At 39.1% G+C, this 144,179-nt stretch overlaps 3 protein-coding genes across 6 annotated transcripts; 2 read left to right on the top strand and 1 right to left on the bottom strand.

The window, feature by feature from the left end:
• Positions 1-14,958: 14,958 nt before the first annotated feature.
• On the top strand, positions 14,959-43,858 carry LOC121385507 (alternative oxidase, mitochondrial-like). The gene is made up of 10 exons (XM_041516208.1): positions 14,959-15,172; positions 17,701-17,870; positions 22,154-22,234; positions 24,143-24,206; positions 26,755-26,846; positions 27,547-27,665; positions 28,345-28,437; positions 31,758-31,870; positions 34,639-34,716; positions 36,565-43,858. The coding sequence occupies exons 1-10, from the start codon at positions 15,056-15,058 to the stop codon at positions 36,688-36,690; spliced, it is 1,053 nt and encodes a 350-aa protein (XP_041372142.1). The 5' UTR covers positions 14,959-15,055; the 3' UTR covers positions 36,691-43,858.
• A 22,768-nt stretch (positions 43,859-66,626) lies between these two features.
• LOC121385590 (probable acyl-CoA dehydrogenase 6) lies at positions 66,627-110,269 on the bottom strand. 2 transcript variants are annotated; one of them, XM_041516328.1, is made up of 9 exons: positions 110,038-110,269; positions 106,792-106,912; positions 105,184-105,313; positions 101,691-101,797; positions 100,884-101,051; positions 89,478-89,651; positions 79,018-79,179; positions 70,648-70,798; positions 66,627-67,817 (listed from the first exon to the last, which is right to left on the bottom strand). In XM_041516328.1, the coding sequence occupies exons 1-9, from the start codon at positions 110,185-110,187 to the stop codon at positions 67,718-67,720; spliced, it is 1,263 nt and encodes a 420-aa protein (XP_041372262.1). In that variant the 5' UTR covers positions 110,188-110,269; the 3' UTR covers positions 66,627-67,717. The 2 variants fall into 2 exon arrangements, with proteins under 2 accessions (XP_041372262.1, XP_041372263.1); XM_041516329.1 differs by lacking the exon at positions 66,627-67,817 and adding an exon at positions 75,023-75,104 and having other exon boundaries at positions 70,654-70,798.
• A 363-nt stretch (positions 110,270-110,632) lies between these two features.
• On the top strand, positions 110,633-128,845 carry LOC121385015 (isoamyl acetate-hydrolyzing esterase 1 homolog). 3 transcript variants are annotated; one of them, XM_041515550.1, is made up of 7 exons: positions 110,633-110,706; positions 118,656-118,776; positions 122,363-122,418; positions 122,791-123,010; positions 126,570-126,657; positions 127,353-127,471; positions 128,505-128,845. In XM_041515550.1, exons 2-7 carry the CDS (start codon positions 118,711-118,713, stop codon positions 128,682-128,684), a joined length of 729 nt encoding a protein of 242 aa, XP_041371484.1. In that variant the 5' UTR covers positions 110,633-110,706; positions 118,656-118,710; the 3' UTR covers positions 128,685-128,845. The 3 variants fall into 3 exon arrangements, with proteins under 3 accessions (XP_041371484.1, XP_041371485.1, XP_041371486.1); XM_041515551.1 differs by lacking the exon at positions 110,633-110,706 and adding an exon at positions 110,751-110,900; XM_041515552.1 differs by lacking the exon at positions 110,633-110,706 and adding an exon at positions 120,563-120,695.
• The last annotated feature ends 15,334 nt before the right edge of the window (positions 128,846-144,179 follow it).

Here is a 144,179-nt window from a genome sequence, read left to right as displayed (position 1 = left end):
CTTCCTGCTGTTCAGGGATCACACCCCTATTTCAGGCAATGAGCGACGTGGAGGCGACAAATTTAGTCGTATGAAAAAGAGTAGCTCTTTTCTTTATTTTATTATGTTGCTGTCTGAACACACATGAAAGTATGAGTATGAGCCCTGCCAGCTGTCTACACCCCAACTCTGTACCCAGTGAGCGCATTTGAACTGGCTCTGCCTGCTGTCCATACCCCATCACTGTATCCAGTTTATGCTTTTGAACTGGCCCTGCATGCTGTCCACACACCAACCTGGTACCCAATTGTCGCTCTTGAACTGGCAATGGCAGCTGTCTACACCCTAACCCCGTACCCACTGAGTGCACTTCAACTGGCCCTGTCTGCTGTCCATACCCCATCACTGTATCCAGTTTTCGCTCTAGAACCGACCCTGGCAGCTATCATACACTCCAACTCCAGACCCAGTTAAATGACTGGAACTGGCCATGCCTTCTGTCCACATCATACACAGTTTATGCACTAGAACTGTCCCTGCCTGCTGTCCACACACGAAACCCATACCCAGTTAGACGACTGGAACTGCTCCTGCCTACTGTCCACACCCTCAATCTCAGACCAAGTGGTAGCACACAAACTGGCCTTGCCTTCTATCCACACAGGAACCCCGTTAGCACGCTTGAACTGGGTCTGCCTGCTGTCCACGTCCCAACCCCGTACACAGTTTTCGCTCTTGAACCGGCCCTGGCAGCTATCATACACCCCAACCCCATACCCAGTTAAAGGACTGGGACTGGCCCTGCCTTCTGTCCACACCATACACAGTTTACGTACAAGAACTGTCCCTGCCTGCTGTCCACACACCAACCCTTTACCCACTTAGCACGCTTGAACTGGCCCCGGTACTGTCTGCACGACAACCCAGCAACAAGTTTTCACTCTTGAACAGGCCCTGGCATCTGTCACACACCCCAACCCCATACCCAGTTACAGGAATGGAACTGGCGATGCCTGCTGTCCACACCATAACGCCGTACACCGTACTGGCAGCTATCATACACCCCAACCCCATACCCAGTTAAAGGACTGGGACTGGCCCTGCCTTCTGTCCACACCATACACAGTTTACGCACTAGAACTGTCCCTGCCTGCTGTCCACACATAAACCCCGTATTATGTTGCTGTCTGCTGTCGATACGCAGTTTTCGCTATTAAATCGGCCCTGGCAGATGTCACACACCCCAACCCCATACCCAGTTAGACAACTGGAACTGGCCCTGCCTGCCGTCTACACTCCGAATCTCAGACTACGTGAGACCACTCGAACTGGCCCTGTCTGCTGTCCACCCACCAACCCTTTACCCACTTAGCACGCTTGAACTGGCACTGGTACTGTCCGCATGAGAACCCAGCAACAACTTTTCACTCTTGAACCGGCCCCGACAGCTGTCCACACTACCCAACCGTATTCCCAGTGAGCGCACTTGACCCGGTCATGCTTGTTGTCCACACCCCAACCCCGTACTAAGTTTTTGAACTTGAAGTGGCCCTGAAAGGTATCCACTCTCCAACCCTGTACCCAGTGAGTAAGAATGAACTGGCCCTGTTTGCTTTTCTGGGATCACACCCCTATTTCAGGCAATGAGCGACGTGGAGGCGACAAATTTAGTCCTATGAAAAAGAGTACCTCTTTTCTTTATTTTATTATGTTGCTGTCTGAACACACTTGACAGTATGAGTATAGAAATTTGAAAGGGTAATATTGCCTCTTGATCTTGGCATATCAAACCGAGGGATGGATATCTGCTTAGCTACAGCCAAGAGCATTCTTTACAGTGCCTGCGTTACATAGTTTTAACGAGAGTTGTTTCCCCTCCATTACTCCCTGGACCTGCCTGCTGTCCACGCCCCAACCCCGTACCCAGTTTTCAGTTTTAAAGTGGCTCTGCCAGCTGCCAACACCACAACTCCATACCCAGTTTTTGCTGTTCTGCTGTGTACACCCCAACCCCATACGCAATCAGCTGCCTTGAACTGGCCCAGCCTCCTGTCGACACACCAACCCTGTACCCAGTGAGCGTATTTGAACTGGCCCTGCCTGCTGTCCATACCCCATCACAGTATCCAGTTTATGCACTTGAACTAACCCAGCATGCTGTCGATACGCCAACCTTGTACCCAATTGTCGCTCTTCAACTGGCAGTGGCAGCTGTCTACACCCTAACCCAGTACCCACTGAGAGCACTCGAACAGGCCCTTTCTGCTGTCCACACACCAACCATTTATCAACTTAGCACGCTTGAACTGGCCCTGGTACTGTCCGCATGAGAACCCAGCAACAAGTTTTCACTCTTGAACCGGCCCTGACAGCTATCCACACAACCCAACCGTATTCCCAGTGAGCGCACTTGACCCAGTCATGCTTGTTGTTCACACCCCAACCCCGTACTAAGTTTTTGAACTTGAAGTGGCCCTGAAAGGTATCCACTCTCCAACCCTGTACCCAGTGAGCGCATTTGAACTGGCACTGCCTGCTATCCACACACCAACCCCGTACCCAGTTTTTGCTATTGAAACGGCCTGGCAGCTGTCACACCCCCCAACCCCATATCCAGTTAGAGGACTGGAACTGGACCTGCATTCTGTCCACACCATACACCGTTTACGTACTAGAACTGGCCCTGCCTGCTGTCCACACACCAACCCTTTACCCAGTTAGACGACTGGAACTGACCCTGCCTGCTGTCTACACCCTGAATCTCAGACAAATTGAGAGCACTCGAACTGGCCCTGTCGGCTATCCACACCGCAACCCCGTACCCAGTTAGCAACTCCGAACCCAGTTAGCACGCTTCAACTGAGCCTGCGTGTTGTCCACGTCCCAGCACCGTACCCAGTTTTCGCTCTTGAACCGGCCCTGGCAGCTATCATACACCCCAACCCCGTACCCAGTTAAAGGACTGGAACTAGCCCTGCCTTCTTTCGACACCAGAACAATTTTTCGCACTAGAACTGTCCCTGCCTGCTGTCCACAGACCAACCCCGTACCAAGTTTTCGCTATTGAAACGGCCCTGGCAGCTGTCACACCCCCTAAGCCCATAGCCAGTTAGAGGACTGGAAATGGCCCTGCCTGCTGTCCTCACCCCGAATCTCAGACCAAGTGAGAGCACTTATTGCAGACCCCAACCCCACACCCAGTAATAGGACTAATGTCCACACCCAATAACCATTCACAGTTTGCGCACCAGAACTGGCCCTGCATGGATTTTGCACATTAGAACATTCGTTTAATAGTGTGTGAATCCACCCCTGGCGCGAATACACTCGACACATCGTTGCCTCATGCTGTTGATCAGACGTCTGAAGAACTCTTGGGGAATGGCCTGCCACTCTGCCATAAGAAGTTGACCCAGATCATGAAGGTTGGCCGGAGGGGCATGGTTATCCCGAACTCTCCTGCCTAATTCGTCCCAGGCGTGCTCTATTGGGGCCAAGTCAGGCGAATATGCTGGCCAATCCATCCTGGCGATACCTTGTTGTCTGAGAAAGTCCGTTACCACCTTGGCGCGGTGGGGTCTGGCATTGTCATCCTGCAGAACTGCCACGCCGCCAATCTGCTGAAGGCCTGGGAGAACCAACGGCCGGATAATCTCATTCAGATAGCGGATTCCATTCAGATTGCCATCCACCACATAGAAGGGGGGGGGGGGGGTCTGTGGTGGATAGAGATGCCGCCCCACACCATGACGCTGCCACCACCGAACCGGTGACGTTGTCTAACGTTAACGTCAGCGAAGCGCTCCCCAGGACGTCTGTAGACACGAACCCGACCGTCGCTGAACTGGAGACTAAACCTGGACTCATCAGTGAACATCACTCGACCCCACTGAACACATTGCCACCGCAGATGAAGTGTGCACCAGTGACGTCTGGCCGTTCTGTGACGTGGTAGGAGTGGTGGTCGAACAGCCTGGCGACGGCAGCGTAGATTATTGGCTCTCAGACGATTGCGTATGGTTTGATCAGACACTCGAGTTCCAGTCGCAGTCCGCAGATTGTCACGTAATCGGCGTGCAGTGGTTGTGCGTTGACGTAGAGCCATATTGATGATGTAGCGGTCCTCTCTATTTGTAGTGCTTCGGGGTCTTCCCGAACGCCAACGACATTCTGACTGACACCAAGTCTCAGAGCAACATTTCTTTGCGTATTGCCATCCTGAAGCCAAGCAATAGCCCTTCCTCGATCTTCGATAGTCTGTTGACGTCATACCATTGTCGAATTTGGAGTGTGCACCGTACACGAACGCAAGCTCCAATTATACGGAAATTCAGCATTGGGAACATGGAATACACATGCAAAGCGTGCAAATGAAGCGCTTTGTGAAAAAGCAAGTTATGGGCACTTAGCAGACCTTTCGCTTTCGCCCTAATTTACGTGCAAATGTAAGCATGTTTTCGCTATTAGAACTAGTCGACAGTGTCAATGACAGTGGATTTTAATTCATTTATGGGTTGCTTAGACCCACTTTCGTCAAAATGGAACAATATCATGCGTGACATTATGGTCTAGCTAATATAATTGACATTCAGAAAATAATGTCGAAAATATCGTCTGACCCTTAAATTCTTTTGAGTAGTATATATATAACTTAAAAAATAATAAATAAAATAAAATAACATAAAATAAAAAAATAAAAAAATAAAAAAAAGAAGGAAAAAAAAAAAAAAAAAAAAAAAAAAAAAAAAAACAAGATAATTCTGGTGATGAGAGAGAAGAGGAAGAATAAAGAAAGGAAATGAAGAAAGAAGAAGAGAAGGGGGAAAAATTTAAAGTTTGTTTTATTTAACGACGCCTCAAGAGCACATTGATTTTTATCTTATCATCGGCTATTGGACGTCGAACATATGGTCATTATGACAAATTTCTTTAGAGGAAACCCGCTGCCGCCATAGGCTACTCTTTCCGATAAGCAGCAAGGGGTCTTTTATATGCACTTTTCCACAGACAGAACAGCACATACGACGACCTTTGATGAACCAGTTGTGGATCACTGGTTGGAACGGAAAATAGCCCAAACTGCAAATGGGTCTACTGAGAAGGATCGATCCGATGACCGACTGTTTCACGGGCGGACACGATACCGACTGAGCTACATCACGCTCCCAAGAAGAGAGGAAGGGAAAGAACGAGTTTGTATTCTCCCACTATATATATATACTCTGCCAAAAAAGAAACGCATAGGCGAAATATTCATGGAATTATCTCTTTAATACAAAGTGACATAATTTCGTAATTTATGATCGTATCACAGTCACATTTGACATGAGTATGTGACAATGTTCTTGCTATGGACTGACAGCAGTGGAGACGTTTTCGTGACCAAACTGCGTCGCACGAGTGCGCTGAAATCAGTACCTTGTGTGGCCACCAGCAGCAGCAATCACTGCGCGACAGCTCCTTGGCATAGACTGAATGAGTCTCTGAATCCGGGCACGTGGAATCCTAGCCCATTCTTACTGCAGTGCATGTGACAGTTGCGGAAGCGTCTGAGGCTCGGGGTCACGCTGGCGTACACGTCTGTCCAGTTTGTCCCATAGATGTTCAATGGGGTTGAGATCTAGCGATCTTGATGGCCATGGCAGCACATTAATGTTCTCATTCTGTAGGAAATCCATTGTTACACGTGCCGTATGCGGCCTAGCATTGTCTTGCTGAAAGATTTCTTTCTGTCGATCCAAAATGGGAAGCATGTGACGGCGAAGAATTTCATCCCGGTAGCGTACAACTGTCAGGTTGCCTTGTACGAACAAAAGTTCACTTCTGCAGGTGTATGAGATGGCTCCTCACATCATGACACTCCCTCCACCGAATCTGTCAACTTGGGCGACGCAGTTGTTGGCAAAACGTTCATTGCGGTGTCTGTAAACACGTCGTCGTCCATCACGTCACTGTAGAAGGAAACGTGACTCGTCGCTGAACCATACTCGCCGCCAGTTTCCCAAGTTCCACCCCTGTACATTCGTGCACCACCATATGCTCTCCTAGCCCGTAAACCAGCTTCTCGAAGTCGGTTCCGAATGGTTTGTGCAGACAGCCTTCTCAAACCAGGTATGGGTCCAGCAGTGTTCGTTGCTGTGGCAGTTGGGTGACGCAAGTGCAGAACCCGGATGTAGCGATATTGTGCTGCAGTTGTTATGCGAGGTCTTCCACTTCTGGGCCGGTCTTCAGCTGATTGAAACTGCTGGTACCTGTCCCAGAGACGTGAAATGGTGCTCTGATGGACGTTCATGTGGCGTGTGACTGCTGACTGCGATTCACCTAACTGGAGAGATGGGGCTATTACTTGATTTGTATATTTATTTATTTTATATTATAATAGCTAGCATATCCAATGTAATCACAGTATGTGATATTTTTGTAATCGATGGCTGACTGGAATTATAGTTGTACATACACGTATATACAGTTTACTGAGGTGGTTCGATCCTGCGACGCCAACACCTCAAGCGAGCACTCAACCGACTGAGCTAAATCCCACCTCTTAATTTATTTATTTATTTATTTATGTAGTTGGAGCTAGTAGAATGCAGATTATAGTCCAGTAATAACCGTGTAAAAGCTCATATAGAGTGGATGCAGCGCGTGCGTGCGGCAGGCTGAAATTAAATCGAAATACATAAGTTTCAGTGAGAGCGTCTACACTGGATGCGTGCGTATAGAAAACGCACGCGGCCAGTCGCCATGAAATAATCGTACTTGGTGTATATGCTCAAACCGCAAGTCGCAGACGTTACGCATCAGACGCAACAGTCGGACCGTAAAGACGAGCCGCATCCAGTCTATATCAGCCTTAAAGACATATTAAAAGTGCAATAAACGTGTCGTAATATTTCGCTATATAGCCATTTATTTGTGACGCATAATTACACATAATCTTTGCATCAGTATGTAGGCTAAACGACTCGCCGTGAGTCAATCTCAGCTGAACTGGATGAGGGACAAAACGACATCGGTCGCACTGACAATGGTTTAAGTGTCAATAGTAAAAATGTCAACTATCAAAACGTCAGTGGATGCGACGCCCTACAGGTAAAAATGTCAACTATCAAAACGTCAGTGGATGCGACGCCCTACAGGTAAAAATGTCAACTATCAAAACGTCAGTGAATGCGACGCCCTACAGGTAAAAATGTCAACTATCAAAACGTCTGTGGATGCGACGCCCTACAGGTGAAAATGTCAACTATCAAAACGTCTGTGGATGCGACGCCCTACAGGTGAAAATGTCAACTATCAAAACGTCTGTGAATACGACGCCCTACAGGTAAAAATGTCTATTATCAAAACGTCAGTGGATGCGACGCCCTACAGGTAAAAATGTCAGCCTTCAGCTTATACATTATTAAAAATAAGTAATTACGGTCAGTAGATTTTTCGTTCTCGGTAGGTGAGGGAATACACCCCCATATTCCAATATTCCTACGGGCCTGTGTAATTTGCGGGGGGTGTCATATACAATAGACATCAATGCGTGTCCAAAGGATCTTTAATTCCACCAATCAAAACACAGCTTGCATACATATGACAGAACTAAATGTGTACTGGTATATGATTTTTTATTTTTTATTTTATATGAGTGTACAACGTAGGTGATGGAAGGTTATAAAAACCCCCACCCTTTTCCACCTCAGAGACAGGCTGGCTACTGAGGAGTGCAACAAAAATGTAGATCGTTTAATTATTCGAAATTTTATAATTGACAAGGAATTTAATTTACGGACTACTGAGATTATTTTAACCTCGTAACAATTTTCATCTTGGCAAACCAACTGGGGAAAAACCCCACCCACCACATACCTATAGAACCTTATAGGTTACTGTCACCCTTTCCAGCACAAGTTTTGCTTCGCAGGATTTAGTTTCTTATATATATATATATATATATATATATATATATATATATATATATATATATCAGGGGCGGATCCAGGAATTTTAGCAGGAGCCTTTGAAGGGCCCCCCCCCCCCCCCCTCGATAGGAAATTTTCATATTTGAAGATAGCTTTAGATGGATTTGAAGTATATTCCCGTTGTCAAGGTCAACTCTCTGGTCACGAGCGGGGGGGGGGGGTCCCGACCCGACCCCCCCCCCCCCCCGGATCCGCATCTGTATATATATATATATATATATATATATATATATATATATGCCGTTACACCTTTTGTTACAACTTAAATTTTCACGCTATGAGCGATCATCAGGTAACGTGTAACTGCCCTGTCGTTACGTCATGAAGCAGTGACGTCACAACAGGTGCAGTAGGTACGGGCTATTCTTTTTCGGCTTAGCTTCGGTGGCTGTGTTAATCCATGTGGGTGGGTGTCGGCATTTGGATATAAGTTCATTTCTCTTGTTCGGCGAGTTGGTCCCTATAGCTTTCAGTACTTCCAGCTTTTCCTCAATGCATAGATTGCACTGCCCCGTGCTTCTCTTGAAGGTGTTAGTAGTATTAGGGCCTGTTGAGAATCATGACCTACTTTCCGTGACCTTGACCTTGATGACGTCACGTGACCTCGTCCTGCCGGGCGCCATGACCTACTTAGACCGGCCCCTGACCTACTTAGCCCGGCCCCGACCCGTCGTACTTAGCAACGCCCGTGCTATCCTGTCTGTGGGATCCCTTGCTACTAATGGGAAACTGTAGCGGGTTTCCTCTCTAAAACTGTCCAAAAGTATGTTTCACATCCAATAGGCAATGATTCATAAATCGAGGTGCTCTAGTGGTGTCGTTAACCTACCACATCTAAGGACTCGGCCCGACGCCAGGTAGTGTGTTTAATTTTAGCGCACTGAATGATGAATGGTTATCACTGTTTACATCCGGGAAGCGGTGGTATCCTTTTTTATTGTTGGTGGCAATACTGAACTAGAAGTTACATTCTTAAAGACGTGAAATAAGAAATGATTTAAATGGTGTAAAATAGAATTCTCGCTCTACCCAATCTGATAGCGCATTCACAAGATTATTATGAACTGACCTATTTCGTCACTTCATTCCGCGCTTCGCCGCTCGCACATATAACGGTTTAAATGACAGATGTTGTTAATATGCTTTTAGTAGTCAAGTGCGAACGACTTCGCGTCCAGCGCTGAGGGTACGTCGTTCGTATCTCATGTGGGGAAATTATATTTTTCTATTATTTTTTAAACCAAAATAATAATTTATAGTTTGTTTTTATTTTACTTATTTACTTACTTATTTATTTGTTTATTTTTTTTTTTTTTTTTTTTTCAAGCAGCCTCTAATAACCCTGTGGGGACGGGACGTAGCTCAGTGTTCCCTTGATGTGCGGTCGGTCTGGGATAGATCCCCGTCGGTGGGCTCATTGGGCTATATCCAGCCAATGCTCCACAACTGGACAACGGTATGTACTATCCTGTCTGTGGGATGGTGTAGGATCCCTTGCTGCTATTCAAAAAGAGTAGCCCATGCAGTGGCGACAGCGGGTTTTCTCTCAAATCAGTTGCAGTCACGCGTTCTTTCTTCAAAGCAATGGGCTGGGGATCTTTCTCACACACACACACACACACACACACACACACACACACACACACACACATTCCTTTCTTCCCTTAACAAATATTCCTTTCTTCTCCTTAACAAATATTCCTTTCTTCTCCTTAACACATATGCCTTTCTTCTTAACAAACATTCCTTTCTTCGAGACAAATATGTCTTTCTTTTCCTATGGCTAAAACAAAATAAAATATTTGTGTTCAATTAATCTTTATTTTACGAGGAAGGAAATGTTTTATTTACTCAATATATTTTATTTATGGTTATACAAGAAAGAAAGAAATGTTTTATTTAACGACGCACTCAACACATTGTATTTACGGTTATACGGACATATGGTTAAGGACCACGCAGATTTTGAGAGAAAACCGCTGTCGCCACTGCATGGGCTACTCTTTTTGAATAGCAGCAAGGGATCCTACACCATCCACAGACAGGATAGTACATACCGTTGTCCAGTTGTGGAGCATTGGCTGGATATATACCAGACCGACCGCACATCAAGGGAACACTGAGCTACGTCCCGTCCCCACAGGGTTATTAGAGGCTGCTTGAAAAAAAAATCGTAACATAATAAATAAATAAACAAATAAATAAGTAAGTAAATAAGTAAAATAAAAACAAACTATAAATTATTATTTTGGTTTAAAAAATAATAGAAAAATATAATTTCCCACATGAGATACGAACGACGTACCCTCAGCGCTGGATGCGAAGTCGTTCGCACTTGACTACTAAAAGCATGTTAACAACATCTGTCATTTAAACCGTTATACGTGCGAGCGGCGAAGCGCGGAATGAAGTGACGAAATAGGTTAGTTCATAATAATCTTGTGAATGCGCTATCATATAGGGTAGAGCGAGAATTCTATTTTACACCATTTAAATCATTTCTTATTTCACGTCTTTAAGAATGTAACTTCTAGTTCAGTATTGCCACCAACAATAAAATAGGATACCACCGCTTCCCGGATGTAAACAGTGATAACCATTCATCATTCAGTGCGCTAAAATTAAACACACTACCTGGCGTCGGGCCGAGTCCTTAGATGTGGTAGGTTAACGACACCACTAGAGCACCTCGATTTATGAATCATTGCCTATTGGATGTGAAACATACTTTTGGACAGTTTTAGAGAGGAAACCCGCTACAGTTTCCCATTAGTAGCAAGGGATCCCACAGACAGGATAGCACGGGCGTTGCTAAGTACGACGGGTCGGGGCCGGGCTAAGTAGGTCAGGGGCCGGTCTAAGTAGGTCATGGCGCCCGGCAGGACGAGGTCACGTGACGTCATCAAGGTCAAGGTCACGGAAAGTAGGTCATGAGGCCCGGCAGGACGAGGTCACGTGACGTCATCAAGGTCAAGGTCACGGAAAGTAGGTCATGATTCTCAAAAGGCCCTAATACTACTGGTGTTCACTTTCCTTATTACGCGCCACGTTATTGTGTACTCGGCATTTTTTCTTTTTAGTTCCCAAATGTATTTCGACAGTTCTGTTTCCTTTTCGTACTTGCTGTGCATGAAGGACTTCTTGTGGTTGGCATACCTTTCTTTGAAGGATCCCCCTGTGAGGCCTATGTATGTCTTGCTTGGTGTATTAGTGGTATGCACTGCAGTTTCATATATAACTGATTTAGTAAGGTAGTTTCCCTCAAGTGGGCAATCGTCCTTATTTCTGCAGTTGCATTTGTTCTCTATTTGCTGGTTGCTATCTTCGGCGATGATTTTTGCGTTGTGGTGTTGTATGATCGTTTTCATGTTCTTCATACAGCTGTAGCTTACTTTTGACGTTGTTCTTGTTGAAGAGTTTGTGGTACTTGCTGCCGGTCGGGAAGTGCTTCTTTATTAGCTGTAGGAATGTTTCCCCACTTTTGACTTTACGTTCCTGCTGTATGGCGGGTTGAACCAGGCGTAGGCTGGGGTGGAGGTGGGGGGTGGGGGTTCGAACCCCCCCCCCCTCCCCCGCTGAAGCAAATGGTCCGCTTTCAGTACTAAAACATACAGGTTTATAAATATGGAGTTTCGGGTGGTGCAAAAACAAAATAGAAAAAGGTCCACTTGGTTCATATTCGAACCCCCCCCCCCCCCCCCCCCCCCCCCCCCAGGTCCAGATCACGCTACGCCCCTGGAACCATGTTATGTTCCAAGATCTATTTTTCTTTTTGGTGCTTGCTCCTGTTTTCATGTCTGATTGATGGAATGCTATCTTCTCTGTATAGTTGCTTGCTTCTAATGCTTTATTGTAAGCGGGGCGGCTTTGGCAAAAATGTCTTTGGTTGATGAGTGGGTTCGGATCCCAGTCGAGGCATGGGATTTTTAATCCAGATACCGACTCCAAACCCTGAGTGAGTGCTCCGCAAGGCTCAATGGGTAGGTGTAAACCACTTGCACCGACCAGTGATCCATAACTGGTTCAACAAAGGCCATGGTTTGTGCTATCCTGCCTGTGGGAAGCGCAAATAAAAGATCCCTTGCTGCTAATCGGAGAAAGTAGCCCATGAAGTGGCGACAGCGGGTTTCCTCTCAAAATCTGTATGGTCCTTAACCATACGTCTGACGTCGTATAACTGAAATAAAATGTGTTGAGTGCGTTGTTAAATGAAACATTTCTTTCTTTCTTTCTTTCTTGGTTGATGAGAGGAGAGAGATTCTCTTGCTGACAGTTCGTGGGATTTATCAAAGTATATATATATATATATACCGTTACACCTTTTGTTACTACTTAAAGTTTTACGCTATGAGCGATCATCAGGTAACGTGTAACTGCCCTGGTGTAACGGTATATATATTTATACTGGCTCCCCAAGAGGTAGAGCTCTATACCAGCCATACCAGGAAGAATACTGTATTGTATATATGTATGTATGTATGTATGTATGTGTGTGTGTGTGTGTGTATATATATATATATATATATATATATATATATATATATATATATATATATATATATATATATATATATATATATATATATATATGCATGCATGCGTGCGTGCGTGCGTGTGTGTGTGTGTGTGTGTGTGTATTTATCATATAATAGCTAGCATATCCAATGTGATCAAAGTATTTGATAGTTTTTCAGATCACATACTTTCACAATTTGATAAATTTGCAGAATTGACGTCAAACAAAAACATGTCCATAGCAACTTTACATTGGAAGTTGTCCAGCGTTATGAAAACAAAAAACCGTCATGCACTAGTTTTATTTTTATGTAAGGATAACCGACGTCGTTACATTCAAAACGACACCGCATCACAAATGCATACGTCATTTGAATATCGATCGATAGCGGACTGGAATTATAGTTGCATATAGTTTACAAAAATAGTTATATTAAATTTGAGATTATATGATAAAGCGATTATTTCCCTCGTGTGTTTCGGTATCGTCAAAATAATATAGTATTAGGAATAAAAATAATGTATTACCACTTTTTCTTCATTATTTATTGGTGTGGTTTTTTGTTTATTTTTTGGGGCGTGTGTGTGTTTGTGTGACAATTTGTGCTTCCCCCCCCCCCCCCCCCCCACCTCCCTGTCTCTCTGTCGCGGGACGTAGCCGAGTGGTAAAGCGCTCTCTCACACTTAGTTGTTTAAATGTAAAAACAGAAACCAGGCTGTACATGTTTTATTTACAATTTATTTTTTCTATTACACATTCACATATGTGTTTGTTTGCTTGCTTGTTTGGTTTATATGGCTTGTGTGTATTTTTGTTCGTTTTGTTTTGTTTGTTTATTTTTATGCAATTTTTCTATCACATATCTTTTTTATTGTTTATTTATTTATTTGAAAACAACAACAACAAAACAAGAATAAAATATATATTAATATTGAAGAAAAAAAAAGCAGAAACAACAGTAATCTTGGTCAAATTACATAACTTGGAATGTGAAATAAAGGTAGGGAGTAGTCTATTGAAAATACATTCCACAGCTTTAAAGGGGAGTGGCTCTTGAATTGCTTGTTGGCTTTTATATATATATATATATATATATTTATTTTTATATATATATTTTTTAAATCTTTAAAAACAAAAAAAGGAAAAAAAAGAGAGCCTAATTAACTTTAATATAGTTCGGTGGCATTAACAAAATAAACTCCCGCCTAAATACACTAGAACGTGCCCGATGAGGAAAGGAGTGGGGTCTTTCTTTACAAAATGGTCTCATTTTTACCTTGCGTAAATGTTGAACAGGCTGTTACGTATTTTGTATTGTTTGTTGTTTTTATGAGAATATTATTTACGGCAACAAATAACATGTGTACGTACGTACGTCACAGTTACTGTTCACAAAAAGTGTTGCGCCACCTATCGGTATCCTGTACGGACGTTGACCGAAACTCGAGACATGGGATTGGTCTTCCGTGTCTGCGTCTGTCACACGCCCGCGGGTCCAGGGGCGAATCCGAGGAAACGGTGGGGGGGGGGGGGGGGGGGGGGAGCATGTGGTCGTTTTGGAATAGGATATCCGCTTTCAACGAAAATGGAGAAAAAAGAGAGAGTGGAAGAAAAACAAAAGATAATCAAAAAAAATATATCTCTCAAAAAAGAAGAAAAGATAAGAAAAGAAAAAGAGAAACATATAGACAACTAATATTCTATTCTATTTGAAATAAGTCTTATGTTTTGCGGTCTATATTAATTTTATTATCGATTGACGATGCTCCTATTAAACAACTTTTGGTAAGGCCTACAATAAATGTATAAATAAAAAATAAAAATAAAATAATAATAAGAAATATATAAGAAAAACATATTTTACCCGGGTTTTTTTTTTTTTTTAATTTATGACAATTTAGAGCTGTTTAAATTTTATAATAATATATTTTTAATATATATCATTATAGTAAAAAGCAACTGAAAAGGGGGAGGGGGTGTATAAAACCCCCGTCTCACATTGCGCCGGTTCCTATAATAGTATACGTTTGTTTTACATATGTTAAAAACACTCAACAGTGGAATATGGGGGCGTGTTGAATACGCGACAACAAAATTTTATGTCGATGACGTTAGACCGGTATTGATTGCATCACCCAATAAGCAAGGAAACGAATTCAGTTTCAGCCAGTTTTAATTCAATTATGTCATCTTTTCAATGTCATAATGTGTTAAATAAAACCCGTGTTTTCTTCGTTTTAATATAAATAAGTAAATACAAAAATAATAATTTATATTAATTAGACGACAAATTTGTTATTATAGCTCACGATAACAACTATTATTGTGCATTTAAGATCTGTACGTACGTACTGCACTGCATAAACGAACGCGTCAAACTCACGTTCCGACAACTCCCGTTTGACCTCCAAATGAGGGAATCCCTCCGTGACGTGAAATCGTCTCTGCGCAAGTCTGCAATGAGTTATATATAGTCGGCAGGTAAATCTCCGGTCAAACCCGGTCAAATCGGCAGATAAAATTAACCGTTCAAATTCGAGGAACGCTACCGCCGACTGTACAGTGAGGAAATACGTAAAGGGGGAAAATGAGTGCACTGAAGATTGTGATAAAGGGTAGTACCCTGTTGTGTTCCAATGGGGCGAAATCGTTGGGAATTGCTTCGAAGCAGGCTGTCTGGAATAAATTCATTTTGTCTGGGCAGGTAGGCCACAGTGAAAGAATTTATTAATTATTACTAACAAATAGTGATGTTTCATCATAGACGTACCAGGAATTTTTCCAAAAATGTGTATTTTTTGGTGTGATTTTTCTTTTTTCTTTTCTCTTGTTCTCTTTCTGTGTTGGATTATAAATATCTATCTATCTATCTATCTATCTATCTATCTATCTATCTATATATATATATATATATATATATATATATATACACACACATACACACACACACACACACACACACAATGTATATTAAATGAAAGAACTGAAAATTAACAACAAAAAATCGCAGAAAAGGGTGGTGTTATTTAGACGCTTTTAATTTTTTTAAATATAAAACACCGAATAACCTGTATCATCTGTTTAGCATAAGGTTCTTGTTACTAATTACACAGTGTGAACTGCACTCAGTGCCTTGTGCTGAAACATGCAAGCGCATGGAACGTGCATTCAATTAAGCACATTGCATATATGCATGTAGTAAGGAAAGTGTATTTACTTAAGTACTTAATCGTCTAGTTACATATATTTCGTAGTGCACCAGCGTTAGTTTATATACTATGTTTTTGTGTTGACTACATGTATTATTAATCGATTGAATATACTCAGACAATGACGTCACGGTATTGTATAAAAATTAATGTATTCGTCCCGTAAAGATATAAGTCGCAATAAATTCTAATGGTTATATGGGACCATAGGCCAAAGGCTTTTTCTTACTGCATATATACTTTCGCTATAAGATAATTTTCTTTGGACGTTCAGACATTGTAAAGCTTGCACCGTCAGTAGGTCAATGTACGTAAATGAAAAGCTGTCAATATAGTTTGTTAATACTGTAGCCAGTGCAAGAACGGCAAGGTCACTTGTCGACTTTGGGTTTAAGAAGTTATATAGAATAATCAATACTGCAGCGTGGCCATGACCTTACTTGTTTTTCATTGCCACTGCCACAAATAACGGACATTTTCATTAAATATATCAGCAGAAATTTATTCTAGGGTTGGGGTGGTGGGGGCAGTGTGGTATGGTTGGGTGCAGTAGCTAGCAAGCTAAAATAAACAATATGCCTGTATCTATTTTCTGTATACGAGAAAGGGATACAACGGGGGTGGGGGGGGGGGTCTAAGTTTGACATTGGTCAAGATCACAAGAAGTGCTAAAGTCAGCTATTTTTATCCGTTTATTTAAATTAACTTCTTTTAAATTTAGCATGTCTTGTTCAATGAACAGCTATTTATTTCTAAAAAAAAGGTTTGGGTGTACATGCTCCCCACCCGTATTCCTACGGTCATGCCGGAGTAATTTGTTTGTGTGTCCTGAAAAACTATAATAAGTAAAAATACCTCACAATAATAAATATAATAAAGCATGATTGGGGGGGGGGGGGGAGGAGGAGGGGAGGATCGAACGTCATGGTTAGCACCCAATCTCAAGCACTATTAAAACAAACAAACAAAATCAGCTTTACTAGGGCTCACTCTTAATAGGTTTTTTGTTTCATCCACGCTTAACAATCTGAGGGCAATGACCTCTAACAGTTACACCAATTTACAAACATGATGTAAGATATCTACATCCACATTTTTAAACAATAAGGGACAGTTTTTCTTCTTCTTCTTCTTCTATTTATTATTATTTTTTGTTGTTGTTGAGACTGGATGGGCAGAGTGTAAAAATAGTGGTCGGCTCAAGGTTGCCAGACTCGTCTTTCAAATTCCCCTGTGAAGGACATTTTCACAGATACAACAAATATAACTCACAAAAGAGATTTGGTGGGTCGAATCCCCAAATGCTCAAACTTTCAAATCATTGTATACTTTATATAAGGGCATAACAAACTAAATGTTAGATTTTCATGACACTTTCTTTTTTTCAAAATCGTGGCTAGGGGTAAAATTTTGTTCCTTTTTAAAAAAAAAAATATATTTGATATTGAGTAGAATTAAAAACAAAAATAAAAACTGAGTGTGGGCTTTTATTCTTGCCGGATTTATTTTTGTTATGTCCTAAATAGAGCTGAGGGTATACCGTATACTAGTATACCATTCGCTATCGGTATCATGTTAATACCGATTTACCGTACCGAGCAAATTTCAAAATACCGAAATTTTGGTATTGGAAAATGTTATCTGCCATTTAGTAAAGCAGTAACAATATATCTGACGAACACAAAATAGCTGATATTTTATTTAGATAACATTAACATTCAGGCATGCATTTAAAGCCGAGTATACCGAAAATACTGCTCAATATCGGTATTGTTATTGGTATTTTATCAATACTGAATACTGTACCAATACCGAGGTAAATCACCCCAAAAATACCGATACTGATACTGAACCTGAAATTCCAATGCCACTCATCTCTAGTCCTAAAGCCTCATTAAGAGCAGATCTGAGATGGTATCTGATACATTATTCATGCCCACCACAATTTAGACCTCCACCTCCACCCTCCACACCCCCATTAACACTCCTGTCTTAATTACATCTATATTATTGTTTTATTTAGACATCTGCCCGATGCCTGGCAACCAATGTGGATGTGGACAAGAAAGTTAAGGATGTCAAGGAAAGTAAAATTCCCAAGGAAACAAAAATGCCCGAACCGGATCACTTGGAACATTTCAAACCCGGACGGGTGGATGATATGCCAGAACCGGATTCACTCCAGCATTTCAAGTAAGGAAAGAATGTGTTATTTAACAACACACTCAACACATTTTAATTTATGGCATCGGAGATATTCTATATTTCCCCATCTTTTATATGCACGATTCCACGAATAGGATAGAACATACCACCGTCTTTGTTACAGCAGCTGTGGAGTGCTGGTTGAATGAGAAATAGCCCATTGGGCTGTCCACAGGGAACATTTTGTTACAGCAGCTGTGGAGTGCTGGTTGAATGAGAAATAGCCCATTGGGCTGTCCACAGGGGACATTTTGTTCTAAACATTTTGATTAACAATATTTCTGTTGAATTGAAAATTGATGGTTGAATGAGAATAGCCCATTGGAAAATTGATTAGCAATTAATTTTGTTCTAATGTTTTAAGATTGAAAATGTAGTGATGTTTTAAGATTGTGTAGTGATCTCTAAAACATGCGTAGCAAATCGTGTTAGAATACTGAATAAAATGTTCCCTGGGCTATGCATTGGGTGAGTACCTTACCACTGGACTATGTCCCACCCCTATGTCTTATGAAACGATCGCAATGTTAAAATCACCTTTACGTCACTAAAGTTTGTTTGTTTTGTTTAATGACACCACTAGAGCACATTGATTTTTTAATCATCGGCTATTGGATGTCAAACATTGGGTAGTTCTGACATATAGTCTTAGAAAGGAAACATGCAAAAAATTTTCCATTAATAGCAAGGGTCTTTTATATGCACCATCTCGCAGACAGGATATCACATACCATGGCCTGTGATATACTAGTCATGGTGCACTGGCTGGAAAGAGAAATAGCCTAATGGGCCACTGACCGGGATCGATCCTAGACCGACCACGCATCGGCCATGCGCTTTATCACTGGACTATATCCCACCCCTCGTGTACTAATTTCTGAAACTTGTGTAGCAAATTGTGACACGATACTGAACAAAATGTTCCCTGGACCATGCGAGCACCTTACCACTGGGCTACGTTCCACCTCTGTAACATTCATTTTCATTTCAACTTATTTTCGTGCTTATATCCAATTAACGTTCAAGCATGCTGTCCTGGGTATACACCTCAGCTATCTGGGCTGTCTGTCCAGGACAGTGGGTTAGTAGTTAGTGAGAGAGAAAAGGGTGTAGTGGTCTTACACCTACCCATTGAGCTGTTAAAAGTCACTCTGGGTAGGAGCCGGTACCGGGCTGCGAACCCTGTACCTACATGCCTTATGTCCAGTGACTTAACCACGACACCACCGAGGCCGCTGTTCTATATAATAAGTGACTCATGATAATTGATGATCATGCATGACATGCATTGCATTATGAATGGCATTGGAATGTATCCAGGCAGTGAAAACCCCAAATACAGGCGTCAACATAATTCCATTTATGTGGCTTACTTCATAGTTAGACTGGATTAAGTAAATTGCAGAAGCTGGTCCAGAATTTTGTAAAGATAGGGTTGGATACACAACATTTTGTTTTAGCAATGGTTGCTGGCTTGGGATATCAAAGTATATGATTAGGACATAATCAAACCATACTTCCTGTCTGTGACATGAATTTTTATAGGTAGGGGGCAGGATTTAGCTCAGTCGGTCGAGTGCTCGCAGGATCGAACCACCTCAGTGGATCCATTCAGCTTACTGGGTTTTTCTCGGTCCAACCAGTGCACCACAACTCGTAGCGAGTTGGTTATTCTCTTTATTACCCATTGTCAGTTTTAACTGATTTTTAATGTGAAAATCCCTCTGCAGTCTACAAACAAAGCCATCAGCCATTAGGCTACATCATGTAATCTTACGTGGATGACGTAATGTAAGTGACATCATGTCATAACAGCATTCTTTTTATGGCAAAATGTTTACATACTTATCAAATAATACGACGGTGGTTGCATTAGAAAATAATAAAATTTCTATGCTACTAAAGCTGCTGCTTATGAAAATATACCATTTCAATATTGTGAAACAAATGAGTCAAACTTTTTTGGTAAATCTTTGCATATCGTATAACGTATGTGTAATCTCATTCATGAATGGAAACAAAATATATGAATGAAAGTGAAGTTCCGACTGTGGCAAGCAACCAGTCAAACATCATAATTTTTAAGCCAGCCAATCAGTGGCTGTAGAAGCAATCTGCATATTGTGCAGAGATTAAAAACATATTACCCACCCGATATATTTGAGCCCATATATTCAGGGAACAATATTTCAAAATCTTAGGTGACTGGAAGTCAGTTCACGTGAGCTTTACTTAGGTAACCAATTGTTCGGTTATGTGAATATAGTTCTGGTACCCGATGAGTTAGGACTACCTAATCTTAAAACACTTGAACTATGTTTCTGTTCTAAATATAAACTGGTTTTCACTTCCATTATTGATATATGGTACTTTTAATTTTAAAATGTAATTGTTCACCACATAACCGATTGGTGGTTCTTGTGATTTTAAAAATACATAACTGACACGCAAACAGAACAACGGTTCTTGTAAAATATTGTGCCATGATATGGGTAATAAATTACTATACCTTTTAATAGAAGGAGACAATTCACAATCTTCTAAGTGTGGGGGGGGGGGGGGGGGGGTTCAGTGCCCCCAACACCCATTTCCTTCTGACACCTATTATTATGTGCTTCTGTCCATCCATCCATCCTTCTGTCCATCCATCCATCCTTCTGTCCATCCATCCATCCTTCTGTCCATACATCCATCCTTCTGTCCATCCATCCATCCTGTGTGTCTGTCATTTATCTTCTCGGGGCAGGATTTAGCTCAGTCGGTTGTGTGCTCGCTTGGGGAGCTTGCGTTGCAGGATCGAACCACCTGTGTGGATCCATTCAGCTGATTGGGTTTTTTCTCGATCCAACCAGTGCACCACAACTGGACAAAGGCCATGGTATATGGTTTCCTGTCTGTGGAAGAGTGCATATAAAAGATCCATTGCTGCATTAGGAAAAATTTAGGCAATTGAGAATTTTTGCATTATTACCGGTATTAAAACAGTTCTGTTAATTTAAATTTTGATTGGATTGTTATCAAACTTGGCACTGTGATTCTCTGGGACAATCTTCACAAACTAATAGAGAGAAATGTTTTAATTTTTTAATTTTTATTAAATGTTTAAATTTTAAATAAAAAATTAACATTAGTTGGTCTTTACAAATTAATCAATTATCTAGTACCAAGAAAATTTAAAATTAAATAGCGTAGCTCTTTAGGTCAATAGGTCTCTTGTAGAGCTGGGTGGTATAGCATATATATCATTTGGTATCGGTATCATGTCAGTACCGATTTACCGTACCGAACAAATATCAAAATACTGAAATTTTGGAATTGAAAAATGTTTCCCGCCATTTAGTAAAGCACTTACAATATATCTGATGAATGCAAAATGAGTTGGATATAAATTAGACGAGAGCCTTGTGTATAGAATTTAATTTTATTTAGATGAAATTGGCATGTGACCCTTAACTTAACTCATGCATTTAAAGCCAAATATACCAAAAATACCACTCGATAGCGGTATTGGTATTGATATAGTGTCAATACCGAATACCATACTGATCTGTGGTAAATTACCCAAGAAATACCAATATCGATACCAAACCTCAAATTTCAATACCGACCAGCTCTAGTCTCTAGCTGATTAAATGTAATCGTTTGCATTTACCATAGTTTGACCCCCATCAATAGCCAATGTATTCGTTTGCATTTACCATAGTTTGACCCCCATCAATAGCCAATGTAATCGTTTGCATTTACCATAGTTTGACCCCCATCAATAGCCAATGTATTCGTTTGCATTTACCATAGTTTGACCCCCATCAATAGCCAATGTATTCGTTTGCATTTACCATAGTTTGACCCCCATCAATAGCCAATGTATTCGTTTGCATTTACCATAGTTTGACCCCCATCAATAGCCAATGTATTCGTTTGCATTTACCATAGTTTGACCCCCATCAATAGCCAATGTATTCGTTTGCATTTACCATAGTTTGACACCCATCAATAGCCAATGTATTCGTTTGCATTTACCATAGTTTGACACCCATCAATAGCCAATGTATTCGTTTGCATTTACCATAGTTTGACACCCATCAATAGCCAATGTATTCGTTTGAATTTACCATAGTTTGACACCCATCAATAGCCAATGTATTTTTTGTGCTGGGGTGTCATTAAACATTCATTCATTCATTCATTCTAGTTGATTAAATAATGTTATAGCAGTTTAATTGTGTCACATGTACAACTGTGCCATTAAATGTTTTTCTTTCTTTTATCAGGAAACCAAAAGAGAGTAGCTCCTCTGCGATTATAACGAAAACACCTCCTCCAGGCGTCATCACCTTGCCCCACCCAATTTGGTAAGTAGTCTACTGCAGGGCTCGAACTTAACGACAGCACCGACAGCAATTGCCATTGTTGTGATATAAATTGCCGTAGGTAGAGAGCATCACCGACAGCACTATTGTGCCACTGGTAAAGGTCCTCAACAATGGCAAAATGTATACACCTGGTATACATTATATGCCAGTATTTAACATTTGTACATTTGAAATATATCTACATACAGCATAATAACCTTTCAGTCATTTTTATTTGCTGCAAAAAATCACTTTAAAAAAAATGTAGGCAGGCTCAAAATGGCTGTCGTTGGATCATTTAACCCATGGCAATTGTTTTACAAATTAATTGCTGTGGGAGACAAATTCTTTAGTTGGAGGCCTGTACTGGGTATATGTAGGTTTGTTGGAAGTATTACATCTGCAAGGCTTCAAATTGATATTACAAGGTGTGGATTGATTGTACAGCTATTGTATATGAACAATTAGGAATAAAGATTTTTTAATGATTTTTATACACCACTCTTTGTACCACATACCGTAGGGAGCGCGATTTAGCTCAGTGGGTTGACCGCTTGCTTGAGGTGCTTGCGTCGCAGGATCGAGCCACCTCGGTGAATCCATTTAACTCATTGGATTTTTTCTCGTTCCAACCAGTGCACCATAACTGGTCAAAGGCAGTGGTATGTGCTTTCCTGTTTGTGGAAAAGTGCATATAAAAGATCCCTTGCTTGCATTAGGAAAAATGTAGCGGGTTTCCTCTCATGAGTTAGAATTACCAAATATTTGAAATACAATAGCCGATGATTAATTAATCAATGTGCTCTAGTGCTGTCATTAAACAAACACTTTTATATGCAAGAACAACTTGGGATAGGGTTGTGTCATATACTATTAATACCGGTAGGTCACTGTGGAAGTGACTTCTTATCTGGGACATATATCCTCCTTATCAGTTAATATTGAATCTTTAAGCCTTGCGTGCAAATACAACTTAGGAGGGTGTTGTGTTGCATACTATTACTAGACCAATGCGACCTATGTTTCACAGATTACTGCCTGATAAAGGAAATCATTGTCTTGGCTATATCTCCCTAACTGATGAAAACAGAAAGTTTGTTTTGTTTAATGACACCACTAGAGTACATTGATTTGTTAATCATTGGCTATTGGAAGTCAAACATTTGATAATTCTGACATATAGTGTTAGAGAGGAAACCTGCTACATTTTTCCATTAGTAGTAAGGGATCTTTTATATGCACCATCCCACAGACAGGGTAGTACATACCACGGCCTTTGATATACCAGTCGTGGTGCACTGGATGGAACAAGAAATATCCCAATGTGCCCACCGACGGGAATCAATCTCAAACGAACCATGCATCAAGCAAACCCCACACAGGAACAACTTTGAATAGGGTTGTGTGACATACTGTTAATAGGTCACCGTGACTTACATTCTTGTCAAGGGCATAAGATATCTTCCTAATTAAATCAGAATTCAGAAACAAACTGTGAAGTTGGTTGACACATTCATGCAATATTTTGTTCAATAGCGCATCACTATTCACAACGCAAGTTTGAGAGATCATTACACAATTTTAAGACATTAAACAATAGTTGCTAATTTATTTTCAGTTCACTAGAAATATCCCTAATCAAGATTTTGAAAACAAAATGTACCCTGCCAATCCCATGAAGGGAGGCGTAAGTGCATTTAAAAAATTATATATATATATATGTAAACAGTGCACAGCAGAATGAATATAAATGTTTTGGGCCTCAAGTGTGTGGGGGTAGGAGTGGGCGGGAGGGGGCGGGGGAAGTTTTGTTGTCTAACAGAGCCTAGCTTGTGAATTAGGCTCCTGTTCCCATAGAGATTCAAAAGCCACTTATTCATTGTCTGTTGCTTTTTTGTTCTCTTTCAGGGAGGAACAACAAGTTCATGAAGTTAAAATTACACACACTCCACCTGAGACTATCATAGACAAGGTAAATATTTTATCAGCTAGGTGGCCTCATATGACAGTTATCTTCCCATCTGGAAATATATCTGTGCAAGTATAGCCTGCTGTTTGACTGTGATTATTTTATGGCAGACAGCTTTGAAGTGGCAACTAGTAGACTGAAGTTGACATGGGGAAGCATGTACAGTGGCTTGCAAACATGTGTAATTTGTTGACATTAAAGACTTGTTTGTGGTAATTCTGGCCCATGCAAAAGTAGTGCTTTTTGTGTAAAATGGATGCACTTCGGCCAGGTTTAGTGGGTGTGTTTGTTTGAACCAAAATCCTGGGAGAAAGAGCTTGACATCAGGTGTGGTGCTTTTTAGGGTACCGGTATGTTGACCACAGACAAGAAAAGATGCATCAAACAATCCTCGGGCCTATACTGATATTAATCAGGGGTACCATTAAGGATTTGTTTTCCAGGAGTCCATTTTTTTGTCCAGTGGACTCATTTGCTCCTGAATTGGCTCGTTTCCATGAGTCCATTCTCAAAATCCATGAGTCTATATTTTTTTCAGAAACAACAGCTTAAGAACACGTTTCCATGGCGATGGACAACATCAGTTGTATTTAACAGTTGTGCAGTCAACAAAACTGAGTCCATCATGTACTAGTTGGCATGAAAAAAGAATAAAAGTAACACTTAATGGAGATTTTGTATGACTTAATTGCAGTAAATGTGCGTTGTATATATATATATAATGTATGAAATGAGTTGCAAATTGAAGTGAATTAAAGGGACATTCCTGAGTTTGTTGCATTGTAAGATGTTTCCGAGTAGTAAAATATTTCTACGATTAAACTTACATATTAAATATATTTTCTTGTTTAGAATATCAGTATATGTGTATTTAATATTCTGATCATCTTAATATATGTAAGAAGCCCAAACTGGATTCTGTCTTAAATAATATTTTAGGAAATAAAATGAAATTTAACCTACCGGTAGTAAAAATATGAGAACAATCGGAAACACGTTTAATATACAGCCACTAATATATTATGCAGAAAAATATATTTGTTATGTAATTACAATCGTTGAAAAGGCTCTGTTAGTTGATAACATATTAAAAGTTGCAGCAAACTCAGGAATGTCCCTTTAAGTATCATAAATTTCATATAGCACATATGCAAGGGCAATAATTGTTGTCTTTACTGAGGGAACGAGAGTGTCTTAAATTTTGTATACAAGTACCTCTCATGCAAATATAACAGTGTTCGAGATTAAAACATTTGAGCCATATCCCAGTTGGATACTAACATTTCAAAATCTCATATCCCACCTGACAATTTAGTATCCCACTTAAATGAAATTCATAAATAACATTGTAACAAACTTGGACGACACTGTTACTTAACTTTCGACTTTCATTGTTTCAGCAAAAAAAAACCCCGCAAGATTTAAAAAAAAAAAAACCCAATATTATATGGTATCCTGGTGGGATACTGGGTTATTGAAGTCTAATATCCAAAATCAAATTCTGGTATCCCCGGGATATCGGGATACCGTTAATCTCGAACACTGTATAATTATTATTTTTAAAGGACATATATATACATGTATAGCCTAGTTTTTAAACACTAAGGCATGTTTTAGCATTAGAGCCGAATTTGATAACTGAAATCATACTTTACTTAGATTTTATTGTTTAGAGTATATCCATTTCTGGACATTCAAAGTGTTTTTGGTCATCCTGATGTTTTTAAAATCACAAAATGCATTTCTCATATTTTTAAAAACACATATGCATCTGAGAAGTAACAGTTATGGAGTCAAGTTTTAGTCTATTTTAGAGAGTATTTCACCATTTCAAAGTCACAGACTCACGTTTCACTCAATTGTAACTTTATCCAAATGTGTTACGGGTTTGTAGATCAACTAAACTTAGTGTTAATTTTCACGGGTTGAAACTAGGGTCTGTCCATTTAAGTTTCTTGAGTGAGTTTGTCATAAATTTCATACAGCATACACACAAGGTTGAGGAAAAGTATAATAAATTTCATGTATAGCACATATATGTGAGTGACATTGTATTCATTCATTCCCAGATAATATCATAAATTTCATGTAGCACACACAAGTGTAATAGTAATTAATAATTGTTTTATTTTAAGATAGTATGATAGTATCCTAACCAGTAAATGTTGTATATATCACGCATACATGTGTAGTGTTCGAAATAGACACTTGTCCATTTGTCATGACAAGTGAAAATCTCTGAGAACAAGCAAAGTGTACCTCAATGGTTGTCCAGTGAACAAGTAAAAATGTTCAATGCAGTTTAATATTGAGCAATCAAAAATAGGATCCTTGTACAAAACATTTATTTGGACATGTGAAAATATTGCTGTACAAGTAGATTTCTTTATGTACTTGTGCGGTGGACAAATAAAAAATTCTACTTTATATTTCTATAGCTGATGTGTGATAACTATTTGATTTTCAGAGAGAGAGTATTATAAATTTAATATACCGGTAGTACACATGCAGGTGTGATAATTTCATTATTTACTGCCTATGTCTTTTGTAGATGGCATATTACAACGTGCAGATGTTGAGAAAGGTTTTCGACATTTTCTCTGGATTCAGCTTTGGATACAGAAATGAAAGGAAGTGGTTGAAGTAAGCTGATGCCATATTTCTTCTTTGTTTCATTTCTATTTCTCATTCCAGCCAGTGCACAAGAAATAACCCAATGGACCCATGCACTGAGGGGAATCAGTCCCAAACCGTGCATCAAGCGAGCGCTTTACCACTGGGCTATGTGCCGCCCCTTAACCATATTAACGATATAAATTCACATGATTAGGTGAGCTAAAAACCACTCTCCTTGGAACAAGTTTGAGGGGAGTGACAGGGAGTGTGAGTGATAGTTCATGTGAAATTTACTCAGTGGTCAGTCTCTGCAGTAATGTGACTCTTAAACATTAAACCCTTTAAACCCTTAAAGCAGGGGCGGGATGTAGCTCAGTGGTGTGGTATAGCACTCGTTTGATGCACGGTCAGTCTGGGATCGATCCCTGTCGGTGCATGGGCCCATTCGGTTATTTCTCATGCACTGGCTATTTCGCGCTCCATCCAGTGCACCACGACTGGTACATCAAAGGTAGTGGTATGTACTACCCTGTCTGTGGGATGTTGCATATAAAAGATCCCTTGCTGCTAATAGAAAAGAGTAGCCTATGAAGTGGCGACAGCGGGTTTCCTCTTTTAATATATGTGTGGTCCTTAACCATATGTTTGATACCATATAACCATAAATATAATGTGTTGAGTGTGTCATTAAGTAAAACATTTCTTTCTTTCTTTATCTCCATTGCAGTAGAATCAGTTTCCTTGAGACTGTTGCCGGGGTACCGGGAATGGTGGCTGCAATGTTGCGACACATGAAATCTCTCCGTCGACTCCAGAGAGATTTTGGCTGGATCCACACTCTCCTAGGTAAATATTTACAGTTCTAGACATTATTAAAGACACTTGGTCCCCATCCAGCACTTAAGATATTTCAAAAAAACTATTTTCTTCATACATGTACATGTAACTCTAGAAATGTTAGAAATGCATTCCTGGTTTGTTTTGATGATCTGTGACAGCTTCATTTGGAGTGGTGTACATAGGGTATGCCAGGTATGGCACGTGCCCTGGGTGCCACTTGAAGGGTACGCCACTGAGCAGTTTCTATTAAAGTCAGACATTATCTAAAAGATGAGCATCACATGTTTGGACAGGGGCACAATTTCAATGCTTGCCATAGGCACTATTTTCCGTAGATACGCCACTGTTCATTTAACAGGGGTTTGATCTATAGCTCAGTTTGCAGAGCACTCACCTGAGGTGCTTAGGTCAAAGGATCAAATCTCCTCAGTGGACCCATTCTCTATTTGGTTTTTGGGTCCCTGTAATATTCCTATCGCCATAATGGCAGTCATATAAAATTAATATCACTCCAAAGGGAGTTACATAAAATTAATGTCACCACAAAGGGAATTATATAAAATTAGTATTACCCCAAAGAGAGTTATACATGTATAAAATTAATATGCCCAAAAGGGACTTACATGTGTATAAAATTAATATTACATACATGTATTTGTATTAAAAAAAATTGTTTTCTTTCCAGAGGAGGCAGAAAATGAGCGCATGCATCTGTTGACAGTACTTGAACTGAAGCAACCGTCCATGTTATTCAAGTTGTCTGTGATTGCTTCACAAGGTAAATTTTAAGGTCACGCTAATATTTTGTGATTTAAAGTGTATGGCATCAGACATATACATGTAGTTAAGATTAACCACTAGAGCACATTGATTTATTACGGTAATCATCGGCTATTGGATGTCAAACATTTGGTTATTCCGACATATAGTCTCCGAGAGGAAACCTGCTACATTTTTCCATTAGTAGCAAGGGATCTTCTATTTGCACTATTCCACAGACAGGGTAGCACATACTACAGCCTTTGATATACCAGTCGTGGTGCACTAGCTGGCTCAATCTAATTAAAATTAGCTCCATTATTACATGTGGATCTAACACCAGCCAGTTGGAGCTCATGTCCACCAATCAAAACCTTACTTGCAGAATCCTGCCAGTGATTTAAAAATAATTTGAAAACATTCCGAATTATCCTGAGGGTATACGACATGTTTCGTGTGAATTACGAATGCCTTAAAACATGTTTTATTTTATAAAATAAATAATTTGTAATGTAAAACTGAAGACTGATTTAGTTGGGGTTTTTTTATAAATAAATAAATAATTTTTAATGTAAAATTGAAGACTGATAACCCACCCCGTACGTATTGGTATGGTTCGCTGTACTGCGGCCACTAAAATAGACTCACCCAATATTTTTAGAATTTGTATGCTCCCAAATAAGGTTATAAAAGGTGAAGTGTGATTGGTCAATATTTAAATTATTATTTACAAACGAAATGTTACCTGGACAGTGGGGACTACGCAGTGTTGTTAGCAATCCGATTAAAATTAGTTCTACTGGTCTAAATAAGGCATTCGTAATTCACATGAAACATATCGGAATGTTTTCAAATTATTTTTAAATCACTGGCAGGATTCTGCAAGTAAGGTTTTGATTGGTGGACATGAGCTCCAACTGGCTGGTGTTAGATCCACATGTAATAGTGGAGCTAATTTTAATTAGATTGTAGCTGGCTGGTGTTAGATCCACATGTAATAGTGGAGCTAATTTTAATGAGATTGTAGCTGGCTGGGACAATAAATGATCCAGTGGGTTCACCAATCATGGATATCAACTCTAGATCAACTACACATTAGGCGAGTTCTTTACCACTGGGCTACGTCCCATCCATATTTGGTTAAGAACCACACAGATGAGAAGAAACCTGCTGCTACCGCTCCATGGGCTACTCTTTTTCATTAGCAGCAAGGGATCTTTTATATGCAACAAATGCTGTGGCCAATGGAGGGGCAGGCATATTTATCAAGCTCCCTTCAAGAAATACCCTAACTGCAAAAGTACCAACCGGCACCCACAGTTCCAACTACAATGCAGAAACCCATGCACTTATTCAGGCTGCTACAATGATCAAGGATGCAAAAGAAGACTGTCAACAAGTTGTCTTCCTCACAGATGCTCTCTCAGTCCTACAAGCCTTGCAAGGGGAAAAACTTCCTCACCTGAATGAAGCCATGCAAGAGGTAGCAAAGGAAAGACGAGTAGCTCTACAGTGGATCCCAGCACATTGTGGGATTCCAGGAAATGAGGAAGCAGACAGGCTAGCCAAGCTAGGAGCTAATCATGTACAGCCCAGCAACAACATTAGCTTCTCAGAGAAGAAAACCTTGATAAAGGCAGCCAACAGACCCAGGACAGAACAAGATGATTACCACCTTCTCAGTCGCTTGGAACAAGTAACTCTGTTGAGACTCCGGACAGGCCACAACCGACTGAATGCTCACATGTTCAGAAAGTTTAAACTTGCAGCAACACCAACCTGCAGTTGTGGCCTGGAAGACCAAACAGCAGAACACATCTTACAGGCGTGTCCAATTCATCAAGACCTGAGACAAGCTGAGTGGCCAATCGAAACTGCCATACACACCAAACTCTATGGAAAGAGAGGCGAACTGGAAAAAACAGCTCATTTTATCTTACAGACTGGACTATTGGTCTAAATTGTGAAAGAGAAAAAAAAAAAAAAAAAAAAAAAATATGCAACATTCCACAGACAGGTAAAGTGTATATAAAAGATCCCTTGCTGCTAATGGGAAAATGCAGCAGGTTTCCTCTGAAGAATTCATGTCAGAATTACCAAACGCACACAACACATTTTATTTACGGTTATATGGCATCGGACATATGGTTAAGGACCACAGCTATTAAGAGAGGAAACCTGCTGTCACCACTTCATGGACTACTCTTTCCAATTAGCAGGAAGGGATCTTTTATATCCACCATCGTACAGACAGGATAGTACAGGATAGTGTTACACCAGTTGTGGTGCACTGGCTGGAACAAGAAATAGCCTAATGGGCCACCTGACTGGCTGGAACAAGAAATAGCCCAATGGGCCCACTGACTGGCTGGAACAAGAAATAGCCCAATGGGCCCACTGATTGGCTGGAACAAGAAATAGCCCAATGGGCCCACTGACTGGCTGGAACAAGAAATAGCCCAATGGGCCCACTGATTGGCTGGAACAAGAAATAGCCCAATGGGCCCACTGACTGGGATCAATCCTGGATCAAATGCTCAACAGGCGAACACTGTACCACTGAGCTACATTCCACCTCAAAATAATTCTGTGCTCTAGTGGTGTCATTAAGCAAAACAAACTACAGTAAAACCCCTAAATAAACCAGACACCCATTGGACCAAGTAAAAAGTCCAGTTTTAAGGCATCACACAGCTTAATTAAGAGAGTCCGCTTTAGGAAATACATGTGTAGTTCCTCATAAAAAAAATACTACAAAATTCTGATATGCCATTTGGAATCTTACTTTGATGATTACAAGTAGGTTGACCTCTGTAATATTTAAATAATCCATTGGTTTGAAGTTACTTGCTATATGTAGTACTCACTGATAATAGCTGTGCAGGGTATAGTGCCACTTGAATAACAGCAACATGGGGTGTACTCTAACATGAGGATGGCTGACTGAAACATGTTGTCGTCGACCTATGTTGATTTTTTACACAGTACATGTCAGTTGAGAGCACTCCCTAAAATTAGTAGTCACTTGACCCTCTCGACAGAGTTGTATTTTTACAGAATATATTCCTACACAGAAATTGTATTGAACGGCATGGAGTAATTAATGGTGGTGTGAAACCTTAAGGGGTATCTGGATCACAAAGGTTCTGTTCTGACATTTAAAAAGGGAGCACTAAATTGTTTTAAAAGAAATTCTTGTTTATAGAGAGGGTTTTATTTTGAGGGGTTTCACTTTAATATATTACATGTATTTTGCAATGTCTGAAGATTTTAAGTGTGTTTGTGACTTGGTTTAGTTTTCATATAGTATATTATATTGTCATATTTGACTGGTTTTAGGAGTGTTTGTGACTTGGTTCAGTTTTTGCTATATGCTGAGTCCGCGGTTTTGTCACCGTTTCGTTGGCTACCTAGAAGAGGAAGCTGTCAAGACGTACAGTAAATGTCTGGAGGTATTTATTTTATCACGTCTCTGTGAGAGGAATATATTATGGTTGAGAGAGAGAGAGAGAGAGAGAGAGAGAGAGAGAGAGAGAGAGAGAGAGAGAGAGAGAGAGAGAGAGAGAGAGAGAGAGAGAGAGAGAGAGAGAGAGAGAGAGAGTGAGTGAGTGAGTGAGTGAGTGAGTGAGTGAGTGAGTGAGTGAGTGAGTGTGAGTGTGTGTGTGTGTGCGGATTAAAGTCAAGAATTTTGAGACATGTGCATGAATTAAGAGTAGAAAGAAAGAAATGTTTTATTTAATGACGCACTCAACACATTTTATTACGGTCAAACATATGGTTAAGGACCACACAAATAATGAGAGAGGAAACCCGCTGTCGCCACTTCCTGGGCTACTCTTTTCTTTTAGAAGCAAGGGATCTTTTATATGCACCATCCCACAGACAGGTTAGTACATACCACAGCCTTTGATATACCAGTCATGGTGTACTGGCTGGAATGATAAATAGCCCAATGGGTCGACCAACAGGGATCAATCCGAGACCAACTGCACAGCGAGCGAGCGCTGTACCACTGGGCTACTTCCTGCCCCTGAATTAAGAGTAGAATGATAAAAGCTATATTGTTGTTATCAAGTTACTGGGTTCAATTTCACAAAACATCATAAGCCTAAATTTGCACGTAAATGTAAATCTACGACTAAACCACAATTCTTATTACTATTATAGTTCAACAAATATAGTTAGAAGAACACCTATTTAATTTTCTTTTCTCTTTAAAATACTCCAGCTTCCATAATGATGTAATTTCCTGCATGAAATTGATGCCAAACACTTGCAAACGTATGACCGGTATAACTGCTAAAAGAAGACTGCTAAAAGAAGACGTACACTTACAATGTTTAGTGAAATGGGTCCCAAGTTTTCAAATTTTATGGGAAACCATGTGAAACTTAATTTCAGTATAATCATGGTAATAGTGGATCACAATGTATGTTACATGATAAAGAGTAACAACTTAATTTCAGTATAATCATTATTACTGAAATTAAGTTGTTACCCTTTATCACGTAACATACATTGTAATCCACTATTACCATGATCATACTGAAATTAAGTTGTTACTTTTTATCACGTAACATACATTGTGATCCACTATTACCATGATCATACTGAAATTAAGTTGTTACTTTTTATCCCATCACATACAATGTGATCCACTATTACCATGATCATACTGAAATTAAGTTGTTAATTTTTATCACGTAACATACATTGTGATCCACTATTACCATGATCATACTGAAATTAAGTTGTTACTTTTTATCACGTAACATACATTGTGATCCACTATTACCATGATCATACTGAAATTAAGTTGTTACTTTTTATCACGTAACATACATTGTGATCCACTATTACCATGATCATACTGAAATTAAGTTGTTACTCTTTATCACATCACATACATTGTGATCCACTATTAACCATGATTATACTGAAATTAAGTTGTTACTTTTATAACTGCCTTCTCTATACCTCACAACGATGATAGATTCTTTTTCTCGTCCATTTAATTACAGTAACAAAACATTAATTTTGTAAGCTGCTTACAGTTTGTTTATTGTAGAACGATTCGTAAACATTTCACCTACAAACTCATATTTAATCATGCACAGAAAAATATAGTCCACCTTATGCAAGGACATAAAAACATAACAACTTAACAATAACTACAAAGTTGAAAATATTAATTTGTTTAACTATTTTTAAACAATGATGCAACGTGAAATGGCAAACAGAATTTTGAAAACCATGAGTTATGACGTCAATCGTCGTAAATCATGAGTTATGACGTCATGCGTATGTAGAAATCGCCCAGCACCAGGGTGCTAGACCGATTTATCTATAGCACCATGCAAAAGCTGACTAATTCAGTCCATGCAGTAGGCAAGAATACAATGTATGTTACATGATTAAGGGTAACAATCTTTCCATTCTGTGATTCTACCAATACACAGGGCTTCTAGAATTTTTATAAAATCCACTAGGATCGGTGTTTTTACAAATTTACTAGCCACAATTAAAAATTCACTAACTACTTTACTTTAATAAGTTAATACAATTTTACTAATTAATAGTAATAATCAGATATGTCACCTAAAGAGATGGAGCTTAAAAACACTAACATTGTGTGCTGGTGGTGAATATTCATATTTACAAAATAGACTTACATGTAACTGCAGAATTTGAACATTTCTCTAGCCATCGGGCATGGCAATAGTAGTTATTTATTAGCGCAACATTGAATATCACTGGGCGGGACGTAGCCCAATGGTAAAGTGTTCGCTTGATGTGCAGTCGGTCTAGGATCGATCCCCGTTGGTGGTCCCATTGGGCTATTTCTCGTTCCAGCATTGCTCAACAACTGGTGTAACAAAGTCTGTGGTATGTGCTATCCTGTCTGTGGGATGGTGCATATAAAAGATCCCTTGCTGTTAATCGTAAAGATTAGCCCATGAAGTGGCGACAGTGGGTTTCCTATCTCAATATCTGTGTAGTCCATAACCATATGTCCAACACCATATAACAATAAATAAAATGTGTTCAGTGCGTCATTAAATAAAACATTTCCTTCCTTTGAATATCACTAGCCATGGGAGTGGGGCTACCATAATCTAGAAACCCTGCAATACACTACTGTAGTGCTATGAGAAATGATCATAATTTGCATCAAATTCTATGACTCAATGATGCCACGATTTTTAAAATTATGTTTCAGGATATTGAGAACGGCTCCCTGCAACACTGGCAAACTCAGCGTGCCCCCGATGTGGCTCTTAGATACTGGAAGCTCAAAGTATGTTTTTATTTGTTTCAAATTATTTCCGTGCTTATTTCCAATTGGGTGGGATTTAGCTCAGTCGGTTGAGAGCTCGCTTTCAAGATCATAGGATCGAACCACTTCAGTGGATCCATTCAGCTGACTGGATTATTTCAAAGGCTGTGGTATGTGCTTTCCTATCTGTGGGAAGGTGCATATACACACTTTTTGGCACCTTCCTGCACCCGTGGACTACATGTCAGAATTAACAAATGTTTGACATCCAATATCCGATGATTAAGTAATCAATTTAAACAAAACAAACTTTTAACTTTATATCCAATTGAGGTTCAAGTACGTTGTCCTGGGCACACACTGCAGCTATCTGGCCTGTCTGTCCAGAACAGTGGGTTAGTTAATGGTAAGTGGTTAGTGAGAGAGGGTGTAGTGGTCTTACACCCAACCACTGAGTCGTTAAAACACACTCTTCATGGGTGGGAGCCAGTACCGGGTTGCGAACCCAGTACCTACCAACCTTAAGTCTGATGGCTTAACCACGACAGCACCGAGGCTCAAGGTACATGTATGTGTTTATATCTGGCTCTTCTAGCTGTCTCAGTCAGTACTACCATCTGAACTTTCTCTTTTCCAAAACAGTATACCAAACATTTGTGTCTGTATCATGCCTTGACCAAACTTCCAAATAACATGCATCATGGGCCTACCAGTCCAATTAACCCTAGGGGACTATAGGCTTTGTTTCCATCCTTCTGTCTGCCTGTCTGTCCCACTAATAGTTTTCTGTATGTTTTCTTTCCATAAGGTCTCAAGATATTGATCCAAAATTGTGTGTATTGCTTTATCAAGTGCTGCTACAGGTCAAGTTTGACTTTCATGGTGATTGATATACACATTTTTGGCAGTGTTATGGCCTTTGAAGTTTGGAGATATAAAAATTAGCTGGGCCAGGTAGGGGCCATGTATTGCGTTAGTAGTACTCACAATACTCGTTTTTACTGTGAGTGGGGACAGCACGTAGCCTAGTGGTAAAGTGCTCGCTTGAAGCGCGGTCGGTTTGAGATCGATCACCGTCGATGGGCCCATTGGTCTATTTTTCATTCCAGTCAGTGCCCCACGACTGGTAAATCAAAGGCATTGGTATGTGCTATCCTGTCTGTGGGATAGTGTATATAAAAGATCCCTTGCTACTAATGGAAAAATGTAGCGGGTTTCCTATCTAAGACTATATGTCAAAATTACCAAATGTTTGACATCCAATAGCCAATGATTAATAAATCAATGTACTCTTGTGGTGTTTTTAAACAAAACAAACTTTATCTTTTTATTAGTCCCCTACTGGTCCAACCAGAGGGAACTGTTGGTTTCATCTCCATCTGTCTGTCTGTCTGTCCGACATAGGTTTTCCGGATGTGTTTTTCAGAAGACTTTTAGATATTGAGCTGCAATTTTGTGTATAGCTTCATCATGTACGGTTACAGATCAAGTTTGACTTTCATGGCGATTTCCCCATTTTTAACGGAGTTATGGCCCTTGAACATAGGAGATGTGAAAATTAGTTTTTCTGGATTTTTGCAATGCCTGGAGATATCAAGATAAAAAATTTATATAGCTTTACCATTTGTATATATCTTTACAGATCAAGTGGAAGTTTCATGATGATTTACCCATGTTTCTGAGTTATAGACCTTGAATTTAGGAGATACCAAAAATTGTTGAGACCGATAGGTGACACGTATTGCTTTAGCAATACTCTCAAAATGCTTGTTGGTAGTAGTAGTATTAATATTATAGCCATGAATATTTCACATCATAAAATCTCTGACATGGTTTGTTCATTTATTTTATTTTTTTAATTTTCCACAGGAGGATGCGACAATGAAGGACGTGATTCTTGCGATCCGCGCTGATGAGGCTCACCACCGAGTGGTCAATCACACACTGGCGTCGATGAAGCCGACGCAATTCAATCCATACAAGCCCGGACAGTGAATCCACAGCTGGATTGTCTCCTCTTGCCAGGTTCACTGAAGCAAATCCAGTTTTAGTCGTGTTGTACAAAGTGCACATGTTGTAATTATGTTTGGTTCTTAGCACACACACACATACTGGTTAACCTATAATTTGTGATGTTATCCCAGGTTTCCGTTTTCCAGTGATTTGCAGGACTGGTATATTATATTAATTTAAAGCCATGATGCCCATAATGTTTTGTAATGTTGAAATATGTAGAACAGTTTGGTCTACTTTCTTTTTATTTTCAGAACTTGTGTTTCATTTAAAGCTACGATGCCAGTTATTTTTTTGCCCAAATATTTTGAATCATATAGAAATGATCTGTTATTTCTTTTTTACCCCTTTCAATGATGTATATTTTTACAACATGCTATGGCCACACCCAACAGTGGCATATTAATGTAGGGTCTTCTTCAGTTCAACAAGGACATTTTTAAACCAAAAGGGCAATTTTAACTACTTGTCTTTCATCAAGTGATGATACTATACACATGCGACTTCGATTACAGTTACGGAAAAACACTTGTCTTTCATCAAGTGATGATACTATACACATGCAACTTCGATTACAGTTATGGAAAAGCACTTGTTTTCTAATGCTAGAGTAGTGGGTTTTTTGTGTGGGGTTATTGTTTTTTTGGTTTGTTTGGCATCTAGTTAAAAACAAAAATCTTTAAAAAGATGGCATGGTGGCTTTAAATATAGTGTTGGAGACCATAACATTGTTTTTCGTCAGTGTGCTAGAGAAATAACATGTTTCTTGTACAACTTATTGTGCTTCAGTTGCTTTTTAGTTTCGTGAAAGCAAAGTGTGGCAGATATAAATTATTATGGGACTAGTTGAAAATTGACATTTAACCCTTTCTCCTGTGGTAAATGAAGAACATGAACAATACAGTGTAGAAATGGAGTGTGAATGGGTTTACTTCAGAGAAACATTGAAATACTGATATGTGTTACCATAGAGAGTAATATATTTTGCACTTTATTATTTTTGTGTACTATTTAAAAATATTGTTTACATAATTTAAATTGCCTTTTTAATTTAAATTATGGTTTGCTTATTTTACAATATTATATACTAATTTTAAACTACTCTTTAAGTTGTTTTCTTTTATCGAATTTAGATAAATTTTGCAAATAAGTCACCTCAGCATTATACTGATGTACAGAAATACAGGTATTCAAAAGGTGATTAGTATTTATTATGATACACTCTTCTTGTACTGAAAAACTTAGTAATTTCCATTAAAAAAAAAAACCAAAGCAAAAAACATATAGAAAAATGAGAAGAAATCCAAACAAAAACACCATGATTTTTGGCTTCATTTTCGTGCTTACATGTATATCCAATTAAGGCTGAAGCACTTCGGCTTCAAGCAGTGCTCTCAACATCTCTTCTGAGAAAGAAGGGACTGACTAAATAAGCTTAGTACACAGAGCTGACCCATATGTTTTAAAATTAACATCATACATTTACAGCTTATATGTAGTAAATAGACAATATTTCAAAATGCCGGGTAACCGAAAGTAGGTTTATGTGATTTTACCCTAGGTAACCAAATTATTTATTACCTAAAACTTGCATTGAACTTGTATTTTAATGATATTTATTTTAGTCAATATTCTGTAAGTTTAAGTGAAATTGAATGTAAACTAAGAATATCTTATGGCAAAATTTTAAAGACGCAGACCCTAGTTTCAGCCCATGAAAATGGACACCAAGTTTTGTTAACCTACAAATCTGCAACACATTTGAATAAGTTTATAACAGCGAGAAGCTAAAGTCTAAAGTCTAATGTACAAGTGAAATCCCATCCATAAATAGATTTGAATAAGTTTATAACAGAGAGAAGCTAAAGTCTAATGTATTTATATAAGTGAAATCCCATCTATAAATAGATTTCTCGATAACCATTACTTCTTAGAAGAATGTGCATTTTTAAAATTATGAAAAATGCATTTTGGGGTACGAAAATAAATATTCTAAATAATAAAATGTAAGTACTTACAATTTAAATGTTCAAAAATGGCTTTAATAGTGACAAATGTGTTGTTGTGTTTAAAAACTAGGGTCTGTTACATTAATTAACAGTTTCTTTGATACTCGATGATGTGACCTTCAGAACATGTTATGGCTCAATATATAGCCGATTTCAATTCACATAAAAATTTAAGTTGCATAATCAACGTACAATTACGAACATTATGAAGGTTCACACAATGTTTTAATTTATTTTCAATTTTTTTTAATTCTCAAAATAAGTTGATGCTGTTGTATATACACATGTAATAGTTTATAATATGTATCATGATACAGGGTACTGGTATTGTGAGGTTCACGATACACAAATTCTAGTAATGCACCTTCATAGACATAGTCAGAAAAGAATTTTGAAATACTCAAGAAATGGATTGAACAGTTTTATTTTGTTTTTGTTTTGAAGTTGTATGATCATTATTATTTTTGGTAGTTTCAGCATTCCAAAAATCTTTTGTTAAATTATTTATACAAATTTTAATTGTTTTTTTCCCAAGATATAATCACAAGCTTTGGAGTGTTGCAGCTATCTCAATTCAGTGTAAAGCTTGACAGATATCGGGAATGCTAGAATATCTTAATTATACTAGTATTTTCTCAACTTAGTGTAACTCTTGACAGATATCGGGAATGCTAGAATATCTTAATTATACTAGTATTTTCTCAATTCAGTGTAACGCTCGACAGATATCGGGAATGCTAGAATATCTTAATTATACTAGTATTTTCTTTAGAGCTTAATAAGAAGCTGTTTTAGTTTTTAGTTTGCATTTTTTGCTTAATTACATCATTATGTTATCAATTTTGGGGAAATGAAAATGTAAGAACAAAATTAAGGAACTTCATTTTGCTATGTGTATTAATATTGGTGTTGGGGTGGGTGGTAAACTTTGGGAACCAGCAAAGAAAAAAAAGGAACTTCATTTCGGTCTTTGTGTATTAATATTGGTGTTGGGGTGGGTGGTAAACTTGGGAACCAGCAAAGAAAAAACAGCATCAATAAGAGTCCTACGAATATAAGTAAGCAGCGATATGTCATCTATGTGACATGTTGCTATATTTCATTCTTGTTAAGTGTGTAATATTTGGAGTGGATTGGTATATAGGTGGAGTAAACGAATATTTAGACAGACTGATTATGTTTTAATTTTCATTCAATAAAACAGAAAAGTTGGTTGTTCACTGTACCAAAATGAAATTTTCTCATATCACTATAAAATCATATATGTTTTGCAATATATGAGAACCTTTCTAGAAAATCTAAATCTAAATGTATGGGTCATTCTATGCTCTAGATCCCCTTTTGAATGTTTTTCTTCTTTTATTATTTTTTTTTTTTTTACAATGTGTTTACTCATAGCATAGCTTGTGATAAAACAATTGCTTAAATTGATCATGTTAATGTTTACAGAAGATGATGAACTAATAATTAAAACGGTTATATCTGAATTAATTCACTGAATATTTTCCAGTTGATTGATTTATATCTGTCAAAATATGCAAAACATTTTTCAAGACCTCTCCCTCACCCCCCCTTCCTGGACAGAGAGGGAAGATATAGGATAAAAAATAATTATTAAAAGTATGCTAGTCACATGACAGTGTGTGTGTGTCTCTTTGTGTTTGAGTCTGTCTGTGTGTATGAGGCACAATGTACTGGTTACTTGACGTTTGCCGAGTGTTAAAAAAAGATTTTGTTAATGATGGAACAGAGAGGGTGGGCCAGATGCCCCCAATAATTTCCACCAGTAGGACAAACTATGATACAATTTCCCTCTCTTGTCCACTAATTTAACCTCAGAATCGAAGTAGGCTTGCCGTTTGTTTCTTGCTTTTACATATCAGTCAAGCACTCTACCACTGACATTGTGCTTACATTTTAGTACTACTGTAGATACAATGTAGTTATCAAAATTAAATGTAAAATTTATTAATTAAAGATAAATGTAAGTCTTTTTTTTTTTTGCCCTTAAGACCAATGCTATTTTATGTCTTAAGACTCTTTACTACATCTTAGTTGGTAGAGTGCTTGCCTTAGGTGCTTGGGTCATGGGATTGATTTCCCGCAGTGGACCCATTCTCCGATTGTTTTTGTGTTGCTGTTTTTCCGTCCCAACCAGTACCCGACAACTGGTATATCAAAAGGTGTGGTATATGCTATCCTTTCTGGGAAAATGCATATAAAAGACCCCTTGTTGCTAAAGAAAATATGTAGTGGGTTTCTTCTAAGACTGACTAAATATTTGACATCCAATAGCTGATCTAATTAAATAATCATTGTGATCTACAAGTGTAATTATACAAAACAAATGTTATTACATTGATTTTCTGTTTGGCCTACTATGTGACAAGTTAATATACTTGTAGATATATTTTGTGGTTACAATATTAAAGATACTGAAAAAAACCATCAGTATAACTGCAATTATTATAAAGCAAAATGTGTTAATTTTGCATGACGACAAACCAAACAGTTTATTAGTTCTAAATTATTTTTTTGTAGTAAAGTTCAGATTTGGTTGAATTTTTTTGTGTTAATTGTATGTTTAAAAATATGTAAACAATTAATTCATTATTTTTCATCATAATACTGTTTCACATGTAGTCATTCATATGTTTGGGTGAGTTTTAAGTTATTTAAGTTGTATTTAAATCTACAAAATGTTACATGATGCTATTTGTGTCCATGTTACTTTACCATGCTTTATAAACACATACAAATTCTGAATAAAACTTAAAAAAGAGGTGGAGTTATTTTGGTATCATTGTTTCTGAAATATTTAGGTAATATGTTATAAAAATTCATGCAATTTGAATCTTTGTTGAGCTTCTTTTTATTTATTTTTTACTTAGTTAAAATATATATATATATATATATATATATATATATATATATATTTTATGTGTGTGTGTGTGTCTCCAGAAAAGGGGATTTGGAGCATATTTGACCCATATTGTTTTCGTAATTCATTTTAATAATGTGTTTTTTTCTCTCACTCTCCCTGATTGAGTCGGTGCAGCTAAAATCTATTGACTCTTTGTTTCTGTCCTCAGAATTTCCTTCTGAATGCTTTATAGATACATGGAAACAACATTTTATGGTGTGCAATTTAACAAAAATATTTTTATAGCTTTTTATCCAATTGCAGGTTATTATTAAATTCTGTACAAATGAGACTGGAATGGACCTGAAACACTGAAAAATTACTTTCATTTAACTATAGAGTTTTCAGCTTTTAAAAGACAATTTCAGCTTTTATGTTTACTTGGGTACAAGGGCAAATCCAGGAAATGTTTTAGAGAGGGAAAAATGGGCATACGGGAAGGAAAAGTAAACAAATTGTTCAAAAAGGGGGCACTTTAATTTTGTGGGGGGTGGGGATGGGGGCGAGTATCCCTGGGTCTCCTCCCTTGAAGGATTTGCCCTTTGGGCATCACATCCCTGTAATTATTCACTGAATCTCCTAACAGAAATTGAAGACAAAATCTGTGAATAAATCCTTTTCTATTTATAAACCTATATGCTTATTTATAAACCATTAAGTCTATTTTTAAACCAGTATGCCTATTTATAAACAAGTAGGCCTGTTTGTGACATGAAGGGTTTGAAAATCATTTTATTCATTATGTTTGTTTTGTTTTTGTCTCCACAATTGATCACAAATGGGGGAAGGAAGGCACTGTGCATGTAATTGTTATATTCTTTCTTTTAACTTATTTTCGTGCTTATATCCAATTAAGGTTCAAGCATGCTATCCTGGGCATACGACTGGACAGAGGGTTAGTTGGTAATGGTTAGTGAGAGAAAAAGAGGATGTAGTGGCCTTACACCTACCCATTGAGCCCTTAAGAACTCTGGGTTGGAGCCAGTACTGGGCTGCGAACCCTGTACCTACCAGCCGGTAGTCAATGGTTTAATCATGATACCACCGAGGACAGTAATTCTTATATAGTTGGTAGATCTGCTGCAGTTGTTTCCTCTATGCATACTTTGTTAAAATTTCATTTTGTGGGTGGTTGGTATACAAAAATAAAATTTGTTACTTTGACTGACCCACTTAACTATGCCCTCCCTCCATCACCCATTGTGGTCAATTCTGGAATATCCCAAGTGAGATGGTCCATTTGTATAAATGAGCTGGGTACTTGCATAATAATGTGATTTCAAACATGCATTTGGTTTTTTGTTTACACTATCTGAACATCCGTTACAGTACAGTCCAGTCAGTTTATAGAGTACACGCACGAGACAAAAATATCCTTTTAGTCCAAAGTCAAAACATTTGTACTTCCCTACCACCTTCTGGTTCAGGCTTGTACCCCCTGGACCCTGACTCTGGTGTGATCAGTGACCTAGACCAGCGGGGAGGGAAGAGGCACTTTATATACCATAGCATAAATGACAACTGGCACCTGCCAGGTTGTAAATTCACAGTAAAGCAATCACAACTTTGTTGTAATCAAAGCACTTGTAGGACCCCACACACACACACACCCTCTGTATCCATTATTAAGGTAGAAAAAATACATTTATATGGAGGAACATTTGTTGATAGGAGGTTGTCATATAGAACATGTATAGCCATTATATTCAGATGTTAAATTAATGTTTATATGCTCAAAGGAATTCTTTTGAAATGCTCATTGTAAATAGGTGATTGCTATAGACAGGTGACACTATATTGGTCAAAATAAAGGAGGGAGGGGTGTTTCAGATAAAAAAAATTATGTCCATTATAGATAAGTGGTTGTTAAATAAAATGGACTTAATTTATTTGTGTGCTTATATTCAATTAAAGTTCAAGCACATTGTCCTGGGCACACACCTCGGCTAACTGGGCTGGCTGTCTATGATAGGATTTAATAGTGAGAGAGAGGTCGGTATAGTGGATTTTGGGAGTCGATGCAGGGGTGCGAACCCAATATCCACTAGACCATCAAAATAGTGTGGACTTTATGGCAGGTTTGGCTGTGCAAAACATATATGTATTCCCCACTCATAAAGAGATTAGTTTACAGTTATGTTATTTTTCGTGTGATATTCTACAGAATATTTTCTCTAAAGTTGTTTTGTTGAAAAATAAAAATACTGATTCACATATGTACACGTGTTTATAGATTGTTTTTGTATATTGTTCATATATATTTTTAGAATTTTGAATATTATTACACATATAATATACTTACTACCAGATGTGATTAGTTATTATATCATTGAAGCTATAGTGGAGGGTGCTTGTGGGCTTAAAGTAGATGGGTGGGAGAGCTAGTGTGCATATAGTGGAGGTGTGGTAGGGGAGGGCATAAAGTGGAGGGTGGTAAGGGGTTGGATGGCATAAAATGGAGGGTGGCAAGGGGTTGGATGGCATAAAGTTGAGGGTGGCAAGGGGTTGGATGGCATACATAGGAAGTGGGGTGGATGAGGGTCCAGAGGACATACAGTAAGGGGCTGGAGGGCATACACAGGTGTAGTGGGGAGGAGCCGGAGGGCATAAAGTGGAGGTGTAGTGGGGGAGAGGTGCTGGTGAGAATACAGTGGAGATGTGGTTGGGGAGGAGAGGGAAGGGCTGTATATAGTGGGCATTGCAATTATATATTTACTCACGAAAAAAAAAGGTTTCTGGGCATATATTGCACAAGGTATATATTGTAATGATATTGAAGGAAACATCGTAAGCATTATAAAACACTGCAAGCATAATTTTACAGTTTTATTTAGTGTTCAAGAAAGTTTTTTACGCGAGTATATATTTTCATGGGTGTCAGACGATCCCAGAGTTGAGGAAGCTATGGTTGTGGAGATTGTATAATCTTCAGATTTGGAGAGGTCAGTGTGCCCCCACCCCCTCCCCCATCCACTTCTGATGCCTATGGTTTCTTGCCATGTATAGTTGTCGATATAGTGTGGAGAAAACAGGGTTTGTTTATAGTGAATATGTACAAATATCAAATAGTTAAGTATATCATACCAGTCAAATAGGGAGTATATAATAATAATACATATTCGTGCACAGTCCAACCTAGGTTAAGCAACCGCTTATGGGAGTATTGATAAGTGGCCTCGATTTTCAACATATTACATGATTTGGGAATAGTAAGATGGCTTATGTACAGGTGGATGCTTAACACAGGTCAGTGACTTTTGTATTGGTTGATTTGGGATTGGAGTTTGGAACAGTGGCCATGAGTTAAATTTGAAATAACAGCAAATGGCCCAAATCTTAACATGATTAGGGATTCCTAAGACCTCTTAATAAAGGTGGTTGTTTAATACAGGTCCGTGTTTACGATTTTGAAAGATATGGGAGAAGGTGAAATTCTGTTTTTAATTAAGATGTTTAGGGATTTCTCAGACGTCTTAAGACTGTTTAATACAGGTCCATGTTTACAATTTTGATTAGTTTATTAATAATAATATATTTTTGACATGAACACCATAATGATGAAGTCTAGGAACTATTTTTAGTAGCGCATGGTACCATATGAATGTGTAACTCGTGTCTAGTATTATGTCAGTAACAAAATATTTTGAATTATTTTTGTATATTAAAACATCAGTTTTATGATATGTGCGTCACCAAGGATGGGCAGGTGGGTGCAAATGAAACCACTTTTTGGTGATGATGATGTTTTAGTTTTTTGTGTTTTTTTCAAATCAGTTTCATGTTTTAAAAATCAAATGTAACAGTTAGTTATAAGCTTTACTAGTTAAATGCAAACATGAACCCTTTGCAAATATCCAGGTGACGTGTGCAGAAGATGGTTTAAATGTTAAGGAACCTAATTCACAAAGTTCTCCTTAAGCTCATTTATGCTCACTCATTGCATCGTCACGGCATGTTTTGTTTTTGCATTGCAATTGTTTTTCTTTTACAATATCATAATGATGCGTGGATTGAATTTAATTAGGCCTCAGATCTTTATAAGAAATTGATGTTAGAGCACAAGATTGATCAAAACATGGCCAATGCAGTTCGCAAGTTATATACATAACTGGTTGTTCACATTTTCAAATCTTACACAGTATTACCGACTCCCATACTTGTAGCTCCAACCTACAGGGTAGGTATTGAATGTCTTTCAGAATAGGCTGCTTTTCACGTGGTATATGTTTTATTTAGCTTTCACACAGAATGTTTTAATCGTAAAAAGAAAAACAATATATGTTATAGATATTTACGACATATGTTTTAGTCTTTCATTCAATGTGCTTTACTGATTAACAATATTTTTAGTTGATAGTTGTTCACGACATATGTTTTAGTCTTTCATTCAATGTGTTTTACTGATTAACAATATTTTTAGTTGATAGTTGTTCACAACATATGTTTTGAGTGTTATGCAATGATTTAAGCATTAATACTGTATATGTTTTATTTAGTCTTTCAGACAAGATGTTTTAGTCTTTCAGATGAAATGTTTTTGTCTTTCGGTTAAGATGTTTTGTCTTTCAGACAAGGCGTTCAATTTTTAGATAAGATGTTTTGTCTCTGGCAAATCGTATATTCCATACTTAATGTTAAATGGGTGGGGTAGTGGGGTGAGTGGATTGGGTAGTGGGATCAGGGGACTGGGTAGTTGGGTAGTGGGGTGAGTGGATTGGGTAGTGGGATCAGGGGACTAGGTAGTTGGGTAGTGGGGTGAGTGGATTGGGTAGTGGGATCAGGGGACTGGGTAGTTGGGTAGTGGGGTGAGTGGATTGGGTAGTTGGGTAGTGGGATCAGGGGACTGGGTAGTTGGGTAGTGGGGTGAGTGGATTGGGTAGTGGGGTGAGGGGACTGGGTAGTTGGGTAGTGGGATCAGGGGACTGGGTTGTGGGGGGAGGGGACTGGGTAGTGGGGTGAGGGGACCGTCGTTATTTTTTTTTTAGCCCATTGTTACTAATTATTATGTCATTACAATACATTCCTTTCATATTCTCTTACTTTCGAAATATTCTTCTAAGAGCGTGCGCACATGAACAAACACACACAGGTATATACACGCGACATCAAAGCCATTTGAGAAACGATAAATTGGATGAGTGACATTACACGGCTTGAATTTGAGAATTTGTTACCTACAGAAATTTTAAAAGGTTTTTGCCGAAGGCGAGATGCTAACCTATGGCAATTTTGAGCCTCGATCTCTGCGGCAATTTTATACCAGTAACTTTTGCAATAAATAAAAAATAACAAAAAGATATCTTCAACCGACGGCAGTAATTTATATCCAGCGGGGGAAAAATCTGCCTTCAGTAAATCTCCTGACCAACGACAATTCATATGGTAGTTGCTGCTGATAATTTCGAGCCCTGGACTGTTTTGGATTTGGCCTTTACGTCTATTACTGTTTTGAAACACCTTTGGTTGTTATTTTTGTTGTTTTTCCTGTCTCCCCATATCTGTACATATGGTATCGATTGTAAGGTCACATGCTGTTGTATACTATATGTTGGAGAACATATTCATTGTGTAACATACAGACTAAAGTCCTAATCAAAATTACACCCATTCGTCTTTGGTTTATTACACACAATTCATTAACACCCTGGAAACTTGAAAACCTGATACATGCACATGTAAGTTAATATACAACAAAAGGAGACCTAAACATCAAACAGTTGCCTTTTTATATATTAAACAGTTTTTTGTAAATATAAAAATATATATGTATAGATAGGACCGAATTTATGAAGCCTACTTTTCTTAAACGCAGGTGTTTAAGTATTGTAAATGTCTGTAGTTACACGTGTGTAAGTCATAAACAGGCTTTGTAAATTCGACCCATATAGTCCCATATGACTTGATTACACCAGCAGGTACCAAAAAGTGGGGGAGGGGATGTGCGTGCGTGCATGCACGCACATGCATATACATGTATATATATGTGTATATATATATATATATATATATATATATATACATAACCATCGCTGCTGCTACTGGTTCAAGAAAAATTGGAGGCTTTCACTTGTTAGATGCATTTTAAAACAGCTCGTAAGATGAATGGTATCTTAACGGCCACTCGTATATTATTCTCTATATAAAAACACCTTTTAAAAATATTTTTATTATGTCTTTTTTCTTCTTCTTTTCAATTCTTCATCGTCCTCCTTTTTCTTTCTTTCTTTTTTCCGTGTAGGCCTAATAACATATAATGCAAACACAATTTTCATTCTACACATTTCCATGAATAGTGTGTAATAACAGACGTCAATTGGGTATAATTTTGAAAGGACTTTTAGAGCTTCCAGTACTGTTAGGATTATAACAATAATACTATAGGCCTAGTACATATAGACTTCAGGTGTTGTGTGCGGCACTAAGCTTCTTAGCCTCATTCTTTCCTTTTGTTGATATTTGAATAAAAAGGTTATAAGAATGTACATATTGTTGTTGTTATTATTGAGGGGCTGATCAAGGAAATTGAGAAATTTGGGAAGGGGCGGGGCTGTCTCGGTCAGCCCAGCCCTCCCCCCCCCCCCCCCCCCCCAGTGGTAAAGCGCTCGCTTGATGAGAGATCGGTTTGGGATCGATCCCCGTTGGTGGGCCCATTGCGCCACGACTAGTATATCAAATACTGTGGTGTGTGCTATCCTGCTAATCCTGTCTGTGTATATGAAAGAGCCCTTGCTACTAATGAAAAAAATGTAGCAGGTTTCCTCTAAAACTATACGTCAAAATTACCAAATATCTGACATCCAATAGCCAATGATTAATAATTTAATGTGTTCTAGTGATCATATACTATCATTAATCATATCTTCTCAACCGAATCTTGCCAAATATCAAACCTGATTCACTAAAACTAATATGTGAATATAAACTCATTACTGCCGGTTCGACGGGACGACAGGCAATATATATTCCCCGCCTTGGTTGGGTATGCGAAGAATAAATTTGATAGTGTTGGACATTGTTCAGTATATGACCGAAAGATAAATTCGACTTAAAATCAATAATGAGAATTAAGGTGGGTTTTAATATTTAAAATAAATATGTATGTTTTCTCAAAAACATTAATTTAATATTCCTAAATCTGTTCCCTTCAGGACATTTAATTATATCACCAGAGAAACAAAAACATTTCTTATTTACATTTATTCATTTTATGTCAGCTTAGTTTCTTTGTGCTTATATCCAGTTAAGGTTTAGGCACGCTTTTCTGGGCAAACACATCAATTATCTGGGCTGTCTGTCTAGAACAGTGGGTTAATAGTGGTTAGTGAGAGAGAAGTCAGTGTAATGGTCTTATGGTCTTAATGGCCCATTGAGTCGTTAAAACTCGCTCTGGATGGGAGCCAATACCGTGCTGCGAATCCAGTACCTATCAGCCTTATGTCCGATGGCTTATTTATTTATTTAATTTGCCTTTATATAAATGGTCAACTCCAAAATTTAGTTAACACCTATCATCTTTTTTTTTGCATGTTCTATTTATAACGTGGTTTCATCTTTTTGGTAGGGAAAACATTAAACATGTTTTGATTTTTTTTTTTCGCAGGGTGTTGCTTGTTTGAATTATGTCAAATTTGTAGCTTGGTGCAGTCAATCTAATATAAATAAACTTAAATATGAATGTAATCACAAAATAATATATAGTTAAATTCCAAAATTAATTTAATAGCAGAAATTAAGTTTTATTGACTGGAGTGTGGATATTTGTCTAAAGACTGTGTAGTTAACTGAAGTATTAGTAAGGCCAGTATTTTTTTATTATTCGGTTTACGAATCCGCCGATGTAAATTTTGCTCAAATAATTTTTTTTTTAAAGTCGTATTTTTCACTTCTATTTTTTGGCCACCGACTTCCACAAATAGCTCTAAAGAAAAACAAGTTACCATTCTAGTCTATTGTGGCACATTTCGTAAGGTAACAGTGAAAAGAGAAAAAAATCACCCCTACTGATACACCCCAAACAGGTTTTTTTCCTCTTTTTTTTCCTCCTACCTTTGTGCACAAAAGTTCTTGTTCGTAAACCTAAAAATTAAAAAATACTGGCCTAACTAATGAACAAGAAGCATTATTAGTAAAATCCGACAGAAAGCTGTCTCTCCATGGTAGGGCCCAACATGGAGCGCCAGATATATAACGGGCATTTTGTTATAAAGATAATTCAAAGGGTTTTTTTTTTACGTGTATTTATCACAATATATTTCCTTTGGCAAACAAATACTACTAAAATAACTTAGGCTATTTAGTCATTACATCATATTTAATTATGCTTATTAAATAGACTGTACGGAATTACGAATTTGACATACCAGAAACAAATAATGTTATGTGATAATCACTTGGTGTTCTATTAGTTATTAAATTTAGATGTTATCCTGTTTCAGCCAATCAGAAAACGATGAAATCACATTAGAAATATAATAGACAAGAGAGAACATGTGTTAATTAAAGATGACAGGAAACCATTAAAACTAGTAAATTCATAAGTTAAATATGCATAGTCCTGTAAAACATAATTTGCACCGTACTTCTTTATGAAATTTACATTCTTGATTAGCTTGTACCCACAATGAGCGAGTTTCACGTTAAGCCATATCTGCCTACCTACCTTCATGATTAGAATATTTGTTTTGTACATCGAGCGTGTTCTTGGTTGCCTTGCTGTGTATGGAAGCTCGATATGTCGTTTTGGTGTGACGGTTTGACACGCGCTTCTTGATACATACTGGGGGTTTCTTTTTACTTGTTGGTATGTCTAAGTAGGCCTACTAACGTTTTTAAGAAACACATCCCACTGAATCAACATAATGTGTGACAATTCAGAACATTTCAAAAGTTTCGATGTGAAAAATTACCATTTCAAGGAAACACAAAAACTATGTATATGTACGTACGCACGCGCACACACACAAAAGGATTGGCCACAAGTTATCCACAAGTATTTTAGAGCAGCTTACCCCCTTTTTTCTTTTACACCTGCCACTGGCTTCACGCACACATAAAACGTACGAACATTCAAACTTTTGAAGGTAAATAATAGTTATTGTACCACGCTTTGGTGTCGGTCCCTTTGATTTTACCCGTGGTGTGTCCCACAGTTAAACCACGGGCGTGTCTGACCTAAATTTTAGCGGTTGCTGAATGGATGAAGAAAGTTACGCCTACAGGTCAGCAGGAAGTAAATTAGAACATTGTTTTAAAAAGTAACACTTTCACTAATATTAGTAATAAAGTTACAATATACATGTATATCTGTAAATATAAAACAATTATTTTCATTAAAAAACCCAACATACAAAAATTAACTTTCACTAACATTAGTAATAAAGTTACAATAATATATTTGTAAATATAAAACAATTATTTTCATTAAAAAAACAAACATGCAAAAATAAAATATTAAATAGTTTCGCTTCATTTTCCATTACATTACTTTATCAGTTGCAAAATTTAAAAAGGACACCTCCTGTATTGAGGTTGTTAACAGCGTTAAAAAGGACGCCTATAGCAACAGGTCATGGCACACACTCCCACTTTTGCACGTTACACTGTTCAGAAGTTACAATATACATGTATATCTGTAAATATAAAACAATTATTTTCATTAAAAAACTCAACATACAAAAATTAACTTTCACTAACATTAGTAATAAAGTTACAATAATATATACTCTTCAAAAAAAGAAACGCAAAAGGGTACAAATGGGTTATAACTCCGATTTTATGTTTCCTACCGGTTCATGCTTTGTGAATATAAGGTCATTGCATGTCCCAAACACATTCCCACGGTTACATTCGATAAAACGCAGCTACTGTACAATAAAGTTCCAAAATGTGAATATTCGCAAAAACGCAGCCACGTGCAAACCATGTCACCACTGCACGTGCGTTGTCTGCACGTGCAACATGAACACCGACAGTATAAAAGTGCAGGGTGTTCGCTTGCCTGGCCTCTGTATCTGGCCGACAGTTGACAATCCAGGACATGCCACGTCTCAGTGAACCGCAGAGAAACAATGCCATCGGCCGACTAGACGCAGGCGAATCCAGAACGGCCGTTGCCAGGGCATTCCATGTGTCCCCAAGCACCATCTCCAGACTGTGGGACCGTTACCAGCAACATGGATCAACACGTGACCTCCCTAGATCCGGTCGACCACAGGTCACTACCCCCGGGCAGGACCGCTACATCCGGGTACGCCACCTTCGGGAACGATTGACTACTGCCACCTCCACAGCCGCAGCAATACCAGGTTTGCGCAGGATATCCGACCAGACCGTACGGAACCGCCTACGTGAGGTAGGAATTCGTGCCAGACGTCCAGTTCGAGGTGTCATCTTAACACCACAACACCGTCGACTCCGACTGCAGTGGTGCCAGATTCATCGACAATGGCCTCAACTGCGATGGAGACAGGTGTGGTTCAGTGACGAGTCCCGATTTCTGCTCCGACGTCATGATGGAAGATGTCGCGTGTATAGGCGTCGTGGTGAACGTTATGCGGCAAACTGCGTGCAGGAAGTGGACAGATTCGGCGGGGGTAGTGTCATGGTGTGGGCAGCCATCTCACACACTGGCAGAACTGACCTGGTCCACGTGCAGGGCAACCTGAATGCACAGGGCTACATTGACCAGATCCTTCGGCCACACATCGTTCCAGTTATGGCCAACGCCAACGCAGTGTTCCAACATGACAACGCCAGGCCTCACACAGCACGTCTCACAACGGCTTTCCTACAGAACAACAACATTAATGTCCTTCCTTGGCCATCGATATCACCGGATTTGAACCCAATTGAGCATCTATGGGACGAGTTGGACCGACGCCTCCGACAGCGACAACCACAGCCCCAGACCCTGCCCGAGCTGGCAGCAGCCTTGCAGGCCGAGTGGGCCACCATCCCCCGGGACGTCATCCGTACTCTTGTTGCTTCAAAGGGCAGGCGGTGCCAGGCAGTTGTCAACACACGCGGAGGCCACACCCGGTATTGACTCCAGATGACCTTGACCTTTGTGGTGTGTCCTATCACTTACTCACAATGGACTAGAGTGAATTGTGAACAATCCTGCAACATTTGGTAATTATCGGACTCACCATTCAATAATTAAATCAATTCTCCAAATGTTACGACAGTGTGGTTTTGCGTTTCTTCTTTTGAAGAGTATATTTGTAAATATAAAACAATTATTTTCATTAAAAAAACAAACATGCAAAAATAAAATATTAAATAGTTTCGCTTCATTTTCCATTACATTACTTTATCAGTTGCAAAATTTAAAAAGGACACCTCCTGTATTGAGGTTGTTAACAGCGTTAAAAAGGACGCCTATAGCAACAGGTCATGGCACACACTCCCACTTTTGCACGTTACACTGTTCAGAAGACTTTAAATGTATTTGAACACCTAAAATTAAAAATGTTCTCGGGGAAGCATGCCCGGGCCCACAAATGCATGTAGTTTGATCCACAGACATTCGCCCCACTCCCGACCCCATTTTCAAATACACTCCGTGGGCCCTGTGTAAGTCTTGAAAACTAACCCCGCCACCCACCCCCACCCCCACCCCAATTACCTGTTAAATATATATTCGTCTGTTATAATTATATACATAACTCAAAGACAGTGTGGGTGCCCTACCCACATATGGGTACTCCTCAATATAAAATCATAGTTCTGAACCGGTCACGGAGGTGGTGTCGTCGAATCTGCCGATCTTGGCGTGGGGTCGTAAAAATCTGTCTTCCAAGACAAGCGTTAGCGACAAACCGCTGGCTAAACTTACTCCTGGAAAAAAAACTGTCCCATCTGCGCAGGCGCAACAGACTAAACAGCAAACCAGCCCCATGTTCAGCCAGCAAACGTTTCGCCAACGTTCGCGAAGTATTTGATTGGTTCCCAATGTGACCATTTGGTTTACCGTGAAGCGCATAATCCAGTCTAGCGTTTGCCAATAGTACTGCGCACGGGTCAATCGTCAGTTTTACAGCGTATGGCAATAGTACAATATTTTTTTTTTTTTTTTTTTTTTTTAACTTCGCGGAAAATCGCAATTCCGTTTCACAATGGGAATTCCGTGGGTCTAGTGTGCTCATGTATCAAAACAAAATATATTTTAAAAACAAAGGCAGTGAGCAGTAATGGACGCTGTATTCGTGGGAAACTCAAAGTTTTCCTAAAGAAATTAACCCATACAAGCCGAGCTATACATTCAGACAAGAACCAAGGAAATATGAACTGGAGTCTGAGCAACTGTGGCGAAAATAGACGGAAATGAGGGTAGTAAACGTCGCATGCGACGCGCGACGCCTTGTTTTGCAACCACTGTTAGTGAGCACATTTCACATTTGTGTGTTTCTGCTATTGTATGTGTAACGAGAACAAAACCAGGATTAAAACCCAGACAAAAGTACCAATCAATGGCTTCCTCTCATAAATTGTTATTTTAAGTCCAATAAATATATTTTTCATTAATCACAACAAAATATTGAAAAATATATGTTTTGCGTTTTTATTGTGTATTAGTATATTATCTACAGAGTAATTATCAAGCTGAGCAAGATATTACGTTCTCCACTAAAAAAAACCCAATAAATTAATGCATTGTATTTACCTGCTAAACATTTGTTTTTTTCCGGGGCACTTCAAATTTCGAGGGTTTTCGCAGCGCTGGCTCCTTGTATGTCTATCCGCGCCTGTAATGTCAGATGAATTAGTATTCCCGACATGTTTCCCCGTATAGGCTAATCGAAGCAAGTAGGCCTAGTCCAAGGCGGACCCAATAATTCGGACTACAAAGCAAGGTGAAATGTACCTGCTAAAATTAAATTGTAAAACTTCTTTCCGACCATGGTGACGTCATGAAGGCGTTGTAATAGGGGCGTGGTACAAGCGAGTTACCTTATCCATCACTCGAGATTCGTCTAGTTAGACCACGGTTATTACGGCCGTTGATCATTACACCCGTCACTCAACGGCTGCAAAAAACGGTCTAACTAGACAAATCTCTCGGAAAAAGATGATGTAACTATAACTTAGTTTGAATATTCACTAAGTGTTAGTACATTTATTTGTAATTTGTACGATAGTGACTTAGGGCTTCAAGAATAAAACTACGAATATTTCTCTAGGACAATATTCCATTTTTAGCGAGGCCCGTGACTGGACTACTTTAAGTGGAAATAGGGCTTTCATTACACATTTAACAACATGCAATATAAACATTTTTATGAAATCGGAATTTTCTGTTGACCGTATTCTGACCCTGGACGCTTTTGGAAAATGCTACGTATTACTGTACCGTGGCTAGCAGGTTTAAAGAAGAAAGGGCGTAACTAACAGACTTCATTTGTATGTTAAACGTCGGATTTATATATCCTGTTTTTCCAAGTCTCAAATATATAAATCCCCCAAAATGGGTTTTGGATTTGTAAATCCAAAAAGTGAAAGTTTCTGATTTATAAATCTGTAAGATTTTTTTGAGGATTTATATATATTTATAAATGTTTTCGTTTCTTTTCTTTCGCGGCATTAGGGTTTAATTTTAGAGATATTACGTTCAAATATGTAGTGCATTTAGCCATGATATTATATACTCTTCAAAAGAAGAAACGCAAAACCACATTGTCGTAACATTTGGAGAATTGATTTAATTATTGAATGGTGAGTCCGATAATTACCAAATGTTGCAGGATTGTTCACAATTCACTCTAGTCCATTGTGAGTAAGTGATAGGACACAACACCAAGGTCAAGGTCATCTGGAGTCAATACCGGGTGTGGCCTCCGCGTGTTGACAACTGCCTGGCACCGCCTGCCCATTGAAGCAACCAGAGTACGGATGACGTCCCGGGGGATGGTGGCCCACTCGGCCTGCAAGGCTGCTGCCAGCTCGGGCAGGGTCTGGGGCTGTGGTTGTCGCTGTCGGAGGCGTCGGTCCAACTCATCCCATAGATGCTCAATTGGGTTCAAATCCGGTGATATCGATGGCCAAGACATTAATGTTGTTGTTCTGTAGGAAAGCCGTTGTGAGACGTGCTGTGTGAGGCCTGGCGTTGTCATGTTGGAACACTGCGTTGGCGTTGGCCATAACTGGAACGATGTGTGGCCGGAGGATCTGGTCAATGTAGCCCTGTGCATCCAGGTTGCCCTGCACGTGAACCAGGTCAGTTCTGCCAGTGTGTGAGATGGTTGCCCACACCATGACACTACCCCCGCCGAATCTGTCCACTTCCTGCACGCAGTTTGCCGCATAACGTTCACCACGACGCCTATACACGCGACATCTTCCATCATGACGTCGGAGCAGAAATCGGGACTCGTCACTGAACCACACCTGTCTCCATCGCAGTTGAGGCCATTGTCGATGAATCTGGCACCACTGCAGTCGGAGTCGACGGTGTTGTGGTGTTAAGATGACACCTCGAACTGGACGTCTGGCACGAATTCCTACCTCACGTAGGCGGTTCCGTACGGTCTGGTCGGATATCCTGCGCAAACCTGGTATTGCTGCGGCTGTGGAGGTGGCAGTAGTCAATCGTTCCCGAAGGTGGCGTACCCGGATGTAGCGGTCCTGCCCGGGGGTAGTGACCCGTGGTCGACCGGATCTAGGGAGGTCACGTGTTGATCCATGTTGCTGGTAACGGTCCCACAGTCTGGAGATGGTGCTTGGGGACACATGGAATGCCCTGGCAACGGCCGTTCTGGATTCGCCTGCGTCTAGTCGGCCACTGAGACGTGGCATGTCCTGGATTGTCAACTGTCGGCCAGATACAGAGGCCAGGCAAGCGAACACCCTGCACTTTTATACTGTCGGTGTTCATGTTGCACGTGCAGACAACGCACGTGCAGTGGTGACATGGTTTGCACGTGGCTGCGTTTTTGCGAATATTCACATTTTGGAACTTTATTGTACAGTAGCTGCGTTTTATCGAATGTAACCGTGGGAATGTGTTTGGGACATGCAATGACCTTATATTCACAAAGCATGAACCGGTAGGAAACATAAAATCGGAGTTATAACCCATTTGTACCCTTTTGCGTTTCTTTTTTTGAAGAGTATATATATAATTTTTTCTTCTGTTTTTTCTTTGCTGAAAAGTTAAGGACTTATAAACCAGTAAGTTAAATCAAAAAGTGGCAAACGGCGCCCCATATCTTTCTGTGCACATTTAGCATATCGTGTAGTTCGCTGTCCTATTCCGGCATTGGCGTGCGAGCTAACTTAAAAACGTGAGCTCTGAAAGTCGCAGTATCATGTCCTTCACAACCACTTGCGCTAAAGAACACGTTAATATTTCACCCTCTGCTACCCTATTTAGCAATAATACAATAGACGACTCTAGGAACCAATACTTTAGCAATAGAATTGGCGAATATAGTGCTATTAGTTCGATATCGGGTATATATATATTAGTTAATCAAGATCTACCTCGACGTGTTGCCGAGGTTTACCTTGATGAACTAAGATTAAAGATATATATTCGCGGAAAAAGTTCTTGTGCAACAAATAATTGCATATAGACTATAATTTACTTGAAATCTGGTAATAAATTGTTTAGTAAATAAACGTGTAACCACTCCCTTCGATATTCCAGCAGTGTCCTGTGAGTTGCACGAGCTATTCATGTTTTGTGTTCACAAGTTGCATTACTAGCATTTTTGGTCACGAGCTCCTGTTTGACATAATTTTTCTTATCATTGGACTCTAAAACTATTGTATGGATTCTCATCCATCAGAAAAATACTTTTGTTGGTATCTGATCGTCGTCAGTGTGATGCCACGCCTCCAAGAAAAATGTCTTCGAACGACGGGTATGATTGAGGTTAGAATGGCACAAACGTTGTTGCTAGTCATTTTGGTGTTCATTGGTGTTTATCAGAACATGCAGTGTCTGCTGAGATGTTCTAGACAGTTTAGGGATACTAGGGATGTTCAGGGAGTCGACACGTGACGTCGTTAACAAATCGTCAATATCAAGCGGGTTCACATATAGAATCATTTGTTTAACATCCCAATACATCCTCAGTTAAGGCCAATCAGTGGAAGAACTGTACGCAACCGATTAGGTGAGCACAAACTACGACCATGACTGTACATCAATACGTTGTTCTTTTACATCGTCACCGACGGCGCACCAAGCATTGTGTAGACAGTACTTCAGGTTCAGAAGGCAGGAGAGGATCACTGTACTTAAAATTAACAAATAGATAGTACATCTATGTAAAACACAATATTTTTATATTTTAAAAATATAGTTCTCACTCAAATTTTAATGATGCACAGAAACCTTTTTCCGTGAGTATATATTTATAATGTTCAACGACCGAACATAGAATATTAATTACAATTTATCCGATATCGGGTGTTTATCTTTGACGGGCGAATGACCTAAACGGTCGGATACCGGATGTATATTACTGTTAAGGCGAAAAACTCCGGTGTGTCACGCGGAAACGTGCCTGTGAATATTGCGTAATGGTAAATTTAAACGTCGTGCGTGTTCGGGCTATCACGCGATTTCCGACTGATTAGAACTAGAACAATGGCGGTAAAGTGCATGCCTACACGGGCCAGTGCTTAGATTAACACTCGAATGTGTAAGGTTGATGACATTTTAAAACATATAAGTGATTAAAATTTAAATGGATACAAAGCAGGATAATTTATTTATTTATTTATTTGTTTATTTGTTCGTTCGTTCGTTTGTTTGTTTATTTTATTTATTTATTTATTTATTTATTTATTTATTTATTTATTTATTTTATTTTATTTTATTTTATTATTATTATTAGTGGGGGATGGATGTGACGACTGCAAATTTAAACATGGGTACTTACAGTATTCAAAATATACTTTTACTGAATGATTCATTAAAAAACTGAAATCAATATCTGGGTGGGTTTTTTTATTGTGAATGGCGAAAACTGTATACAACAGAATATTCGAAATTTTCGCAAAATCAATTTATTATGCTGGTCTTCAATATATTATTTAGCCTACTTTTGAAATGGTGCACAATAACATAATATTTTGAAAAATCTACCGAACCATACACAACTATGGTAGATTGGTCATCTTCTTGTACCAGATCCCGTTTACTTATAAATTTGACTTAGTTTGGCATACCCTTTGCGATAGGTGGGTTGGGTGTCGTTCTTGTAAATTATGGGTTTTTGATAAATTGGGACGTATTACATTTTGTACCATGCACCATTTTGAAAGTAAGCTTTGTATCAAAGTCAAGATCTCTCTCTCTCTCTCTCTCTCTCTCTCTCTCTCTCTCTCTCTCTCTCTCTCTCTCTCTCTCTCATTCCATATCCCCTCTCTCTCAATCTATCTTCCTCCCTTCCCTCTCTTCGTCCCTCTCTCTCTCTCTTTCGCGTTCTCTCTCACTCCATCCATCTCTATCCCCTCCTCCACGGCTCTCCCTGTCTCAGTCTATCTCTCCCTCCCCCCTCTCTGCTAATCGAAAAGAGTAGCCCATGAAGTGGCGACAGCGGGTTTCCTCTCTCATTATCTTTGTGGTCCTTAACCATATGTTTGACGCCATATAACCGATATAAAATGTGTTGAGTACGTCGTTAAATAAAACATTTCTCTCTTTTCTTTTCTCTCTAAACCTATATGTAAGAATTAGCAAATGTTTAATGATTGATAGTGGTATGAATAGAAGTGTTCTGATCTAATTTTTAAAAAGTTTTCTTAAATCATCAACATGAGCCTTGCGTAAATCTGTGTCATCCAGTGGCGGGACGTAGTCCAGTGATAAAGATCTCGCCGGATGCGCGGTCGGTCTAGAATCGACCCCCGTCAGTGGGCCGATTAGGCTATGTTTCCTTCCATCCCCTACTCAATAACTGGTATATCAAAAGCCAAAATAATTATGTGGTACCCTGTCTGTGGGATGGTGCAAATAAAATATCCCTAGCTCCTAATGAAAACCCTGTAGCGGGTTTCCTCTCTAAAACTACATGTAAGAATTACCAAATGTTTGACATGATATAGCCAATGATTAATAAATCAATGTGGTCTAGTGCATGGGCGTACATGGGGGGGGGGGGGGGTTCGATGGGTTCGACCGAATCCCCCCTCCCCCCGAAATCGCTTTTTTTTTTTTTTAATAATTTAATATATCTGACATTGATATCTGACATTATTATATTTACTCAACATAGAAATATATGCCCAATATCTCTGCAATCTATTTTAGAACCCCCCTTTTCAAAACTCAACATAGAAATGTATGCCCAATATCTCTGAAATCTATTTTGGAATCCCCCTTTTCAAAATCTTATGTACGCCCATGTAGTGGTGTCGTTAAAAAGCCCCACTTAAATATAACTTTCAGGGCCCAACTTCACAGAACATCGTAAGCTTAGTTTTGCACGTAAACGTAAATCTACGACTAAACCACAATTCGTATCACTATTATAGTTCAACAAATGTAGTTAAAAATACACATCTTGCTTTTTCTTTTGTCCATTTTCCTTAATGATGTAAATTTCTTCGTGAAATAGATGCCAAACACGTGTAAACGTATGCCCAGTGTAACTGCTGGTCGCAGACGTAAACTTACGATGTTTTGTAAAATTGCCCCCTGATCCATAGAAAACGAAGGCGGTTTGTATAATGTCTACTGTCTACACCAAGATAGGTTGCAATGCCCCTGCAGACGCCCAGGGAAACTATAGCGAACGTGTTGGATCGAACGTGCATAAATTTATGTTAAGCCTTTGAGGCATTGACTATTTCTGAATGACAAAGCCATTACTTGGAATTATAACTCTATCAGTTATCTCTAATTCTGGTCAGTCACAGGTGTAAGAAGATGACAACACTTGGAGGGACCAGTGATGCATTATTCGCATTCTAACCGTTATAGGGGCGGAATTTAGCTCAGTCGATTGAGTGCTCACTTGAAGTTATTTCGTCGCAGGATCGAACCACCTCGGTTGATCCATTCAACTGATTGGGCTTTTCTCCCTCGTTCCGACAAGTGCACCACAACTGGACAAAGGCCGTGGTATATGCTATCCAATCTGTGAGAAAGGCATATAAAAGATCCCTCGCTGCATTAGGAAAGCTGCAACGGGTTTTCTCTGAAGACTAAGTGTCAGAATTACCAAACGTTTGACATCCAGTAACCGATGATTAATTAATCAATGTGCTCTAGTGGTGTCGTTAAAACAAAACCAAAACTTTAATCTGATACATATGCATCTTGTGCGTGTGTGTGTGTGCGTGCGTGCGTTTGTATCTTCCGAATTGTAGGGCAGTATAGTCATTGATATTACTAGGTTGAAGATATGTGGGTTAAAAGTAGCAAACGTGTTCTTTCAAATATCTCGCTTCATTTCAACTTATTTTCGTGCTTATATCCTATTAAGGCTCAAGCACGCTGTCCTGGGTACACACGTCAGCTATCTGGGCTGTCTGTCTAGGACAGTGAGTTAGTGGTTAGTGAGAGAGAAGAGGGTGTAGTGGTCTTACACCTAACCATTGAGTCGTTAAAACTCGTTTTGGGTGGGAGCCGGTACAGGACTGCGAGCCTTATGTCCGATGGCTTAACCACAACACCACCGAGGCCGGTCAAATATCTCAAAGCAAAAGCAATATTAATGCTGCAGAGGAGTAGAAATATTGTCTCATATCATACATTTAAATAAATATTGAGTTTATTTCATTAAGTTTGTCGAATAAAATATTTCTTTCTTCTTTTTTTCGTAAAAAAAAAAAAAAAAAAAGAGGAAAAAATGTCAGTTCTGGTCATCCTCGCTGGTCTTAAGCTTGAGTACCACCCACCAACCCCAGTCGTCAGCACACTGCGCCATGTCTTGTACATCAAAGACGGGTGTATACTCTTTTGTCTATTACAAGACATATTTAAAGATCCTTTCAAGTTTGCTGCTTTTTCCACAGTGAGTCTCTGTTTTTGTTTGTCTGTCTCTGTCGCTTTCCCTTTTTCTCTCCCCCCTCCCCTCCCCTCCCCTCCCCTCCTCTCCTCTCTCTCTCTCTCTCTCTCTCTCTCTCTCTCTCTCTCTCTCTCTCTCTCTCTCTCTCTCTCTCTCTCTCTCTCTCTCTCTCTCTCTCTCTCTCTCTGTCAATATTAAGTGCACCAATCTAATTTTCTGCACGCTTGCTTATATTCTCTTAAGTGTGTTCTACATAAATCTTTGTCAGCCGCATGAAACGCAGGCCGTATAAATACTGCCAACTACACACGACAGACGGAAATATAAACTGTAAGTACATCGTTGTCGGATCGAACGTGCATATTATATGCTGATCCCTTATGGTATTGTCAGTTTTTGCATTCATTGGAATTCTTCATTAGATATCTGTGCAATATCGATCAACCATAAGAGTTGGAAGACGTCAGGACCAGGAGGGTGTTGGGGATGGGCAGTAACATTTTACATATTTTAATATATATTTAATTACAAAAACATTAAGGACACTTGGTAAGTTATCAACATCACGTGGCAAAAGAACGAAATCAAATCCCAAACCTTGACAGATCATGGGCGGATCCAGGAAATATTTTTAGGGGGGGACCAAAAAAGAAGGGCACATTGACTCGTCAAAAGGGCACCTTACTACAAGTTTTGATATTTACAATTAATATGAATTCCTACAGTTCTACGTCATAATATACTAGCAATAATAAAGTAAATTGGCGTCACTCGCGTTAGAACCTCAATGGGGCCCCATTGAGACTCAATAACACAGACACATATCTGCAAGCTTGCGCATGTACACGAAAATCTTGATTTCATTTATCTACAATATAATTATTGTTTACTTAAAAAAAAAAAATTCTACAAACAAAAAGGGCACTTGGACATTTTGAGGGCACTTGAACAATTTTTTGGGGGGACGCGTCCCCCTGGTCCCCCCCCCCCCCTTGGATCCGCCCATGCAGATAACTACATGTTGAAATATTCTGATCAAGACTACGTTATTTACATTTCTTTCATATAGATTTACAAAAATTACATATCGCTAACATACTTTCAACGTAAACAAATAATTTTGAGTAACTTTTGACCTTTAACAGGCACCGTTTCCTGGGAATTAGGCTATATTGGAACCACTATCAAAATGGAACCATTTTTGTTGGCGAAAACGAAACCGATTTGGCTATAACGGCACCTCAATGTAATGGCGAGAATGATACTCTTTTTTTTTTTAAACCATAGCAGCATTTCATTTGATTGCATTTCACCAACTTCTAGCTAACTGCTAATACTTTTATTTCCGCTAAAGAGACATAAAAATAAAACAAAATAAGAAATGATTGACATAGCTGTTGTTTTATTAAAGATATTATCGTTTGTGTAATGATACCGTTTTAGCCATATATTGTGGTGCCGTTTCAGCCAACACTAGGTTCCGTTTTGTCCAATTTAGTTCCATTTTCGTTTTGGCATGGTTCCGTTTTCACTATAACCCGTTTCCGAAATGTCGCGCTTGCGCAGTTCTGAACTCCGAAGTCGTCTATTGGTAATGCGGTGCATGCTGCATCACATCCTTCTGAACCGTTTGTTCGAATGGTTTGGAATTATTGCATGGCTGACGCGGAGACAATGCAAAATAAATAAATAAATAAAATTATAATACAATAAATCAGAAAAAGATAGATCGCCTGTTGAACTGGTAGTTGCATTTTTAACTCGTCCGTCAGAATTTTTACTCGCACTTGGCGAGCGGGCAAGTACTTTCTGCACCCTGTCGTCAGTTGTCGAAACCTTGCTGAACCAAATTTTTACTTTTTTATTCAATATATTTTCAGGGGGAGCACGACTCGACCCCCCCCCCCCCTCCATAAACGTTATTCGCCCACTCTACCCACCCCCCCTGCGACCTTCTAAAATTGTTCCTATTTAATCACAAGCGTGCAAATCTTTGAATTCGGGCAAAACCGATGGAAGGAAGGAAATGTTTTATTTAACGACGCACTCAACACATTTTATTTACGGTTATATGGCGTCAGATATATAGAGAGGAAACCCGCTGTCGCCACTTCATGGGCTACTCTTCAATTAGCAGCAAGGGATCTTTTATATGCACCATCCCATAGACAGGATAGTAGGGCCTACATACCACGGCCTTTGTTACAACTGTGGGGATCGATCCTAAACCGACCGCGCGTCAAGCGAGCGCTTTACCACTGGGCTATGTCCCGTCCCCTGGCAAAACCGATGGAGACATTCGAACAAAATGAGCAAGCCTGAAACCTTTTCACCATATTATATTTCCATCATTCTACTCATGTTAGCTGTAATCCATGTAAAAATGCGTAATGATTCGTCTGCCTCCCCCCCCAACACACCTACGCCCACCCCTACACAAATGGGAGCCCGTACGCCTATAGGTGTTTAGTACCAACATTCAGTGGCATTCCCTGAACAGTGCTACGATGCATTGCAGGATCGGCCGCCCTCTATGGATAAGACTGCCTCCCCCCACCCCCCATCTTAACCAATGTTCCACGTCTCGTATATATCACTGTTTATGTACTGTTCAGTCATTAAAGATCAGTTGCTGCTTTTTTTTCGGTAGCAAGTCTCTCCGTCTCTCGCTCTCTCTAAATAGTAATAGAAATCCACCGATATATGTCATGTCATGTCATAGGGTTTTACGTGCACGTTCAGAACAAGCTGTTGTAGCGCACGCCTGTCGTGGGCACAAGAGCCGGCCTTGGCCGGCTCCTCCGTCCATGACAGGAAAGGTGGGGGGAGAGGAGGGACCGCCTGCACAGGCAGGTGCAAGGGAGCACCAGCAGCCCGATCAAATCGGTAGCGGGTGGGGGTGGTGCTATGGAATTTGAATGGAGCAGTTAAATGCCAAAGAGAAAAGGGGGCGCAATTTTGAACGGTCGGTCGAAAGGTAAATGGCCAAGCTAATATAGGTTTTGATATTCGTGAATCGAGAGTAGCTCGTTAATTTTAGACCTCTACGATGCTGTGGCGTCTCCCTAGGTTGCCCATCTATCTGTAAGCTTAATTATATACAAATCTTTGTTAGCTACAAGAAACGCCGGCTGTTTATATACAAGCTATCCCAACGACAGACTGAAATGACCCTACAAGCGCCTGACGAAACTATAAAGTACATCATTGGTGGATCGAACGTGCACTGGCCATTTCTGAATGACAAGTCTTTTGTTGGAATTCTCACTGCATTAGTCATCTGCAATACTGATCAATACAATACACAATCGAATTGTTTTATTTATAAACCAGATGCGGTTTGAAGGCGTGTATATAGGAGAAGCCGACTCTCTAGCCTTCCGGAATTATTTCTCGCTCGTAATTAGCACCAACATTCAGTAAATACATTTGCTCCACACTGATGCGATGGATTGTTGGGTCGCCGACTAGTCGCCTTCACTCGGACTCGGTGAATCAAAAATTGAGAGACAGAGACAGAGACAGAGACAGAGACAGAGAGAGAGAGAGAGAGAGAGAGAGAGAGAGAGAGAGAGAGTGTGAGAGAGAGAGAGAGAGAGAGAGAGAGAGAGAGAGTGTGAGAGTGTGAGAGAGAGAGAGAGAGAGAGAGAGAGAGAGAGAGAGAGAGAGAGAGAGAGAGAGAGAGAGAGAGAGAGAGAGAGAGAGTGAGAGAGAGAGAGCGAGAGAGAATGAGAATGCGGAGAGAGGAGATGAGAGAGAGAGAGAGAGAGAGAGAGAGGAGAGGAGAGAGAGAAGAGAGAGGAGAGAGCGGAGAGAGAGAGAGAGAGAGAGAGAGGGGGGGGGGGAGAGAGAATGAGAGAGAGGGAGATGGAGAGAATATGTGAGAGAAAGAATGAGAGAATGTGTGAGAGAGAGAGAGAGGGGGGGGGGGGGGAGATGGGGGGGGGGGGAGGTGGAGTGGGAGAATTAGAGGGAGAAATAGAGGGAGTCTGTGTATGTGTGTGTGTATGTGAGACGGACATAGACAAACGGGAAAACATGACAGTCACAAAGGGTGGTCACATATTTTAATATTTAAATTTCTAATGGTTCAACAAACCTTTATCAGCGAATCAATCACAAATGAGACATGCTTTTCCATAAGTGTCACAGTAGTAATCAAACAATGACACAAACTAACAAATTCAGTAAGTATATATTTTATTATAAATAATAATAATTCTTAACAAACTGGAGAATATTTTTCAGAAAAGTAAAAAAAGAACAATTCTTATATTCTTTAAAAAATAACATTCCAGTTTAACTATTTCTTTTACTTGCTGTATAAAGTTCATGAAAAAACATGATAACATTGGAATTCATTATTATCATAAAATTTACAATATTTAATATGAGATACCTTTGAAAATATCACACAAAATATAAAAAAATAATCATAAAATAATCAAGAGGTTTTACAAACTCAACTGATCCACAGATGGGGATTCGATCCTGAAATCTTCAGCACCCAGCTACAAATTACTGAGAAAAAGTTGTATTTCAAGTCCTAAAATAGCTGAGCAAAGTAACAGCGAAAAGTGGTGGTGGGGGGGTTATGGCCTTCCTTGGCCCCTATCCAAGATGAATAACAGTAAACATTATCCATAAACGAGACTTTTAATAAAAAGGGTAAATTATTGTTCCTGGAAAGTTTTGAGCAATATACTCTGCATCAAAGAATCTGACTGGGGTACCACGACTGGTATATCAAAGTCCATGGTATGTATTACCCTGTCTGTGGGATGGTGCATATAAAAGATCCCTTGCTGCTAATCGAAGAGAGTAGCCCATGAAGTGGCGACAGCGGGTTTCCTATCTCAATATCTGTGTGGTCCTTAGCCATATAACCATAAAAGAAATGTGTTAAGTGTGTCGTTAAATAAAACATTTCCTTCCTCAATATCTATGTGGTCCTTAACCATGTCTGACACCATATAACCGTATATAAAATATGTTGAGTGAGTTTAAATAAAACATTTCTTTTTTTTCTTTCTTTATACTGGGATGTGCGTGCGTGTGTGTGTGTGTGGGGGGGGGGGGGGAATTTCGTAACTGTCATGTTATTGAATGTATAGGTTGTATTTGTAAACAACAATGCAGTAGTACCAACTTGCTAAAAAAAAATTGTCTTAGTACATTGAAACCCCTCTAACCCGGACACCCTTAGAACCAAGGTATCTGGTTTAGAGAGGTTAATTTATGTAGTGAATTTAAAAAAAAAAGGACTATAAAAATGTCTGATTTGGGGGGAATTCCGGTTTAAAGAGGGTCCAGTTTTGAGAGGTTTCACTGCATAATCAAAAATGCATCATCATTATCATAATAATTTTCTGTAGTCTCAAGACGTTCTGAATTAAATACCCTATAGGGGTAGAAATATGCTTGTTCCCAGACAGGTGCGCTAAATTGTTTTTTTTTGCATTAGTGTGAAAAGCAACAGAACACATACATGTGTATTTCCTAATGACAGTGGATTATTTCAGTCAAGAATCAATAAATAAAACAAAAACAAGGAAACTTTATTACTTTCAACATTTTCAACTGGTCAAAGGTGGGGGGGGGGGGGGGGGGGGGGGGGGGGGGGGTGTAGGGATCCTTGCCCACCTCAAAATACATAACAAATGCCTGTTTTGGTTTAAATGTGCCTATTTTGACAAGCTGGAGAACGGATACTATTGTGCCTTCAAAATTTTAATTCTGCTTAAAACCCCCCCCCCCCCCCCCCCCCCCCAACTCACCACCTGTGATTATTTTTGGCAAGCCAATTTGTAATCAATACAGTTTAAATTACTACAGCTACCTGTCCATACAGGACACTTGAGATAATTCCCTTCAATCTGTAATCAATCTGATTGTTTCAAGGGAATCATGTAATGAAGACCACCTGTCTATAAACAACACTTAGATAATTCCCTTCTGTTTAAAAGGAACCTTATACCAAAGACCACCTGAGTACAAACTGCACTTGTGACCACTACCTGCTGTACACAAATTCCTCGTTTGACCTCTGTATAACGTCCACCTGTTGTATATCCTTTAGTGGTCTCTATGAACAAGTTTAGTCAATTTTATTTTTAACCTTTTTTCTGTCGTGGAAGAATATCCATGTGTTTACATATAATTGACAGCATTATTTCATCAGCACCTCCGCCTATTGAAATCACTCGCATGTCTCTGCACAAAAAAAAGAAAAAAGAAAGAAAGAAATGTTTTCTTTAACGATGAACTCAACACATTTTATTTACGGTTATATGGCGTCAAACATATGGTTAAGGACCACACAGATAATGAGAGAGGAAACCCGCTGTCGCCACTTCATGGGCTACTTTTTCAATTAGCAGCAAGGGATCTTTTATATGCACTATCCAACAGACAGGGTAGTACATACCACAACCTTTGACATACCAGTTGTCGTGCACTGGGTGGAATGAGAAATAGCCCAATGGGTCCACCGATGGGGACTGATCCCAGACAGACCGCACATCGAGCGAGCGCTGTACCACTGGGCTATGTCCTGACCCCCACCCCCCTCAAAAAAACAGAAAGAAAGAAGAAGTATCCATGTGACAGTGTAAATATGATGATGATTATTATTTTTCCTAACACACCTTTTGCGCAGAACATCATTCATTATTTATGATAACACGGGGGTGGGTCATAGTTCACTTGATGCATGGTCGGTATGGGATCGATCACCGTTGGTGGGCCCGTTGGGCTATTTCTTGTTCCAGTCAGTGCACCATGGCTGGTATATCAAAGGCTATCCTGTCTGTGGGATGGTGCATATAAAAGATCCCTTGCTACTAACCAATATCAGTGTGGTCCTTGGATAGGATAGTACATACCATGGCCTTTGTTTCACCAGTTGTGGAGCACTGGCTGGGATGAGAAATAGCCCTATGATAACACTTACTGATGACACACACGTGTGATAACATTTTAAAGACATATGATCAGGGCTTCTAGATTCTGGTAGCCCCACTCCCATGGCTAGTGATATTCAATACTGGGCTCGAAATAACTAGAACTGCTATGCCTGGTGGCTAGTGAAAAAGCAAATTGTTAAATGTTGCAGTTAAGTCTATTTTGTAAATATGAATATCCTGACCCCACCCCAACCTCCAATGTTAGTGTTTTTAAGCTAGCAATTAACTAGTATTGCTATGCCCGATGGCTAGTAAAAAACTAAATTATCAAATGTTGCAGTTAAGTCTATTTGTAAATATAAATATTCTGACCCCACCCCAACCTCCAATGTTAGTGTTTTTAAGCTCTATCTCCCTCTTTAGGTGACCTATCTAATTATTACCATTATTTAGTAAAATTGTATTGACTTAAAGTAAAGTAGGGATAGTGAATATTTAATCGTGGCTAGTAAAAATATTTAATCACTAATGCCATGGCTAGTGGACTAAAATTTCTTTTCTAGAAGCCCAGCTATTCCATCGAAAAATGCATAATCAAAATTGATTACTCTGCAACCTATAAGTTTACCTGAAACTGATTATTTTTTGTGATGCAAAGGTTTTAGTTAAAAAAGACGTTTAAATATATTTTAAATCTGGTTGTTTTTTCAGGATATGTAAGAACAGAATACTAGATTCGTGTCCATTAGAGAGGCGGGACGTAGCCCAGTGGTAAAGTGCTTGCTTGATGCGTGGTCGGTCTCGGATCAATCCCCATTGGTGGGCCCATTGGGCTATTTCTCATCCCAGCCAATGCACCATGACTGGTATATCAAAAGTCGTGGTATGTGCTATCTTGTCTGTGGGATGATGCATACAAAAAAAACCTTGCTGCTAATGGAAAAATCTAGCGGGTTTCCTCTCTAAGACTATGTCAGAATTACCAAATGTTTGACATCCAGTAGCCGATAATTAATAAATCAATGTGCTCTAGCGGTTGTCGTTAACAAAACAAACTTCTTTTTTTCATGTCTGTCAAGATATCATTTATTTTACTCATTTAAACATGTTTCCAACTCGCATACATTCATTTGATACATTTTGAAACAACTCGTGAAATAAATGGTATCTAATGGCCACTATGTAGTATTCTCTACATAAACAACTCGTAAGATAAATGGTATCTAACAGCCACTCATGTAGTATTCTCTATATAAACAACTCGTAAGATATATGGTATCTCTATATAAACAACTCATAAGATAAATGGTATCTAACAGCCACTCATGTAGTATTCTCTATATAAACAACTTCTTGTAAGATAAATGGTATCTAACGGCCACTCATGTAGTATTCTCTATATTATGTTAAAACCCCACAGGAGTCGAAATTAGTGACCAGTAAAGACAATTGTCAAGTATTCCGACATAAATAACAATTCAATATACATGGAACAATGAAATCAACATCTGACTATTCTGTCTTTGTTTTCATCTGCAACAATAGTTTGGCTTGACAAAAGATCAGAACATTTTGCCAGATACAATTGCATACAGTATCTTTAATCTATATTTTCCTGTAAAAGCGACTGACGAGCACCTCATTATTTACCTGTAAAAGCACCTCGTTAGTGATGTCTCCTACCTGTCAAAGTGACTGACGAGCACCTCATTAGTGAAGTCATCTATATTTACCTGCAAAAGCGACTGACGAGCACCTCGTTAGTGAAGTCTGCTATATTTACCTGTAAAAGCGACTGATGAGCACCTTGTTAGTGAAGTCTGCTATATTTACCCGTAAAGCCGACTGACGAGCACCTCGTTAGTGGTCTGCTATATTTACCCGTAAAAGCGACTGACGAGCACCTCGTTAGTGAAGTCTCCTATATTTACCTGTAAAAGCGACTGATGAGCACCTCATTAGTGAAGTCTCCTATATTTACCCGTAAAAGTGACCGACGAGCACCTCGTTAGTGAAGTCTCCTACATTTACCCGTAAAAGCGACTGACGAGCACCTCGTTAGTAAAGTCTCCTATATTTACCCGTAAAAGCGACTGACAGGCACCTCATTAGTGAAGTCTCCTACATTGTATATTTACCTGTAAAAGCGACTGACGAGCACCTCGTTAGTGAAACCCATGCCTCCCCAGTACTGTAGGCAGGAGTCGTTCACTTCTCTCACTAGTCGACCGGCTTTAAGCTTACACATCGACGCCAGCTTCGTTACATCGTTACCATGGACATACTGATCTAAAAACATATAGAAGATATTTAAAAACACACATAAGATCTTATTTTTGTTTTCTTCATTTTAATTAACATATAGAAGATATTAAAACAGAAACCACATCAAATTTTTTTTTATTTTCTTCATTTTAATTAAATGTATTCTACAAAACATTAAAAAAAATACATCAAATTTTATTTTATTTTCTTCATTTTTAAAAATTTATTCTCCAAAACATTTAGAAGATATCTGACAAAACACACAATATGTTCTTTTCTTCATTTTACTTAAGTTTATTCTTCAAAACATATAGAAGATATCTGACAAAACACATTCACCAGAACCATACTACAAGTCAACTGAGGAATTGTGGCAAGCTATGACTGACCAACATCATCATTTTGATGAGTGCTGTCACTTAAAGTGAAAACAGGCATCCCGAGAGTGCTGCTAAAGCAATAAATGTCCCTTACTAGGCCCAACATATTTTCTTATCTCCTAAATTCAAGGGCCATAATTCTGTCAACAGTGGGCAAATCGCCATGAAAGTGAAGCATGATCTGCAGCTATACATGATAAAGCAGGGATCGAAATAGCAAGTAATATATGACCTAATGTTATTTTTTTTAAAACAGGAGGCCAAAAACAATAAGGCCAGGTAAAACATATTATAGCATGCTGAAAATAAGATAGCACAGGGCGAGTGGCTGGTTTGGGACAATATGTGGAAAATAAGATAGCACAGGGCGAGTGGCTGGTTTGGGACAATATGTGGAAAATAAGATAGCACAGGGCGAGTGGCTGGTTTGGGACAATATGTGGAAAATAAGATAGCACAGGGCGAGTGGCTGGTTTGGGACAATATGTGGAAAATAAGATAGCACAGGGCTAGTGGCTGGTTTGGGACAATATGTGGAAAATAAGATAGCACAGGGCGAGTGGCTGGTTTGGGACAATATGTGGAAAATAAGATAGCACAGGGCGAGTGGCTGGTTTGGGACAATATGTGGAAAATAAGATAGCACAGGGCGAGTGGCTGGTTTGGGACAATATGTGGAAAATAAGATAGCACAGGGCGAGTGGCTGGTTTGGGACAATATGTGGAAAATAAGATAGCACAGGGCGAGTGGCTGGTTTGGGACAATATGTGGAAAATAAGATAGCACAGGGCGAGTGGCTGGTTTGGGACAATATGTGGAAAATAAGATAGCACAGGGCGAGTGGCTGGTTTGGGACAATATGTGGAAAATAAGATAGCACAGGGCGAGTGGCTGGTTTGGGACAATATGTGGAAAATAAGATAGCACAGGGCGAGTGGCTGGTTTGGGACAATATGTGGAAAATAACATAGCACAGGGCGAGTGGCTGGTTTGGGACAATATGTGGAAAATAACATAGCACAGGGCGAGTGGCTGGTTTGGGACAATATGTGGAAAATAACATAGCACAGGGCGAGTGGCTGGTTTGGGACAATATGTGGAAAATAACATAGCACAGGGCGAGTGGCTGGTTTGGGACAATATGTGGAAAATAACATAGCACAGGGCGAGTGGCTGGTTTGGGACAATATGTGGAAAATAAGATAGCACAGGGCGAGTGGCTGGTTTGGGACAATATGTGGAAAATAACATAGCACAGGGCGAGTGGCTGGTTTGGGACAATATGTGGAAAATAAGATAGCACAGGGCGAGTGGCTGGTTTGGGACAATATGTGGAAAATAAGATAGCACAGGGCGAGTGGCTGGTTTGGGACAATATGTGGAAAATAACATAGCACAGGGCGAGTGGCTGGTTTGGGACAATATGTGGAAAATAAGATAGCACAGGGCGAGTGGCTGGTTTGGGACAATATGTGGAAAATAAGATAGCACAGGGCGAGTGGCTGGTTTGGGACAATATGTGGAAAATAAGATAGCACAGGGCGAGTGGCTGGTTTGGGACAATATGTGGAAAATAAGATAGCACAGGGCGAGTGGCTGGTTTGGGACAATATGTGGAAAATAAGATAGCACAGGGCTAGTGGCTGGTTTGGGACAATATGTGGAAAATAAGATAGCACAGGGCTAGTGGCTAGTTTGGGACAATATGTGGAAAATAAGATAGCACAGGGCGAGTGGCTGGTTTGGGACAATATGTGGAAAATAAGATAGCACAGGGCGAGTGGCTGGTTTGGGACAATATGTGGAAAATAAGATAGCACAGGGCTAGTGGCTGGTTTGGGACAATATGTGGAAAATAACATAGCTAGACAGGGCGAGTGGCTGGTTTGGGACAATATGTGGAAAATAAGATAGCACAGGGCGAGTGGCTGGTTTGGGACAATATGTGGAAAATAAGATAGCACAGGGCTAGTGGCTAGTTTGGGACAATATGTGGAAAATAAGATAGCACAGGGCGAGTGGCTGGTTTGGGACAATATGTGGAAAATAAGATAGCACAGGGCGAGTGGCTGGTTTGGGACAATATGTGGAAAATAAGATAGCACAGGGCTAGTGGCTGGTTTGGGACAATATGTGGAAAATAACATAGCACAGGGCGAGTGGCTGGTTTGGGACAATATGTGGAAAATAAGATAGCACAGGGCGAGTGGCTGGTTTGGGACAATATGTGGAAAATAAGATAGCACAGGGCGAGTGGCTGGTTTGGGACAATATGTGGAAAATAAGATAGCACAGGGCTAGTGGCTGGTTTGGGACAATATGTGGAAAATTAAGACCTCTGAGAATAGAGATGAAGAGTAAAATTAAAATATAACAGAATCCCGAGGTTAGCCTTGGTTAAATAGCAAATGAGATATAGAGGATACTTCCCAAGATGATAAAAGTATGAAATCAGAGTCTTGAGATATAGAGGATACTTCCCGAGTTGATAAAAGTATGAAAATCCGAGTCTTGAGATATAGAGGATACTTCCCAAGTTGATAAAAGTATCCGAGTCTTGCCGAGGATTTTTATACTTTTATCAATGAGTGCTGATAAATCATGATATAACAAGACATGAGGGGGTTTTCTTTTTATCATCCATTATCATTCTTTTTATTTGCAACAATTGTAAACAATGTCAGTAATGTGGGTTGAATGTCACTATATTTGGCAGTGGTAGACTCGATACCTAGCAGAACGACAGTGGTGCGACGTCACTAATGATAGATTTAGCGCTGATACACAGTGACGTAACAAGAAGCGATATCTCCTAGGAGAATATCGCAGGAGATATCGCAAATTATAGTGCCATCAATATCTCCTACAAAAGCCTTCAATGGATGATAAAACTGTATATACATCTGTCTTGAAAAAGAACTTGTGATTTTGTGGTAATATTAACAAGTGGATTTTTATTTCACCTTCTCGTTCTAACAAATGGGACTGCTTTTTGCAGGCTGCTATTTCAATCCCTGTAAAGCTAAACACAGAATTTCAGGATTATAACTAAAAGCAGAAAGCTGTATGTGGAACAGATGGACAGACAGACAGACAAAGACCAGGGCTTCTAGATTATGGTAGCCCCACTTCCATGGCTAGTGATATTCAATGTCGGGCTAGTAAATAAATACTATAACTAGCCCGATGGCTAGTTGAAAAAAACCTCTTGTCAAATGCTGCATTTATATATTTTGTAAATATGAATATCCTTCCCCCTTTCCACCCCAATCTAAGGAGCAAGGGCCAGAAGTCTGCGAAGACCTAGGTCTAACGGCCTCCACCCCACCCCCTCTTTCCTTACCGACTCGGACTGCCTACGGACTGTGATTCACAACCACCACCCTAAACCTAGCCTACGTTGACGATATGGACATGCCCCCGGACCACCCCTTTTGTGTTTTCGCTATGCTTGTGTTTTTTCATCCCCTAGGACTGGGGAGCAAATGTCCTCCTATCCATGTTTGGACTGGGGAGCAAATGTCCTCCTATCCATGTTTGGACTGGGGAGCAAATGTCCTCCTATCCATGTTTGGACTGGGGAGCAAATGTCCTCCTATCCATGTTTGGACTGGGGAGCAAATGTCCTCCTATCCATGTTTGGACTGGGGAGCAAATGTCCTCCTATCCATGTTTGGACTGGGGAGCAAATGTCCTCCTATCCATGTTTGGACTGGGGAGCAAATGTCCTCCTATCCATGTTTGGACTGGGGGGCAAATGTCCTCCTATCCATGTTTGGACTGGGGAGCAAATGTCCTGGAGGGCAAATGTCCGTATCTCATGTAAATTACTTCTTTACAACGAATGACCAATGAACCGAGACTAACCGCATTCTGTGTGGCAACTTCAACTGTGTGGACAGTGTAACGCTTGACCGGACAGGCTCTAAGAAGCAGGAGCTTAGGGGCACTATAGGGGTTAAAGAATTAAATAACATTATAAACGAACATGCACTAACAGACAGATATTTATACCCAAACAGAACCTCTTACACATACCACAGTAAAGCTTATAAAATATACTCTCGCATCGACCGAATCTTAATCTCAGGGCAGTTTATTGCTGGCCTGAAAGAAGCTGGTGTAACTCAGTGCGTATATACTGATCACAAGCTTGTTTAGGCTGACTTTACCTTTGACAAAAATAACAACGGACCCGGACTATGGGCCTTTAACAATAGCGTTCTGAAAGACAAAGACTACGCTAATTTAATAAATGACTTTTGGCAGACTTGGAAAACAAAAAAAGGGGATTATGAGTATCTTTTGTTATGGTGGGATTTGGGTAAAGTAAAAATAAAAACTCTGACCAAGGACTATTGTAAACGAAAACGCAGGACTGAAAGGACGTACATATATAACTTAAAACAAGACGAAATTTTCTTAACACAACTAGACGAGTTAGGACACTTGGACGATTATTCTGAATTATTAAATGTACAAAATAAAATTAAAAACTACGAACAAATACAATTACAGGGTGCTAGAATTAGGGCCAAGGTCGATGAAAAAACACAAGGTGAAAGATGCACGGTGTACTTTGTAAACCTTGAAAAACAAAAAGCCAATAACAAATGCATGGACTCCTTAATAACTGAAGACGGTAATTTAATTAACACACAACAAGAAATTTTAGAAGAAACTACTAAATTTTACAAAACTTTATACACTTCAGAAAAGACAGACTTTTCAGCACAAAATTATTTATTAAACAAAATGACAAAGACGTTAAAAGATGAAGACAGATGCATGTGAAGGGGAAATAACTCTTGACGAAGTTTCATCAGCTATTAAATCTTTTGCCAATGATAAATCGCCTGGCTGTGGTGGATTGTCTGCAGAATTCTACCGGAATTTTTTCAGCCTTATTGGTAGTGACCTGGTTTTAGTAATTAATGATGCCCTTGGTAAAGAAAAATTAACTTTCACCATGAGGCGCGGTGTAATCGTTTTAATTTGGAAAGGCAATGAAAAACAACTTCTAAAAAATTGGCGCCCGATTTTGTTACTAAATTGCGACTACAAAATTATTACAAAAGTTTTGGCCAGTAGAATTCGAGATTTCTTACCAAAAATTATTCACCCAAATCAAAAATGTTCAGTAAAAGGCAGATCAGACGGTGTGTCATTGATAAGAGACTTAATGGAATATGTTAATCGTGAAAATTTACCGGGGTTAATTCTTTCTCTAGATCAAACTAAAGCTTATGATAGAGTAGAGTGGGATTTTTTATTTAATTTAAAGTGCTCAAAAAATTTAACTTTGGACCAAATTTCATTAAAATGATTAAGACTTGTTACACAGATATTCCATCTGCGGTAAAAGTCAATGGACATACTTCAAACTATTTTAACTTATCTCGGGGTATTAGACAGGGATGCCCGATCAGCACAGTTTTATATATTTTAGTAGCAGAAACTCTGGCGGAAGCTGTTTGGGAAGATACAAAAATTAATGGAATAAATCTACCTGATGGCTTCGTTAGCAAGTGGGTGGGCTACTCAGACGACGGCAACGCGACCTTATCAGACCTAGACTCAGTTAAACGATTGTTTAAAGTTTTAAATATATACGAACGTGCTTCTGGAGCCAAAGTCAACCTTCAGAAAACCACTGGTTTCCTAATGGGGAGACTTAGGTACGAGAAAGATACGCCTCTTGATATAAGATGGACCAAAAAAAATAATCCAAATTTTAGGTTTCTATTTTGGTAACGTAGATGTTTCAGCCGATAATTGGGAACCAAAAATTCAAAAAATCAAAACTATTTTAAACATTTGGAGTAATCGTAAATTAACCTTACATGGTAAAGTAGTAGCAGTAAATTTGCTTGCCACTAGCGGCATTTGGTACCTATCTAACGTTTTGAAATTACCGGAAAAATACGCTAAATAAATCGATAAAATTATCTTTGACTTTATTTGGAGTTACAAAAAACATTTTATATCAAAAGAGCAACTTCAACTACCTAAGGGTAAGAGTAAGGGTGTCGTAAATATTCGGCTAAAAATTAAAGCACAAAGAATTAAATTTGTAAGTAGATTTTTAAGCTTAGAAGGCGAAGGCCACTGGAAATCTTTAGCGGATCACTTTTTAGGCCAATACCAAAACTTAAATATTGAAAGACATGTTCTAAAATGTAAAATTATAAATAATAAAGCTAGTTTCATCTCTATGCCGAATATCTACAGGGAAATACTCTTAACATGGAAGGACCTTGACATTATTAGAGACACTAACAGCTACCAACAGATAATTTATGAACCGTTACACGAAAACCCTTTTATATCCAACAAAACATACACAAGTATACGTAGAGAAAGACTAAATTTAGTCAAAGACATTTGGGACTTGGGGAAGAACGACTTTTTGGACTTCGCCGGTTGTTCCAACTAGCGCGGTATTTTATCGCCAATTAAAAGACCTACAGGACAAGTTTTCGCGGACATTACTATGGACGCTACAAAAAAGACGTGACAGACGCGAAAACTAAAGACATATACATGTACGCAGTCTTGTTATTAAGAACTTACAAAGATGCATCATTTAAGACCAGGTGGAATATAGCCTTTAATGAAACCATAAACTGGTAAAACATTTGGAAAACATTAAATTCAGGTTTCATTGAAAATCCCGACTATGATTTAATTTATAAAATGATTAGGAACGTGATTGCAGTCAGAAAACATCTATATGACTGGAAGATTGAGACCACTCCGGAGTGCCTTGTGTGTAACAGAGTGGACTCAGTCTTGCATGCCTTTTTTCACTGCAACAAAACAAAACTATTTATAAAGCAAATTGAACCGATCTTTAAAAAAAAAATTATTAACAAATTCCGTTTGAATCCGTATGCCATGATTTTCGGCATAAAACATAAGCCTGGAGATTATGCATCGCAATTGGGAATTTTTCTCTGGAGTAAAGCGATAAGGGTAATATGGACAACCAGAAAATTATTAGAGGGAGATAAGCCATGTAATGAAATGGCTCTTTTCAAACATTTAATATATTCAAGGGTTGAAGTAGAATATTTCGCCACCTTAGAGTGGCCAAACAGAAAATAATTTTTTTTAAATCACTGGTGCTTCAAGGGGGTCATTGCATCGTGCAATGATGCCCTTGATATTACATATAAACTATGATAAAGATTGGCAAATTGCACAAACTGTAGAAGAAAAAAAAAAATAGACCTGGACCCCCCGGCTTGTAGCTTTGGAGGCCAGGTCCACTTAAGTCATACACACTAATAAAATAAAGAAAACAAAAATACAAACATGCACTAATTAAAATGTATATTATTTTGAAACAAGCACTGACACTCATATGCACTTTCCCACGAGAAAAATCTCAATCAGCTGAATGGATCCACCAAAGTGGAGGTGGGACGTAGCCCAGTGGTAAAGCGCTCGCTGGATGTGCAGTGAGTTTGGGATCGATCCCCATCGGTGGACCCATTGGGAGATTTCTCCTTCCAGCCAGTACACCACAACTGGTATATCTAAGGCCGTGGTATGTGCTATCCTGACTGTGGGATGGTGCATATAAAAGATCCCTTTCTACTAATGGAAAAATGTAGTAGGTTTTCTCTTTAAGACTATATGTCAAAATTATCAAATGTTTGAAATCCAGGATAGTACACACCATGGCCTTTGATACACCATTTGTGGAGTACTGGCTGGAATGAGAAACAGCCTAATGGGCTGACCAATGGGGATTGATCCTAGACCGACTGCACTCTACCTCTGGGCTATGTCCTGCCTACTAACAAAAGAATTTTACGTAAACTGATTGTGCCAAATACTGTGATGTGTGTTCTTACAAATAGCTCTGTACAACATGGACCGCAACATTTCTACATCTGTCGCCAGCTCCGCCAGTCGGAAATGGATAACCTGGTTGCTAAGCAACGGCTTTCCGAATGCTTGTCGCTGAGCGGTGTATTCTGCTGTTTGCTGAATTATCTTTTCCATCGGCATGAGAGCTACATGTATGGAGAGAAAACTACAAATTATTAAAGTTAAAAACCTGAATAACACAATATACTGTACATTGGTATTGATTTATTAAAACATTTATCAAACAAGTTGTGATATCGTTAAAATGAAGACATGAAATGTGGAAGTGAGTGAATGTACCAACTTATAGAAGTCTTACATCAGCAGCAATGTGTCACGTATCGCTATATATTTCATTCTGGTCTTGCTCAATTTGATTATGATGTACCATAATTTCATGTGTATAGCCAGTGGGCTATACATTTTAAAACATTGAAAATGTGGTGTTGAGACAAAATAAAAAACAAAAGCGTGGTATGTTAAAATTGACTGAACTGTTTATATTGATGAACACATAAACTGCAGTGGATATACACGTCTGTCACCACACACACATTAATCGGCCATTGCATAGTACCAAACCGTCTTGCTCGTTTTGCTCTGGTTTGTTTGGATAATACAGGTTTATTTACTTGCCACTATCTTACATATTGTTCATCCACTTCAAAAACACGTCCAGTCTCTCTATTTCCATGCTTTTCAGAATAAACTACAACTTTAAGTTTAAATTCTACCGTATAACATTTTCATTTCTTGCCACTTATTGGACTTTTAACCTAACGTTTAACCTAATAGAATGGGAACTATTTTAACATGCCCACATCCTTACGGTTCGGGCACAACCTAATAGATCACTAATGATACTAATTCAGTCTTAGCAATTATTCGGTGTGTGAGAGTTATGATGTATCACTATACAGTTTATTCGGTGTGTGAGAGTTATAGTTTAAACAATATTTATTGCCTTCAAAATGCGGTTTGGGATTGGCCAACAGGCAAGAGCCTATATTAAGGCCTCTCCCTACATTTATAAATACAAGTTTGATACATCAAGATGACAGAAATAGTATAATAATTTAAATAAATTCAAATTAGCTAAGATGAGAAGAATGGAAGAGAGAGAGAAGAAAGGAAAAATAAAAATAGATAGTTGATATGATATTATTTAGTCACAGTTGGGAAGGGAGAAGGAGGAATAATGAATGGTTACTTATCGAAATGTTTGCTATTAATTATAAAGTCTTGAACAGATTTAATAATAACACTATTTTCGTGGGTACTAAAATTTGGGTCACCAAATAATAAAGTCTTGCAATTAAGATTGTGATATTTTGACAGGTGAGTATTATGAATTACATTATATAGTGGACAATAACATAAAAAATGTTCTGCATCTTCAATAAGATGTCCACAAGTACAAAATGGACTGTTACTTACGTGTCTTGCAAATTTATGACCATTTAGATCGCTAGTTCCCAAGAGGAGTCGACTATGTAATAGTCAGTTCATGTGAGTTTTACTTAGGTAACTGGCAGTCAGTTCATGTGAGTTTTACTTAGGTAACTGGCAGTCAGTTCATGTGACTTTTACTTAGGTAACTGGCAGTCAGTTCACATGAGTTTTACTTAGGTAACTGGCAGTCAGTTCACGCGAGTTTTACTTAGGTAACTGGCAGTCAGTTCACGCGTGTTTTACTTAGGTAACTGGCAGTCAGTTCATGTGAGTTTTACTTAGGTAACTGGCAGTCAGTTCATGTGACTTTTACTTAGGTAACTGGCAGTCAGTTCACGCGAGTTTTACTTAGGTAACTGGCAGTCAGTTCATGTGAGTTTTACTTAGGTAACTGGCAGTCAGTTCACATGAGTTTTACTTAGGTAACTGGCAGTCAGTTCATGTGACTTTTACTTAGGTAACTGGCAGTCAGTTCATGTGACTTTTACTTAGGTAACTGGCAGTCAGTTCATGTGACTTTTACTTAGGTAACTGGCAGTCAGTTCACGCAAGTTTTACTTAGGTAACTGGCAGTCAGTTCATGTGAGTTTTACTTAGGTAACTGGCAGTCAGTTCATGCGAGTTTTACTTAGGTAACTGGCAGTCAGTTCATGTGAGTTTTACTTAGGTAACTGGCAGTCAGTTCATGTGAGTTTTACTTAGGTAACTGGCAGTCAGTTCACATGAGTTTTACTTAGGTAACTGGCAGTCAGTTCATGTGAGTTTTACTTAGGTAACTGGCAGTCAGTTCATGTGAGTTTTACTTAGGTAACTGGCAGTCAGTTCATGTGACTTTTACTTAGGTAACTGGCAGTCAGTTCACGCGAGTTTTACTTAGGTAACTGGCAGTCAGTTCATGTGAGTTTTACTTAGGTAACTGGCAGTCAGTTCACGCGAGTTTTACTTAGGTAACTGGCAGTCAGTTCACGCGTGTTTTACTTAGGTAACTGGCAGTCAGTTCACATGAGTTTTACTTAGGTAACTGGCAGTCAGTTCACGCAGTTTTACTTAGGTAACTGGCAGTCAGTTCACGCAAGTTTTACTTAGGTAACTGGCAGTCAGTTCATGTGAGTTTTACTTAGGTAACTGGCAGTCAGTTCATGTGACTTTTACTTAGGTAACTGGCAGTCAGTTCACGCAAGTTTTACTTAGGTAACTGGCAGTCAGTTCACGTGAGTTTTACTTAGGTAACTGGCAGTCAGTTCACGCGTGTTTTACTTAGGTAACTGGCAGTCAGTTCACGCGAGTTTTACTTAGGTAACAGGCAGTCAGTTCACGCGAGTTTTACTTAGGTAACTGGCAGTCAGTTCACGCGAGTTTTACTTAGGTAACTGGCAGTCAGTTCATGTGAGTTTTACTTAGTTAACTGGCAGTCAGTTCATGTGAGTTTTACTTAGTTAACTGGCAGTCAGTTCACATGAGTTTTACTTAGCTAACTGGCAGTCAGTTCACATGAGTTTTAATTAGGTAACTGGCAGTCAGTTCACCCGAGTTTTACTTAGGTAACTGGCAGTCAGTTCACGCGAGTTTTACTTAGGTAACTGGCAGTCAGTTCACGCGAGTTTTACTTAGGTAACTGGCAGTCAGTTCACGCGTGTTTTACTTAGGTAACTGGCAGTCAGTTCATGTGAGTTTTACTTAGGTAACTGGCAGTCAGTTCATGTGAGTTTTACTTAGGTAACTGGCAGTCAGTTCATGTGAGTTTTACTTAGGTAACTGGCAGTCAGTTCATGTGACTTTTACTTAGGTAACTGGCAGTCAGTTCACATGAGTTTTACTTAGGTAACTGGCAGTCAGTTCACGCGAGTTTTACTTAGGTAACTGGCAGTCAGTTCATGTGAGTTTTACTTAGGTAACTGGCAGTCAGTTCACGCGAGTTTTACTTAGGTAACTGGCAGTCAGTTCATGTGAGTTTTACTTAGGTAACTGGCAGTCAGTTCATGTGAGTTTTACTTAGGTAACTGGCAGTCAGTTCACGCGAGTTTTACTTAGGTAACTGGCAGTCAGTTCACATGAGTTTTACTTAGGTAACTGGCAGTCAGTTCATGTGAGTTTTACTTAGGTAACTGGCAGTCAGTTCACGCGAGTTTTACTTAGGTAACTGGCAGTCAGTTCACGCGTGTTTTACTTAGGTAACTGGCAGTCAGTTCATGTGAGTTTTACTTAGGTAACTGGCAGTCAGTTCATGTGAGTTTTACTTAGGTAACTGGCAGTCAGTTCACGCGAGTTTTACTTAGGTAACTGGCAGTCAGTTCACGCGAGTTTTACTTAGGTAACTGGCAGTCAGTTCACGCGAGTTTTACTTAGGTAACTGGCAGTCAGTTCACGCGAGTTTTACTTAGGTAACTGGCAGTCAGTTCACGCGAGTTTTACTTAGGTAACTGGCAGTCAGTTCATGTGAGTTTTACTTAGGTAACTGGCAGTCAGTTCACGCGTGTTTTACTTAGGTAACTGGCAGTCAGTTCACGCGAGTTTTACTTAGGTAACTGGCAGTCAGTTCTTAGACGCGAGTTTTACTTAGGTAACTGGCAGTCAGTTCACGCTGGCAGTTTTTCACTTAGGTAACTGGCAGTCAGTTCACGCGAGTTTTACTTAGGTAACTGGCAGTCAGTTCACGCGAGTTTTACTTAGGTAACTGGCAGTCAGTTCATGTGACTTTTACTTAGGTAACTGGCAGTCAGTTCACGTGAGTTTTACTTAGGTAACTGGCAGTCAGTTCATGTGAGTTTTACTTAGGTAACTGGCAGTCAGTTCATGTGAGTTTTACTTAGGTAACTGGCAGTCAGTTCATGTGACTTAGGTAACTGGCAGTCAGTTCACGCGAGTTTTACTTAGGTAACTGGCAGTCAGTTCATGTGAGTTTTACTTAGGTAACTGGCAGTCAGTTCATGTGACTTTTACTTAGGTAACTGGCAGTCAGTTCACGCGAGTTTTACTTAGGTAACTGGCAGTCAGTTCATGTGAGTTTTACTTAGGTAACTGGCAGTCAGTTCACGCGAGTTTTACTTAGGTAACTGGCAGTCAGTTCACGCGAGTTTTACTTAGGTAACTGGCAGTCAGTTCATGTGAGTTTTACTTAGGTAACTGGCAGTCAGTTCATGTGACTTTTACTTAGGTAACTGGCAGTCAGTTCACGCGAGTTTTACTTAGGTAACTGGCAGTCAGTTCATGTGAGTTTTACTTAGGTAACTGGCAGTCAGTTCACGCGAGTTTTACTTAGGTAACTGGCAGTCAGTTCACGCGTGTTTTACTTAGGTAACTGGCAGTCAGTTCACGCGAGTTTTACTTAGGTAACTGGCAGTCAGTTCATGTGAGTTTTACTTAGGTAACTGGCAGTCAGTTCACGCGAGTTTTACTTAGGTAACTGGCAGTCAGTTCACGTGAGTTTTACTTAGGTAACTGGCAGTCAGTTCATGTGAGTTTTACTTAGGTAACTGGCAGTCAGTTCACGCAAGTTTTACTTAGGTAACTGGCAGTCAGTTCACGCGAGTTTTACTTAGGTAACTGGCAGTCAGTTCACGCGAGTTTTACTTAGGTAACTGGCAGTCAGTTCACGCGAGTTTTACTTAGGTAACTGGCAGTCAGTTCACGCGAGTTTTACTTAGGTAACTGGCAGTCAGTTCACGCGAGTTTTACTTAGGTAACTGGCAGTCAGTTCATGTGAGTTTTACTTAGGTAACTGGCAGTCAGTTCATGTGAGTTTTACTTAGTTAACTGGCAGTCAGTTCACATGAGTTTTACTTAGCTAACTGGCAGTCAGTTCACATGAGTTTTAATTAGGTAACTGGCAGTCAGTTCACCCGAGTTTTACTTAGGTAACTGGCAGTCAGTTCACGCGAGTTTTACTTAGGTAACTGGCAGTCAGTTCACGCGAGTTTTACTTAGGTAACTGGCAGTCAGTTCACGCGAGTTTTACTTAGGTAACTGGCAGTCAGTTCATGTGAGTTTTACTTAGGTAACTGGCAGTCAGTTCATGTGAGTTTTACTTAGGTAACTGGCAGTCAGTTCATGTGAGTTTTACTTAGGTAACTGGCAGTCAGTTCACGCGAGTTTTACTTAGGTAACTGGCAGTCAGTTCACGTGAGTTTTACTTAGGTAACTGGCAGTCAGTTCATAGTTTTACTTAGGTAACTGGCAGTCAGTTCATGTGAGTTTTACTTAGGTAACTGGCAGTCAGTTCACGCGAGTTTTACTTAGGTAACTGGCAGTCAGTTCACGCGAGTTTTACTTAGGTAACTGGCAGTCAGTTCACGCGAGTTTTACTTAGGTAACTGGCAGTCAGTTCACGCGAGTTTTACTTAGGTAACTGGCAGTCAGTTCACGCGAGTTTTACTTAGGTAACTGGCAGTCAGTTCATGTGGCAGTCAGTTCACGCGAGTTTTACTTAGGTAACTGGCAGTCAGTTCACGCGGCAGTTTTACTTAGGTAACTGGCAGTCAGTTCACGCGAGTTTTACTTAGGTAACTGGCAGTCAGTTCACGCGAGTTTTACTTAGGTAACTGGCAGTCAGTCAGTTCATGTGAGTTTTACTTAGGTAACTGGCAGTCAGTTCATGTGAGTTTTACTTAGGTAACTGGCAGTCAGTTCACGCGTGTTTTACTTAGGTAACTGGCAGTCAGTTCACGTGAGTTTTACTTAGGTAACTGGCAGTCAGTTCACGCGAGTTTTACTTAGGTAACTGGCAGTCAGTTCACGCGAGTTTTACTTAGGTAACTGGCAGTCAGTTCACGCGAGTTTTACTTAGGTAACTGGCAGTCAGTTCATGTGAGTTTTACTTAGGTAACTGGCAGTCAGTTCACGCGAGTTTTACTTAGGTAACTGGCAGTCAGTTCATGTGAGTTTTACTTAGGTAACTGGCAGTCAGTTCACGCGAGTTTTACTTAGGTAACTGGCAGTCAGTTCACGCGAGTTTTACTTAGGTAACTGGCAGTCAGTTCATGTGAGTTTTACTTAGGTAACTGGCAGTCAGTTCATGTGAGTTTTACTTAGGTAACTGGCAGTCAGTTCACGCAGTCAGTTCACGCGAGTTTTACTTAGGTAACTGGCAGTCAGTTCACGCGAGTTTTACTTAGGTAACTGGCAGTCAGTTCACGCGAGTTTTACTTAGGTAACTGGCAGTCAGTTCACGCGAGTTTTACTTAGGTAACTGGCAGTCAGTTCACGCGAGTTTTACTTAGGTAACTGGCAGTCAGTTCACGCGAGTTTTACTTAGGTAACTGGCAGTCAGTTCACGCGAGTTTTACTTAGGTAACTGGCAGTCAGTTCACGCGAGTTTTACTTAGGTAACTGGCAGTCAGTTCACGCGAGTTTTACTTAGGTAACTGGCAGTCAGTTCACGCGAGTTTTACTTAGGTAACTGGCAGTCAGTTCACGCGAGTTTTACTTAGGTAACTGGCAGTCAGTTCACGCGAGTTTTACTTAGGTAACTGGCAGTCAGTTCATGTGAGTTTTACTTAGGTAACTGGCAGTCAGTTCACATGAGTTTTACTTAGGTAACTGGCAGTCAGTTCACGCGAGTTTTACTTAGGTAACTGGCAGTCAGTTCATGTGACTTTTACTTAGGTAACTGGCAGTCAGTTCACGCGAGTTTTACTTAGGTAACTGGCAGTCAGTTCATGTGAGTTTTACTTAGGTAACTGGCAGTCAGTTCACGCGAGTTTTACTTAGGTAACTGGCAGTCAGTTCACGCGTGTTTTACTTAGGTAACTGGCAGTCAGTTCACTCGTGTTTTACTTAGGTAACTGGCAGTCAGTTCATGTGAGTTTTACTTAGGTAACTGGCAGTCAGTTCATGTGAGTTTTACTTAGGTAACTGGCAGTCAGTTCACGCGAGTTTTACTTAGGTAACTGGCAGTCAGTTCACGCGAGTTTTACTTAGGTAACTGGCAGTCAGTTCACGCGAGTTTTACTTAGGTAACTGGCAGTCAGTTCACGCGAGTTTTACTTAGGTAACTGGCAGTCAGTTCACGCGAGTTTTACTTAGGTAACTGGCAGTCAGTTCACGCGAGTTTTACTTAGGTAACTGGCAGTCAGTTCATGTGAGTTTTACTTAGGTAACTGGCAGTCAGTTCATGTGAGTTTTACTTAGGTAACTGGCAGTCAGTTCATGTGAGTTTTACTTAGGTAACTGGCAGTCAGTTCACATGAGTTTTACTTAGGTAACTGGCAGTCAGTTCATGTGACTTTTACTTAGGTAACTGGCAGTCAGTTCACGCGAGTTTTACTTAGGTAACTGGCAGTCAGTTCACGCGTGTTTTACTTAGGTAACTGGCAGTCAGTTCATGTGAGTTTTACTTAGGTAACTGGCAGTCAGTTCACATGAGTTTTACTTAGGTAACTGGCAGTCAGTTCATGTGAGTTTTACTTAGGTAACTGGCAGTCAGTTCATGTGACTTTTACTTAGGTAACTGGCAGTCAGTTCACGCGTGTTTTACTTAGGTAACTGGCAGTCAGTTCATGTGAGTTTTACTTAGGTAACTGGCAGTCAGTTCACGCGAGTTTTACTTAGGTAACTGGCAGTCAGTTCATGTGAGTTTTACTTAGGTAACTGGCAGTCAGTTCATGTGAGTTTTACTTAGGTAACTGGCAGTCAGTTCATGTGAGTTTTACTTAGGTAACTGGCAGTCAGTTCACATGAGTTTTACTTAGGTAACTGGCAGTCAGTTCACATGAGTTTTACTTAGGTAACTGGCAGTCAGTTCATGTGACTTTTACTTAGGTAACTGGCAGTCAGTTCACGCGAGTTTTACTTAGGTAACTGGCAGTCAGTTCACGCGAGTTTTACTTAGGTAACTGGCAGTCAGTTCACGCGAGTTTTACTTAGGTAACTGGCAGTCAGTTCACGCGAGTTTTACTTAGGTAACTGGCAGTCAGTTCACGCGAGTTTTACTTAGGTAACTGGCAGTCAGTTCACATGAGTTTTACTTAGGTAACTGGCAGTCAGTTCACGCGAGTTTTACTTAGGTAACTGGCAGTCAGTTCATGTGACTTTTACTTAGGTAACTGGCAGTCAGTTCACGCGAGTTTTACTTAGGTAACTGGCAGTCAGTTCACGGTAACTGGCAGTCAGTTTGTTTTACTTAGGTAACTGGCAGTCAGTTCACGCGTGTTTTACTTAGGTAACTGGCAGTCAGTTCACGCGTGTTTTACTTAGGTAACTGGCAGTCAGTTCACATGAGTTTTACTTAGGTAACTGGCAGTCAGTTCATGTGACTTTTACTTAGGTAACTGGCAGTCAGTTCACGCGAGTTTTACTTAGGTAACTGGCAGTCAGTTCACGCGTGTTTTACTTAGGTAACTGGCAGTCAGTTCACGTGAGTTTTACTTAGGTAACTGGCAGTCAGTTCACGCGATTTTACTTTAACTGGCAGTCAGTTCACGCGACTTAGGTAACTGGCAGTCAGTTCACGCGTGTTTTACTTAGGTAACTGGCAGTCAGTTCATGTGAGTTTTACTTAGGTAACTGGCAGTCAGTTCACGCGAGTTTTACTTAGGTAACTGGCAGTCAGTTCATGTGAGTTTTACTTAGGTAACTGGCAGTCAGTTCATGTGACTTTTACTTAGGTAACTGGCAGTCAGTTCACGCGTGTTTTACTTAGGTAACTGGCAGTCAGTTCACGCGAGTTTTACTTAGGTAACTGGCAGTCAGTTCATGTGAGTTTTACTTAGGTAACTGGCAGTCAGTTCATGTGACTTTTACTTAGGTAACTGGCAGTCAGTTCACGCGTGTTTTACTTAGGTAACTGGCAGTCAGTTCATGTGAGTTTTACTTAGGTAACTGGCAGTCAGTTCACGCGAGTTTTACTTAGGTAACTGGCAGTCAGTTCATGTGACTTTTACTTAGGTAACTGGCAGTCAGTTCACGCGTGTTTTACTTAGGTAACTGGCAGTCAGTTCATGCGAGTTTTACTTAGGTAACTGGCAGTCAGTTCACGCGTGTTTTACTTTTAAATTTTTCGGTTACGTGAACATAGTTCTTGTAACCGATGAGTTAGGCCTACTTAATCCTAAAACACTTGAACTACGGTTCTGTCCTACATTGTTGGTTAAAATGTATTTAAACACAAACAGATTTTCTCTTTCATTACTGATACATGTATATGGTAATTTAAATTTTAGAATGCAATTGTTGACTACTTAACCGATTGGCGGTTCTCGTCATTTGAAAGTTGCGCAACCGACACTCAAACAGAACATGGTTCTCGTAAAATATTGTGCCCTGCTCTTGGGAATTAGTTGGAATTTCATCATCAATCAAATCGGTTATCACCAACTGATCAACGTTTAATGACACAATTGGTTAGAATTATATGAACATAAGGAGGATTTAAATTATAAGGTCCATGTACCTAGTTTTGCTTTCACCGAGTTAGACCTAATAAATCACAAATTGTACCTTCAGTAACTATTTAATACAATTTTTCTTTATGTACACAGGAAAACAAACCCCAACCTCAACATATTTACATCAATTCCATCATCCAGCCAGTGCACCACGACTGGTACATCAAAGGCCGTGGTATGTGATATCCTGTCTATGGGATGGTGCATATAAAAGATCCCTTGCTACCAATTGAAAAGAGTGAAGTGGCGACAGCGGGTTTCCTCCTTCAATATCTGTGTGGTCCTTAACAATATGTCTGATGCCATATAACCGTAAATAAAATGTGTTGAGTGCGTCGTTAAATAAAACATTTCCTTCCTTCAATTCCATCATGTAAAGTGGAGGAAATAATTGCGGGCATGGAACTCTCATTTTCGTGCCCCTATTCCACAGGTTTCAGACATCTCTGGCATGGTCAGTGACCTGAACTGGGACAGAAGGAACAATTGCAAAAAACATTTTCCCACACAATCGATTATGGATTTTTATAATCAATCATCACATTGGTGGAGCCAAACCGATCAATTTACGATTATATTTGATCATTGGGACATCACTACTATAAATGTACCTGCAGCGGTTCCCCACAGCCTCTCTTCCTGAAACTGTAACATCTGATAGACAAAGCCCATCCCTTCCTCCCCGATGATGTGACTTTGGGGAACCCGGACATTGTCAAAGAAAATCTGTGCAGTGTCGGAACACCACATACCAAGTTTGTCTATCTTCTTTGCTATTGTGATACCTGAAATGATGAGAATGAATGAATAAGTACATGTGTGGAGGAATGAATGAAAATCACTGCAGTATTGGAACACCTCATACCAAGTTTGTCTATCATCTTTGCTATTGTGATACCTGGAATGAGAAGAAGGAAAGAATTTATAAGTAAAGGTGTGGAGGAATGAATGAAAATCTCTGATCCTCATACCAAGTTTATCTATCTTCTTGTTTATTACAGGAGAAGGAATGAATAAGTAAAGGTGTGGAGGAACGAATGAAAATCTCTGATCCTCATACCAAGTTTATCTTCTTATTACAATACCAGGGAAGATAAGAGAAGGAAAGAATAAGTAACGGTGTGGAGGTATGAATGAAAATCTGTGCGGTGAGTCGGAACACCACATATCAAGTTTGTCTATCTTCTTGGCTATTGTAATGCCTGGAACGATGAGAGAATGAATGAATAAGTAAAGGTGTGGAGAAATGAATGAAAATATGTACTGTGTTGGAATCCTCATATCAAGATTATATATCATGGCTATCTGAAATGTGGAAAGGCAAGATAATGAATGAATAAGTGAATGGGTAATTGAATGAATGAATGAATGAATGAGTGAGTAAATGAATGAATGGATGAATCTGCAGTGTCTAGTCTCTTCATACTAAGCTTATTCATTTTTTTGGCTATCATGATGTCTGGAAAGACAAGAGAAAAAATGGATAAGTAAATAAATGAATGAATGAATGAATGAATGAATAAATGAATGAATGAATGAATGAATGGATAAATGAATGACAATCAGCACTGTGTAAAACCTCCCTATACCAAGCTTATCTATTTTGGCTATCATATATCTGGAAAGGCATAATAGTGAATGAATAAGTGAATGCGTGGAGAAATGAATGGATGGATGGATGGATAACGAAATTACCTTCGTATACCCAGCTTACCATATTTATCTTCTTGGCAATTGTGATGCCTAGAAAGACATGCAAATAAATACATATGTGAATAGATGAATAAATGTATGGATGGATGGATGGATGGATGGACAAATAAACAAATAGATGGATGAATGGATGGATGGACAAATAAACAAATCAATGGATGATAGATGAATTTAGGAATGGATGAATAAATAAATCCATATCATTATGAACAAATATCGTTAACTGAATCTGTGAATAAATGAATAGATAAATGGATAGGTGAATGAAAGAATGAAAGAATGGATGAAAATATAAATGAATGCTGATGCAGATCCCACATTTTTTGCAGCAGGGGTTTTGTTTAACGACACCACTAGAGTACACTGATTTAGTTTAATATCAGATATTGGATGTCAAACACTTGGTAATTCTGACTTGCAGTCATCAAGGGGAAACTTTATATGCACCATCCAACAGACAGGATAGCAAATACCACAGCCTTTGATGTACCAGTCATGTTGCATTGGCTGGAATGGGAAATAACCCAATGTGCCCACCAACTGGGATCGATCCCAGACCAACCACACACCAGGCAAGTGTTTTACCACTGGGCTACATCCCGCTCCGGGTCTACATGCAAGTACTTAAACGTAAGATGTATATTAGCAGTGAATTCACTTTATAATTTACAATCCCCCCCCCCCCCCCCCCCCCCCCCCCCGTGAACAGGAGGATTCAGCTGTCTTTGACCCCTCTGGATCCATGCCAGGAATGTGTGAATAAATAGATAGATGGATGGATGGATGAACTGACAAATAAATTAACAATAGAGAATGAATGAGTGGAAATATATAAAAGTGTTCTAATTGGGATTACAGTGTGACAGATAATGATTTGAACTGCAAACAAGCATTCTGAGAGAACTGCTAAAGCAATACATGTCCGTGACTGGGCCTATCTCAAGGGCCATAACTCTATGAGAAATGGGTAAATTGCCATGGAAGTCAAACTTGATCTTTAACAGTACATGGTAAAGCTATACACAAAATTTCAACTCAATATTTTGAGGCATTCCAAAAGAAAGTCTGGAAAACTGATTTTTGTATCTCTTAAGTTCAAGGGCCATACATGTAACTCTGTGAAAAATAGTTAAATTGCCATGGAAGTCAAACTCGATTTTTAATAGTACATGATAAAGCTATACACAAAATTTCAGCTCAATATCTCAAGGCATTTTGAAAACAACATCTGGAAAGCTATATGTGGGACAGACAGATGGACAGACAGACGAAAGGATGGATATGAAATCTAAAAGTCCCCTTTGGTTGGACCGGTATGGGACTAATAAGAAAGCTATATGTGGGACAGACAGATGGACAGACAGACGAAAGGATGGATATGAAATCTAAAAGTCCCCTTTGGTGGGACCGGTATGGGACTAATAAGAAAGAATGAAAGAATGGAACATACTATGTGAAGGTGTTCTAATTGAGAGAAAACTGTGACAGAAAAATTATTGTAACATAAAATTAAGACTGAAAAGAATTCAAATAAAAAGACAGAGGCACGAACAGACAGAATGATGAAGGATGAAGATGAAACCTATGGTCCTCTCTGGTTGGATGGGTAGGGAACTAATAAAAAGGAAGGAAGGAAATGGTTTATTTAACGACACACTCAACATATTTTATTTACGGTTATGGGTCATTCTACAGAAATAGTCACTTTTCAAAATACAAATTCAAGATAAAATAATTAAAAGATATAAATTTTTGTTGTTAACTTTTGGAAACTAGATGAACAAAGAAACATAAAATTATATCTGGCCACGCAGAACTGTAATCAACCTGCACGTGCAGACACATGTTACTCTATGAACAAGCTAGCTCATTATGTCACTGGTGTTACTGGACAAGTGGGACAGGTCAGCTGTGTGATCCAATTGGTTTATAGTGATCAAGAGAACATGGATGTGTTATTTGGGTGTCTGTTATAACATATATGGAATAACTGTAGAATTAAAAACTATCCAAGGGTGTAATTCTACATTTCCACACAGATATTCTGTATGTGACTTAAATTATACACTGTGGCAGTTTTAATTATTTAAAACTATGGAGTCCTTCAAAATAAATTTCATCAAAGTCATAAAGGTAGAAGGTATGCTTTCCTAAATAAACAATTTAAATTTAAAAAAATAGGCTAAAGTTTCCTGAGAAATGACAGCTAAAATATTCTTGCGTAACACCAATGACAATGTGAACACCAAGACTGTATTCTTGAAACACTATTATTCTTGAGAATATCACTACTTTTTTTTCTATTAAAGGCCTATTAGAATAATTGTGTGTTTCGGTATTGATAAGATACAGCCGGTCTAAATTAAGACACAGAATTTTGATTTTGTTTAAATATTAAATTAAAGATTTATTCATTCATTAAAGGAGACCGGACACCAAACCATACAAGTATATGGCGTGATGAATTGTTTGCCGTCATAAACCACAACACGCAACAACCGCACTCCCCTTATTGACTAAGTTAAGCGTGCCAGTCTTGGTTGTTGTTGGCTTTTGCCGGAAACTGTCGATAATTGATGAACTAGACCCGTGACGTCATCGATGAGAGGAAAACTGAAGAAACTACCAAGCAGCATGGTCGAACTTAGCGATTCGAGTGACATAGAATTGTGTCCAGCTTGTGCTAATGGCATCAAACCGTATCAGTTTGAACCACTGTTCCGAGACTTTGTCCCTAATCCTGGAAATGTTGTCTTAAACGAAAATTCGGATGAATCAACTGCCGACGAAGACGAGGAAGCCACACGGTCATAGACTAGCATACAAACATTTTTTTAAACATATTTTTTATGACATTTTTGATGTAAACTGAAGCAAATGGACCTAATTAGAAGAAAACCACACAAAATGTAATAATATTTCATCATAAATCTTGTTCAGCATAGATGTAAATATGACACGTCAGTGGATATTCCAGAGGCCAATTTAGCAAATTTGCAAAAAGCGTTCCTTCCTCACCAAAGGAAGATATAATAATTTAACAAAAATCTTTGTTCTTTTAAATAGTTACCCTCCAAGTTTTAATGTGTTTGGTTAAACCGTGTATTTTTAATTATTAAAAAAATGTGTTACCAGTCTGCCGAAACTGTCCACAGCCGGGTACAGAAACACAGAAATGTTGGAAAATATACTGTTGCCACATACTGACAATCACTTTACAACTAACATGTCTTATCGACAATATTATTATGTAGTCTTTGCATTTATTAATATAAAAAACAACAGGCCCGTAGGAACTGGGGAGGGGCGGGCCTAGGGGCTTGTTCTCCATCACACACTCTAGGATGAAAATGTATGTTTTAAATTTTCACTACTTTGCATAAATAAAGATATAAAGATAAAAAAATCTAGTTTGTATCCTTCACTAGAGACTGTACCCCCCCCCACCCCCCCCCCCCCCCCCCACACACACACACACTTCAAATATCGTTCCTACAGACCTATACACATGTAGATAATATGTAGAGGGTGAAGTTAGGAACCAGTTCCTTTTATCTTTAAGATTTTGTAATCATGATTTCAAACCAACTGTTTCAGGTAGTTTGCTCCACATACTGACATAAAACACATTTGTTATATATTGGAATAAAATAAAAATAATTACAATATATCCAGTGTTATTGTCTTTAATCATTCATGGAGGAAGAAGAAAGTCCTGATGAAAATATATTACAGGTAAATTATATTACAGGTAAAAAAAAATAATATATGATGCTTATTCCATATGGTAACTATTGTTAATTTTGCTTTAAATTGCTAGATGCCAAAAGTGATTAATTATATTATTTTATGGTAACAGTCGAAAATTAGACGACCAATTGTTTCAACCTCTGCCAAAGGTACCAGGTTTTCTGCCAGAAAATAATTTGATGGTACATAATAAAATAATAAAACAGGCCTGTAGGAACTGGGGGGGGGGGGGGGGGGGGGGGGGGGGGGGGGGGGGGGGGGGGGGTGCACCCCCCACTTGTGAGCTTTTCTTTATCACATTATTTTTTGCCATTGTAACCAAAATCTGATGTAGAGTTTATACCCCATCCGTCAGTGCGCCCCCCCCCCCCCCCCCCCCCCCCCCCCCTCGTTCCTACGGGCCTGTAAAAACTAAATATATTCAAAGCAGTATATTGGGTGGTTATAGGTTTGAAATGTTTTTTTATTGAACATTTTATTTCATGCACTTTTATAAATTTTAAACAGCAATTATGTTACTATAATCTATCGAAAAAATAAAACATTATATACACATTAATTTCTGAGATTTTTTAGTACATACATATAAGTTTACCCTCCGCACCCTCTGGCAGAAACCCTGGGTAGGTATTAAAATAATTATTTGGTGTAGAGTATTTTTAATATGACATACAGAAAGCATTGAAAAGTACAATTTTATTATGCTTTAATAATCGACATTAGCTTTAAAATTATTTAACCATCATTCAATCTGGCCAGAGTACATATGTTGTTCCTGCCAAAGTGTTAGCATTTTAATTTTAATGACAATATACTGAACTGACGATAAACATTGTTAACTAACGAAATAATTCATGTTTTGAAGGTGTTTTGTTATGAGGTTAACAAACCAACTAGATCAAGAGACGTTAGTATGGAGTCATTATGGGCTGTTGGTGAAAATTAATTTGGTAATTATAGGTAAATAAATGTGAAGTTTAAATATTCGTATGTGAACAAATTGCAATACCTTTATTTAATGTATATCTTAAGTACATACTTGTTTTAATTTTCACATTGTAAATGTACCATAACCTGCTGTATTTAGTTGGTGTAAAGCCCGTTCGACGACAATAATGCGTCCATGTTTTAAAACAACTTTCGGGTTTTTTTTAAAATCGAAACCATGATGTTGGACGTTTCTTGGGATGCATTGCTGTTACTGTTGCAGTTAAACACTGCGCAGTTAACCATCATATAATTACGTCGAAAGTATATAATAACACTAATTATCTTGGAAATTAAATTTCCGATAAACCTGGAGACAAAAGAAAAAAAAAAAGACGACTAAAAGGCACAACCAAATAATCAACACGTGTACCGGTATTGCTTGGTAACTCTCACCGATGACGTATTGCCTCGCTTTCATTCAGATCTATGCATAATCCCGCCCACTTCTGTTTTTACCCCAAACCTAAGACGCGCAGCTGACCGGTGCCTTGCGTTAGAGTAATGCGGTCTTTGACGCTAACTTAATCCATTACACACTACATGTCTTTTGGTGTCCGGTCTCCTTTAATTTACGTAGTTATTTCCGCGCTTATATTAAGGCTCAAAATCTATTTTACTATATACTTGTATTCCCAATAATGAGTAAAACGGTGAAAACTTGGAGTGTTTTCTCTTTTATAGATACATTTCCTGTCCTCAACAAGTGCACCCCCCCCCCCCCCCCTCCCCCCACGCGAGTGGTCTGGTCCAAACATCCCAACAGCCAATGGGATGGCCTAAAATTCTTCACTGTATGCTCCCTGTAGTTCCGGTCATGTGACTTCAACTTCCTTCTTTTCCATGAGTGCATCAACGGAGATCAGAAAGCTGGGAGGCTCGGGCGGGAATAAATCCTTGAGGACAAGTAATGTATTTATAAAAGAGAAAACACTCCAAGTTTTCGCCATTTCTTTTCACATTACCTGTCCTCAACAAGTGCAGCATTCAACAGATGGCAACGGGTAATGAGATCCGCAGATGCACAAGTGCTCTCCCCAAGACCGGATGGAGTCTGACAAGTGGAAGAATTAGCCCAATCATGGTAAGCCCTCCTCCTAGGGATGCCCGTCACAAACCCATGCAGGTGATGTTAGTAACAACAACCAGAAAAGGCGGCATCCGTCAGCAGTGGCATGTACGGCTCCCCGAAATACATGGAACTGGAAACGTGAAGCCACATCTCAAGTTGATTCTGACAAGGTGGGAAGACATACCACCAGGGATGCAGGTGTTAGGTAACCTCCCAACGTATTGGAGTGGTTTTAGTAAAAAACACAAGCAACAACATAGTATGGGTGCATCCGTCAGAACACTGAACTAAACAAATCCCTGAATGTTTTCTGGCTAGTACACCAAAGAAGTGTTAGTTCAGTTAGGAAACATATGGCCAAGTGCAGTGCAAGGCAAATGTTATCCAGACAAAAGTTCCAGCACCAGTGCATGTTAAAGGTGCAAAGAACAAAAGTCTTAGCAAGTCCTCACCTGTTGAGTCGATAAACATCTCGGTGTGCAGTCTATAAGTCAACAGTAGGTCAGTGACGATATGGATGGCTAGTAGCCACCAAAGTCTGTGCAGCCACCACAGGTCCCAGATGACAGAAGCCCTCAACATCCTCGGCAGAGACACCTCGCAAGTAGTAGCTATCGAAGATGGAGTCCGTCGCCCAGAACAACCAGAAAGTATGTGCTGAATAGATGTGTTGCAGTGCAGGGACATGGTGATGGCCAGGGAAACCTTCCTTCTGGTATGCAGACAGGATCGTAGACCGGATCCAAGAAGAGACCGTATTATTGGTAATGTCTTCCAGGTGACTTTGGTGACAGGAGAGGAACAACCTCGAACAGCATGGATGGAACGAGTGAGTCCTCTCTATGTAATAATGCAAAGCTCTCACCGGACATAAAGACAAATCTTCCATATCGTCCAGACCCACAATGGATGACAAGGCGTGTACCACGTAGGAATGAGAAGCTCAATCAGGCAGCTGATTCTTGGCCACAAAGTTCATAAGGAGCTTCAAGGGAACAGAATTTCAGTCACGGTGAAACCGGATCAGGTCCACATCTAAGGCAAGAAGACAGTCTTCCGTGTTAATGCTTCCCGGGATGACTCTTCTATAGGTTCATTATGGTGCCGACATCAAGGACCGCAAAACCAGATTCAAGTCCCACTTCAGTGGACGAAAGCGATGGACTTGATCTTTCAGCTTACGTCCCTTGATCATCTTGTGTTATCTCAAAGATGGTAGACAGCTTCGTAGTAGTGGCTGGATCACGAACTGCAGCAATCATAGACACATACCCTGCAATGGTCGACCCCTTGAGCTTCAAAGACGTACGAAAATACATCATGAAGTCTGCAAGTCGAGGCATCGGAATAGACTGAGGTCGTAGTTTCTGCCAGATGCACCATCGGTGTAAGCACATCCATCGGACATTATATGCAACAGTAGTAGAAGAGTGATGAGCCATCAAAATTGCTGCAGAAGTCTTGTAAGAAAACCCCTTCTTCTTCAAGCCTTTGGTGATAATGTCCACGCGTGTAGTCGGAATAAGTGAGGCTGCGGATGGTGTAACTGTGATGTGGGATGCCACAGCAGATGATCCCAATCTGGCAGAAGTAGAGGATGTGGGTCGGTGAGCCCGATGAGGTCTGAAAACCACATTCTTGTTGGCCACATTGGTGCAATCAAAAGACGGCAATGGAATTGCTGGAATCTCTGCAACACTTTGACCAAGGCATCTAGATCTATAGCGTCTGGATCCGGGACTGGTGACACAGACTCGAAGCTGATGGTTGAATCATGTGACAAACAAATCAATGTCTGGAGTCCACAGTCAGTTGCAAACCCATCGAAAAATCTCCGGATGTAGCATCCATTCAGTTGACTTCGGAGCTGACGGACGGGAGAAACTGTCGGCCAGGACATTGGATACCCCCGGAATGTGTCGAGCATGGATCTGCAGTGGAATGCTGTCCACCAGGTCGTACACGTGGAACGTCATCTGCAGAAAACTGCTGATGTGTGTACCGCCTTGTCGATTGATGTAAGCCACCACGGAAACACTGTCGGTGGCTACCATCAGGGACACTCCAATCAACCTCGAATGCCAGTGGAGGATTATATTGTAAACAGCGAAATCTCCAGAAGATTGATGTGTAGATCGACTTCTTCTGGAGACCACAGCCCGAACAGTATCTGGTCGCTGAGATGAGCTCCCCAACCTTCTAAAGACACATCTGCGAAGAGATGGCAAGTCGCTTGGAAGGGCCGCAAGGAGAGACTGTCTAAGATGTTCGATCGGCATTGCCATCAATGAAGACTGGGCTGTAGATCGACTGGCAGACGAAGCTTCAAGTGTGGAGTGTTGTACCGAATAGAAGGAACACCTTAATTCAGCACAACTGGAGTCGACCTCCGAGTGTCAAGTCATGCGCCGACATCAAGAGACCCAAAAGACTCTGCCACTCTTGGAAAGACATCTGAGACGCCAATGCTATGATGATCAATAACTATCTTCATTCCAACGATCAACTGAGACCTGAACAAGGCCGAAATCTGGTCGCAGATGGGCTCCGAAGATCTGCAAGTCATGCGGTGGAGACATGGGAGATGACAAAGCCCTGGTGATCATCAACTGAATCATCGCCCATCAGTCGAGAAGAACCTGAACAAGACCCAAATCCCAATCGAGATGCTGGAGAAACTGCATAAGGAAGACATCTGGCAATGACACTACATGAAACAGTAGTATACAGTAAAACAGGAATAATAACATTTCCGGCATGCACCGTTCAACATTTTCAATTTTTAAAAACAACTACACGATAAAATATATATTTCTGAACTACATGTATGCCCAGTGGAAGAATATTTTTTTAAAAGGAAAAAAATCAGTTTGTCCAGCGTTCCGGTCCGGTCCACGTTTTACCAACACCCATTGCTAAAACGCGGATGTCATTACAGATAGGCATTATATTATGTTCATACCAGTGAATAGATTGTAAAATATCAATTTTCTAAGGAATTGATTCATAATTAACAGAATCTATACAATTATTTACAATTGTTATGCATAGATTATTTGTCTACTTTTCACTACGGTTGAGTCACAAAAATGTAGCATACACATACATGTACCTTTTGCAGATCGAATATATAATAACTGAAAACAAATTCTAACAATAGGGGGCTTTAAAAGTCATAAACATTAAATGATTTGGCCTGGTTCATCTGGCACGTATGAGGTCATGTGACATGCACCAAATGTTAATCATCTTCCTCCATTTTAAGTCAAGTGGGCTTGATATCGGTAATTTTAAGGAATAAACAAAAATGACTCTTAGTCGGTTCAACAGGGAATGCTTTTTTTTTCATACTATGAAATTTACTACATGTTATTTATTTCTCAACCAATTGTTTTGTGAATTGGACACAAAAATAGTTATTATTTTTTTATTTCCAAACCAAACTGAAATTATTAACAAAAAACACTTTTGTAGAAGGATGGGACGGACTATAGTAAACTTAATGGTTTTAGGGGTTTGTAAAGTTTTGTATTTAGATACTTACTTGTCTGAACTTTATTGTTAATGGAAATCTTCACTAACTGTGAAGAAAAACCTCACAAATGAACATCAAGCAGACGACAACAAATCGGATGTTAATTGCGCGAACCAAGCATAACGCAGTTAGGGACGTTGAAGATATACTCTTTACATTCCAACAAAACATTTATTCTACCCAAAGTGCCATTATACAACTATGCAACTAAGTGAGGAAAACGGCATCTTATTATAATGCATTGTCATTGGTGTTACTAATGGTCATTGGTGTTACTCAGTACTTGGTAACATCAATGACAGGTAACACCAAAGACAAATAAGTGCATAATTAATTCATGCTCTCTAAAGAAACAGTTGAGAAAACTGAAAAAGTGCATGTTGTTGCAGACATACAATGTCTATAATAACATACAAAACATTTCTTAAAATTATTAACCATTACATAAATACGATTGCAACACCAATGACAGTGAATAAACATATTTTTATATTTTGACAACACATTCATGACATTTAAAGAAAACTATTCACAACTGTTCATATGTCTGCTCTTTTTGACAAATACATGTAAGTTTGATGGCCGATATCTACCGGTGGAATGTTTCATCCAGAGAGCATTTAGTTTCTTTTGGTTTTTTCATAAGTATATACAGTAACACCAATGACATAAAACTCCAGGGACAAGCTTACATGTATATTGCCCACCATCTTTTGAATACGGAAAATATTTACAAGATTCCTTCTTTGGGGAGTAAGTCAGCCATCAGTACATATTACATTAAAGGTATTCAGTGTTATGCCTTCTATTATATATTTTAACAGTGCATGTTATGTATAGTGTTATGCTAGGCCCAATGGGTCCACCAACGGGGATCGATCCTAGACCGACCATGCATCATGTGAATGCTTTACCACTAGGCTACATCTCGCCCCTAATGAAAAGGAATAAAATAAAAACCTGGAAGATTCATGGGCAGACAAATGAGTGATTTGTTTTGGTGAGCTTTCCCGTCCCCGGTGCTGGCGAGTAAACACATCCAGTCGGCCTGACATCCGTTCGTGATCCACATCTTCCCGCCATTGATGATGAGGTCATCGCCACTCTTCACTGCCTTAGTGTGAATGTCTACAAAATAAAGTTACAAAGAAAGAAATACATTATTTAATGACGTACTCAACAGGCACTCGGATTTTATGGAAATGATCGTTTCCGGTACAACATCAGTAGCGTGTCAGTAAAATAACAGAACCAAAATTTCGTTTCCCATGATTATTATATTGAGTACGACTATTCAACGAAAATAATATATATATATATATATATAATTATATTTTAAAAACAGTTTCTGATAGGTTACCATGATCACAAGGCACGGAACCGAAAAAGTGTTTTCCATGAAATTTTAAATCCTATGGCCTGCTAAAAACATTCATATTACAGAAGAAAAAAGGTGTTTTGTTTAACAACATCATTAGAGAGCATTGATTTATTAATCAAAGGCTATTGGGCTATTTCTCGTTCCAGCCAGTGCACCATGACTGGTATATCAAAGGCATTGTTCTGTGCTATTCTGTCTGTGGGATAGTGCATATAAAAGATCCCTTGCTGCTAATCGAAAAGAGTAGCCCATGAAGTGGCAACAGTAGGTTTCTCTCTCAATATCTATGTGGTCCTTAACCCTTAGTCTGATGCCATATAACGTAAATAAAATGTGTTGAGTGCGTCATTAAATAAAACATTTCCTTCCTTCCTTCCTACACTTACTAGCCACATCAGATCCAGCAGTAACCTCACTGACTCCCAGACACGCCACCAAATCACCGGCAATGGAGGGAGCCAGAAACTCCTCCTTCAGTTTGTCACTTCCAAATCTGAAAAATAAAAGACAACGTAACCCCGTTATTGGGACCATTAGGCTATTCTCATTCCAGCCATTTCACCACTACTGGTATATCAAAGGCTGTGGTATGTGATATCCTGTCTGTGGGATGGTGCATATAAAAGATCCTGGGGCAGGATGTAGCCCAGTGGTAAAGTACTCACCTGATGTGAATTGGGTCTAGGATTGATCCCCGTAGGTGGACCTATTTGGTTATTTCTCGTTCCAGCCAGTGCACCAAGACTAGTGTGCCACAGGCTGTGGTATGTGATATCCTGTCTGTGGGATGGTTCATATAAAATATCCCAGGGCGGGACATAACCCAGTGGTAAAGAGCTATTTCAATGTGCAATCGATCCCTGTTGGTGGGCCCATTAGGTTATTTCTCATTCCAACCATTGCACAACGACTGGCATATCAAAGGCTGTGGTATGTGCTATCCTGCCAGTGGGATGGTGCATATAAAAAAAAACTTTGGGGCGGAACATAGCCAAGTGGTAAAGCACACATCTGATGCATGGTTGGTCTGTGATTAATCCCCATCGGTGGGCCCATTGGGCTATTTCTCGTTCCAGTCAGTGTACCATGACTGGTATATCAACGGCTGTGGGATGTGCTATCCTGTCTGTGGGATGGTTCATATAAAAGATCTGTTTGCTACTATTGTAAACATGTATTTGGTTTTCTCTCTAATTGTCAGTATTGCCAAATGTTTTACATCCAATAAGTGACGATTACTGTAGATCCTGAAATTAATGCAAAAAATGTGAGATCGTGTTATTGGCATTAATAACATGACGCATTTATGTCTATGTTTTTGTCTATGTGCTCCATATACACATTACGTAAATGATTGCTAAAAACATATGCTTTGAGTTGATCTCACCAAAAACACCAGGGACTAAACAGGTTAATTAATGTCTACACAGACATGTTATGTTATTGAGTTGATCTCACCAAAAACACCAGGGACTAAACAGGTTAATTAATGTCTACACAGACATGTTATGTTATTGAGTTGATCTCACCAAAAACACCAGGGACTAAACAGGTTAATTAATGTCTACACAGACATGTTATGTTATTGAGTTGATCTCACCAAAAACACCAGGGACTAAACAGGTTAATTAATGTCTACACAGACATGTTATGTTATTGAGTTGATCTCACCAAAAACACCAGGGACTAAACAGGTTAATTAATGTCTACACAGACATGTTATGTTATTGAGTTGATCTCACCAAAAACACCAGGGACTAAACAGGTTAATTAATGTCTACACAGACATGTTATGTTATTGAGTTGATCTCACCAAAAACACCAGGGACTAAACAGGTTAATTAATGTCTACACAGACATGTTATGTTATTGAGTTGATCTCACCAAAAACACCAGGGACTAAACAGGTTAATTAATGTCTACACAGACATGTTATGTTATTGAGTTGATCTCACCAAAAACACCAGGGACTAAACAGGTTAATTAATGTCTACACAGACATGTTATGTTATTGAGTTGATCTCACCAAAAACACCAGGGACTAAACAGGTTAATTAATGTCTACACAGACATGTTATGTTATTGAGTTGATCTCACCAAAAACACCAGGGACTAAACAGGTTAATTAATGTCTACACAGACATGTTATGTTATTGAGTTGATCTCATTGAAGAGACCTTTGCACTCGGATTTAACCAAAAAGTACACAGACATATGTTGTTAGAAAAGTAATATTTAAAAAGGGAGGCCATTTGCATTAATTTGATGTCGCATTTTAGTCTGCCCACCGTTACACGCATTAATTTAGGGAGGCATTAATTTCAGGATCTACAGTAATAAATCAATGTGCTCTAGTGGGGTCATTAAACAAACCAAACACTTTAAAAATAATCTGGTAATTAGTATAATATATTATTTGATCTATTGTAATATTTGTACACACTACTTGTTACATTGGAATTTTTTTACTTTGAGATGAAAAATGAAAGAGGAAAGGAAGATAAAGCAAAAGAAGGGAATGGAAGAGATGGGGGAAAGGCAAGGCAAAGCAGGGAAGGGAAGAGAAGAGAAGTGCAGGCAAGGCAGGGAAGAGAAGTGCAGGCAAGGCAGGGAAGAGAAGTGCAGGCAAGGCAAAGCAAGGCAGGGAAGAGAAGTACAGACAAGGCAAGGAAAGGCAAGGCAGGGAAGAAAAGAGAAGTACAAACAAGGGAAGAGAAGTGCAGGCAAAGCAAGGCAGGGAAGAGAAGAGAAGTATAGGCAAGGCAGAGAAGAAAAGTGCAAGGCAAGACACAGCAAGGCAAGGCAGGGAAGAGAAGTGCAGGCAAGGCAAGGCAAGGCAAGGCAAGGCAAGGCAGGGAAAAGAAGTACAGGCAAGGCAGGGAAGAAAAGTGCAGGCAAGGCAGGGAAGAAAAGTGCAGGCAAGGCAAGGCAGAGAAGAGAAGTACAGGCAAGACAATGCAGGGAAGAGAAGTACAGGCAAGACAAGACTGGGATGAGAAGTACAGGCAAGGCAAGGCTGCAAAGAGAAGTACAGGCAAGGCAAGGCTGGGAAGAGAAGTACAGGCAAGGCAAGGCAGGGAAGAGAAGTACAGGCAAGGCAAGGCAGGGAAGAGAAGTACAGGCAAGGCAAGGCAGGGAAGAGAAGTACAGGCAAGGCAAGGCAAGACAAGGCTGGGAAGAAAAGTGCAGGCAAGGCAAGGCAAGCCAAGGCAGGGAAGAGAAGAGAAGGAAGGAAACTGTTTATTTAATGATACACTCAACACATTTTATTTATGGTTATATGGTGTCGGACATATGGTTAAGGACCACATAGATAGTAGGGAGGAAACCAGCTGTCACCACTTCATGGGCTATACTTTTCGATTAGCAGCAAGGGATCTTTTATATGCACCATCCCATAGACAGGATAGCACATACCACGGCCTTGGATTTACCAGTCGTGGTGCACTGGCTGGAGCAAGAAATAGCCCAATGGGCCCACTGACAGGGATCGATCCCAAATTGACCATGCATCAAGTGAACACTTTACCACTTGGCTACGTCACGCCTGGAAGAGAAGAGAAGTGAAGGCAAAGCAAGGCAAGGAAGAGAAGTGCAGGCAAAGCAAGGCAAGGCAGGGAAGAGAAGTGCAGGCAAAGCAAGGCAAGGCAGGGAAGAGAAGTGCAGGCAAAGCAAGGCAAGGCAGGGAAGAGAAGTGCAGGCAAGACTAGGCAAGGAAAGGCAAATATGAGAAGTGTAGGCAAGGCAAGGCAGAGAAGTGCAGGATACGGCAAGTGAAGGGGGGGGGGGGGGGTACAACAAGGCACGGCAAGTTCAGGCATGGCAAAACAAAGCAAACATAATATATAAAATATAATAATAATTAACTGAAGTTAAAACCTTGCAAGAGCAGGTGTGGCCATGTCAGTCTGAACCCCGATCGCCATGGGGATTCCCCCACAGTTGATATTTCCGAGCTCCTCAGCAACAGCTATACTGTATGTGTAATCTAAACCCAAGCCACCATATTCTAAAGAAAACAACAAAAAAAGCATTCTTAAAGTACTGCTAAAGCAATAGATGTCCCCTACCGGGTGGCACAAATTTCCAAAGTTCAAGGGCCATAATTTTATCAAATGTGCATAAATTCCATCTTTTATAGAGTTATGTCCCTTGGATGAATTCCCATAAAAGTCGCAAATGATCTAGCCATAACTATTCCTGTCCTAAATGGAGGAGCCGGCACGGGTCGACACCTGCACCCATGACAGGTGTGCTCTACAACAGCTTGTTCTGAATGTGCATTTTAAGCCCTATTACCTGACCTGACCAGTCATAACTATGTCAAAATAGGTAAATCACAATAAAAGTCAAACTTTCTTTGTAACTCTACATGGTAATTAAACCTATACACAAACTTTCTTTGTAACTCTACATGGTAATTAAACCTATACACAAACTTTCTTTGTAACTCTACATGGTAATTAAACCTATACACAAACTTTCTTTGTAACTCTACATGGTAATTAAACCTATACACAAACTTTCAGCTCAATATCATGAGGCACTGTGAGAAAGACGTAGAAAAAACTATATGTCAGACAGATGGACAGAAAGACGGAAATAAAACTTATAGCCACCTCCGGCAGGGGACTATCAAACACATTCTACAATATGCATCAAGTAAAGAAAGAAAGGTATAATTAAATTATACCTCAGCACATTGTTTAATCAACATCACTGTCATGTGTATATACCACAAGTAATATATCAAATGCTGTGGTATGTGCTTTCCTGTCTGTGGGAAAGTGCATGTATATGCTTTTCTGTCTGCGGTAAAGTGTATATATGCGTTCCTATCTGTGGGAAAGTGCATATAAAAGATCCCTTGCTGCATTAGGTAAAATGTAGCAGGTTTCCTCTGTTGATGACTACGAGTCAGAATTACAGCCAATAGCAGATGATTAATTAAGCAATGTGCTCCAGTGGTGTCATTAAACAAAACTAGCAAACTTGTATGTACAGGTATGATAGTTGTGAAACTGGGTCACAATCACCACAGACAAGAGATAATATACAATTATTTTTAACACACAGGGCAGTACGTACCACAACTTGTTGTGCAGCACCGGTAAACAGACGATCTGGGGCCTAATTCACAAAATGGTCGCTGCCAGTCTCTTTGCACTGCACTCGCAAAGTTGGGCAGAGGCAGATCGAGAAAATCCATTGGGGTGTGGGGTGTGTGGGGGGCAATGACATGTGGCTGAAGGCCACAAACGTTACTGGAGGGATTCCTCGGATTCTCCAAAGTAGAAAAAGAGAAAAATTAAATAAAAATATAACTCTCACAACATTTAGGGGGATCCTGGGTCCCCCTCCCTTTGGTCCCCACTCCCTTTGGTCCCCACTCCCTTAGATCCTCCACTGTTGGAAGAGGTTACTTAAATAGGCCACTGGTCGACAACACCATTATGGTATTATAACTATCTGTATATAAATACAAACCTGTTGGTCTTGTTACACCGAGGAAACCAGCCTCTCCAAGCTTTTTAAAGACTTTGTGAGCGGGAAACAAACCTTCCGACTCCCAGTGATCCACATATGGATTTATCTCCTTCTCTATGATCTGAAATACACATAAATGCAGGTTAATCTACAACCCTTCCGACTCCCAGTGATCCACATACGGATTTATCTCCTTCTCTATGATCTGAAATACACATACATGCAGGTTAATCTACAAACCTTCCGACTCCCAGTGATCCACATACGGATTTATCTCCTTCTCTATGATCTGAAATACACATACATGCATACCAACCTCTAGCATGTTCGGATATTACAACAGAGTAAAACAAGAGTCTGTCATGTAGAAATACCCTTAAAAATAGACTATAGAGCACTTTATAACTGATACTTTTCATATGTATACAAGTGCATTATTAGAAACACCAGAATGACCAAAAACACATCTAATGTATGGAAATTGATAATCTGAACAATAAAATCTAAATAATGTTTGATTTCAGTTATCAGAAATGGCTCTAATAGTAAAACATATATTTAAAAATCAGGATTTTTCACTTAATAAAGAAAAGGAACCTGTTTTAGGTTGAAAGTGATGTCAATACCAATTTACTGCACACATGAAAATACCAAAATTTGGATATTGAGAATTATTCTTGCCATTAAGTAAAAAAACATATAAAAATATATATGACATTATTCTAGATAAAAAAAGTTTGTTTTGTTTACCGACACCACTAGAGCACATTGATTTATTAATCATCGGCTATTGGATATTAAACATATGGTAATTTTGACAGTTATAAAGAGAAAACCCGCTACATTTTTCCATTAGTAGCAAGGGATCTTTTATACATGTATGCACCATCCCACAGACAGGATAGCACATTCCATGGCCTTTGATATACTAGTCATGGTGCATTAGCTGCAACAAGAAATAGCACAATGATCCCACCGATGTAGATCGATCCTATATATGTACCGTAAGGAAATAGCTCTGTTGGTCAAATGCTCACCTGAGGTGCTTGAATCGCAGGTTCGAATCACCTCGGTGGATCCATTTAACAGACTGGGTGTTTTTTTCATTCCAACCAGCTAATGCACCACAACTGGTCAAAGGCCGTGGTATTTGCTTTCCTGTCTGTGGGGAAGTGCATATAAAAGATCCCTTGCTGCTAATGAAAAAAATGTAGAAGGTTTCCTCTGACGACTATGTGCCAGAATTACTAAAATGTATGACATCCAATAGCTGATTGATAAATCAATGTGCTCTAGTGGAGGCATTACAGGGGTTTTCCTAGAGCGATAAGCCGACACGGCCCGTGCTCCCTTAGCCAGCCAAGTAAGCGCCTTCATGTCTGGTAAGCGCCTTAACTGCAGGACCGTGTCGGCTTAATTTGTAACATGTATACAAAACAATGGAGCTGTGATCCGTAAAGTCATTCACCACACATTATCACACTTCCATTTGGTATCTCTGCAATTCTGCTGGTCACGTGGTACAGGTGATCGGCTACTACTAATCCGCCAGATAACTGCTTGTTGTAATAATGTCTGTATGCTTGGGAATTACGCATCAAGACAAATCAAAGAAAATACCTATTAATTGAATAAACATCTTTGAAGGTGAAATTCTTGAGTAAAACATGTCACCATTAATCCTGGTATATATTTACCATATCGAAACTGTAACTACGTTGTTATTTGCTAAAATGAATGGTCACGGATCGACCAAAAAAATTACTAATTTTTTTCAAACGCAAACAAGTATTTCCGCAGTTAGTCTGATTTTAAATTACGAGAATTCGACAAGAGCCGAGTCAACATCTATTGCACAGAAAAGAAAATGCGAAGAGCCATCAGCTGCTATGGCAAAACGGCGAAAGTCAGGATATGATCCCGCATGGAAAAAAGAATTTTATTGGATGAAACCACACACTGAAAATGAAAAGGTGTAAAAGAAAGACAGACATGTACATATATACAGAGAGAGAGAGAGAGAGAGAGAGAGAAAGAGAGAGAGAGAGAGAGAGAGAGAGAGAGAGAGAGAGAGAGAGAGAGAGAGAGAGAGAGAGAGAGAGAGAGAGAGAGAGAGAGAGAGAGAGAGAGAGAGGTAATTTGATAATAAAATAAAAAAAATCACGATTTTACATGTTTTTTATTTTTTTAAATGTAACTTGTAAGCACCTTAAAAAATTCCTGGGGAAAGGCCTGCATTAAACAAAACCTTTAACATACCATCCTAACTGTTCTGGGTATTGATCATTGTAACATAGGCCTCTGAGAAATAAAAATTTGTGTAAACTATTTATGGGTTATGCAAAAACTGGGGACAATATTATAAAATCTTAGGTAAACAGAAGTCAGATAACCGACTGTTCGGTTATGTGAATATAATTCTTGTAACCGATGAATTAGGCCTAACTAATCCTACAACACTTGAACTATGAGTATGATTCTGTGCTACAATGGCGATTCAAAAACAAAATGATTTTCATTTCTGATATATGGTACTTTTAATTTTAGAATGTAATTGTTCATCACATATCCGATTGGTGGTTCTTGTGATTTTATAGTTGCATTTATAACCGATACGCAAACAGAACAACGGTTCTCATGAAATATTGCGCCCTAGCTGCAAAAACAAATTCAGGTAACCCATTTTGATTTTAGGTGACCCATCACGACAATGTCAATGATGTCATAAATTCACTGCTTGAACAAAAAATGGGTTACGCAAAACTACTATGCTTATGCAAGTGATGCGCGAACGAAATTATTGCTCCCGCACTTTACTGAGGCCTGTAATGACAAATACTCTTTGCCCTTCTTTGATACATTTGAGTCAATGTATAGAATGGAATGGAATGATTGTTTAATGTGGTCATTCAGAGCAAGCTGTTGTAGCACACGCCTGTCCTGGGCACAGGTGCCTGCTCCTCCGTCCAGGACAAGAAAGTTGGGGGTGGGTAGGAGGGGGGACCGATTGCTCTGGCAGGTACAAGGGAGCACCGGGGCAGTCGGAAAAATATCTGCCCGGTCCGCCCTCCCATAAACCTAAATAAAAATAATAAGGGGGGGGGGAGGGGGGACTGGGCGGATATTATACCCAGAGGAGACTCGAAATAATGTAATTCAGGGTGGGCTTTTGATAATTTAAAAACTGTGATAGGACGGGAGAGTGGAGTGGGTGGGGCTTTTTTCTATCTCTTACTTAAAGTTAACCTTGTTTAAAGTTTCCCTAAACTGATGATGTTCTGGTCCAAAAATAACATCTTTTGTGTCATCTGAGGTGTCAACTGTGTAGCATCTTTTATAAAATATCTGTTTTAGCTGCTGAGTGAAACATCGACGAAACCGAAGAAGGGAATGCATTATGATTTTCTACTGTCACTATCAGGGTCCACAGTTCACAGGTTCGGTTCATTTGTTTTGAACAATGTTTGTCAAACTAATCCTGAATTAACTCCCTTGAAATCGAATTATTTAAAATAAGGAATTTAAAGTTTACTGAAAACAAATACCGGTTGTTGTTGTTTTGTTTTGTTTTGTTTTGGTTTATTTAAATATATATATTTGCTGTTAGAAACATTTCTTACAAATAATACTTTTAAAATTAAATAAATAAAAGATAATTAAATTCTTGTTAATAAAAAACAAATAGGCTAAGTCTTTCCTCTTAATTTTACTTACTGAAAGTAAAACAGATGATAATTTGTTAAAATGCACGACATAATAAATAAATGTACGTTAGTAACTTACATTCATTACAACTTACATTATATTAGTTATTATTCCTCAGTCCGCACATTACTAATTTTTTACTTTTTAGTGGACAAACTGATCAAAGGGAGACAATTATTGGCACAAAGCTTGGGTCGTAAATTTGGATAGGTTTGTTACTTTGTTGCCAGGGTTTGCGTTTTGACCCTGTTATAATGCATGAATGATACAAATAGAGTGCTTTAATGTCTACAAAATAATTTTTGCATTGTAGAAACAGTAAAACCGAGAATCAAACTTCCTAGTTCTTTGCTAAGCTTGCCGGTGTAAAATTAAAAACAGACCCCTGTTGAGAAATAACCCTGGTTCGTATTTCAACGTTGAATAATGATCCTCTTAAGAAATAGTCCACTGATGCTGGCTTTGTCAAGTTATTAATTCCAGTGTTGTTGTGAAATGTGTGTACAAGAAATGATGACTTGTTTCATTAATTAATCATTAATACAGACTACAGTGTTGGCGGTGTATGGGCGCACCTAAGCATTCAAGGACCATTTTCTATGCGACCGGGCGAAGTGAGCCCAAACTTCGCCCTAACCAGCCTGACTTAGCCGTGCTAGTCACCGTAGGGCGAAGTTTGTGTCGCCTTTTTGAAAATAGTAATCACTTGCAATGCACACAATCACGGATGAATGATGCAGAACCTGAGGAACACCTTAGAATCATTCATAATAATTAAGTATGAATGGCCTGCGAGTTTGAAGAGACACTGGTGCCACAAAATCATACGACAGGCTCATAGAAAGAGGGTTTAGCTCAGGCAACACCGGTGTCACTGTCTGGCATTAATAGTCGGAGTAATTATTTAGTTTTACGTAGACTTTGTCATAATGAATAAATTCAACATACAAAACAGATGTCAAAATAAAATTATTTAAAACATTTTTTTATTGTAAACAACAGTGACAAGGTGCAGCAGATAAGCAATGTTCACACTTTCACGGATACTAGTACCCATTCAGTCTTGACAACTCCACAGTGTATTAATTAAGAAACTGACGGTAAAACGCATTTAATTGCCTCTGGTTAATCTCAGCTTGACCGTGGTAGATTAATCTACTAGGACAATACTCTGCATGGAGTAGGTATTAAATGAAACAAGAAGACAAACTTGTAAGAGAATGAATTCTAAACGGTTAAATTAGTGCTTTTCAATTACATTTCATTATTTCTAAAGAAGGCGACGTGGAAAGGTAATTTAAAAAAACCCACACCTATAGAGCACATATCCATCAATTAGAAGTACAGACGGTAAATAAAATAACATAAAATAGAGATTGTAAAAGATGCACCTGTATTAAGATAACTTTTTTCTCTTTTTTTTGATTAAAAATTCAAGTCTCCTTGTTGTTAAAAACTTCGCCCTCTCTAAAGTTTGAGAGAGAAGTGACTTCGCTCTATGATTTTGACCTTGCGTGAGGCCTGTGTGAACACTGTGAAATTATACTTAATAAAATATCTCTCACCAATGAGCAGTGCATAATCTGAAATACAGTCAGGTAAATCACGGTATTTGGCCACTTTGTGTTGCACTTAGGGGTCATTTGTCAACTTTAATATATTTATGCAGCATAATGTTTTTTTGAAAGGTTAACACCTCTATATAAATCTGTAATGGTTTACTGGAGAGTACATGGGGAAATGTACTTTTCATGAGTGTGTTAAAGGTGGGTTGGGTCATGGTTACGGACACTACAGGGAGTGTATAACATACTAATTGAGGAACATATTAAAGTTAAATCTTTATTATTTTGTTTAATTAACTTACTAAGAACATTAACATATGAAAATAACAGCTAAACTTTAAACAACATATATTAGAACTTGAAAATTTAACAACTTTTGCTTAGTGAGTGCTAGAAACTTTTTTTTTTCAACAATCGTTTATCCATTCTTAAAAAACTAGACACAATAACTAAATATATCTCCTTGACATAGTAGCTTGAAACCAAAGTCTTGCAATAAAAGTCACAGTGACAACTATTTATGAACTTTAAATGAAATTTTGTAATGTTACAAACACCACTGTAAAAAGGTTATTAAATACATAAAACATTTGTTTTAGAAGACAAATTGTATACAGGAAAGTAATTGTCATGAACTGAGTAACATTAGTTTGATCTGTAATATAGGGCTAAAATGGGTTACAGACACTACCTAAACTATACCTTGTACAGTACATTCTCAAATTTACCTTCTGTTCATTTCAGCCTCATCATTTCTTTATGAGTATCTAAGTGAAGGTTTTGGAGGTTATGGAAACTACAGCTTTTTGGTAGAGTCCGTAACCATTTTAGGCTGCTAGGGAAGGAATAATTGAAAATAATGACCAGAATCTTTGTATTTTCCAGGTTTACAACGAAATATCTAAAAGCAGAATGTATTATAATACTGATTATCACCTGTAAATTATAAATACTACCAGGTGGTTACGGACACTACACAATTTTATTTCCCAATTTTTAAGCATTCGCTTTAAAAAAATAAATAAAAATGAAGCTTCATATTGGCTTTTGTTTGGTTTGTACATTATGAGCAGTCTTAAATAGTAGTCCAGAAGTGAAAACCAGTAGGATAAATTAAATAGATGAGTTATTTTTATGCCCATAACAAGAAGAAGGTTGTTGCTATACGAAAATGTATAACGAAGAGCACCCTTCACATATAGCTTCATTGTATAAACAACATTTGCCCCACAAAAGTTAAACATACATAAATTTTTGGCAATAAAATTATCTTCGATATTTAAGTAAGTAATTTGAAATTACTTGTATTGAATTATATGAATACTTACTTTGCAAATTTAGTAATTTTGAAGTGCAACAGCATAACGACCCAAAATAAGTATATTTTGGGCATACTTAAATTTGGTAAAAAAATTCTACTATACTTGCAACCTTCAAATTTGGGGTACACATAGTGCATACCATTAGCCACACCTTTTACCACAAAAATATCACATTGTTTCAAAACTATGCCTTCTAGGCTGATATAACATGCAGAAGGTACAAAGTTGCCAAATACCATGACTTACCCGACTACAAATTGTTTTGTCTAGTAAATAAACATTTAAAAATTGTACATAAATATAGTAAAAATTGTATCCAAAACGATTTGCATGTCCGGTTATTCGGCGCAGTAGATGTGGATCGCTGACCCTGCTATTTATAAACTGCCCCATGACCTCACTTTGTAGCTCATAAACACTACACTATTGTCCCAGGATTATTTTAGTACTTTTTTTGTTTTGTCTTGTTAAAAATATTACTATGAACGATCACACATGATCAGTTTCGGAATCATTTTCTTGAGTGGCATAGTAAGTACTGCAGATGCATACATGTTCATTATCTTGCATGGCTAAGATGCCTACATGAATCTTTTTTTTCTCAGGATGATTGTGCACACATGTGGATCTTATTTTGCTTTTATTTTTGGCAACAATGTGACAGTTGTGAACTAGAATGACTGTCAATTAAGGTGTAAAACTTGTGTTTTGTTTGCATTTGCCTGTGTTTGTCTTTTCAGTTTAAATAAAAATAACCGAAAAAAATAATTATACCATTTACTATAGTTTTTAAAATGTGGGAAAGGTGTTTTTAGACTGGTTTTAACATTCTTAATATATCAATAAGGCTGACCTACTTCACGTTTATATACACGAAAGCAGGTGAATTATTTATTTTGAAATTATGATATAATTATTGATAATTCTAATATTTTTTTAATTGCAACCTTAACAATAAATAGGTTGATACTTGATTAACCATTGAAAAAGGAATTGAACTTCAATTTGTTAAAAACACAGACAACATGACAACTTCCTAAGCATACTTAAGCAAAATACCAAGTGCACCGAATCACCGAACGCGCTGATACACAAGACCCGGTTGTAATATTTTATCATGGTCTGGTACGTACAATATCGTAGAGTAATCAATAGTTGGGCACATCACATTTTTTTGTAAAGTTCACTAGCATATGCAAACCTGTGACGTCACATTTATCAACAAATGAAAAAACAAAACTTCCTGGGCCCCGTTCCACAAAGCTATCATAGCACTAATTATTGCCGTAAATACCTACCATCGCGACCTTAATTTTCTTCTATGATTGCCAGCCCGTTCCACGATGCGGCATAGCTTACTTAATTGTCATAAATTAGTGTAAAAATGTACAATAGGTACGAGGTAGTTGTAAGTAAGCCACTTATGTAGATCATGTCAAATGGCAATTACATGATGATTTGATCATTTTCTAAGAAGGATACTAATGTTTTGTGTAAAAATGGAAAAAAGAAAGAAATGTTTTACAGAAATGCTTTTTAAATGTGACAGGATGTAGCTAGCATATTGACGTCACACTGAAAAAGTCTTGCTAGTTTCACATAGATTTGCATAAATACAAAAATGGAAAAAAAGAAAGAAAGAAATGTTTTATTTAACGATGCACTCAACACATTTTATTTACGGTTATATGGCGTCAGACATATGGTTAAGGACCACACAGATTTTAAGAGGAAACCCACTGTCGCCACTACATGGGCTACTCTTTCCGATTAGCAGCAAGGGATCTTTTATTTGCGCTTCCCACAGGCAGAATAGCACAAACCATGGCCTTTATTGAACCAGTTAATAGTTATGGATCACTGGTCAGTGCAAGTGGTTTACACCTACCTGTTGAGCCTTGTGGAGCACTCACTCAGGGTTTGGAGTCGGTATCTGGATTAAAAATCCCATGCCTCAACTGAGATCCGAACCCAGTACCTACCAGCCTGTAGACCGATGGCCTACCATAACACCACCGAGGCTGGTCATGTGTAAAAATGGAGCTAATATATACCAAATACCTATTATGAAACTCTGCGTTTGATGAAAAACATTCTAGGCCATACGATCTTCACACGAAAATACAGGAGATAGCTCTCATGTCTTATACATTCAGCAATTATCGCTTAGCAAATAAACTTGACAAAGTTACTTCATGGATGTCTGATACCAATGAATACATCCAAGATGTTCTAAAAAGTCAGTAACCAATTTATTATTTAACTAATTTGCACTTCTTCACAAAAAAGATTTTTAAACATTAAAGGGGAACTTACGACTACCGTGAAGTTGCCTTGTGGAACGGCTGTATAAAGGTTAACTTTAAGGTGCCAGAAAATCTTTGTAAAACTCACCTTAAGTCACTATTAGTAACTTTAGCTACAATTAGTTCATGGAACGGGGCAGTGGTCCGTTAACAGATTATATCTAAAATGAAAAACATTTTGATAAATGATTTACATCATTTGTTTTTTCATCAGCGAAAAGTCATTTTTCTCTAATACCAAATATAAGGGTCCAGAGATTGAAATTGCCAAATATGTTATTTTGTAAAAAAAATTAGAGAGTGGAGTGAGCTACTGTTCATTACGTTTTATGTAGTACATACCAAAAGAGGGTTCTATTTAAAAACTTGCTTTGGCATTTGAATTCAGCAGTAACTATTAATATTTAACAAATAGTGTGTTATATACATGTACATGCAGTGGGGACTAACTATTTCAGTAAATAATATTAGTTTTATTTCTTTTCGGTTACTCATTTATGTTTACTTTTCTGTTTGTTTATTAATTTGCTATAACTATTGATTACTCCAGGCTATTTCAGTGCAGTAATGATTTAAAAGGAATATATTTAAATAACAGTTGTGTGTCATTGAAGAAAAGCTGTGATATCATACATGTGTATGCATGCTTTGGAAGCTATACGGTTTTTGGCACTAAACAGTGACAGATTTGCCTGGCCGATACCTAATGCTAGTGCTATTTAACATCGTGCTAATAACAAAATTATGCAAATCCAGTAGCCTAATGAGCTAGTCACTTGCTCTACTTGCTTTCAGTAATTTGTTTTCCTCCACTGATGTTCATTTGATAAATGCTCCACAAGTGGTGTAACAAAGGTTGTGGTTGGTCGTGTCCTGTCTGCGGGATGGTGCATATAAAATATCCCTTGCTGCTAATCGAATAAGAGCAGCCATGAAGTGGCGACAGTGGATTTCCTCTCTCAATATCTGTGTGGTCCTTAACCATATGTCCGACACCATATAATCATACATGAAATGTGTTGAGTGCATCATTAAAAGAAACATTTCCTTCCTTCTATTTTAATGCCTTAAAATGACTTACTTTGTGATTTAAGATGTTGGCAATCAGGAAAACAAAATACTTTCATAACTGAAGTTAGTTTACAATAATTGTGAGATAAAATACTATATTAATAACACTGTGAAATGACATCACAAAACTGTCATAGTTAGATGGATTTTAAATACAATGTGAACTTCAATTTCATTACATTTTATACACATATAGTCAGTGTTTCTGCCAGAAAGAAATATTTGGGTATGGTGCTATAGAATTGAATGCAACCACAGTCAACAGGGAGTATAGGGAGCCTCCCCCAGAAAAAATGGGTTAAGTTTAGTGTTATGGTTAAGAAAATTGTACAGTAATGATAAGAGTAATTAATTTTGTCAAAAGGTTAACTTATAAAAAAAATCAACAAAATGTTTTGGGCATGGCACCATACCCATTTTACCCTCTGGCAGAAACCCTGCATTAGTCTAATAAATGTATATGCCAACAAGTGTTACAACATTTACAAATGGAACGAAAATGTGTCTCCAGGACCAAGAAGCTGAAATCAACAACAGCTGTTTAAGCTACTGACACACCTTGCTGGATAGCATTAACGGACGTCCGACGGAGCGAAAGAAAATTATCCGGTGGTGAAAGTCGTCTCCGTTGCTGCTCGAGGCCCTTCGAACGGAAGAACACCCAATATTTAGCGGATAAAACGCACAATCACAGGACAATTACCGTACGAGTAACGGACAAGATCCGGTCAAAACGAAAGCGGAACGCATGAGAAACTGACAAAACGTTCTTCGAATGTTTTTGTACAGGTCACGTGATGGACAAAACGGGTATAAATAGTCCAGTGAATTGAACACAGGGTGGCGTGTGCTACAACAGCTTGCTCTGAATGTGCACGTAAAGCCTAGCTATGACCTGACCTGACCTAACACAGGGCAAACATATCATCAGGCTCCAGTTGGCTCAACACCTCTCTCCAAGATGACCAAGGGGAAGGCTGGGAAGGGCAAGGCCAAGGCCGCTGCCCCCTTCTCCTCCTGTTCTCTACATGGACATAGATATTGAGGTTGGCATCTAGCAGGTCAATCTGTGCCTGAATCAAGGCAACTTGATACTGCAGGCGGAGTCTCACACGACACTCCATCATGAAGGTCCTCACGGTCCCAGAAGGTCTTGAGGGGGTGAGACAGGGAAGCCACATTATATACCCCGGAGGATGTACGTCGGTGTCATTTCGGACCCGGTGAAGACCTGTTACATGTACGGTACTTATACTGTACTTTTCCCGTTACACATCCGTCATTCATCAGTTCCCATGCGTTCCTTATCAGGTAATCGTCCGCTGAACATGCGGTACACCTCCGGTTCATCCGATGCATGTCAGGTGCGAGTCACGTCCATCGGACATCAACGAATGCAAACTGATAAGTACAGGACGAGGAACACACGAGTTCCGAACAAAACACATGCCCAGCGCACAACAACTGTACAACCGGCAGACGCCTTTGCCAGGTGGAGTCTGTTCCAAGTTTTGTGCATGCAAACAAAACTTTCTGCCGGATTGAACGGACCTCGCCGGACCTTGCCTGACAAGAAACGCATCCGCCGAACAACAAACAGACAGGAAACGGAGAAGAACAGAATGAAAATTTTGCTCTCCGTCGGATGTCCGTTAACGCTATCCAGCAAGGTGTGACAGTAGCTTTAACAAGAAGCTGAAATTGACAACAGCAACCATACATGTATGGCTGAATAAAATAAACACAGATCACGAAATTGGTGGGGTAAGTGGAAAATTATTATGTGAAAGTACAAATGCAAATCACACAAGTTTGTCTTTGGGCAAGTGAGTTTTAAAATAAAATTTGAACCCCGGTTATATATATATATTTCTAACAGTGTGTTTTTCTTACAGGGTCTAACGATCTGTTGCAGCTGTTGTTAACACTATATATACAGTCTACTGAGCTATGACAGACGAGAACACTGTCGTCTTTTGGCCTAAAATAGTTCTCTTTGGTGATTCTCTAACACAGGTGGGTTATTATTCCTTCACCATCAATACATATAATTTACCATTGACAACCAATAGCCAGGGCTTCAAGCTTATGAAATATGATAGTCCTACTCCCATGGCTAGTGATATTCAACGTTGGGTAAGTAAACAACTACTATTGCCATGCCCGACCGCTAGTGAAATTTTGTTTGTCAAATGTTGCAGTTAAGTCTGTTTTGTAAATATGTATTTCCTGCCCACACCTCAACCCCCATGTTAGTGTTTTTAAGCTGTATCTCCTTCTTTAGGTGACATATCCAATTATTACTATTATTTAGTGAAATTTTATTAACTTAAAGCAAAGTAGGGTTAGTGAATTTTTAATTGTGGCTAGTAATTTTTTTTTTAAATCACTAATCCCATGGCTAGTGGATTTTATAATAATTCTAGAAGCCTTACAATAGCCGATGCATTTTTATATTGTGTTGTTAAACATTCATTCATTTTACTCTGATTTACATGTACATATGTCCAATATCCTATAACTGTACGTACAATATATGTTGATTGTGCCATTAAATAAAACATGTATATACATGTATCTTCTTTCCTTCGTGAGTTATGATTACATGTATATATAAATATGGATAACAATAAGGCATATACTTATTTCTTATTCGTTCAACACTACAGTCTTGGAGTGTTAAATGAAAGTAAAGTAAAGTTTGTTTTATTTAACGATGCCACTAGAGCACATTGATTTTTTATCTTATCATCAGCTATCACCACATAGGCAAGGGATCTTTTATTTGGGCTTCCCACAGATAAGATAGCACAAAACATGGCCTTTGTTGAACCAGTTATGGATCACTGGTTGATGCAAGTGGTTTACACCTACCCATTGAGCCTTGCGGAGCACTCGCTCAGGGTTTGGAGTCAGTATCTGGATTAAAAATCCCATGCCTTGACTGGGGTCCGAACCCAGTACCTACATGTACCAGCCTGTAGACCGACGGCCTAACCACGATGCCACTGAAGCCAGTCTGGAGCGTTAAATGTACACAGTATTTATTTAAAAGATTCAGTCTTCACTTGGAGCACAAACAGTGGGTTACAATGTAATATTGTAAGATATGCTGCTATACATGCAAGTAGTATTAGAAAATAAATCAATGTACATGTACCATATGATAGTCTGGAAGTAATTTTGTATATACATGTATATAATTTTATATATATATATATATATATATATATATATATATATATATATATATATTGTAGTGTTTTCCCTAGAAATTTGACACGGCATGATAGACTAAATACTTTATTAATTAATAATACGTTTCTGAGTATTTTATAAAGGTAATTTTAGAATTAATTATTGGAAAAAGCTTGTTTAATCGCAGGACAGCATGGCACTGATTTCAGCAAGATGGTGCTACATGTGTCGGTCTAGACTATTGAGGCATGGTGCCGCACCATGCGAAAACACGATAGGGAAAACACTACTATGTACATATTATGTTTCAGTACATACATGTACCAGGCCTTCAGATTTCACGGTAACAATCGTTTCAGGTACTGTGTCGGTAAAATCCTGGAACTGAAATTTTGTTTCCCATGATTATTATATCGAGTACAACTAGGCCTATTCAACAAAAATAATATAAACAGTTTCCGATGGGTTCCCATGATCACAAGGCACGGAACCGAAAAAGTGTTTCCCATGAAGTTTGAAATCCTATGGCCTGATGTACATTTGTATATATAGACATGCACATATATGTATTTGTTGCTGATGCAAATAACTGGTTTTATTTCAGAATTAAGTTTGGGGTTTGATTTCTCGCAGATGTTAACAGACAGGAAAACAAAAGAAACAGAGTGAAAATGGCAGATTGTAACTTACTTTCAATTTGGCCAAAAGTTGTTTTAATTGGATCATCTGGCACACAGGTGAAAACCTTCAAAATTCGTTTAAGCCTGTCAAACATTATGTGTGTATATATGACTACATCGTAACATGTAGGAAATACAGGTGCATTAATGTGCACATGTAGCATGAAGTTACATGAAGCAAATATTACACAGGGCCAGTGGTTGTAAACCTTTAGGAAGGAAAGAAATGTATTACTTAACGACGCACTCAGCACATTTTATTTATATGGCATCAGACAAATGGTTAAGAACCACACAGATATTGAGAGAGGAAACCTGCTGTCGCCACTTCATGGGCTACTTTTTTTTTTTATTAGCAGCAAGGGATCTTTTATATGCATCCCACAGACAGGATAACACATACCACAGCCTTAGATATACCAGTCGTGGTACACTGGCTGGAGCGAGAAATGGGCCCACTGACAGGGATCGATGCCAAACTGACCACGCTTGAAGCGAATGCTTTATCACGGGGCTACGTCCCGCCCTCCTAACCCTTTAGAGTCCACACTGGTATGTTTAATAATCATTATTATAATGTCACACACATGCAGTTTGTGTGGTGTTACCATGATGTTAAAGTCTCAACATGTTATCAAAGACGAGTCTTACACTTTTAACAGTTTTGTAAGCAAGGGGCATGGCAATCTAATTAAAATTAGCTCAACTATTACATGTGGATCTAACAGCAGCCTGTTGGAGTTTATGTCCAGTTGACCTTTCATTCGACCAATCAAAATCTTACTTGCAAAATCATGCCAGTAATTTAAAAAGAATTTGAAAACATTCGGTATTATGCCGTGGGTATACAAAATGATTTTGTATAAAAATCATTTCAAGACAGAAAAAAATCGTGATGGTATAGCCATAAAATCTGTTTAGACTAGTATACAATCCAGAGTTTATTACTGCACTTTTCCCCCTGTTTTTTCAATGTTGAAATAGACCAACAAGTTCGTCTATTGCATAAATAGTCTCGCCCGATATTTTTAGAATTTGTGTGCTCCCGAATAACGCTATAAAAGGCAAAGTGTAATTGGTTGATATTTAAATTGTTATTTATAGATGAAATGTCACCTGGACATGGGAGTCCACACAGGGCTGTTAGATCTACTGGTTAAGACTAGTAGAGCTAATTTTAATCAAATTGGGGGCATGGTTTTTATTGTGAACATATGAACTAAATTAATCGTATACCACATTGACTTTAGGTCTGTAGTCAAGATATAAATTGCAGGGAACATTTTGTTCCAAAATCTCGATTAACAATATTTCTAGTCAACTGAAAATTTGATAGCAATTACTGTTTAACGGTTTCAAACTGTGTAGTGATCTCTGAAATTTGCATAGCGAATCGCAGCACAATACTCGACAAAATGTTCCCTGAATTGCCAAATTACAACATACGTTGATACAGATAACAGGTACAGAACTTTGTACTTGTTTATTTAAATTGGGTCTATTTTTTTTTAAGCAAATTCTCCTTAGATGTTGAATCCTGAATATACATGTAAGTCATGTAATCGATTAATTAGCCTTTATTTGTATGTTTGTTTGGGTTGTGCAGAATATGAAATGACTTTTTTTAATTCTATTACATTTTAGAAACATCTGGGGCAAAGTATAAACAATGGTACATGTACGTTTATATGTACACCTCTCTCATGAAGAACTTTCTATTTCAGCATTGTTTCGGCAGCGAAGGGAAATGGGGAGCATTACTAGCAGATCACCTACAGAGGTGTGTTTTAAATATTTTGATGTTTACAAGACGATAATCCAGTTGTTATATCTTTTGTTAAATACATTTTGTATATATAAAAAAAAATCTTTCTGGACAGTTGTTTAAAAAAATACATACCAATTCTGAAACATGAAAAATTAAAGCAGAATGTTAGTCAAAATAAATTAATGACTCCCCCACTTTCTCTGTCTCTTCTTTTCTTGTCTTTCTTTCTCGCTCTCGCTTCCTCCATATCTCTCTCTCTCTCTCTCTCTCTCTCTCTCTCTCTCTCTCTCTCTCTCTCTCTCTCTCTCTCTCTCTCATATTACCAGTTTATCACAGTTTATAATGCTCTGAGTTGTCCTTAAACAAATATTCCTTTCCTTTCAGAAAGTGTGATGTTATAAATCGTGGTTTTTCGGGCTACAATGTCCGCTGGTGTAAGTACCTCCTGCCTCAGCTGATATCTGAGGAAGACGCTGACGTCATAGCTGCAGTGACGATTTTCCTCGGCACCAATGACTCGAATGACGCAACTCTCAACTCAAAGCAGCACGTGCCATTAGAGGAATACCAGGAGGGTCTCAACGAAATGGTGGAATATCTGCAGGTAATAGAAGAAGTTTGTTTTGTTTATTGACACCACTAGAGCACATTGATTTATTAATCATCAGCTATTGGATGTCAAACATTTGGGCATTTTTACATAGTCTTAGAGAGGAAACCCACTACATTTTTCTATTAGTAGCAAGGGATCTTTTATATGCACCATCCCATAGACAGGATAGCACATACCACAACCTTTGATATACCAGTCGTGGCTGGAATGAGAAATAGCCCAATGGGCCCACCAATAGGAATCAATCCTAAACCTTGGGGTTGTGTCCCTTTAATAATGAATAGGTATCATATTATTGAGTTGTGTCCCTTTAGTAAAGCACATCTCTCAAACCTTGGGTATTTGTGTCACTTTAATGAAGAACATCTATCAAACATTGTAGGTGTATCTGTTTAATACAAAATCTGTATCAGACCATGAAGTTGTGTACCTTTAAAGCTGCAGTCCCTGGAATATTTTTATTAATCCAGTTCTGTTTGGTACATGAAAGGTCCACCACATCGCTATAGTTTCGCAATGCTCGCTTATCTACATTATTTAGGTCAACTACAAATGCAATGGCTAGCTTTGTTGTTCTTCATTTAGCAGGACGCCAGTAGAACTGGGGCTTTACTTGATTTACGCAGGCGCTGAGCTTCTCACCTGATTTTGAACAAATTTAACTGTCTTGATCGAGGGGTCGTCTCATATCTCCAAAACATATTTATATCCATAGATGTATGGTACAACATCTTTCCAGGGGTCAGTGGGGGATTTGCCTTAACATTTTAACAGTGGCCAGCGGTTGGCATATGTGTTACATGTAAGGGAGTGTTAATAATTATGAAACGCTCTAGGGGTAGAGGAAGAGGGTGTTGTGTTCGATTTATGTAACATTTATCAAGACTATATGTTATATCTATTCATTACTTAGACCTAAAAAGGTGTTTTTTGGAGATGCGCGGTCAGTCTAGGATTGATCCCTGTTACGGGGGTTCTAACGCCGTTACCGGCAACTGCTCCCACCACTTTGTTTCCAGGTAACCAAATCAGAAACCCACAATGGATGTAACAGTATTTCTCCAAATATCCCAACCTATACAAATAGATCTCCTTGTATCCTATCGGGCAGGTTTCTACCTGAGTGGCTGGCTCTAGGGGTATTCAGGGAACAGGATTGTATATATATATTTATATTTACTTAACCAACGTTAAATTCACTAGAAAGACAACAACACAAGTTTAGTTTGAACTATGTATTATATAATACCAGGTAAGTGTTACAGCACTTACATGGCCTGTTAAAACCGGTGTCACACCACCTCTAGGCTGAGCACCACACGTAAACCTAATCACTTGGCAATTAGGGATATAGCTATCACTCACAGATAAAACATAACCCAACCTTAGAATAATTAATTATTATCCGCAGTCTTCTCTACATCCAATATTCCAAGGACCTATAATTTACCAGGTCATGATATTAGGATTACCAGTTATAGATATTATAACCTCTCTATATATATTTTGGGTAAGCAACGCCTACAGTTTACTTTAGTCGGTCTGACTTAGATGACCAGCTGTCCTTCCCCCACTAAGCAAAACAAGAATACACATAATTATAATACTTGAATGCCACAACAAAATACCTTTCAGTTACTACAGAGCAGTAAAATATAGTTACCTATGTCCACTGGACTAATAAAGTTCGCCCAGCGGACAGCGTTTCCACCGCCTCTCTATACGTGCTTGCCACCCCAAGTTCCTATACAGAACGAACTCTCAGCTTATATCCCCTAGCTGGATTCTTGGCAGCTGGGTCCCATCTTTGGCAGTCCTGCCATTTATGGACGAGTGGCGAAATAATGGCCACACTAATTCTCTAAAACTACCAACAATACAGATACCATCTAACTAATACAGGGAACGTTCTTGGGTTAATTACTCCATGTACTGGCTTTCGAACATTAAAGTGCTACTCCAGTTGTTTCAGACCCCGGTCAAAAGTTAATGTGCAGACGGCTGTCTCCATCACAATCCCCATCAGCGGGCTCGTTCCAGCCAGTGTACCATGACCGGTATATAAAAGGCCATGGTATGTGATATCTTGTCTGTGGGATGGTACATATAAACGATTCCTTGCTGTATGTGCAGGGATTGTAGTGGAGTTGAGGTTATAGACTGTTGAGCGAAGTTTATATGGGGCCATGCTCCCCCAGAATTTTTTTTTTTTTTTTTTTTAGCTTGGACAGGTAAAGGTTTCGACCCCCAGTACCCTCCCCTACACATGCACCCGTTTTCTCTTAAATCAATATGCTCTAACATTGATGTCGTTAAACAAAACAAACTAAGTTTACCCTTTCCAAACGAAAGAATATTTATTTGAATTTGTAGATTTTAACACACGTAAAATTAAGAAATGAAAACGTTCATTGTCTACGTTAGTGTATTTTATTTAAAAAAATATATACATGATCAGTGTGTTAATAGTATACAAACTAAACTTTGAAAGTTCTTCTAACACTTTATAAAATATTGATTCTGAAATAGGAAGGTACGATTGTTGATAATACGTTGTCAAGATCAAACCGGTTTTAACGAAAGACTCTAGTACTGTATCCTCAACTGAACGTTCTTTGTACAGCGCAAGATTTCTCATTTCATTTTTGGCAATAGCGACACAGACGATCTCCGTTCATAGCAAACTTTTAAAAGTGCATTTGAGCTTGTGTCTCATATAAATTTGTACATGATGTTATAATATGGTAACCAGAGACTAACTTTAATAAAGAATCTATCAAACCATGACAATTTGTAACCCTTTAATTAAACTATCAGACCGTAGCATTTTATCCCTTTAATATAAAATCTGTATCAAACCTTGGAGTTGTGTCCCTTTGATAAATAATTTTTAGGTCTCACTACACAGATCACTTCCGGGTAAGAGTTCATTGATCACGGTTCACTATAGTTCCTAATTGTGACACATGATATGGTTCACATACTCACTTCTAGGAAATGGTGAAGAATTAAAACAATATGTATGTTTAATGATAATCCTTCTGGCTGCATTTTACCCATGTTATTTTGTAATATTGTGCATTGACCTTTTGGGACATGGGTGCACAGCGCAAGAGACAGCCAGAGTGAATTGGTTAATGAACAACCTGTTCAGACTGGTACTACAGCCAGATGCGGTCATATAGCAAAAAAATGTGAGAGAAATGTTCTCAATTTTAGAGTGAAAATAAATGTTATATAATGTATGTTTGCAATGGTGTATGTTGTTAGTGCCAATGAGAACCCGTTCTATTGGCAATCTTCGTTTGAAGTTGGACAATTTAACATGGGTTTCAATGGCAGATGACATCTGTGTAGTGAGACCGTATATGGCATTGGAGTTGTGTCCCTTTAATAAAGATCCTGTATCAAACTTTGGAGTTGTGTCTCATTAATAATAATTATGTAATGCAATAATACTTCTTTTGTTCTTATTTTGAGGGTATTTAATTAATTTATTTTGTATGTTTAATTTATATGATATTTCTCTAATTTGTTTTATTTGTTTCAGTCTGCTGGTCTTGAAAGACATCAGATTATTCTGATTACCCCTCCACCATGTGATGTGAAAGCCTGGGAGAAAGAATGCACTGCTAAAGGTTGGTTTTAGAGGAAAGGAATATTTATTTAACTAGAGCTGGGTGGTATTTAAATTTCAGGTTCGGTATCGGTATTTTGGGGGTGATTTACCTCGGCATCAGTACAGTATTCGGTATTAATACGATACCGATATTGAGCAGTATTTTCAGCTTTAAATACATGAGTTAAGTCTCACCCGCTAATTTCATCTAAATAAGATTAAATTCCATACACAAGGCCCTCGTCTCTTCTTTTCAGCTATTTTGCATTCATCATATATATATATATATATATATATATATATATTGTTAGCGCTTTACTAAATGGTGGATGACATTTTTCAATACCGAAATTTCAGTATTTTGAGCCAATGGACCTATCAGTAGGGATCGAGCCTGTTGTGTAGTGAAATGGGAAATAGCGAATCATAATATGGGGGGGGGGGGGGGGGGGGGGGGACGTAGCCCAGTGGTAAAGCGCTCGCTTGATGTGAGGTCAGTTTGGTGGGCCCATAGCTGATGATTAATAAATCGGTGTGTTCTAGTGGTGTTAAAAAACACAAAAAAACAAAACCACAATGTGGTACTGAAGAAAATGTTCCCGGGTTATTATGACATATTCGTAGCAGACAGTAACATCATCATGCATTTTCATCTTCATTGGCTATTTCTCTTGTTGATGACATCACTAATACATATATGTTATACATTTTTAGGTCGCCCAATGGCTAAATCTAACAAGACTGCAGGAGAATATGCTAAAGCATGTGTAGAGGCAGCCAATGAGTGTGGAACAAAATGTGTCGACCTGTACACAGCCATGATGAAAAATGAGGTTTGTAGATGAGTAGTGTCCTACCAGTCTAACCAGAGGAGTCTATAGGGTCCTCTATCCTTCTGATTGTCTGTTTATTTTAAAAATAAGGTATGTTTTGTTAGGAAACAGCCCTTATTTGTATTCTGGGGACGGGACGTACTTCAGTAGTAAAGTGCTAGCCTGATGCGCAATCAGTCTGGGATCGATCCCAGTTGGCAGACCTATTGGGCTATTTTCTGTTCCAGCAGTGCACCACAACTATATCAAAGACTGTGGTATGTGCTATCCTGTCTGTGGGATGGTGCATATAAAATATCCCTTGTTAATGGAAAAAATGTAGCAGGTTTCCTCTTTAAGACTATATGTCAAAATGACCAAATGTTTGACATCCAATAGCAGATGATTCATAAATCAGTGTGCTCTTGTGGTGTAGTTAAACAAAACAAACTAACTTTTATTTGTATTCTGTGAATATATGCCACGTTACGGTGAGAAATATTGGTGTCTAATGAATTATGCAGTGTCTGAGACAAATTGTTTTGGTTAATAAAATAGGAAAAACTAAACATCAGTGAAATGTGATTTGCATATATATGCATATTTATCACAGCAAGGTTTAATAACTGTAGTGGTGAGGGCACCAACGTTTTCATTAAAGTTTAACATTTAGATCTGTTTCTCATAAACTCAAAATCTTAGGTCAATGAAACTTATAGTTGTACCTATGAATATTCATCACAGTGCAGAGAAAACATTTACATAAGCGTACAAGATGGGGGGCAAAACCTCAAATTTCGGCCAAAATGAGCTAACCTGAGACCATTTTACCATGTATTTCCGTCATTCTACTGTCAAAATTAGCTGTTTAATAGTAATGATATTATGAATAAATGTTGTTATCCAGATTCTAGCATTTTCGTTTAATTTGCGCAAAAAGCAGCCTGCTCCCCTACAAAAATGGGAGCCTGTATGCCTATGAACAGTTGTGGTATGCGAGACATTTAATTCTGCTGAATTCTTGTTATTTTATTGATTTTTAATTGTTTTTCAGGGTTGGGAAGAGTATTTGCATGACGGCCTCCACCTCAGTTCCAAGGGATCAGAATTCTTGTTCGGCCTTCTTCGTCCATTGATCGACCAACTTACTTCAAACCTCAAAACACGATTTCCCCTTTGGGATCAAATTGACGAAAAGAATCCCGAGGCATCGTTGTGCTTGGACACAATTTGACACAATGTAGACCACTCATCATGTGAAAACCAATTCAAAGTTTTTTTTTATATGTGGACCTGTGCTTAAAAAACTGACAAAAAGACCATCCTGAGGATTTTACTGTTGTTAAGATTATTCTAATTAGCAGTGCCTTTTTAATAAAAAAAAAATCCCCAAAACATTAGGCCTAATACTAATTACAGTCGACGACAGTCATTCTTCACACCCTTGTTTTGACTTCGTACACAATAATTTATATAACTTATCCCACAGTAATTTTTTGATATGATATATTTGACAAAGGGTACTTTTTATTTCTTTCATCTTTTAAAATTTAAACTTAATATTTTATCCAGAATTATGAAAAATAAAAACATACCGACCTGTAAACTTGCTGGTTATAGAATTTTAACAGGGATCAAGGTTAGTAGACCAGTTTTTATTTCAATGTGGTGAAGCATTGTAACATTACAGCCAATTTTGAATTTGAATAATGTCAGTATTCCAATGATGTCACTTTACATCTCCTTACAATAACACTAAACTGGGTACATGACATTGCTATTGAAATTGTTTTTGTTGAACATTATAAATGCACGTTGATGTGTTTGAAGAAAATCTTGTAATTAAAAAATTGTACCTTTTACGAAATACGGATTTCAAGTGAAATTAAAGTGAGATACGCTATATTTATTGTGAACAAAGCCAAAACAAGGGTGCGAAAAGTGACTGTCGTCGGCCTTAGGAGTGTAACGAATACACATAATGGTGAATATGAATATGAGATGACAATTAACAATATTTATTCACGTCTATGAATACAAAATTGAAAAGGTTTTGCAGAAAGGAAGAACAGTATTTATTTATTATTTTTTTGATAGTAAAAAACTGATAATCATGGGTGTGTCTATTGTCTAGTTGAGAATCACGTTCTTTTTAAGGAACACCATATCCACATTTTCACAGGAAAAGTTTAGCAATTTGAGGCCGTTTTGTTTATTGATATGTAATAATCAATTAAAAACCATATTTGTATTGCCAGAGTTCTCATTAAGAATTATACAAATTTATTGTGCTTTAATCCACTAATTAAACACTTGCATATTGAAATTACATTGCATACACTAACAAAATATGTTCATTATCAAAACAATCAAATCGGTATTGGTTTTGATTGGTGTGAATTAGAAACCTAAATTGTACAGTTAGCATTACATATATGTATTTGTGTATTCGGTTCAGCTAGTGACAAACAAGAATGCAACTATGATACAGGTCGCTGTTCCGTGCACCGAATATTTGATTATATCATTACACCCCTAATGTTAATCATCAAGCTCAATTGATATTGGGAAGCAAACTCCAATCTGAGCTAGCAGAAACATCAGGGGCAGATCCAGGAGAAACCATTGGAGTGGGGGTAGATCCAGGAGAAACAATTGGAGTGGAGGCAGATCCAGGAGAAACAATTGGAGTAGGGGCAGATCCAGGAGAAACAATTGGAGTGGAGGCAGATCCAGGAGAAACAATTGGAGTAGGGGCAGATCCAGGAGAAACCATTGGAGTGGAGGCAGATCCAGGAGAAACCATTGGAGTGGAGGCAGATCCAGGAGAAACAATTGGAGTGGAGGCAGATCCAGGAGAAACCATTGGAGTAGGGGCAGATCCAGGAGAAACAATTGGAGTGGAGGCAGATCCAGGAGAAACAATTGGAGTGGAGGCAGATCCAGGAGAAACCATTGGAGTGGGGGCAGATCCAGGAGAAACAATTGGAGTGGGGGCAGATCCAGGAAAAACACTTGGAGTGGGGGGCAGATCCAGGAGAAACCATTGGAGTGGAGGCAGATCCAGGAGAAACAATTGGAGTGGAGGCAGATCCAGGAAAAACACTTGGAGTGGGGGGGCAGATCCAGGAGAAACAATCGGGAGTGGAGGCAGATCCAGGAGAAACACTTGGAGTGGAGGCAGATCCAGGAGAAACAATTGGAGTGGAGGCAGATCCAGGAAAAACACTTGGAGTGGGGGGGGGGGGGGGGGCAGATCCAGGAGAAACAATCGGAGTCGGGGGAGATCCAGGAGAAACGATTGAAGTCCACCATCCTTGGATCTGCCTTTGAATATTATGATGATCGGTAATATTGGAAATATCTATTCTATAGTTAATTTTAGTACTTAGTTGTACAGGTTCCCCATGCATGTACATGTTTAGTACTTAGCTGTATAGGTTAGTACTTAGTTGTATAAGTTCCCCATGCATGTACATGTTTCAAACACAAGGCTACTTGTCGCAGTGCAGCTGGATGAAATAGAATTGTCCAGATAAAACATTTCTTTTAATTTAATGTTCGGGTCACTTCAAACTTTGTTCCAGCCACTCGATATCTGGTATAGTGCTACCTAGAGAGGCTATTAATCGAAAATGCCTGAATCTAGTTATTTATATTAGCATTACTACAAGAAAATGCTATGGTGGGTTCCAAACGAATCATTACGTATTTTACATGGATTACAACATATTTTTAGTAGAATGACTGAAAAGCATAGTAAACAGGTTTCCATCCAGCTCATTTTGCCTAAATGTCTCCATCGTTTTGTGAGGGGCAGTTCCCCAAGCACCCAGCTTCGTACCCTTATGAATGTATTAGATGCGCTCAGATTAACAACTAATACGACGTGAATCGAGATGTAAGAACGCTCAGACTAGCAACTGGACAGTTGTTCAACTTTGTGCTGGCAATTAGTAGTCTTATCCTAGCATTAGGCTGACTGATTTTCTGGCTACCATGACAAGGACTTTTGTGACAAAGATAACAGTCATATCAAATCGATGCATCTTTTTATGCATCACATTTCTTTTTAGGTCTAAAATTATTAAAGTAAAAACTTAATGGCCGACACGTTGCAGGACTCGAAAATAATGACGACAACCACAGCCATTGCCGTCGTTGCTACACGAACTGTCGCGAGTTCAGGACTACCGATGGCAGGGTTTGGGTTTTTTGCAGCTAGATAAAAGTGATTACCATCGGCTGAAGGGATAATAGTTTGTTTTTTTATTTGTTGCAGGAGTTCCTGGTTTAAAATTGTAGACAGACTCAAAATTGCTGTCAGTAAGCATTTTGCCTACTAAAAAATCATCTCAAAATCGCCATAAGAAACTCTTTTAAATTCGGGTCCTGGTGTTGCTTTTAAATTGTAAATTAGTATTCAGCAACTTGGGGAATTTTGTTTGAAATTAAATGCTGTCTGAACTAAAGTGAAAATAAAAGGTTAATTATACGTATTAATTCTTGATTTAGTTTGTTTGACCAACGTAATGACAGTACATGGATTATGCAATTTAAAATGAGTAAAATACATTGAAACGTGCCTTAAGCAGCCATTCAAAAGTGGCGTTTCAAGACAGATGTCTGCTTATTACAGATCAGTTTATATTATACTTTGTCAAAAAAGTATTCATGGAATTATCTCTTAAATACAAAGTGGCATAATTTCGTTATTTATGATCGTATCACAGTAAAATTTGGCATGAGTATGTGACAATGTTCTTGCTATGGACTGACGGCAGTGGAGGTGTTTTCGTCACCAAACAACGTTGCACGAGGGCGCTGAAATCAGTACCTTGTGTGGCCACCAGCAGCAGCAGTCACTACGCGACATCTCCTTGGCATAGACTGAATGAGTCTCTGAATCCGGGCACATGGAATCCTAGCCCATTCTTCCTGCAGTGCATGTGACAGTTACGGAAGCGTCTGACGCTCCGGGTCACGCTGGCGTACACGTCTGTCTAGTTCGTCCCATAGATTTTCATTGGGGTTGAGATCTGGCGATCTTGATGGCATGGCAGCACATTAATGTTCTCATTCTGTAGGAATCCATTGTTAACGTGCCGTATGCGGCCTGGCATTGTCCTGCTGAAAGAGCTCTCTCTGTCAATCCAAAACAGGAAGCATGTGACGGCGAAGAATTTCATCCCGGTAGCGTACAGCTGTCAGGTTGCCTTGTACGAACACAAGTTCACTTCTGCTGGTTTAGGAGATGGCTCCCACATCATGACATTCCCTCCACCGAATCTTGTCAACTTGGGTGACGCAGTTGTTGGCAAAACGTTCATTGCGGCGTCTGTAAACACGTTGTCGTCCATGACGTCGCTGTAGTAGGAAACGTGACTCGTCGCTGAACCATACTCGCCGCCAGTTCCATCCCTGTACATTTGTGCACCAGCGAACACGTAAATATCGATGTTGACGTCGCAGGACGGGGCCAACATACGGTCTCCTAGCCCGTAAACCAGCTTTTCGAAGTCGGTTCCGAATGGTTTGTGCAGACAGTCTTCTCAAACCAGGTATGCGTCCAGCAGTGTTCGTTGCTGTGGAAGTTCGGTGACGCAAGTGCAGAACCCGTATGTAGCGGTCTTGCGCAGCAGTTGCTATGCAAGGTCTTCCACTTCTGGGCCGGTCTACTGCTGATTGAAACTGCTGGTACCTGTCCCAGAGGCGTGCAATGGTGCTCTGATGCACGTTCATGTGGCGTGTGACTGCTGACTGCGATTCACCTAACTGGAGGCTGCCTATTGCAATGTTTCGCTTCGGCAGGATTAGTCTTGGCATCTTGCAACTCGTCTACGTCGAAATGGAAATGAGGCATCATTGCGAGCATTGCAGCTTTAAATACCCATCACTACCCCAGTCTTTTCCCCCGAGTTTCACGTGCATTCGCCAAAATCTGACCATTTCACGCCGATTTCCTGCAATTTTCGCACTGCGTTAAATTTGTTTTAGGGTGCATTTGGGCATGCTGTCCCATTCCAGGAACATTAACAGACATGGTCATTCAGCAACATTGTACAAAAACACCGATATTTTGTAAAATCAAACACTTTTCTTCTTTCCCTATCAACTATGCGTTTCTTTTTTGATAGAGTATATAATATTAGATGATTTGGGAAGGAAGGAAGTGTTTTATTTAACGACACACGTAACACATTTTATTTACGGTTATATGACGTGGCGTTAGATATATGGTAACCCTAACCCTGATTTGGGAGTATCAACAAGTGTTCTTTTAAGACAGATGGCTGGGTATTACAGGTCAGTTTGGATGATTTGGGAGAATAAAAATATAGCGTCTTATGCGTGGTCGATTAACACAGGTGGCTGTAACAGCAGGTTGGACTATATACTATGAAACGTTATCTCGACCCCTTCTTAGTGGTCAAACACATAAAAAGTCTCCGGAGAATCCTGAGAATATTTTGGCCCAGAAAAATCTCCAATGGGCAAGTACTGAAAGAGACCAATAAGGAAAGCATGAGAACCATCATCACCAGAAGACGGTGGAAGTGGATTGGCCACGTGCTCCGAAAAGAAGACACATCTGTCACCAGAACTGCAGTGCGCTGGACCCCTAAAGGGAAAAGAAAGAGAGGACGTCCGAAAACAACATGGCACTGAACAGTGGAAATAAAGATGAAGGAGAAAGGACACAGTTGGGGCAGCATCGAGAGATTGGCAAGGAATAAACCGGCGTGGAGGAACATCGTCGCTGCCCTAAGTGCCATTAGGCATGACAGGAAATGATGATGATTATGATAAACAAAAACGATAATGAACCGCACAAGAAACTAGTTTTGTGAGTGGCAGTCCTCCAAGTAGGAAGGATGTATCATTATCTGAAGCCCTATTATGGGAACAGGGATGACAGTGATGGGATTCGACTGGAAATTTACCATCGGTTATAATCGGAATTGCACTAACCGATTAACTTTCGACTATACAATCGAGGAATATCTGGACTGCACTTTTAATCGTGCTTGGCGAGACGTAAGCCAGAGGTAAAGCGCTCGCCTAATGCGCAGTCGGTGTGGGATCGATGCCCGTCGGTGAGCCCATTGGGCTATTTCTTGATCCAGCCAGTGCAGCACGACTGGTACATCAAAAGCCCCTGTTTGTGCTATATGTGGGATGGTAATTATAAGATCCCTTTCTACTAATGGAAAAATGTAGCGGGTTTCCTCTTCAAGACTAAATGTCAAAATTATCATATGTTTGACATCCAATAGCCGATTGTTAATAAATCAATGTGTTCTAGTGGTGTCGTTAAACAAAACAGACTTTTATAATCGTGCTCACCAGGATCAATCAAAATTAGGCATATGGAACAATATTCACTTCTATGGCAGTGTGTATGTTGGTATTAGTCCTGCAAAAAAGAAAAAAAAAGAAAAGAAAAAGCTTTAGTTTCTTTTTAGGTCATTTTGGAAAAGGGCCGCCAACTCTACACCCCAGAGATTAATTTTAGCCATAGTGACAAGTGTTATACTTTAATCCGCGGTACACTTCACTTTTGCTGGTCTCTCCTGCATGATTAATATGGCCGGTTTGTTGCTAAGATATCAAATTGCTCCTTCCTATCGTATACCTGATGGCACATTGAGGCATGGAGCCCGTCATTGCCGCTTCCGGCTATCTTTCTGAGGGGATTTTCTGTTTTTTATTCTGGATGATTTTCTCCAAAACTGTTAATCGGAGAGATCTGAAAGTTTGGGAGCTGGTAGGTCATCGACTCGAGATGTAAATAAAGAAAAAACAGAAAAGTATATGACATAGGTCATGGTAACCATCTTGAATTATGCATTTTTAAACATTATTTTTCTGAAAGTGCCGAATCAAATGCACTTGATATACATAATGAACTGGAGGGGGAGATCACGAAGAAAAGGCAAATGGTTGCTATTATGTATTTACGGTGGCCGTGTTGGATTTGACTTGAACCAACATATTTGGAAAACTAATAAGCCAGTCAAAGTGAAACGTGGTTGAAATGATAAGGTACACGAATCCATTCGAATGCACTGAAGACTTTTGGGATACCAAAAACAAGATGGCCAGCTTCGACCAATCACAATTGAGCGCATGAAACACTGAATGTCTGTGGCGAAGTGCAATTGTGTACTCGGAGCCAGTATTCTTTTGTCCATCTCCTTATTATAGTATGTGCTGGGCCATTAAATGGGGGCGGGTGCATTGTTATCATTAGTCAATGCACCCTATGTACTGTTGCGGTTGTGCGTGCTGTCTGTTTGTAAACCCTAGTTTGGTGTTAAGGCTGTTCCTATTGTCCTAAGTCCCTATTCTAATGTAATCAACGGCAATCCAGAGCCACCCATCCCCCCCCCCCCCCCCCCTATCCTCGGATTAATGAAACACAGGGGGGGGGGGGGGATTATACTAGCCTAGCTATCTAATTTGAAGGGTTTTCCCTTATAGGGTGTATACTACCAAATCAAATTCCATAGACGACAATGGTAACACATGTGGCTAAAACTCCTACCTGCAACGTATCAACCGACATAAACGCCACGGATATAAATACTACCACCCCTTACACTTAAAGTGAATCAGAAAAAAATGGGGGTCAAGCTGCTCGTTTCTGAGATAACGGGTAGCGTCTATGACTACCCTCGTTTCGCACAAAATTCGAGTACTTTTTTTTACAGGTACCCCATACATGTTTCAAGCACAAGGCTACTTGACAAATTGGTACTAGATGAAATAAAATTGCACATTTTTTTTACCCAGATGAAACTTATTTTTTACAACCAACACACTCACATTTATAACCAAATCACAGGACTTGTGGTGTTCACTTCTCTATCAAAAGTTCGGTGCACCTCCAACTTTGACCCAGCCGGAAGTTATTTGGTTTAGTACTACCTATAGTGTGAGTATTGGTTAAAAAGCCTAGTGCTTAGCATACTTAGTTTGGTTACCAATGAAACAATGCATCTATTTAGGTAGGGAATCAACTATCGGTAGGAAGAATAGTATGTAAGTAACTGTATACATGTACTAAGTTGAATTTTGTTTCCCACCCCCTTAAATTCTTAGCTAAGTTTGCAGACTTATTGGTAATATGAAGTTAAATGATATCTAATAAGTGAGCTGGTTGTCTGGTAATCTGGTTTTCTGGTTTCTTATCTGCCTCTTCTTCTGGAACCCTAAGTGACTCACCTCATATTGCTATAATAGAGCTTGTAATTGGTAGTATATGGTGCAGATGCAAGTGCAAAGGCAAAGTCGTGAAGGTTATTTAAAGTATTGTGGTATCCAATTAAGGGGATAACCACCGCAATAATTTCCTAAAAAGAAGAAATGAAGAACATTTATATCTACAAATATACAAGTTTATCGGATATAATATCGTGCTTTTACCTCTCGTCGTTGGTCCCCCGGGGTGGAGTGCATAGTCCAGGTCGAGTGCTTAGGGTCGCTCCTCCATCCGAGGGACGTACAGGCGAGGGGTGTTGCATGTCGTTCGTCGTTTGGCTAGATATATATTATGTTAACCATCCACCGTTCTCTCCCCAGGTTTGGAGTGCATGGTCGAGGTCGAGTGCTTAGGGTCGCTTATCCATCCGGGGAGTCACAGGTGGAACGAGTTTAACAGTACAGATTAATTTAATTGGCATCGAAGTTTTATGTTGCTTACCACCATCCCGCCGTTGGTCCTTCGGGTTGGAGTGCACAGTCGAGGTCGAGTGCTTATGGTCGCTCCTCCGTCCGAAAGACGTACAGGCGGGCCGTATTGAGCACTATCTAGTGATTGTTTTAGTCTTGTTTTATGAAGACATTTCTAAATTATTTTTAGGGTGTCAGGAGCCCTTGATTGTGCTACCTTCCCCCATCCCACCGGCAATCGACCGATTTGGAGTGCATAAAGGTGTAGGGTCGCTGCTCTGTATCAGTTGAACGCCGGCGGGGCGAGTTGTATGATGACGTTTAGAGTTTAGGCTTGGTGGACTGAACGAAGATGAATATGGCTTTAAATATTTCTTGTTTACGATGTTTATCTGGGTTAAGTAGTGAGTTAGGAGTGATTTTGGGGGAAGGGTTGGATTTAGTTAGTGGTTCTAGCATGGTTTTTCTGTGATTGTTGTGCAGCGTGCAGTCCAGAAGATAGTGTTTCATATCTTCTGGGGTGCCGCACTCACAGTTAGGATCTTTATTGGTTATTGTGAAAGAGCATTTATTAAGTGGCATTGATTCCCCTATTCTAAGTTTAGTGATGATTTTAGCTATTTGAGAGAGTGGATGTTTAGGTCTTAAAGAGTTAATTGTAGGTTTAATATTATAATGCCATGTATTTTGTGTTTGAGCCCAGCTTTCTTGCCATTTATTAATGTAGTGTTTCCTAGCTTTGGACATGAGTTCGCTGATGCCTAATGGGAGTGTTTTAATTCCGTTAGTAATTGATAGTGCTGTTTTGGCTCCATAGTCTGCTACTTCATTGCCAATTATTCATAAGTGAGCTGGGACCCATTCGAAGACTACGTTAAGTTTAAGTTGGTTTATTTCGTTAAGTTCATTATGAATAGCTGCTATTATATCTGGCCTAGTAGATTTATTTGTTTGAAGTGACTGTATAGAGCTAAGACTATCTGAGAAGATGACACTGTTGTTATATTTTTGAGTTTTTATCCAAATGAGAGCTTCATGAATGGCTGTCAGTTCTGCTGTGTATACTGATAAGTTATCTGACAGCCTGGCGTATTTAACTACTTTAGAATGTCTGGAAAGTTTTTCTTCGACTACTGCAAAGCCAACCCTACCGTTATCTGAATTTTTAGAGCCACCCGTGTAGATATGGATGTGCTCGGGATAGTTTTCATTAGCTGCGGCTTCGAACAGGATTTTTTTAAAGGGATGAAATGGAGTTGCGTCCGTAGCTTTTTTGATTAGGTATGGTTTTTGCGGCAATTATATTTTATATTTATACTCACATACTAGTTTGAGTCAATCATGTTTGGTCCGAAGGGTTTTGATTCGGGCCGGCTGAATTAGTAGCTTACCGGACCGATTATCCGATAGGAATATCGGCCAATTTCGACTCCTGCAGTACCCTCTTAACATTTTCTGTGAATCTATGATAGCATGGCACTGTCACATGCTAACAAAACATCATCTTCACAAGCCGAGTTACCATTCCATACTAGTACTGCATGCTATGCTATATGGAATGTACCTTGACTTGCTAAGGTGGGCAGGGAGGAATTCCTTCATAATTTTACAATGTTTTTCATCTGTCTTGTTTGTGGGAAAGTGCTAATATAAGATATCTTGCTACTAATGGTATGCTTATATGCTGGTATGAGTCGACTCTGAATTAAGGGACTTGAAAATTAACAATAAAACTAATGTAAAGCTGTAAAGCGGGTTTCCTCTGAAGACACAGTTACAGAATGTTTGGCAGATGAGTAATTAATCAGTTAGCTGTAATACGTGACGTCGCTAAGCGAGTAAAAGAAAACAAAAATGATGTAGTACTGGCTGGTTTGAGACACCCCCCTCCCCCCCCCCAAAAAAAAAAAATACTAATATTTTTTTTCCATAAACGGCGATCGATCCTGTAACCTATCGCACATTAAACTGGAGCTTTACTACTTGGCTAGCTACGTTCCGGCCGAAGACGAAGAAGAAGAAGCATTCTGATAGTGCTGCAATATTTTAAGTTTTATCTCTTAATTCAAGGGCCATAACTCAATGGAAAAATGGGTAAATTGCCATGAAAGTCAAACTTGATCTGTAACAGAACATGATGCAGCGATACACAAAATTTCAGCTCAATATTTCAGGCCATGTTAAAACAAAACTATCCAGAAACTTATATGTTGGACAGACGTACGGACAGACAGACAGATAGACAGAAGGACGGAGACAAAACCTATACAAGAGAAAGAAGAAGATAGTAATGAATAAAGAAAGAAAGAAGGAGGAATAAATAAAGAAGGAACAAAACCGACGTTTTTAAAGGTTCATTTCAGTTTTGAGTATTGGATTTACTTTTCTCTTAATTGTTTTCTGTCCGTCATTTCTTGATGATCTTCACTGTACACACGAGGTAATTGAATTACGCAGCGTCAATATTTTTCTTTATATGCCAAATGACACTGTTAATATATTTTTTTCTTCACCGACTGCTGCAATCAGAGCTAACGTAAAGCTAGATTTCATGACTTAACTTCCTGTGGGGAGTGGGCGGAGACGGAGGAATTCAATTTGTGTTCTAGCAGAAAAAGACTTTCTTACACACCCGTTGGTGAGAACACCATGTGTTATTTTTGATAACACATAGTTGTTTACACACATACATGTGTTAACAATTTCAAGACATACGACTGGCTGCTCCTAGATGATGACCAGGTTACCAATGCCATACGTCCAATAAAAAAAACCCCAGCACGGTGGAAATCGATTACACTGTGAATTATAGTTAACCTAGCAATCACGTGTCTTTGACGCGAAAGGCAGCTACAAGTGCAAAGGGTTGTAAATATCTTTTAGTTGATAAAGATGTTAAATTTTGCTTAAAACCTGGTTTTTGAGGATATGTAAGAAATAGAATAATACATTCTTGTTAGATACATTTTAAAACAACTTGTTGTAAGATAAATGGTATCTAACGGCCACTCATGTAGTATTCTCTATTTACATCACAGTACTTTGATTCGTTTTTACTATCCCCGACCCCCCTCCCATTATTTTATATTACGTACAGTTCTGTATTGTTCGTGGGGCGGATTCTAGCTCAGTCGGTCGAACGCTCTCCGGGGTGCTTAGGTCGAAGGGTTGAACAGAACAGAACAGAACAGAATTTATTTACACTCTGGCCGTTCAGCAACGGCATAGGAGGGCTACATAATATAAAGGAACATATATATATATATATATATATATATATATATATATATATATATATACTACTCAAAAGAATTTAAGGGTCAAAAATTTATAACCAAATAAGTTTCAGAGTGTATTAGATTGATGATGTAAACTACACCAAAAATTTAATTTATTGTTCCATATTTACAAAAAACCACAAATAAACGTCACTGTATACAAGAAAGTCACATGACATGCTGTCAAAGTTGAAGGTTGTCAAACATGGATTTTACACATTAGAATATTTGTTTAATAGTGTGTGAATCCACCCCTGGCGCGAATACACTCGACACATCGTTGCCTCATGCTGTTGATCAGACGTCTGAAGAACTCTTGGGGAATGGCCTGCCACTCTGCCATAAGAAGTTGACCCAGATCATGAAGGTTGGCCGGAGGGGCATGGTTATCCCGAATCTCCTGCCTAATTCGTCCCAGGCGTGCTCTATTGGGGCCAAGTCAGGCGAATATGCTGGCCAATCCATCCTGGCGATACCTTGTTGTCTGAGAAAGTCCCTTACCACCCTGGCGCGGTGGGGTCTGGCATTGTCATCCTGCAGAACTGCCCCGCCGCCAATCTGCTGAAGGCCTGGGAGAACCAACGGCCGGATAATCTCATTCAGATAGCGCATTCCATTCAGATTGCCATCCACCACATAGAGGGAGGTCCTGTGGTGGATAGAGATGCCGCCCCACACCATGACGCTGCCACCACCGAACCCGTGACGTTGTCTAACGTTAACGTCAGCGAAGCGCTCCCCAGGACGTCTGTAGACACGAACCCGACCGTCGTTGAACTGGAGACTAAACCTGGACTCATCAGTGAACATCACTCGACCCCACTGAACACGTTGCCACCGCAGATGAAGCGTGCACCAGTGACGTCTGGCCGTTCTGTGACGTGGTAGGAGTGGTGGTCGAACAGCCTGGCGACGGCAGCGTAGATTATTGGCTCTCAGACGATTGCGTATGGTTTGATCAGACACTCGAGTTCCAGTCGCAGTCCGCAGATTGTCACGTAATCGGCGTGCAGTGGTTGTGCGTTGACGTAGAGCCATATTGGTGATGTAGCGGTCCTCTCTATTTGTAGTTCTTCGGGGTCTTCCCGAACGTGGACGATTTCGAACAGAATTCGTTGCTTGGTACCGTTGCCACAGTCGGCCAACGACACTCTGACTGACACCAAGTCTCAGAGCAACATTTCTTTGCGTATTGCTATCCTGAAGCCAAGCAATAGCCCTTCCTCGATCTTCGATAGTCAGTTGACGTCGTACCATTGTCGAATTTGGAGTGTGCACCGTACACGAACGCAAGCTCCAATTATACGGAAATTCAGCATTGGGAACATGGAATACACATGCAAAGCGTGCAAATGAAGCGCTTTGTGAAAAAGCAAGTTATGGGCACTTAGCAGACCTTTCGCTTTCGCCCTAATTTACATGCAAATGTAAGCATGTTTTCGCCATTAGAACTAGTGGACAGTGTCAATGACAGTGGATTTTAATTCATTTATGGGTTGCTTAGACCCACTTTCGTCAAAATGGAACAATACCATGCGTGACATTATGGTCTAGCTAATATAATTGACATTCAGTATACATGAAGAATTTGGGATTTACAATATAAATGTATATATGTACACACATTCATTTCACAATATACACATGACAAGATGGTGGTTGACAATATATGCAGTAAATAAGTTATTTTCCAGTATAAACAGTTCAATCCTTAAATACTGTTAGTTTGGGTGCATTGGGAGCGTTTAAAGATATTAGTAATAACATTTATTAATTTTGATAAATTCTTTAATACACTGATTCGTTTACTGTTCATGAGTTGTTTAAATTTGAAAGTATTTGGTCGTGTATAATAATATGGATGTAGAAACTGGACCCTGGAATCATGAAAATATTTACAGACGGAAATATAATGGTATTCGTCACCAATGTCTATTTCATCACATAGGTTACATAGCTTGTCTTTCTTAGGTATGTTATTCCAGCGTCCAGTTTCAATAAGCAAATAGTGATTAGATAATCTGAATTTCAAAATAATTGTCCACATCTTTTCAGGGATAATAGTAAAATATTTTTCTAGACTGAGGTGTTCTTTGTAATATCTGTATGTAGTGCCTTTCGATGAGAGTTCTATTTCGTTACTCCATGTTTGTAAATATTGGTCATATTGTCTATTTTTTATTTGTTGAGAGACCTTAACTGATACAAAAGATTGGGAAAGCCAGACATCGCTTATTCCTAAATTATTCAGATATTTGAATTCCGTGGTGGAGCAATTCTCTGACTGCTTTTCTTTTTGGTGCAGTTATGAGCAATGAGTGTACCTTATAATAAAAATGGCGATATTTCTGCTAGAGATTGGGAATATTTTTTAGTTTTCTGTTCATTTTGTTTTCTTTCTGGGTTTTTTTACTCACCTTCGGGCATGGTGAAACAAACTTTTTACTAGACCTACCGTAAAAAAACAATAAAAAAAACCCCACCCAATTCTGGCCACGGGTGTCTAGAACCACTGAGTTATTTGATTCTTTTTTCTTTCTTTTTTATTCCACGAATGTCCGTGCCTAATAACCGTAAATGAAATGTGTTGAGTGCGTCGTTAAATAAAACATTTCCTTCCACGAATGTCAAAACTTCAAAACGTTATTGAAATGCCCTTTTCAGGAGTTGAACTATTTTCTGAGCCGGTTTAAGGATCCGCAGTGCCTGTAGCACGAATAGCAGCGGGACCCCCTTCCCAAGATATATATATATATATATATATATATACATATATACATATATCCATATATACATACATACATATATACATATACATATATATATATATATATATACATATATATACATATATATATATATATATATATATATATATATATATATATATGTATATGGGCCCCGCGCTTCAGGGGTCCCTGCCGTGATGTGTACATTTATTTTCCCCAGGTCATTTTCCCCCTCTCCCCGAGGGGGTTGCAATATATATGCTGAACAAAAAAAGAAACTTCCGATTTGTACATATAGTATTTGTTGTGTTAAAGAATTCATTGTGTAATGAACTTATATAGGTAGTATTAGCCTTGAGCTGTATTATCAGGATTCATGAATTTTATCGATTATTTTTGCACTGTTAATCGTCGACAACGTGAAATTCAATTTGCACGTGCATGCATGGTTCGACATGTCCCGTGTAGTATTCGGTCAATTTGTTTTACTTGTCTTACTGACATTGTTGTCAAGTGAACGAAAACGCTTCAAAATTTGTAAAAAAATTAACGTTTTTTACATTGTAGCATTTTTAGTATGCCAAGAATACCCAATAATTTACGCGAACGGGCGATTGGCATGCTTGATGCTGGCATGTCAACAGAAGACGTTGCAAGGCATGTTGGGATTTCAAGTCGAGCGATACGAAATCTTCGCGTAAGATTTCGAACGACAGGAATCACCAACGACTTGCCACGTCGTGGACGTCCGCGTGTTACAACGCGTGGTCAAGACCGCTATATCATGAACACGCATTTACGCAATCGATTCCAAACTGCCACTGCTACTGCTGCTAACACACCTGGGCTTCATAATAACCGAATCAGTTCGTAATCGTCTGCGGGAGAACGGTTTACATGCACGACGTCCTTACGTCGGATGCGTTTTAACGCAACGTCATCGTCTAAATCGTCTTAATTGGACACGTGTACACACTCGTTGGATACGGCGACGCTGGAATACCGTTCTTTTTTCGGATGAATCCAGATTTTCTTTACAACGTGGTG

Source organism: Gigantopelta aegis, chromosome 11, assembly GCF_016097555.1.
Source record: "Gigantopelta aegis isolate Gae_Host chromosome 11, Gae_host_genome, whole genome shotgun sequence".
NCBI classification, from domain to species: domain Eukaryota; kingdom Metazoa; phylum Mollusca; class Gastropoda; order Neomphalida; family Peltospiridae; genus Gigantopelta; species Gigantopelta aegis.
Note: the sequence above shows the minus strand (reverse complement) of the source record. Positions and strands in the feature narration are given on the sequence as shown.

Excerpts from the sequence above, each read along its gene's own strand:
- LOC121385590 (XM_041516328.1), bottom strand. The coding sequence starts at position 110,187 with ATGCATTCCCTTCTTCGGTTTCGTCGATGTTTCACTCAGCAGCTAAAA. Across the intron at positions 89,652-100,883 it reads TCTGCCCATGAATCTTCCAG|GTATCACAATAGCAAAGAAG; the intron begins GTTTTTATTTTA and ends TCATCATTTCAG. Across the intron at positions 70,799-79,017 it reads CATGTTGTACAGAGCTATTT|ATCAGTATGTCCATGGTAAC; the intron begins GTAAGAACACAC and ends ATATGTTTTTAG.
- LOC121385507 (XM_041516208.1), top strand. The coding sequence starts at position 15,056 with ATGAGTGCACTGAAGATTGTGATAAAGGGTAGTACCCTGTTGTGTTCC. Across the intron at positions 15,173-17,700 it reads AATTCATTTTGTCTGGGCAG|ACATCTGCCCGATGCCTGGC; the intron begins GTAGGCCACAGT and ends TGTTTTATTTAG. Across the intron at positions 26,847-27,546 it reads AATGAAAGGAAGTGGTTGAA|TAGAATCAGTTTCCTTGAGA; the intron begins GTAAGCTGATGC and ends TCTCCATTGCAG.
- LOC121385015 (XM_041515550.1), top strand. The coding sequence starts at position 118,711 with ATGACAGACGAGAACACTGTCGTCTTTTGGCCTAAAATAGTTCTCTTT. Across the intron at positions 122,419-122,790 it reads CTAGCAGATCACCTACAGAG|AAAGTGTGATGTTATAAATC; the intron begins GTGTGTTTTAAA and ends CTTTCCTTTCAG. Across the intron at positions 126,658-127,352 it reads GAAAGAATGCACTGCTAAAG|GTCGCCCAATGGCTAAATCT; the intron begins GTTGGTTTTAGA and ends ATACATTTTTAG.